This window comes from Osmerus eperlanus, chromosome 17 (assembly GCF_963692335.1).
Source record: "Osmerus eperlanus chromosome 17, fOsmEpe2.1, whole genome shotgun sequence".
Classification (NCBI taxonomy): Eukaryota; Metazoa; Chordata; class Actinopteri; order Osmeriformes; family Osmeridae; genus Osmerus; species Osmerus eperlanus.
The window spans coordinates 10,069,320-10,211,701 of NC_085034.1; the positions used below are offsets into that span (position 1 = coordinate 10,069,320).

Genomic DNA, 142,382 nt, shown 5'->3' on the forward strand with positions numbered 1-142,382 from the left:
AAAATATACACTGAAAGTGCAAACATTCCATTTCAAGTTTGGGATCTATCTACATTCTTCCTTGTGTTTTCTGGTGGACGCTCGTTTCCATGGTTTCTCGCTCTTGTTACACTGCAAACTGCGCGCAGCCAACGGGCGTATGAGTAACAACTTCCGGGTCACCAAAAACACAATTTCTAAATCATTTTCGGTCAGTGCCCCGTTTTTGGATTTGGTTTTTTGATTTTGGTTTCTCAATTGAATAACAAGAAAAACAATCGTTTTTCGTTTCTCGTTTTTGGTTTCTCAATTGAATAACGGAAAAACGAATAATTTTGGGTTTTTGGTTTTTGGTTTATCAATTGAAAAATGAACGAACGAATGATACACTGATTAAAATAGTGTGTGGAAATCTTTTTTCTAAATTTTGCATAGATGTTTGTGTTGTGACCCGGAAGTTGCTCCCACGAGCTTGACAGTCACTCTGGTCCACATATTCAGGATGTCAGCAGAGGGCGCGCTGCCATTTGTATGGAAGCAAATCAGTGACATGTTTTGAATTTTAAAAGACATTGAATACTTAATATTGAAATTTAAACAACACCAAATTCACATATGAATATATATTTCAATAAAAAAAAATCTGACCCAAAAATTCAAGACTCGGAAATTCAGGTTGCACAAATTCGAGCCCCCCAAAAATTTCGAGCTTAAAAAATTCGAGCCTATCAACTTCGTGCCCAAAAAAATCTATCTTAAAGAATTTGAGCCTTATGGAACCATAGGGGTGGTCTCAAATCGATCTCACGGTACTTTGATGGCTACGTCACAGTGACCTAGCCTCGGCGCCGTCTCAAGTCGGACAAAAAGTCTAACCAGAATTCACTGTTTCAAGTCAGCCGCCTGCAGCCGGCTGCAGCGCTGCATGAAGTCAGGTCATGTCGAACGCACCTAATGTCGAACGCACCTAGAGGTTTTTCTGACGGCGTTTAGTTTGAGGGCGTTTTGTCTGAGAATCAGAATGACAGAGGTTTTTCTGAAGGCGTTTAGTTTGAGGGCATTTTGTCTGAGAATGACAGGTTTTTCTGAGACTGAAGCCGTTTCGCCTGAGTCTGACGACTTTTGGTCTGAGACCTGACGCCTTTTCGTTTGAGTCTGACACTTGAGTCTGAGATCTGAAGATGTCCTAAAATGAACACCGTACTCCGGGGATTTTTCCCAAGCCCCCACCCCTCACCCCTCGGCTTGAAGCAACGGCCCCGGTGGATGTAGGTGGTATTGCATTTATTGTTAGACTTCAGGCTCTTCCGGTCGGTTTTATTCTATTAACTCCAGTCAACATTTACAAAACTATCTCCCCCAATATTTTTTGTTCAATTCTCGAACCTGGCTCATACTACTAGCTTTTTCATAGAATATTTTTTCCAGATTTTTGCTAAGTTTGAAACCAATCCGAAATGGGTAAACTATCACCCCATGTATTTGCTTACGTCAATAAAAGTTGCCTGCAAATGTGCTCGCGGATACTAACAGGGCACGAGCACAAAAGTTCACATTGGCCGATAGCCGATTTACCTGGAGCTGAAAGAAATGGCTTGAGTTGCCTGCCCTGTTTAGCAAGTTCAGCAAATGGTTGTCACACATACATGAAATGTTGTTAATATAGTTTATTCCCGTTATTTTAAAACAGATTTGATTTTTTGTAAAAACGTTCATGACATGGTGTTAAATATTATATTATGTTAAGCGTGAGCATAGATTGTTGACATGTCTATCTATCTCAATGTTTGAAATGATGTAAATACTTTTGTAAGTTCCCTTGTATTGTGAAATATATTAAGTCTTGAAGTGAAGAAAAATTCTAAGTCTAAAAATTGAAGAATGGTTCTAAATGTCGTGAAGGGCTAGATCCTAAGTCCAAACAGACGCACTGGAACTCAGAGTCTGATGCAAAAGTTTATTCAGACACAAACGTATCTAAACAAGTGAGTGTGTTCCCGGGAGCAGACTAGAATTTTTCTCCGGACATTTGTCTTATATATCAAAACCTTATCAGTTCTGTAATTTTTCTATTTGTACAATACTGTTAGTCACAGATGCATTATGCATTTCTCACACTATTGGTCTCTTACCCTAGGGGCTTCAGATTAGCCCCCAGTGCAGACCAGCTGCACTAGGTTGCTGAGCGTAGGGTCGTAAATCTGTCCCATGATATCTGGGCCTTGTAGTCCATGATATCTGGACCTTGTAGTTTTCTATGGAAGAAGCATATACACACAGTCTTCTCTCGCCCTCAGCCCCTAAATATCCAGATTTGCACTTTGGCCTTAATATCTTCTACATATTAGTGGCAATACTAATCAGTCAACAGCTTTGCATCTGGTTTTCAGTAATATAGCATATAAAGGTAAAAAGTGATTAAGAGGTTCATTTTCAATCATATAATCCATAATCATTACCCATCTTCATAATTACAACAGTGTGATGTTTTTCTACAACATATTAAAGTACAATTCATACAATAGAAAATGTTACAGTTGTGTTGATGAGTTCATAGGTTCACAAGATTCATAATTTACCTTTTAATAATAGATTCATAATTTACCTTTTGCTCTTATTATAGAAATGGCTTCCTGCAGCAGTCTCCTGTCTGAAGATCAGTTCCAGTGTTCTATCTGTCTGGATGTGTTCACTGATCCTGTCTCTATTCCATGTGGACACAACTTCTGCAAGGCCTGTATCACCAAGTACTGGGACAACAGTGACCTGTGTCAATGTCCCATGTGTAAAATGACTTTTGATAAGAGACCAGATCTCTATGTCAACACTCATCTCTGAAATGGCTGCTCAATTTAGGAAGTCAGAGCATTGAGAGCCAGCTGGTGTTCTGTGTTCCCTATGGGCTGCAGGGTAGGAGGCAGAGAGAGAGGGGAGAAGACAGACAACACACACACACCTTCTGCAAGAGTTCAGCCAATGAGCCGGTGATGATGTGCCATGCCCCGTCCTTACTGTTGGGGTCTGGGTAAGAGAGGTCAAAGGTGAAGGGTCAAGATCAGGGGTCATTATGTAATTCTGTAACACACAGAGACCTCAGTCAGACTCATTGGAGTCAGGTGGCTGAGCGGTTAGGAAATTGGGCTAGTAATCAGAAGGTTGCCAGTTCGATTCCCGGCTGTGCAAAAATGACGTTGTGTCCTTGGGCAAGGCACTTCACCTTACTTGCCTCGGGGGGAATGTCCCTGTACTTACTGTAAGTCGCTCTGGATAAGAGCGTCTGCTAAATGACTAAATGTCACTGCTAAATGACTAAATGTCACTGCCAAATGTCATTGTCAGTCAACAATGCAACACTCAAGATTACTTGTCGTGTCAGGCATTCACCACTAGATGTCAGCACATCAGCACATACAGTATTTGAGTATTGTCACTAAGTCACTAACCTCTGTGGCTTTGGCAGCTGAGCTCTCCTCAGTGCTCTGTCCAGTGTTCACACTGGCGTCTGGGGCCATCCCAAACATGACTAGGACAGATTTAGGTCTAACTGGTTAGAGACTGATGCAGCACGCCGTGCCTTCAGCTTCTTGCTGGCCTCGCAAAGTGGCTACTCAGATGATGGTGTTGATCTCAAAGGTCTGAAAGGAAACAAATGAATAATAATGTTAATTTAGGAGTCTGGAGACCCATCTGAAGGCCAGTGTACTTTGGTCTGTCTGATTCTTCCTCTGACAGTGTTCTTCCCAGCCAGGCCAACTCACAGCCATCCTTCAAAGTGCTCCTCCACATCCTTCACAAAAACAACAGTACTGTAGCTTTTCTGTCTTTCTAAATACCTGATGTTTTAATCACATCTGAGATATTGCTATACTGTCTCATTAGCTTTTGGTTAAACAGTGTTGGGTGACCCTAATTATTTGAATTTACCATGCAGTAAAGGACATTATTGACTTGAGAAGCCAGCCAATCACAGAAGATAACCTCTGTGATTGAAAGTCGCACCTCCCCTTTTTTCGTCAGGTCCAGGAAGTGGATCCGGCTTTGAAGCTGCAAGACCAGAGATGTACCAAGTCACAAATGTAAGGGATTAGATCGCTGACCGTGCATAGCCAAGGTCCAAAGAAATAAGATGACCATGACCTTCCTCACACCTTCCAGCTGCTCCTCCAAGGATTCCTCAGAGGTCTTCCTGCAGACTGTGAGTCTCCTCTCCACGGTGATGCTGAACCAGGTGATTGAAAACCCGTCTGGGAGCTCCCAGTCCTCCACCACAGGTCTGGTAGTCCAGGAGTCTGTGTCCTCCACAGTGGAACAGGAAGTGAGTGCTCTCTGTCAGTCCTCCACACTGGGACAGGAAGTGAGTGCTCTCTGTCAGTCCTCCACACTGGGACAGGAAGTGAGTGCTCTCTGTCAGTCCTCCACACTGGGACAGGAAGTGAGTGCTCTCTGTCAGTCCTCCACACTGGGACAGGAAGTGAGTGCTCTCTGTCAGTCCTCCACACTGGGACAGGAAGTGAGTGCTCTCTGTCAGGTGGAGAAGAAGGAAGAGAAGAAGTTCAAACGGTAGTAGTTGTAGTTATTAACATCCAGATTCATGTTTCACTTTAAATATAAGTCAGTGGCTTTGTTGATATTTGTAGTCTTCCTACATTAACTTTGTTTTGTTGTTTGTCAGTTGCGATGTTTGAAACAGTCTTTAAATGAGTTAAACCCGTTCCCAGGCTCGTAGGATCTACACCTAAAGTTAGGAGTAATAATGACAATTATGTTGAATAATTACACTTCAATATCGGGTTTACCAGTCTCCTCATGATGCCTCAAGTCTAAAACTCTTAGGAGAGTCTGCCCACCAAAGCCTTTTGTCACAACCCAACATATACTGCATACGTTTATTTTTTTTACACCCACTGTTTTTGAACTCATCTAGATAGGCCCATTTTATGTAAGATGTACTTGACTGTTTTGAAAAGCATCCCCCATATAAATTATTATTATTATGCCAAGCAATGCCAACCACATTTTCTAAAAAGCCCCCCAAGGGCGAGCCCGAAGTTGTGGCGACAGCGGCAAGGAAAAACTCCCTCAGGGGGGGAGAAACCTTGAGAGGATCCAGGCCCTTGGGGGGAAGCCTATCCTCCTGAGGCTGGACTGGTATACTGCAGACAGACTTCCCCATGCCTCCATTGCTGGCTGGATCCGGCACAGGCCCGCTGTCAGGTGTTGAGTCTGCTCTACTGCTGAGGGAGCAGAGAACATCAACATCAGTGTGGAGCAGGATCTTCACTGTTGGTATTAAGCAGTTAGACGTTGGATGAACACGTTACCACACATTTTCGAGTTGACCGGTGAAGTGGAGAGAGATGAGTGAGGGTCAGGTCGTGTGGGGAAGTCAGTGTTTGGTGTTTCAGTACCCGTCTCTCGTAGAACAGCATGTATGAGGTCCTCTGCCTGCGCTCGCAGACTAACTCACCGGTCGTCTCCATGTGTCTGGTCCTCGGGGTCACCGTCTGAGTAATGACAGTCACAGATGTAGTGGCCTATAGGGAGAGGAGAGTGGTCTGTTAGGTAAGGTAGAGCCAGTAGTGGTTATACTCACATGTTCACGCCACCGTGGTGCTGTCAATGTGTGAGTGGTGTGTGTTTGTGTATATTGACCCAGAGCTGATATCTCTCTATTTGCATCTCTCTTGCTGGTCTCTACTGAGACTTTGATCTCCTGAACCTTCGTAGATCTTTCTTCCATCATCTGCTTCATCTCAGCCATCATCTTCACCAGATCATTCTTTTTTGGTCTGTACTCGTCCTTTAAAGTGACAGTGTCATGAGTCTTGTGGTCTGTTCTCATGCACTTGACACAAACACACATCTGGTCTTTCCTACAGAAGAGTTCTAACAGTTTGTTATGCTTCTGACACATCCTGTCCTCCAGGTTCTTCACAGGGTTGATAAGCTTGTGTTTCTTCAAGGCTGCAACTCTGATGAGGCTCCAGGTGAGTCTCACAGTAAGAGGTCAGACACACAAGACAAGACTTTAGGGCCTTGAGCTTGGTACCTGTACAGATGTCACATGACACTTTTCTGAGATACTGTAATAACTTATTCTGAAACATTTCTGATGATGTTTATAATGATGTCTACAATGTTTTACTGCTTTTAGATTATCATTGTTAATTGATTTTTCTTTTCTTTTTGTTGGACCCCAGGAAGATTAGCTCGTCCCACTTTGGTGACAGCTAATGGGTATCCTTTTAACATTAAACAATAATAAACAGTGGAGTCAGGTGGCCGAGCGGTGAGGGAATCGTTCGATTCCCGGTCATGCCAACTGACGTTGTGTCCTTGGGCAAGACACTTCACCCTACTTGCCTCGGGGGGAATGTCCCTGTACTTACTGTAAGTCGCTCTGGATAAGAGCGTCTGCTAAATGACTAAATGTAAATGTAAATGTAAACAATAAACCTTCTCTGATAATCGAGGTCAGACGGCTCCATGTATACAGTAAAGAGAGAGGAAGAAGAGATGAGGAAGAGACAACCCAGATGGAGGTACTGAGAACAAAGACCTGACATGTGTCCCCTCTGGTGGACAGAGGAGGACGATCAGTAGATCCAGGATTGACCTTGCTGACCCCTGACCTTATGATGAACCTAAAGTGGAGGACACCACCAGATGTAGGGAACACACATGTATCCTAGTTTAAGAGGTGTGTTATACAAGCAGAGGATGGGTTACATAAAGGACACTAACTTAAACTAAAGGTTGCTATTACTGTAACATATCAGGGATATGTCTGTGATTGTTTAATCATATATACAATTATTTGGGTATTTCCTTTTTTTATTTTATTTTTATTTTGTCAAACCATTCACTATAACATTCATTAAAACCAGTGAAAATGATCACAAGATCATATTCTATACAATATACAATTCTAATGTCTGATTCTTATCCTGAATTTGTTTTGTAATCAATTAAACTTTCCCTCCGGCAAATCCACATCTTTGTTTTTCAGTGTGTGACAGGAGTGATGATCAAAGGGGCGTCATCTACATAATCACAATCAGTACTGAGGTATGGATATAGTTTCTCAGTGAATTTGCAGCCAGTGAAAGAGTAGATATGAGACCTGGCCTCCACATCATAAAAGGAGACCAGACCCTCCTCATAGTCCACAAACACCCCCACCTTCTGGGGCTTCTGTTTCAGGGAGAGGAGGACAGGGGGGCCAGCCAGAGCTTCATACTTATCTCCATTCCTCAGCCATACTGTCCAGTATCCATACTCAGGACTTAGAGTGATCTCCCCCTTTCTGTTGATGGACTCTCTGACCACTCCCAGACCCCATTCCATTTTCCCCTCAACCTGCAACTCATAGTAGAACCTCCCTGAGGAGAAGCCCTGCTTTCCCAGGACACAGGAACAACTATCAAACCTCTCTGGATTGTCAGGGAGATCCTGCTCTATGTCTCCATCTCTCACGTGTTTCCCATCTTCAGACAAGATAAGGTAGGGACATGCTGTATCAGGGTCCAGAGTCACATCCACTGCATACTGCTGAATCCTCTTCAGTTCAGTGTCAGACAGCTTCTCCATCTCTTTATTGAGTGTCTCCTCCAGCTGAGACACAGCTCTCCTCACTGCCCCCACGCTCACACCACTGTGGACACTGATCTCAGACCAGTCCTTGGTGTGTGGAGGGGTGCTCAGGGATGGGAAGCTCTGGAGCAGGTGGAGGTGGTCCTCAGTGTGTGAGAGCTGCTCCAGCTCAGTGCTTCTCCTCTTCAGCTCAGTGATCTCCTGCTCCAGATCTTTAATCAACCCTTCAGCCTGTTTCTCTGCTGCTTTCTGCTTCTCCTCAATCACCTCAATGAATTCAGCCTGGCTTCTCTCAATGGAGCGCACCAGAGCAGTGAAGACCTGAACACTGTCTGATATATCTCTCTTGGCATCTCTCTTGCTGCTCTCTACTGAGAGTTTGATCTCCTGAACCTTCTCCAGTCTCTCCTGGATCATCTGCTGCATGTCTCCCTCTGTCTTCTTCATCTGAGTCTTCTTCACTTGACACTCCTCCTCTAGAGGAACAGTGTCATGGGTCTTGTGGTCCGTCTCAGTGCAGAAACGACACACACATATCTGGTCAGTCCTACAGAACAGCTCCAGGGGTCTCTCATGCTTCTGACACATCCTGTCCTCCAGGTTCTCCACAGGGTCGATCAGCTTGTGTTTCTTCAAGGCTGCAACTCTCTGATGAGGTTCCAGGTGAGTCTCACAGTAAGAGGCCAGACAAACCAGACAGGACTTCAGGGCTTTGAGTTTGGTACTGGTACAGTAGTCACATGACACTTCAGGTTTAGTAGGACGCAGGTCTGGATTGATGGTATCTTTCAGTGGTTCTGACTTTCTGAACTGAGCCGCCATCTCAGAGATGAAAGTGTTGACATAGAGATCTGGTCTATTATCAAAAGTCAATTTACACATGGGACATTGAAACAGGTCACAGTTATTCCAGTACTTGGTGATACAGGCTTTGCAGAAGTTGTGTCCACATAGAATAGAGACAGGATCAGTGAACACATCCAGACAGACAGAACAATGGAACTGATCTTCAGACAGGAGACTCCTGCAGGAAGCCATATCTAGAATAAGACCAGAAGTTAAATTATAAATCTTGTGAACCTAAGAACTCATGAACAAAACTATAATGGTATATTGTTAAAAATGTACTTTCATTCAAGTAGCAATAGCACAGACAGAAACAGTACAATACAGAAATACTGCAAATCATTTCTAATGCTAATTTAGTCATTTTAGAAGAGCATAGTTCTATAGTCTTTCAAACGTCAGTCAAGCAACAGTCTGTATTTTACTAGCCACATCATCATTGGATACACCTGATTGATTCTCTGTTCTCACCTGTTGGTACTTGTTTTCTATGATCTTTGTGTGTAAAATAACCAAATCAATCTCTACCTAAACTAAGTAGAACATGCTTCCTGAGTTTAGAATCTCTGTAGTTTCGTCAGTGAAATAACGATAAGAGGCTCCTCCCCTCCCAGTCCTCTCCTGAACAAAGTTAACCCTTTCATGACTGAATTATATCTATCTTTTCAGCTGACAGGTAGTTTTATTACTATGAAGTAAGTGAGTGGGATAGATTGAGAGCAGCATGCCGTTGTGTAACACACTTCGGTTGTGGATAGTATGTCCAGAAATGTGTTTTGTGTATTGTATAAATATTATAAACATTGCATTTATAGTTAATGTTTCTACTGTTGTTTTGTTATAAAAACGTGCTATAAGCCGCACCCAAATATAAGGCGCATCACCGCAAGAAAAATACGGGAAAAATCGGAGGTATAAGCTGCAGCTTAGTTTCAGAAAAAAAAAAACGGTGAATGCCTAACACGACAAGTAACCTCTATTGAGTGTTAGATTGTTCTCTAGAGTCTAGACTGACTGAACTGAGTTTGACCGTGGTCTCTGTGTGTTCCGGAATTACACAGTGACCTCAGTGTCATGAAGTTTCATCTTTGACCTCTGCTACCCTGACCCCAGCAGTAAGGACGGGGCACGGCACATCATGACCGGCTCGTTGGCTGAAATCCTGCCGACGGTGTGTATGTTGTCTGTGTGTGTGTCTCTCTCTCTCTCTCTCTCTCTCTCTCTCTCTCTCTCTCTCTCTCTCTCTCTCTCTCTCTCTCTCTCTCTCTCTCTCTCTCTGACCTCAGCACCACTCAGCATGACCCCAGCCTCCTACTCTGCAGCCCATAGGGAACACAGTACATGTGTATGTGTATATGTGTTTGCGCGTGTGTGTGTGTGCAGGGTGAGATCCTCATCAAGGTGCTGCAGAGTGAGAACTATGAGGAGAGACAAGATGGTCATGGTCCTGGTCATCTTCAGCACCATTGATACTATACTGACATGGAGGACCACAGACTCATGGAGGACCACAGAGGTGAATAAGACCAAAAGTGAAATCAAAGAATTTCCTGGGATACTTCAATACTTAATCATTTGGTTTTAAAATGATGCCATATCTAAAAGTGAGAGTGGATGCTGTGAATTCTTTAATTCTTTGATCATTTTATATTCTTATATTAACTGGGAATCCAAGCAGAGAAACTGCTGGATGCTTCCTGTTCTGTAATGAACATTTTTATCCTGTTGTTCAGTATAGTCCTTGAATCTGTGATTCTGTAACTCTACTCTACTCTGTGTTTGTGTGTGTGTCTGTGTGTGTGTGTGTGGTGTGTCAGAGACAAGGGTAGAACCAGAAGGTCTTGCTACAGCCCTCCAGTCCCTCTCCCTGTTAGTATTCAGTGTGAGTTCTGCTGCAGCGTGTGTTCTACTGCAGCCCTCTTGAAACACAGAAGCTTCCCTGAGTCTGTCCAGGACGGTGAAGGAGCACTGAGGCAGTGTTGACTTTACTCAGCCTTTCCTCGTTTGTCCGGTTATCAGCTTCCGTTGGCACATGAAGGTATTCTTTGCAGTCACAGATTGCCCCCCCCCCCCCCCCCCCAACACACACTCACTTCCAAACCGAGTGCAGCCCTCCATCATCTTGTCCCCTAATGGCCGTATTCATCCTCAAGAGCCACTTGTGAGATTGGACACGGTATCTCAAGTCAAGTTTCAAGTCTTTTATTGTCAGCTGCACAGAACACAACAAGGTCAGACTGGGCAATGAAATTATTGGGATAAGACAACGCAAAGCAACCTGGCATAACATGACAAGTACTCAGAGCATAGATTACATCTATGATAAGCTAAAATATAATAAACCTAAATATACAATACAGTATACTAAACCTCTAATACACAATGACCTATACTAACCTTATATAACCTAAAGACAAGTGGGGTACAATTAGTGCAATATTGCTGATAGTGCAACCGGTAGATGAAAGTGACAGTGTGTAAAGTGGCTAGTGAGAAAGTGTTGAGTGTATCTGTCGTGCCTAATGACACGCTAGGTACCAGATCCTCCCCGGTGACAGACAATACCCAGAGACCGAAGCAGTTTATTCAACAAGAGGCAGGACTGTGGCACAGAGCAGCTGTATTTGGGACCCCACTAGGTGCTAGGCATAAACCCCCCTTTGGCCAGCTATGCCTTAACCGAAGAGCCCCCCACACCCCAATATTACCCCACAGCAAGGTACCTGCTAAAGGTATTATAAATACACGGTATTAACTAGGGACTCACAGCAAGCCACAGCAACGTCACAGCAAGCCACAGCAACGTCATAGCAAAGAGGGGGGTTGTCTTACGCCTGGGACACACTGGCTGCGAAGCGCCTGGACGCGCCGCGCAGCGCCACGATCGGCTACGACTGAGCAAACGCTGTTCACACCAGACGCGCATTTCTCCGCGCCTGTCACCAAGCCTTTCAGCTACTCTGAGCTTTCCTTTACGCTGACATGGTACATAAACATGGCATTGGCTATATCCCAGCATTGATCCTTATCTACGTTGTCCTTGTAAAATTGTTGCTGACATACAACAACTCCCTGTGCTTTTCAACTTCGAGAATTCATTTGATGCTGATTTTAGCTATTTAGGCTATGTCTGCGTGTGTGTTGTGTGCAACGCGTGACAAATCGTTACCAACATTGTGTAATTATAAAGTCTACAACTTTACAAATGTTCACCGTAGTCTATAATTAATGGAGTAAAATCTTAATAACGTGTTTTTTTATTCAAATATATCAACTAATATGGTGTATTTCATCATCCTGCAGCCGATTTCGCAAGTGTCTCGCGAAAGAATTCGACCAGCTGCCGAGACGATCGCTGCAGATCGCAGGCGATCGCAGGCAATCGCAGCGCTTCGCAGCCAGTGTGGTCGGTCCCATTTGATAACATGGGCGCCGAAAGAAAAAAGGAGGCGCTTCCAGGCGCGTCGCAGCAGATCGCAGCCGATCGCAGGCAATGTGTCCCAGGCGTTAGACCGGTCAATAACCAAACATGGTGATCTCTGCACAACTAGAAGTCCCTAGCCCTCCCCCAACAGCCTGAAGTACAAAAAATACAAATGGGTACTGGTCGGTCTGGTGTCCCCACCGACCAGTATTAAAAACAGTGAACAAGGCAGTCTATACAGTCAGCACCGCGCTGGATAACGTAGGAGAGGCGTACAGTCACTACCGTCCAGGATGGCAGGCGCTCGCCTCCTACCGTTCGAGCACGGAATCTGATCTGCGCAAGTCTGTCCCTTGGGAAACCTCTGTAGCACTGGTGACGCGTGGCTCCGCCCACCTCGAGGACTGCGGGAAACACAATGCAGGACACAAATGCTAAGGCAAACTCACGCCATTGAGCAAGCCGACCTAGTGGCACCAACAGTGGGGTGGAGTGACGAACTTCCCTTTTCAAAACAATCGTAGAGCGTGAAACAGTCAGCCTCGGAACCAGTCCATACACCGTGTCCGGAGTAGCACCAGGGTCCTTGCTCGATCCGTCTTCGCCAGCTATTACCACAAGGGAGGTGTACACAGTATGCCAGTATGCGAAGCTATATATACTTCCAGGTTCCCACACACCAAGGTAAAAGCAAACACGTCCCTTTCGGGAATACTTAGCGTTCGTTGGGTTACATCAGTTGCGATTGCCCCTGTCAGTCATGTGAATCCCCGCCTCTCGTCCCTCTCCCGTATCTTATCCACCGTCCGTTCCTCCTGCTCATCTCTCGGACTGCCCTCTTTATACAGGCAAGGGACCTATCCCCACGAACTACACCACTCCAGTCCCATCAAGCTAATTGCCATGTATTTGGCAATCAGATTAGCAACAAGCGTTTGTAGCCCATGTCCATGTCATAGCAACGCAACCATAACAGACACACCCAATACATAAAAGTCCAGTTCATAATACACTTGGCCTTTACAATAAATCATTACAGTTGCACAGTACACTTGACATATCAATGTCCATAATAATGTCCATTCAGAAGCCTGATGGCCCTTGGAAAGAAGCTGTTGTCCAGTCTGCGTGTGCAAGACCAAATGCTTCGGTATTGCCTGCCAGAAGGCAACAGGGTAAAAAGACGGAAGGATGGGTGGTATATATAGAGTATATAGAAGGGTAGATGGCTGAGCAGTTAGGGAATTGGGCTATTAATCAGAAATTACGTTGTGTCCTTGGGCAAGACACTTCACCTTACTTGCCTCGGGGGAATGTCCCTGTACTTACTGTAAGTCGCTCTGGATAAGAGCAGCTACTAAATGTAATGTAAATGTAAATGGGAATAGTCTCTTAGAATCCTGCCAGCTGTCCTGAGGCATCGTGTGTGGTAGGTGTCCTCTAGGGCTAGGAGCTTCCTGCCGCTGATGAACTCAGCAGACCTGACCACGCTGTGTAGGACCTTGCGGTCTGTCTGTGCAGCTCCCATACAACACTGTGATGCAACCAGTCAGAATGCTCTCTATAGTGCATCTGTAGAAGTTAGAGAGGATGACTGAGTCCCTGCCAAACTTCTTCAGTCTCCTCAGGAAGTAGAGGCGTTTCCGGGCCGCTTTGAACACCTTGTCCCTGTGAGCAGACCAGGTGAGATCATTGCTGATGTTCACCCCGAGGAACCTGAATCAGCTGACCTTTTCCACTTCGGATCCATTGATGTGAACGGGTGCATGCTCCTCCTCCTGCCTCCTCCCATAGTCCACAATCATCTCCTTAGTCTTGCTGACATTGAGAGAGAGGTTATTGTCCAGACACCATTATGTCAGGGTATCAATCTGTAGGCTGACTCGTCACTATCAGAGATGAGGCCCACAATGGTTGTGTCGTCAGCAAACTTAACAAGGAGGTTGGAGCCGTGCATTGCCGCACATTCGTGAGTGAACAAGGAGAACAGAAGAGGGCTGAGCACACAGCCCTGGGGGGTGCCTGTGTTGGTGATCAGTGTGGATGAGGTGTGGTCACCGATTCTCACCACCTGTGGCCTCACCGTCAGGAAGTGGAAGATCCACTTACATGGGGAGGTGCTTAGTCCCAGGTCCACAAGCTTGGAGACAAGTCTGGAGGGGATGATGGTATTGAATGCTGATCTGTAGTCAATGAACAGCATCCTCACATACGTATTCCCTTTGTCCAGGTGGGAGAGAGCGGTGTGTATGGTCAGGGCGATGGCATCGTCTGTAGACCTGTTGGACCGGTATGCAAACTGCATAGGGTCCAGGGTGGGAGGCAGCGAGGAGCAGATGAATGATTTGACTAGCCGCTCGAAGCACTTCATGATGACAGAGGTCAGTGCTATTGGGCGATAGTCGTTCATGCAGGTGACCTTGGTGTTCTTGGGCACAGGGACGATGGTGGTCCTCTTGAAGAAGGTGGGGAGTACAGACAGGCTGAGGGAGAGGTTGAAGATGTCACTGAAGACCCCTGCTAGCTGGTCAGCGCAACCCCTGAGGGCCCTACCTGAAATGCCGTCTGGGCCAGGTGCCATGCGAGGGTTGATCTTTTTGAAGCAATGCCTCACCTCAGCTACAGTTAGTGTAGGCACACCACTGGCTAGGCCTTCAGGTAGCTCCACTGCTGGGGGTCACTGTCCCTCTAAAAGTGAGCGTAGAAGGCATTCAGTGCCTTCTACGCCTTCTAAGTGTGTCTGTGTGTGTGCGTGTGTGTGTGCAGGGTGAGATCCTCATCAAGGTGCTGCAGAGTGAGGAGTATGAGGAGAGACTAGACTGTCATGGTCCTGGTCATCCTCAGCACCATTGATACTATACTGACTGTCATGGAGGACCATAAAGAGGTGACACATCAGCAGGTGTAGTTCCCTCCTCTTTCTCCTGCTACTGGAGCTGCTTGGTCACTCTCTCCCTCTTGGCAAGCAAGAGATAATGTTCCTTAGCCTCAGGTTTAAATAACACTGTATTGACTATTTCAAACATGTTAAAATAATAAACTGCTGTGGATCACACTCTCTCTCTCTCACCCCTCCTCTCTCTCTCCTTCTCTCCCCCCCCCTCTCTCTCTCTCTCTCTCTCTCTCCCTCTCTCCCATCATTCAGCAGTTGGAGGGATCTGTTTGCACGTGATCAGTCTGGTGTTACAGAGACAAGTTTCTACATTACAGTAAACAAAAAATGTTCAAGTAAATACTTGACGGGGGCCGGTTTGTGTGAGCCGGTCTGGATGAAAGTCCAGGGCCTATTTTTACTCCCAGTCCGTCCCTGCCTCTCATGTTTCCTACAATACAACTGGTGCCTGAACCCCAACCTGAACCCTGTACTCTGTCTGTACTGCAGGACTGTACATCACTAAACCAATCACTCAGTAAATCACTACACTCTGTACATCACTCATAGACAACTGGAGAGAGTCTGACATCCATACAAACCTCCCCTGACTGGATGTTCCCCTCTTTGTCACATACAGAGCACACACTTACTCATTCATTCTCTAAGGTCTATCACAATGATGCACACTGGTAACATGAAGTCAGGTATCATACATGTCTTTATTACATTTACATTTAGTCATTTAGCAAACGCTCTTATCCAGAGCGACTTACAGTTAGTACAGGGACATTCCCCCCGAGGAAAGTAGGGTGAAGTGCCTTGCCCAAGGACACAACGTCATTTGCACAGCCAGAATCGAACCGGCAACCTTCTGATTAATAGCCCGATTCCCTAACCGCTCAGCCATCTGACCCCCTATTAGTCAGAAATGAAGGTGGATGTTTGACAGTGAAATGAACACTCCAGCACTGATCTAGCAGCCTGGTTTGAGTCAACTGCAGCTTGTTGAGATCTCTCCTTGCTGCTGCTGACCATATGACTGGGCAGAACTCCAGGTGAGATCAGACCAGTGACTGGACCACCTGGAGCCTGATCTGAAGTGTCACACACACAGAGCATGTTCTCATTCTGGTGATACCTATTCCCATGTTACAGTCGATGTTTTGTTACCAAGGCAGCAGCTTGTCCAGTGTAATACCCAATCATGACTTGATTCATGTTCCACTCAGTACTACACTGTTTACAAGTGTAGAGAGAATACTGTATGTGTTGAGGTAGGGGGACATCTGGTGGTGAATACCTGACATGACAAGTAAACTTGTGTTGCATTGTTGACTGACTGAGTGTTGATTGTATCATGAAATGCAGTCTGTGACAAGTGTGTGTATATATGTCTGAGTCTGTGTGACAATGAGTACAAATTCTCAACAGATTACAGAAGAGAACAATTGACTTCAGACTGTAAGATTAGAATGACACCAGAAGGAATCAGTAGAGTCTTAGCAAGACTCTTCGCTTCAAGGTCAGAGAGCTCCATTTATACAGTAAAGAGAGAGGAAGAAGAGATGAGAAAGAGACAACCCAGATGGAGGTACTGAGAACAAAGACCTGACATGTGTCCCCTCTGGTGGACAGAGGAGGACGATCAGTAGATCCAGGATTGACCTTGCTGACCCCTGACCTTATGATGAACCTAAAATGGAGGACAACACCAGATGTAGGGAACACACATGTATCCTAGTTTAAGAGGTGTGTTATACAAGCAGAGGATGGGTTACATAAAGGATAACTTACTTTAATGTAATGATTGTGATTACTGTAAAATATCACAGATACACATTCATGAATCTGTCATTCGTTCATGATTTATACAAATAAAAATTTTGGTCATTCCATTCCGTTTTTTGCTTTCTTTATCCTTTGTGTTTTAATCATACACTTGTTTATAACATTCATTAAACCATCAGAGGAAACTATTACTAGAGAATATTTTATACAATATCTGATTCGGAATTTGTTTTGTAATCATGCACATGACACAAACAAATGCCTGGTCCTTCCTACAGAACAGTTCTAACAGTTTGTCATGCTTCTGACACATCCTGTCCTCCAGGTTCTCCACAGGGTCGATCAACTTGTGTTTCTTCAAGGCTGCAACTCTCTGATGAGGCTCCAGGTGAGTCTCACAGTAGGAGGTCAGACACACCAGACAGGACTTCAGGGCCTTGAGCTTGGTACCTGTACAGATGTCACATGACACTTCAGGTTTAGTAGAACGCAGTTCTGGACTGATAGTACCTTTCAGTGGCTCTGGTTTCCTGAACTGAGCAGCCATCTCAGAGATGAAAGTGTTGACATAGAGATCAGGTCTCTTATCAAAAGTATTTTTACACATGGGACATTGACACAGGTCACTGTTGTCCCAGTACTTTGTGATACAGGCCTTGCAGAAGTTGTGTCCACATGAAGTAGAGACAGGATCAGTGAACACATCCAGACAGATAGAACACAGGAACTGATCTTCAGACAGGAGACTGCTACAGGAAGCCATTTCTAGAAGACCAAAAGGTAAATAAGGAATCTTGTGAACATATGAACTCATCAAAACAACTGTAACATTTTATATTGCACATTTGGAGTATGGGGAAACGCAATTTTGATAGTCTGTGTAACTAATTGTTGCATGGTCTGATTGACAATAAAGTCACTTTGACTTTGATATTGTAAAAATTTTACTTTCATAAAAGGAGGAGTAGCCTACATGAATTGTACAATTCAGAAATACTGCATGAAACACTGCTATGAATTTTACATTTCATTCATTTAGAAGAAGCTTTTAACCAAAGTAAGGTACAAATGGTGCATATGGAAAATACAACCGAATATCAAGGATCAGAAGAGCATAGTTCTACAGTCTTTCGAATGTCAGAGTCAAGCAAGTCAGTATTTTCTGTTCTCACCAGTTGGTACTTACTGTATGTTATGCTGTCTTGGATTTATGTGTATGAAATTACCAAAAATCTGTCAAACTAAGCTAAGTAGATTGTTTCATGAGTTCAGAATCTGTTTCGTTTCAGTGAAATAATAAGAAGCTCCTCCCCTCTTAGTCCTCTGTCCTGAACAAAGTTAACCCTTACATGGCTGAATTATTTAGCAAGTCAAAAGGAAAGACACATTTATTTAAAGCTAATGAAACTGAGACATTGCAGTGGATCCCTAACTTATTGTCTGATAAGAACACTGCTAAGTGCTCAGAAAGCAGAGAATTACACTGTAGATCAATTATTTGACATTCGCAAATATTGTCACTATTCCACATATTTATTTAAAATAATGTTGTCCTAATGCTCTTTCTAACATACATCCTTGATGAAATGTCTCCTTTCTCACACTTCTCCTCTCTGTAGATTTGATATCAATAACACCCATCCAGTTGGAGAGACACATTCCTGACTCTGCCATCCCCTCTGTACAGTACAGTTTGGTTCCCAGCAGCACTTATCCATGGTGATCGTGACAAATGTTTCCTGTCCAATGGTAACAGCTCATGCTGGGGAACACTGGAGAGATCCTAACAGGAGAGGAAGAAGAGATTAAATGACCCTGACCTCAACACAACTACTAGACACTTGACTTCCTCTAGTTGTTTGAACTAATATATGAAACATGCTACCAAGAGGTAGCTTGTGCTGGAGAGAGAGGCAGTGAGTGGGAGAGATTGAGAGAGATAAAAATAGAGATAAATAAAAATAGTGTGATAAGGGAAGACTGAGAGAGAGACGGTGGTGAATGGAAGTGAACATAAGTGTGTGTATGGTGTGTTTATGTGTGTGTGCAGAGTGAGCATGTGTATGTTATCTACATTTTAGTCAAGATACTCTCCTACTGATTTAACCATTTTTTATGTAATACTGTAGGTTTGTCTTTGGCAAGGGTTTGTATCTAATCGGAAAACGTTCTGCCTTGGAGCAGCTGGCATAGCACAATCTTAGCACATCAAACTTAATGTTTAGACATTTTAATGAGCAAAGTCGAAAGGCTTCACAGAGCATTAACAACATCCTGTAGTGATGATAGAGAATACAGTATGGAGGAGCTGGGAATGGTGGAGGGTGGCAGCAACAGCACAATATGCAGGTAAACAGTAACACATGATGTGTGAGGATGTGTGTTCAGGTCTGTGAAGACATGCAGTATTCAAGTCCTCTAAGGGGGAAGGCAGAGACCTTAAATTAACACACCTGCAGGTGATTGTGTGAGTGTGTGAGCTGATGATGTGGCGCACAGCCTAAATGCCATGCCAGAACTAGCTCCACCAAATGGTGCTTCATAAATATGAAGCACTATAACAATCTTAGTGGTCATTGCACCTCTCCTGAACCCCACCTGAACCCTGTACTCTGTTTGTACTGCAGGACTGTACATCACTAAACCAGCGTCAAAATCACACCTAGACTATGTACCTCACTCTCCTTCAGTCAACAACAGTCAACACTGAGCCGGCAAAGCTGGGGGGTATTCGTCGTAATTTTCAGGCTAAGATAAAAAACGCCCCTCTTTTTGGTTCGTGGAAGCAACTTTCGATAAATCACCATAGTAACATATCAACTAGAGAGGGTACAATTTCTGGGGAAATTGTAGGGTGCACAGCAAAATCTGTAGTGTTAATTTGAGTTAAATTCCCAGTGTAAATTATTTCGAGTGAATGGGTGTTGATTTGTGTGTTATTTTAACACTCGCAGTGCTGAAAAGGCTCTGTGGGGGGCGTCATTTCAAGGAGTCAGGAGCATACACTCATTCTGAGTTACTTTCCACATCCGGTTTTTTCGCGCTCATTGACGAGAAGGACATTTGTCGTCACTGATTTACCGTGCCAGCTGCCAGTGAATTAGCGCGCCCAGAAGAAAACTGTGTGGGATTGGGATATTCAGTTTAAAAGGTAAGAACCACATTTATCAATTTATAAAGCTTGTTAGTCGTTATTTAAATCATGTTTGAACATTAAGTGGGGTGTGATGCAGTCGATATGTGGCAACGTGTGGATTTTAGCTACTGTACTTGCTAGCTTATAGTTAGCTAACGCTAGCTAGCTAGTTGCTAACGTAGCTATAAGTAACTTTTCTTAGCATAACGCTACATTTTTCCATAAGTTAATCAACTGTACGTTAACGTTAGAGGTAAAATATACGTGTTTTGTAATTAAAGTTCCTAACAGTATATTTACTAAGGTTCTATGAAGATACCAGTCAGGGTTTAGCTACACTAATTGAATATGTGGGGTGGGGCGTCATCGTCGCCTTTTTTAAATATGGGGACGGTTGGTGTGTGAGAACATTTCTGTCAGGAATACTGTAGACTCACGGTGTTCCGTACAAACTCGGACGTATAGCGACTTCAAATGAGGCTGCAACGGTCAAAAATAAGGCTACAGCTAATCTGATAGCATCGTAGTTGCCGGAAAACGCTTGGCAACTTTCTGAGCTATGATTGACATGATGTTGAACCAATAATACACGTAAAAATATAAAAAAACGGCGACATCCGGCGTTGTTCGGAACATCATGAGTAGCTCACGGTGTTCCGTTTTCCGATATTATTTAACTCATGGTGTAACGTTTGCTTCTTTCCACCAGGGGTCCAACAGATGGAAACATGTTTAACTGACAACCACAACGATAAAACATTTAAAGACACTTGTTAGACACATATAAGAAACTTAAATGTGTTTATACTCATAATATAATATAAATAATATGCACATGTATAATATGGATACTATTATATGGATGATAATAATATGTATAATAACCTAATATACATTATTAGTATATACTATCCATATAAATTACCCTAAGTATGTATATTACGGACTATTCTAATTGCCCATTATTTTAATAACCAAATAAGTCACTTAGATTTGCTTTTGCTTGTGAAAGGCAACACATTACACTTTCTTTCATCGCAAGAAAGTTGGAATAGGAGCTTGTATTTGTGTGGTTGTAGGCAGTTATTCGCTAGCACACAGGTTTTCAGGGATACTTTATGGGAACACAGTGGAAGCTCCTGTGATTCTAGAGGTTACCCCTTACCTTGAATATGCGTCAAAATGAAAGCTGGTGGAAAGTTGGCGTCCGTCACAGGGTTCTCACAGGGACAAGTTATTCCTTAGGCTAGGCTACTTCTCAGCGTTAGAAATACAAGGTGTTGTGAAATGGACAAATTGTATATGGACAAAGCCAACTTCAATCCATAATTGCATTCACTCTTTATTTCCATAGCTATTGTGGTCTCAAACTAGCATAACTACATATTCTACACATACATATAGAATTGTAAATCAATTGGAGCCCTGCCTTCAACAGAGAACTGTGAGATGTTGTGTTTAGAAATATATTAGGATCATTAGCTTCCCTGCATAAGAACAGGTACTGACAAGAGGCGCGACGAGAACGCTGATCCATATGCCCCCCAAAAAAACTTAACATTAAAGTTGATTTTAAAAGATTAAACTGATTAAAGATTAAACTGTTGAAATGCAGAACATATTTAACAAAAACATTAAACAGAACTGGGTAAAATAGCCAAAGATAGCAAACATATATACAAAGTGCTAGATCTCACTGAGGAAGCACTTGGGGCAGTACCAGTCCCCTGCTGGCACACTTGCAATCCCCAAACAAGTGAGGTGGAACCAGAGCTCACAAAGTTCGCACTGAACCCACTCGTAGATGGCATCCTCCTCACCTGCCTCCTCACCTGAGGGAGGGGATAGGCTATGGCAGACAGCGCAGTGTCCGCCAAGCTCCTCCACTACTGCCATCTGCCTCTCCTTCTCTGCCCTCTTCCTCTCCTTTTCCTCCCTCTTCCTCTGGGCCTCCTCCTTCTTCCTCTGCGCCATCTCCCTTTTCCTCAGCACTTCTGCCTGTCTCCCAAGCCGAGCTTCCTCCTTCTCCTCTTCCTCCTGTCGGACCAGCAGCTCATTGTACTCGTCACTGGTGACGACCCGAGCACCAAGTGGTGGCCTCCTCCTCACCACTGGTAGCCGCTGGTCTTGACGGTTGGCCATCACTGGGGGCATTAAAATGTCTCCCCACTTGGCTGAGACCAGACCTGCTCGCACCAAAGGATTGGATTGGGCAGGTCCATGGCAGGTGCAGGTTCGGCAGCAAGGGGTTGCTGCAGGGGGGCAGGGCCGGTGGAGGAGGCTGGGCCGGGGGCTGGGCCGGTGGTGGTCGCCGTGGTGGGGGCTGGGCCGGGGGCTGGGCCGGTGGTGGTTGCCGTGGACGGGGCTGGGCCGGTGGTGGTCGCCGTGGAGGGGGCTGGGGCGGGGGCTGGGCCGGTGGTGGTCGCCGTGGAGGGGGCTGGGGCGGGGGCTGGGCCGGTGGTGGTCGCTGTGGAAGGGGCTGGGCCGGGGGCTGGGCCGGTGGTGGTCGCCATGGACGGGGCTGGGCTGATGGAGGTCGCCGTGGAGGGGGCTGGGCCGGTGGTGGTTGCCGTGGACGGGGCTGGGCCGGTGGTGGTCGCCGTGGAGGGGGCTGGGCCGGTGGTGGTCGCCGTGGAGGGTGCAGGTCTGACTTTGGTCAGCTGGGTCTTATCATACCCTCCCCTGTTGCAGGGGAAGAGGCCTGTCCTCCTGAAGGCTGCTCTGATGGTCTCAGGCTTGGCAGCCTTAGGCCAAGCTTCCTTAAGGAGGGGGGAAAAGTTTTTTTTCCCAAAAAAAACATCCCCCCTCACCAGGCCAAGACGGGCAGCATCCCGGTCAAAAATCCTCTTCAGAGGACCAAACACCCCCACATCCAGTGGCTGCATCACGTGGGTGGTGTGCGCAGGGAGGCACACAACCACCACCATGTTCTCCCTGCAGAACCGGATGGCTTCCCTGTTCTTATGTGGCTCCGCCTGGTCGACCACAAGGAGCAGAGGCCTCTCTGGGGGGGCATGTTTGACAAAGTGGCCTAACCACTTCAGCCACAGGCCACTGTCCATATACCCCTTCTCTGACCTGCCATAGATGGCACCATGGGGACCTTCCAGGGCATATGGAGCACTTGGGAGGCAGCCAGAGAAGATGACAAAAGGGGGGATGTCTGCCCCTGCAGCACTGATGCAGCTGTGCACAGTGATGTGCTCCCGGGTGGTGACTTGCTGCCTGTAAATGTGCTTTTTGCCTTTCGGCGCCAGCACCCGCTCCCTGGACTTGGGTTTGTCCCCAAACCCCGTCTCATCGGCATTAAAAACCAGATGAGGTGTCGTGTGGAAGCCGTGCTGGTGGAATATTGGCTCATAAAGATCAAAAAAGCCATCGATGGCTTCTTCCGTGGCCGCAAATACCCTGGCCCTGTCGATGTGGCTGGGGATCCTGGTAGACAGCTCTGGGTGGCGAGCCCGGAACCGTGACCACCAGTTGTCACTCAGGCCCCGCTCCAGATTGACCAGAGATGCCCTCCCTGAGGCTTTCACCATCTCCAGTGCGTACACCTTTATGGTGGCCCGGCTCAATGGCCACCCATGGTCTGCCATCCACAGGGAGTACCTTATGAGCTCCTCTTCCTCATCCGGAGTGATGGCCAGGTTGGTGTGGGGCCCATGGGTGTATTTACCAGTCACCCAATCCTGGAGGGTTGTGGCAGGCATGCCACTTTCCTTGGCCACTTCCCTCACACTCCCCCCCCCCCCCTCACCTCTGCCACCCTTACCTCCATCTCCTGAGGGGTGTAGGTCCTCCTCCTCTTGGACTCTTTTGATGTCATAGCTGTAGAAATAGACAAAGAAAACAACAATCCTTTATTCAGGCCTATCACACATTGTGAACACACGTGTGGATGGTGGTGGAGAACACCAGGGGACCAGACCTAGTGCTTCACATGTCCTGACAAGGGACACAGACAGGAGAGCAATCTGAGAATGATAACTAAGCTTTATCGTTTGTGGCATAATAGATGAAGCTCGAGTTCTTCTAGATATTGTTTTTGCTGGTGCGCCACAGTTAGGCTACAATACAGTATATTGATGATCATATATATTGATCATGCTAAGTTTACTAATAAAGGCAGAAGACACCACAGGGATTTGAACCCCGTCCTGACAAAGCAGGAGTGCCACCACTGGAGTCAAAGGGAGCGCCACACAGTATTAGACCCTACTGTAACTGTTTTCTATTTCATAATATATTAAATAAGGTTGACTATAGCATCAGTAATAACTGTTCAGTAATTGTATTTTAAGTAAGAGAAATATCACGTCCTAACAGTAGTGTTCAGTCTAATGATTTTAAGTTGCGGCTGCACAAGACGCAACATGACAGTTAAGGTTTCCTGAGGTAATTTTTTTTTTAATAAATGGTCTTATTGGGTAGTTTTGATAATGATTGTAAAGGAATACATTAGCATTAAATAAAATAAGATCAGTTTGACGTAATTCAATACATAATAATACATTTATATTGGTTTCACTCAAAAAGACGCGTCATGACAGTCAATTTTCCTGCGGTGATTCTAGCATTAATCCATCGCGTAATCAAGACTGTAACAAGTCATTTTAAAACTACAAATTGTATGAAATGATACGTCAAAACATACTTTAAGATGTTTTTGTTTAATTTAGACATTTGTAAGTTGATAAAACAAGGCTTAGAGAGCAGTTTCCCTTACGGAGATACGGCTCCGCCTAGCTAATTGCTATGCAAATTCCTCTCCCGGCACCATTTTTAAAGACCATGATTCAACGGTAGGGGGAGCTTCGCTACTTACTGTGCTCTTGTTGACAGCAGAAGTCCAACTGATGTCAATTTGATTTGGCTGGAAGCGGGAGAAAATTAACTTTGTAACAGTATCTTTATCTTTTTAACAACTTTTACTGTTTCATAAGCGGCTGCAGCCGTAAATGTGCAGGCGAAAGTTACACATGAATGTACGCGTTAGTTAACGCTTGCAGGCGTTAAATAAACGCCTGTATATTTACACGTGCAATTGCAGGCGTTAAATAAACGCCTGTATATTTACACGTGCAATTGCAGGCGTTAAATAAACGCCTGTATATTTACACGTGCAATTGCAGGCGTTAAATAAACGCCTGTATATTTACACGTGCAATTGCAGGCGTTAAATAAACGCCTTTATATTTACACGTGCAATTGCAGGCGTTAAATAAACGCCTATATATTTACACGTGCAATTGCAGGCGTTAAATAAACGCCACATGCAAATCACTGCCCACAATTTCCCTAGCTCCTCCTGCAGTTATCTGGGCTAGTGTGATTTGATTCTTCCCTGTATTTTCAAGTACCAGCTCCTCCCCACTGTAGAAGCGGAAGATTTCAAAACAAGTTTAGCCCAGCACACAGAAGTTTGAAGGATGAGAAGATGGCAAGAAGGAACTTCATAAGACAGTGTAAGCAGACACTAAATGACTGCACTCAGCTTTTACTGTCGGATAACCCTGGACACGACGACCTTCAGTCCATGTTGACAAAGGTACAGTTTTTTCGAAATCATTATTTGTGACTTAATCGTAATCTTCACCGGCTAGCTAGGCTAACAGGGGTTTAACTTGGTCACTCGCTGTGCGGATAGCTTTTGTTTGTTTGTTTTTTAGCAATGGATTGCTACTGTGATACTTCTGCATTGCTAGCTAGCCAGTCACTGACTAGTCTAGACTGTTGGATAAAGACTAGCTATTTGCGTTTCGTTTTTATCCGTGAAAGCTGCCATGTTAAGGCTGGACAGTCCATATCCAACTATCTGTCCCCTAGTTATGTAGCTAGCTAAACGAGTTAGCCTCAACCCCCAACCATCTGCTATCCTCAGTAGTCAGTACAGTAGGCTCCAGTGCTGCACATTCTTGACATTCATTTTTTGTTGTTACCTAAAGTCGATTAGTCTAGCTAGCTGGTATTTTGAGGCAAAACCACTGCTGAAGGTGATGAAGAAAGTGTTTTGTCCGTCTCTTCATAAACGGAGTGACTAAGTTCAGTTGAGTTCTGGATTTTAATAAGTATTATCAATCTGCAGATTGGGAGAGAAAACCAGACCTCTGACAATAAATGACCACACAACACCAGGCTTAGGTCTCAATCATGTCTCTCTCCGCTCTGAAAGCCGGAGGACCATCTTTTATAGGGCACAGGAATGTAAACATAGATAGTGACAGTCAGGCAGTAATGACGTTACATTAGTCTCAGAGGAAGAGATTCACAGCTCCCAACACATGACCACTCAGACTAGAGAGATCATAGTTGGCGCTCTCCTTGTAGTCATGACCAAGGACGTTTACCCAGTACTTTCTCCTGATCACGAACATCTATTAACCCTGACACATAGACACCATCTACTCTTATTAATAGCAAGCTTACATGAGAACATACTAACTAGTATCCAATGACTAGTTATATTGATTAGTGAATAATGTAAGCACACCGGAAATCGCAATTTTTTCCACAGTCCCCCCATTTTGACGTTTAACGTCAACACAACAACCATTCATCAACTGTTTATCTGGGGCCTGCTGTAGTGCCTTACATTTCACAAGTTTCATACCATTTAAAAACCTTAACAATCAAACAATACAGTATCTGTAACTACTCAGCACAGCATACATGATTATAGGATTTGAAGAAATATTAGGTAGTACCCAATCACAGGTGAAAAGGTACAAAGTCATTGAAGTGAATAGCTTTTTGCTTAGTTTATCAATAGTTCTAGAAACATAGGCATATTTCTCTGCTGGACATACCCACTGGTCATGCTCTCGTGAGCTCAACACATCAGGGTATAGGTCAAACACTGTTCATTAAATTCAGAGTATTTCAAACAGTATAAAAAGTAATAAAGTAACCATCTTTAATTATTGTTAACTGATCTGTGGTCAAGGACAGATCTATTCACATTGCATACAGCATTGTATATCAGTTGGAAAATAGAAGGAGGCAAATGGCCATCTTTATTACATTGGCAAAATAGTCACTTGGTACTTGAGATTACATATCAGACATTTCAGTTATTCCCAGGGCAATAAAGTTATCATCAGTCTTGCTTGCTTTTGTCTGTGGCTTGATTTGGGCTACCATAATCTTACTGGCAGCCTTACAAAAACCTACTGCACAGCACTGTACACAGCAGGCAGTACACATCTTCCAAGCGCAAACCACAATCAGCACAACAACGATTAACATGCCCAATCCAGTGATTCCTATTTGAATGATAGTCGAAAAAGAAACCCCGAACAGAGGAGGTCAGTCAGCACAATTCCTAGCTTCAGGTTCCCCCAAAGCTGACATTATGTTTTAATGTAAGCAGCCATACTTGTGATATTAGCAGATTCATCATGGATAAAAGTACAACAGTCATGACCTATCACAGCACAGCTACCTCCCTGAACTGACAACAGATAATCCAGTGCCATACGGTTCTGGAGCACTACCTGCCTCATGGCCTTCATCTCAGACGCAACTGCAGTTAAGGCGTCGGCTGTCTCATTACCAATGGACTCCAACCCTACTGCTAAGCTCCTAATATCTCTAAAGGCAGTGATAACACCATACACAGGGAGAATGGCAACTGAAAACGTGAAAAGTGACTGAGTACTATTGAATCCACGTGATGTGATCCCAGCTTCTTAGCATCTGCATTAATAATACTTCTCTTGTGGCGGTGCCACCAATGTTTGGGAAAGGGGTGCAGGGGCAACCCATCTACAGGTCTGAGGGCTCCTACAATAAACCCAAGGTAACACGTTCCTGACCAGACGGCCGGCAGGAAATAATAAGCACTCTTAACACATACCCACATGGTGCCATTGTTAGCTGCACGACGAGACCAAAATGGTGATGCCCTTATACTTACAGGTCCATCTGCAACAGGCAAATCATGCAACAGGCTGTTAGCATACATACCACAGTGTGGTTACATGTATTTTTACCAAATACCTTCCCATAATTATTTAAACATTTAATCAACCATATACTACATCTTCTGTAGTATGCTAAAAGTGTAGGAATAGCATAGTCAGCAACATCAGGAATTTATGTCACCCGCCCAAATGGTATACAGGACAAGTAACATTGAACTCAGATACAATTGAACTTACAAATCATCCAGTAGAGTGTGAGCATACATAGAAACCGTATCCTTGCATGTATTTTTTCACTCTCACTGTACCACTATGCCATACACAAAACAATGCAGGTGGGGCATATTCAAGAGATGACTGACTTGTTCGACAGAACAGTCACATTTGTTATATCCAACCCTACACAAGGCCACTTCTTGACCTTTCACATATCAGCCATTGACAGAGGGACAGATATCCCTGGATAACCTCCAGAATGCTTGGGACTCTAACCACAAACCCTGCAAGGTCTGTCCCCTCTAATGCTGCGTCCAGTCATTTTTTCCCGTCCACGGAAAGGTGTTGTTGCACAGATTGTTCTTCATGTGTGCTTTATGATGAATCTCAATGTTCACATCAGTATAATTGGGAGCGTGCAATAGTGACTCTCGGTGTGGCTCATGTATGCGATGTCTGTGGACTCGTGCGTCCAGTATCAGTAAATGTCTGTCAGGTGTGTGCGTCAGTATGTCTGGATCTCATCTCTCATCGTAGCTCCGGCAGCGGCCTCGGTTTCCTTGAAACAGCCGAGGGCCTCCACCACAGTATCCTCTCGTCCCCATTCTGGGTGCTGTCATCTGCTTCATGTAGAGGCCGGAGGAAGACTGAAAGTGTCTTCCCCTCTCCAGGCTCCTCTCTCTGGTTTCCCGTCTGGGTGCTGTCATCTGCTTCATGAATCACACATGGGGGAGAGAGGCATGGTAGCAACAGCAGCCCCTCTCTGGCTTTCTCCTCATGTGACTCACCTTTCGACGTCTTCAACACCTCCGGGTGGGTGCTCTTTGGGACCTCCTTCTCAGCGCCCCTGGATTGGAGTGCTGGATGGCGGGTTCCTGGTTTTGGCTCAAATCGGTCAGCTGGACTGGAGCCTGCTCCCGGATCAGCCGCTGCAAACGGGTCTCCACCCCCCTTGGTGTACTCCTGGAGGAGTAACCCAGTGGGGATGAGACAAATGACAAGTTGGAGCAGGCACCATTTGGAGGTGCACCTGCTCCTCCACCGGCCCCTGGCTCTCCGTTGGGACCCTCCACCGTGTTGTTCGGTGGAGGGGCCATTTTGCACTCCGTTGCATGAATCCATGTCGGACGACCTTCCACTTTTACAGCTGTGTGAGTCACCAAGAGAAAACCAGGTATGGACCGGTCCATCTTGGTGAGAGGGCAGTCCTCCGTTTGTGCACTTTCACATAGTCTCCCGGTTGATAGGGATGACATGGCTCCCCAGCGGGCAGCTTTCACCTGTGAATGCACAACCCTGGTTGCTCTAGTTAGGGCAAAACAAAAGTTTAACATTGTATCATCCATCTGGTGGATATCCATCTGTTTCAATGATAGTGGGGGAGAGACAGGCAATTTCATTGGTCTCCCTAAAACTATCTTGTGTGGGGAAAGTCCATTCCTCCTCTGGGCTCATGGCCATATGAGCTAGTGGGAGTGCATCAGGCCATTTTAGGCCAGTCTCTTCACATATCTTGGCTAGTTTGTTTTTCAAAGTTCCATTTTGCCTCTCCACTGCCCCTGCAGACTGTGGGTGGTAGGGACAGTGAAAATGCTGGTTGATCTGGAGCGCTTTACAAAGTTCCTGAACAATTTGACCCGTGAAATGTGAACCTCTATCACTGGACAGTCTTGTGAGGATCCCATATCTACAGATCACATCTCTAATAATAAGAATCTTGGCTATCGTGGTAGCATCAACTTTCCGACATGGGTAGGCTTCTACCCATTTCGAGATCATGTCAACAATTACAAGTACATACTCAAAATTACAACACTTGTTGTTGTACAACATTTTGTAAATTAATAAAAGGACCACTTGGTGGTGGGTGGGATCTTCTCTTTGGTCCCTTTTCGGGATTATGCTGCTGGTAAATATGACACTGAGCACAATATTGCTAAGCCTTTGTGGAAAAAAACAGGTGCAAACCAATCTGTATTTACTATTGAGACCATACCCCCCTTGCTCGTATGGGCACATCCGTGCGCCATGCGAGCCAACCAAGGGAACAATGCACATGGAATCTTTCGCACAGCCAACAGATAACCAATCATCCCTCTCAGTGTTATCAGCAGCGGCTCAAAGGTCCGCCACAACATGAAGAGAGGGAGTGCGTGTTTCCGGTTGCTGAGACACAAACAAATAGAGACCTGGGACACATCAGAGGAGTTGGCCGCAGCCTTTGCTGCTAAATCAGCTCTAGCATTTCCTCTTGAAACATCATCTGTATTGTTAGTATGAGCCTCACACTTAGTTACAATAGCTAGCTTTCTCTGTAGTAGTATTGCAGACAACAAATTATCAATCATCTTTCCATTCTTGATTGCTCCACCTGAGGAGTTAATGAAACCTCTTTCTCGCCATATGGCACCAAAATCGTAAGTAACTCCAAATCCATACCTTGAGTGAGTGTGAATATTTACGACCTTGCCTTCTGACAAACAACATGCCCTTGTCAAAGCAAAACTCTGCCTGCTGTGCAGTGCATTGTGGAGACAGTTTACCAGATTTGAATGTCTCACTGTCCGTGCAGACCGCATATCCGGAGTTTAGAGAGCCATCCCATTCTCGGGACAAAGATCCATCTACGTACAACACAAGTTCAGCATTATCCATAGGTTTGTCAAACATATCAGGTCTGGGTGTTAGCACTTTATCGACAACCATCTCACAGTCATGTGGTTCACCATCATCAGGGGTGGGCAACAATGAAGCTGGATTCAATGGGGAGCATCTATGGATTGTAATGTTACTTTGAGTCAACAATTACAGTTCATACTTTGTAGCTCTAGTGGCTGACAGGTGTTGAGTTTTGGTGCGTAACAGAAAAGCACTTACTGCATGAGGAACCATCACTGCCAAGGGCGACCCCAGCACTATATCTGAAGTTGCTTACACACATGTTGCCGCAGCACAGACTGCTCGTAAGCACGGGGGGAAACCTGCTGCCACAGTATCTAAAGAAGAACTCACATAGGCAATAGGCCTCTTAAGATTACCATACTGCTGGGTCAGTACACCCTGGTGTAGTCTGGAAGACCGGGAGCTGGCGCCTGGGCCCAGGCCTGCTTGAGAGATACAAAAGATTTATCAGCTTCAGTTTTCCACAACAAATGAGTATCAGTCTCCTTCCTTAAGTCAAGGATAGGTCTAGCCAACACAGCATAATCAAGGATCTACTAACGACAATTCCCTGGCTGAACCTAGAAAAAGACTTGAGTTGTTTTGGTGTTCTAGGCTTCGGTATCCATCGGATGGCCTCCACTCTATCAGGCGTCAATAGATGCTCTGTACCTTTGAGTGTATGGCCCAGATACTTGACCTCCTAAGACCATAACTGCAGTTTTGCCTTTGAGGCCTTGTGGCCCTTCTCAGCCAGTGCCTGTAGCACAGCAATAGTGTCCTGTTGGCAGGAGGCAAGATTCTTAGAACATATCAAAAAGGTCATTAATATACTGCACCAGAGTAGAGCCGGCTGCTAAGGTGACATCCTGGAGGTCCTCTCGTAATGCTTGACTAAACAACGTAGGTGATTCGGTGTACCCCTGTGGTAGAACTGAAATGTATAGTGGACCTGGCGAAACGTGAATGCAAACAGATACTGGCTCTCTTCTGCAATGGTAACAGAAAAGAAAGCAAACAATAGTAATTCACAGAGCTAGAAAGTAACAGGGTTACTTGCTAAGTATCGTAACAGGGTTAGGCACAACAGGATGTATAACACAGGCATTACCTGCTTATAAACCCATAATAAACTTCCAAGTATTTTATTAGCATTAAAGGATCAAATTGACCTAAAGTCTACCTATGACTCCTTGTTTCAACAAAGCATTAATAACTGGGACAATACCTTTCCCTACTTCTCTATTACTAGCATACTGAGGTACGGTTCTCAAGAGTCGTACTACAAACAATGATAACAACTGGGGTAGCATTCTTAATGCGCCCAATATGATAAGCGTGTGTGGACCACAGTAGCTCAGGCCCAGCTTCTAGCAAGGCCACATCTGCGGTCGCTAAAATCTCTGCATTCCACTGCTGGGGGATGTGTATGGGATTGCTAGGCCAAGTGTTCTTTATCCTAAGGAATAGATAAGAAAAAGTCAGTAGTGCATTTCATTTCGGTTCAGTTTGCACAACAAATTCCTTTCCTACAGATTTACTTGTTACTTACTTTTACATAGTTGAAAGAAATACATGTTCATCTTTCAAAGATCCATCTATCCACCCATAAGAGCTAACTGACAGTTGTGTCCACAGGAACCCCAGAAACTACCACTATCATCTCATTGATTTGGGTACTGTATACTGTTGAACTGGCTAACCTAGTAGCTCTGGGTCTTACTTGAAAAAGAGAAGCTCTCTGCCTCCCGTATTCTTGATTATTATTATTTTTAGAGGACTCTAACCTCAAGGATTTGAACCTATTTTTTTTCTTTACTTTAGAGGACTCTAACCTCAGGGACTCTAACCCTATTTTTTAGAGGACTCTAACCTCAATGATTTGAACCTATTTTGTTTTTTTGTGTTTTTTTAGAAAAATATTTACATATATTATTCTCCGTAAGACATTCATTTGCAATGTCATTAATTTCTCAACTTTCTTTCCTGCATTCTCCTGCATCAATGTACAATTATGTTTGACATAATCCATAATCATATCAACAGTTTTTATTCTCCCAATTTAGAACCTGTTTCTTAACTTCTACCTGGAGTTCAGGAAGCAATCCACATATGAACACATGATAAAGTGGCATGGGGATGCAGCTGCTGTAAAACCAGAATGTTTTTTTTCAACAAAAAAAATCCTAGTAAGTCTTTCCAGATCATCTGTAGGATCCTCATCTTTTCTGTTTGCGATCATACACTTTGCTCCAGTCAAGCAACACCCCTCCAGTATTACTGCCATTAAACACCATCAGAAACCTATGCTTTAAGTTTTCTCAACATACCGGTCTGGAGTTCACCCTCTAAGCCTTGATTCAAATCAATAAGAGTAGGTATGTTGGCATTAATAGCTATTTGCAAATCTCTTAGAAATGTTGCTGAGTCCTCTCATGTCAGACAATGCATAGACAATGCCACGTCGTTTCGTAGCTTCAGTTAACCATATCATAAACATTGGCCAGCTGACAAATTGTTTACACGTCCGACTTGTTTCCTTGTCTTTCAAAAACGCTTTTAAACTATCCTATATATATATATTTTTTTTTTTACATCAAACGTTCACTCCAGCGGAAAACAATGTCTCGGGTCATGATTAATCCACGCATGCCATCTCTCAATGCTTGACACTGCTTGAATTCCATGTAAATCAAATCATATATCGGGCTGGACTAACAACGTCTCTATCGCTCCTGTACTGGAAGCTAGATTACCCATACTGAATTACAATGTATCTGAATACAAAGTATCTGTAACAAATCTCATAACGGTAGGCTATGTAGCCAACTCTTATGATTTACTGCAGCAAGAATCACACAGCACTTTAGAATATAGTCACAAAATCACATGGCACTATAAAACAGTCGCACAATCTCATAGCACTGTAAAACGGTCACAATATTGAAGAATAAAAGAACTACAATATCATGTGGTAGTGAACTACAAATATGGCCTTTTTCAAACCAAACTATCCTCGCCCTCCGGCGCTCGATCATGGGACGCGCCTACAAAGACCCAACTCTTTGGGAACGCGCATACAATAATTTCCTCAACTCCATAAGTAACAAAATAACCACAATTCGTGCTTAAAAGGGACGAGTTAATTCATAAACTGCCAGTCTATATCTTTCCCTTAGTATTTGATTGTGTCCCTCGCTGATAATTAAATGCCAAGCTTGTCAGTTAAAAGCCTAACTGCCCCTTTACATTGTCAAAGTATCCCTAACTTGTTTAAAACCACTTTACCCTTAAAAGTTGGTCTCTCGCATAAAGCCTGTGACCCTGATACATTATGACCGCCCACCTACTGTGCTTGGTCTTAAGAAAAGCCCAAAACAAAACTTAATACAGTTACAATTCAAACAAAAATAAAAGTCCCACTAAGATCTCTGTTCAAAAGAGAAAAGCCCAACACAAAACTTAATACAGTTACAATTCAACTTAATACAATTCAAACCAACATAAGATGTCTGTTCAACTAAAGTTTTCAGCTGTAAACGTGCATTTTAAAAGAAACACATACCTTTCCTTGTTTGGTTCACCCCTGGTCTGCATCTGTAAAACCATACTCTCTGTTATCAGATCCTTTTCCCCAGATCAAGAGTATGGGACGTATTCTCTTAACAGATCCTTTGCCTCAGATCAAGAACACAGATTGTTTTACATACTTTTTCAATACTTCACACGACCAGAGTTCTTGTACGCTATCAGAGTTTGCCAACTCTGACCAAGACAAAGTAAAAATAGCAAGTCAATTAATGACCCAAATTTACTAAACCAAAACTCTAATATTATCTTCCTCCTGTTGAGGCCTAGCAGACTCTGGTCTGCTAAGACCAGGCTCCCAACTGAACGTCACAATAAAAGGTTCTTAAATTGTTTACGTTACCAGCATCGCAGAGGGACAGCAGGCGCACCAAGCATAAAGCAGTCCGTGAATGGGGTTTTGGAAAAGGATCCCCTTACCATTTAGTTTTGTGCACCACGGGTTATGCTTTATACTGGTGCTGCCGTGGGTCTCTCCTGGATCTGGTTCTGCAATCCTGCTGCTCGACAACGCCAATTGATGAAGAAAGTGTTTTGTCCGTCTCTTCATAAACGGAGTGACTAAGTTCAGTTGAGTTCTGGATTTTAATAAGTATTATCAATCTGCAGATTGGGAGAGAAAACCAGACCTCTGACAATAAATGACCACACAACACCAGGCTTAGGTCTCAATCATGTCTCTCTCCGCTCTGAAAGCCGGAGGACCATCTTTTATAGGGCACAGGAATGTAAACATAGATAGTGACAGTCAGGCAGTAATGACGTTACATTAGTCTCAGAGGAAGAGATTCACAGCTCCCAACACATGACCACTCAGACTAGAGAGATCATAGTTGGCGCTCTCCTTGTAGTCATGACCAAGGACGTTTACCCAGTACTTTCTCCTGATCACGAACATCTATTAACCCTGACACATAGACACCATCTACTCTTATTAATAGCAAGCTTACATGAGAACATACTAACTAGTATCCAATGACTAGTTATATTGATTAGTGAATAATGTAAGCACACCGGAAATCGCAATTTCTTCCACAAAGGCAAGCAAGCTCAACCTTCAACCTAGGCGACTATTTGTTCACGTTCTTATGAGATATGGTTGATAAATTATTACTGGTTTAGATACAACAACAAAAAATACTAGCCTTGTCTACTTTAACACCATTGAATTCTTTCAGGCTGGAAACAATGCAGCGAAGCCTAGAGTGGGCAAAGGGGTACGCTCTTAAATGTTGCTTCAGCAGACGGCCTGATAGCTGAAGTGTCCGAGCTCATGCAGGAGAGTCGCACCCATGGTCGGCATGCACAACCAGGTGGGAACCATTTCAGTGGGGGTGGGTGCTCACAGCTCAGATAGTCCTTTGAGTTGTTTCACACATCGTTCACTTGCTGCCCATTGCATTTTCCCTTGTGCAGTATTTTTTACTGCCCTAATTCATTTGTTGTTAAATTGCAGTGGTATTTAACAGTGCATGCCTAGAGCTTGTGCAAGTTACAGTATCTTAAATGTTGTAAGCACAGCATTGTATTATTGTTGCAGCCAGTTCCGGTTACCAGGCTCCATTGACTTGGAGTGGAGCTAGAGGTGCTCCTCATTATCACATCACCGGAGAGCAACTGAGGGGGCTGATGATAGATGGCAGATATTCTTCACGTGTTCCATTCTACACTCAAACCACATCTAAGGTCAGTTGTGCTTGGGGTTGAATGCTATGAAATGCAAAGCTTTTAAATGCATGGTTTCCACAATTTTGGCATGAATGGATTGTCAATAATCAAGTACTCTAGTGATACATTGTCTCATCTGGGCATTGTCAATCTTTCTGTCTTGTCAGGCACTTTTGCATTAACCTGAAGGCAGCTGCCTTCCCATCAATGTTGCAACACATCGATGGAATATTAACACTATCCAAAGTGTTAATTTAACTCTGAACTGGTGAGGATTATATAAACTCAGAGAAAGTGTTAAATTTAACACTATAGGAGTTGAAATAACACTGACGTTTTTGCTGTGTGTGCTTGCTTGCGTCGGTTGCACAGGGGTCTGTTTTTGAATGACATTTTTACAACTGATATTTCTGTATATTTTATATAAAAATGCATACTTATTATTTATAAAGATGACATAGAAGCATTTTTTTTTGCTGCTCATTTACAACTGAAAATACGAGTGAAGTGTAGAATGAAATAGATGTCTTCTCATTTCCCCTGCAAGAGGCAGCCTCATCGTTGAAACAAAACGAATAAATTGGGCAGACCGATGTAAAAATTGACCTAATCTCTATGACTTAAACGTCATTAAGTTTTTCCCTTCTCATGATATTTTCAGGCATTTAGCCTACTCATTGCATTCATTCATTAATAAAGAACCCCCTTTGAAGATTATTCTACGACGTTACCCGGCAGTAGAAGATGGAATCGCGATTCAAACAGTACCATCTGCTAACTGAAAATATGCCCCCCAAAACGTAAATAAGCTTGACATTTATTTAGTGGAAAATCGCTCATTCATAAAACGCTCACTGGTAGCGATCATTGTCAGTAACAACGCAAAATGCGATATAGCCCTGTGTGGAGAAGCTGCCCCGGTAAATTGTACTACTATGGTACAGTACTAGACTACTGCTGTGTTCGTCTTGGTAGCGGCATAGGCTACAGCGTTGCAGTGAGCAACACTGGTTTGAAACCACAGGTAATGATAATTTCACCCACAAATAGTTTACTTGTAATGTAATGTCATAATAAATCCTACAACGAAAATGTATTTGTGAGGAATGTTTATTTTAAAGATTGAAAACAGATGCATCATAGACCACTGTAGTATGTGTTGCACGGGCAACAGAGGCTAATGTCATGATGCTAATGCTTCAGTGAAATAGTAGACTACCGTTTCCAAAAGTAGATGTGGGCCTACTTCCTTAATAATATCAGCTAATATTGTACATTACATTTCATAATTGTGTTTCACATCACTAAGTAAAATGAGTAAATAGTTATCACCCTGGCCTCTTTGCTTGTGGCGTTCCTGCAGCTGCCTTGCAGTAAAGCTATAGTTATCCTAGCTATCCCCCAAGTTAACAGATGTGAAACGAATGTTCTGCTAGCTACAGGTAGTCACTAAAGAATATATTGTGCTTATTAAAGTTATGCATTGTGCTTATTAAAGTTATGAACTTAGAAGTGTGCTCAGGCTTAAACATTGGGTCTCACACTGGGTGTGGGAAGCAGGCTGTTCTTTGTGTCTCTATCTCTTCATTTTCAGAAACAACCTTGAAACCGGGTGGAGACGGCACCCGAGCAGGTGGGACGCGTAGGCAAGAACAACTCCCTGATGCACGAGAGAACAAGCTCAACCCTTTTTTAATACTTGTGTTTCAATTGCACTGTATAAATATATGCTGGGGAGGGAAAGATAGCCAGTTGGACTTCGTGAACCAGCCCAAACTCTGTTGCGGGTAGGGAAACTTAGACAACCCCAGAGCTCTGTACTTGTTGATTTCCAACTGCTGCATTAAAGCTGATATTATCGGACCTCTGCGACTCCAGACCACTCTTTCTAGAACACAGATTTGTGTCATTGAATACCATCATTACATATTGGAATAGACACATAGATAAAGAATCCTTCAAATGGTGACCCCGACGCTGAAAAGAGGGAGTCCAGAGGGTTCCGGCCCGACCGACAGATCGGGGGAGAGACCCATACACCGGTACGAGGAGGCAGACGTAATCGTCAGAGGCGCCTCAACAAAACAAAAAAAAAGGTAAGCAGACACCTGTTAATTCAAAGTACTGCTATTCGGAACTGAGAACCAAATTTAGACGATTACTATGCTTCATCGTACCTAGTCAAACCAACAGTGGTGGGAAATCAACCGTTTTAGTGTTTTGTCCTTGTCTAAGGGGAGGTTCGAGTCCTTTCCAGGGGTTAGAGTCCCTAAACTCGTTGTCCTTGTCTAAGGGGAGGTTCGAGTCCTTTCCAGGGGTTAGAGTCCCTAAACTCGTTGTCCTTGTCTAAGGGGAGGTTCGAGTCCTTTCCAGGGGTTAGAGTCCCTAAACTCGTTGTCCTTGTCTAAGGGGAGGTTCGAGTCCTTTCCAGGGGTTAGAGTCCCTAAACTCGTTGTCCTTGTCTAAGGGGAGGTTTGAGTCCTTTCCAGGGGTTAGAGTCCCTAAACTCGTTGTCCTTGTCCAAGGGGAGGTTCGAGTCCTTTCCAGGGGTTAGAGTCCCTAAACTCGTTGTCCTTGTCTAAGGGGAGGTTCGAGTCCTTTCCAGGGGTTAGAGTCCCTAAACTCGTTGTCCTTGTCCAAGGGGAGGTTCGAGTCCTTTCCAGGGGTTAGAGTCCCTAAACTCGTTGTCTTTGTCTTTTTCACTGTCTATTTGTGTGGAGTCAGATTGAGTTTAATAAAAATAGAGAGGAGTGTGGTGTGTCTTTTCTTTGTCCTCTCCGGTACAAGAGGGTTACAGAATTGAATTGATGTGAAAAAGTAATATTTGTGTGGAGTCGGGTTGAGCTGAACGGTATTTTAAACAGATCTGTCGTTCTTTAAAAAATAAAATAAAAAATAAAAAGATCCACTAGGTGTCCTCCAAGGAGCATAATTGCCTTCGGTGCAAAGTCTAACAAGTTTTTAAATTGTGAAATCACTCACTTTTATCAATCTCGTGCTTTTTTCTTTGACCAAGAAGTTACAGAAATCCCGAGGAGAGTTGGAGAAAGGTGGGGGCTAAAAGAGTCCTGTTACTTGAGATCTTACAAAGGTGATCCCAGAGGGTATAGTTCTGCATAATTATGTGAGTATTAATGCTGATAGATGTGTTCGTTTAGATGAATCCCAAGTTTGGTGGTTAACAAATGCGTGATCAACAGTTGTTATAATTCCTAGCCAAACGGAGTGTTTTTTTTTTTAAGCCTTTCCGACCAGAACTTGGATTTATAGGCGGAAAATCTGTGATGTGTGAGGGTATTCACTAAAAATGCAGAAATTGAACCCCTGGTTTATAAATTGGTTCTAATACAATTGGAAGAGTTATACTAGAGCAAACCAGCTGTGTTGGTCAAAGAATGGTTTGAGGAAATGTATGTGAAAAATTATGAGGAAGCAATTGGAAAGGTATATGGGATAACATTTTAAGTCAAAATAGTAAAATCTAGGGTTTTTAAGAGTTTTGATAAAGGTATTAGATGTAATTTGGTTAAAAATGAGAAAGAGAAAATAACTAAATGTACTTTTATTTGGAGTTTAATTGTAATTTGGTTTTAAGTTTTATTTGAGAGTTTTATCAAAGCCTGGCATACTGTTTGGGATAAACAGTTAGGCTGTGATAATGTTGTATTGATAAATGGTATTAGTGCATGAAGAGGATTATTATAACATTCAGTTCTGAAATAATTTGGGAAGACTCATCAAGTCTGATAAATTGTGGTTATGATGGTTTGAGCTAATTGGCTCGTTTTGAACTGCAGCAAAACGAGTTATGAAGTTCTACCTATCTGACCTTTATAGAAAATATATTTGGGAAAAATGTTTGGTTAATAGCTGCATTAAGAACATTATTTGGTCTATATTTCATTTAAGAAGCATACAGATTCTGTTTTGGCATAATGAAAATTGCTTTTATCATATCTTTGATAAAAAGAGGTGTGATTTGGTAAAATAGAGAATCTAAAACAATATTGGTCTTAAACTTAACTGTTTTAAAAGACAGAAAAGGTTTTTTGGAGTGAAAGAAATTAGACTAACAGTTGATTTTCTAAAGAAGGGAACAAAGAAACAGATTGTCATTTCTAGGCATGACTAATAGGAGTTGAATATGGGGGCTCGTTATTAGATGCTGTTACATGTGTTTGCTCAACAATAAGAAAACTGACGGGAAAATACTGCCTGGTAATTATAGATACAGTATGTTTACTATGTGAATTGAAGTCTTTCCCAGTCCTATACCAGGTGCATAACACCATTTGAATTGATTTATTGGAGATCATATGTAATACCACAACTTAAACCTTTCACATAGCATGATGAAGAGGCGAATCAAATGGTTAACCAATTTTATAAAAAAATGCTAACTAGAAAAGAGATGTCTTCTGCTAAATTCTGTTCCAGGTGAAGCAGTAAACCAAAGAGTGGAGGAGTCAAACGAGGAGATTGGGTATTGATTAAAGTTATCAATGAAAGGAGGGATCTTATGAGAACTTTAAAATATCCTGTCTAATTTATGGTTTTTCTATTTGTTTCGAATTTAGTTTATTTTATTACAATTCTAAAAGCTTGGCTAAAGTTGTATGTATGTGGTGAAGGGGGCCTGTGAGCATGTCCAGGTCTGCCGTGGATACATGGATGTCGAATGTCCACTCTGGAGTGACGGTGGGTTTTCCCCTATAACATCATTAGGGTTTTCCAACTGTGTCCAGTGTGTCCACACCACTTGGCTATAACGCTGCATAGTCTCATCATTATTGTATGTCAACATTGTGTAATCGGTAATGGGATATTTTTTGAATTTGGGTATGTTGTCACACCCTATAAGGGTGTGAAAGGAGGGATTTATTTGAACTTTAAAAATATCCACTTTAAATCCTGAAATGGGTTCTTGATTTCAATATCTGTGTTTAATCATTGGTGTTCGACTGTTCGCATCTCATTTGACTCAGTTACTGCTTGATCATGGGAGATAAGGTGATGCTGGGACTGTAACTCTTTTCTGCTTCAGGACGAGTCAGACCGGCGGGTCTGACTACCTAACCCCTGTTCTAAGGCCCCATTCCCCTGGAGACCCTGTCCCCCCCCCTTCTCACTGGATGATCTACCCCTTCCCCTTGGAGACCCTGCCCCATCTGCCCCTATGCCCCATCAGACCTAGGAGTGGTCTGCCCCCCCCCCCCCCTTCCCCTTGAAGACCCTGCCCCAATACGTCATCAGATGTTCGGGGAAGCCTGTTGTACATTTATGGACAGGACCATTCAAGGTCATCGAGAGAACCTTGCACGCCCTAAGGGTGCTGGGGAAAGGAAGTACGTGGTACCACTGCAGCATGTGTTGTGCTGCTCCAGAATACGTTGCAGTAGTTGGTGGAGAAGGGCCAGTGAACCATTTGCTATTGCTACGAATGTGAGAGTCCAGAAAAGAGGGTTACGACTAGGCCAAGAGTGATACTGCTTGACCACACTAGAATTGTACTGGACTAAGAAGGTTTCCGCTATTTTACTTAAGAGTGTGCTATATCAATATCAACATGATTGTTGCTGTATCCCATGTATCAGGTCCCTGTGTAACAGGATCATTGTCTCGGCTGAGGAGAACCCGACGAAGGGGTTCCAAATGCCATTGCTGGGGCTGGCTGACCAGGACGAGGAGGCGGTGGTTGGTCCGGGCTATGTTGATTGATCTCTGGTGTTTTCAGAGATCAAAAGAGGGATTAAAGAATATATTGTGCTTATTAAAGTTATGCATTGTGCTTATTAAAGTTATGAACTTAGAAGTGTGCTCAGGCTTAAACATTGGGTCTCACACTGGGTGTGGGAAGCAGGCTGTTCTTTGTGTCTCTATCTCTTCATTTTCAGAAACAACCTTGAAACCGGGTGGAGACGGCACCCGAGCAGGTGGGACGCGTAGGCAAGAACAACTCCCTGATGCACGAGAGAACAAGCTCAACCCTTTTTTAATACTTGTGTTTCAATTGCACTGTATAAATATATGCTGGGGAGGGAAAGATAGCCAGTTGGACTTCGTGAACCAGCCCAAACTCTGTTGCGGGTAGGGAAACTTAGACAACCCCAGAGCTCTGTACTTGTTGATTTCCAACTGCTGCATTAAAGCTGATATTATCGGACCTCTGCGACTCCAGACCACTCTTTCTAGAACACAGATTTGTGTCATTGAATACCATCATTACATATTGGAATAGACACATAGATAAAGAATCCTTCATCACGCGTGTTTTCGCGACGTTAGTGACGTAGTGATGTTAGTAACGTCAGTGACTGTGGCTAGCAAATTAGCCACCGTTAGCTTCACTTTTCACCACAAAAACGCAATTTCTACTTAAACCATGCAACGGAACGTAAATAAAAATACAACCAACGCAATCGCTACCAAGACGAACCTTTTGACACCGCCGTTGTGTATGTAGTCAAAATATTGACTGATCCTTAGGGGGGCGAAAATAAACAATAAACTAGAAACGGCTGTTCCTGCGAAACAGCAGTGAGAATGCTGAAAACCTGAATGGGGATAGCTGACCATGCTAAAAAAACGGAAAATTGTGAAAATTTAGTAGAAAGTTATAAGCTGAAGCTTCAAAGCAACCGAAAGGTATTTTTGAAAGGGGCTGGAGCAGCATTCCAACAATGATTTGAAAGGATTTACCATTACTTTTAAAGGGAGAATAATTTGCACAAAAACCTTAATATTTTAAAAAGTATAAAAGTGAGAAATGAGAAAATACCCGCAAGCTGAAATGAATTTCAAAAATGTGTGAGTCACACAAAAGAGTCAGTGTGGAAGCTGAACTGCATCATCTTAACAAAGCTAAGAGCTAAAATAGCCTACAATGCGGGAGAAGCTGAAAGCTGAACTGTTAAACAGAAGAAGTAGGCTAGCTAGTCGTAACAAGAATATTATCGTTTTAACAGCTGAAATTATAGTTGGGATAGTAATAGCAGTAGCAGATGTAGCCTACCATTGAGTGCGTTTACTCGGCTTTCTTAGTAGGATTCAATGTGTTGATGGAATGAAACATAGCAGTAGAGCCGATACAGGAAGACACGGCGACACTTTGTTGCAGAAGGATGATGGTGCAAGTTTTGTCCGTGGAGCATACAACGATTAATAAAAAAGAATCATGTAGACGCGTTTATTGACTAATCGCATAACTAATTACACATGTAAACGGAGTAATTGTATTATTGGCATAAACCGACAATTGCTAGTAATCGGGTTTCTCATGGTCAAGTAAACGTACCAATCACCTGTGTGAGAGACTGCGGTGCGTGTCTGTGGTTACGGTGATGGTGCAGCTATGATTGCTAACGCGCTGAGGGCAGAGAATAAGAGAAATATAGCTAGAATCCACACCTCTAACAAGATAACCTAGACGCAAAACTGTACGTCCAATCCAAAATATAAGGATATCTTCCGAGACCCAAGACTCTGCCGAAACCAGATATATTCTTTATATGTCTGTGCAGTCAGAAATACGACTCTACCTGCAGTTTCAAAAACGTGTTCCTTCTGCTTTCCTGGTGCGTGTTTGTTTGGTTGCCACGGCGATGGCGCAGCTGTGATAGCTAACGAGCTAGGCAGAGAGAAAAACGAACATTTACCTAGCATCCACACCTCAAACAAGTTGACCTAGACGCTCCTACATTTTAAGGTATAACTTGTTTCTGTACGTTAAACTATATGAACGTTAGAGGAATTTGTTTGACAATTTAGTTGAATATCAGAAAAAGAGCAGCCAGCAGTGTGCCACTCTGCTGGCACACTCTGAAAGTATGCTGAAGTAGTTACGTTTGAAAGAGGAGGAAGCTTTTTAATGATTTGAAAGGATTTACCATTACTTTTAATGGGAGAATAATTTGCACAAAAACCTTAATGTCTTAAAAAGTATAAAAGTGAGAAATACCAAAAGTCATAGCCATCATCTCCTGAAGGAGCTGAACGTTTCGATACAAAAGTTGTAGGAATCGGTTAAAGTATGCAGAACGAGTTAAAGGCCAAAAAACGGCGGAAGAACTAAGAAGTTGAAAATGCTTAACAGCATTCTCACTATAAAGAGAAACAGGAAAACAATAGTGAGAATGCTTAACAGCATTCTCACAATAATAATAAAGAGAAACAGGAAAACAATAGTGAGAATGCTTAACAGCATTCGCACAATAAAGAGAAACAGGAAAACAATAGTGAGAATGCTTAACAGCATTCTCACAATAATAAAGAGAACTAGAAACGGCTGTTCCTGCGAAACAGCAGTGAGAATGCTGAAAACCTGAATGGGGATAGCTGACCATGCTAAAAAAGCTGAAAATAGTGAAAATTTAGTAGAAAGTTATAAGCTGAAGCTTCAAAGCAACCGAAAGGTATTTTTGAAAGGGACTGGAGCAGCATTCCAACAATGATTCGAAAGGATTTACCATTACTTTTAAAGGGAGAATAATTTGCACAAAAACCTTAATATTTTAAAAAGTATAAAAGTGAGAAATGAGAAAATACCCGCAAGCTGAAATGAATTTCAAAAATGTGTGAGTCACACAAAAGAGGCAGTGTGGAAGCTGAACTGCATCATCTTAACAAAGCTAAGAGCTAAAATAGCCTACAATGTGGGAGAAGCTGAAAGCTGAACTGTTAAACAGAAGAAGAAGTAGGCTAGCTAGTCGTAACAAGAATATTATCGTTTTAACAGATTAAATTATAGTTGGGATAGTAATAGCAGTAGCAGATGTAGCCTACCATTGAGTGCGTTTACTCGGCTTTCTTAGTAGGATTCAATGTGTTGATGGAATGAAACATACAGCAGTAGGGCCGATACAGGAAGACACGGCGACACTTTGTTGCAGAAGGATGATGGTGCAAGTTTTGTCCGTGGAGCATACAACGATTAATAAAAAAGAATCATGTAGACGCGTTTATTGAGTAATCGCATAACTAATTACACATGTAAACGGAGTGTGCCACTCTGCTTGCTGCTCATTCATAAAAATCAAGAAGGAGCAAACATTTTAATGTGTTTCAAACTGTCATAATTCAAAATTGGCTGAACATTTGAAAAAGCTGAATCATTTGGGAATAGCTGAATGTCTTGTGAACATTTTAAAGGTTGAATGGTGTCTCTAGCTGAAAGTATGCTGAAGTAGTTACGTTTGAAAGAGGAGGAAGCTTTTTAATGATTTGAAAGGATTTACCATTACTTTTAATGGGAGAATAATTTGCACAAAAACCTTAATGTCTTAAAAAGTATAAAAGTGAGAAATACCAAAAGTCATAGCCATCATCTCCTGAAGGAGCTGAACGTTTTGATACAAAAGTTGTAGGAATCGTTAAAGTATGCAGAACGAGTTAAAGGCCAAAAAACGGCCAAAAAACGGCGGAAGAACTAAGAAGTTGATATAATAATAAAGAGAAACAGGAAAACAATAGTGAGAATGCTTAACAGCATTCTCACAATGTAAGCATTCTCACAATAAATAAATATATATGTGAGAGAACAAAGGTTGTGCTCTCGCCGAAGGCTTGAGCACACCCAATTAGCACTAACCTGCTCCAGAGCAGGCTAACGTAAGTGTAGCTGGATAAGATTGCCACACCCCCCAGAAAATAACATGGCAGCTCCCTTTTTGAGAGACCCAGTTGACCAAGGAGATATAATTTAGTTCGATTAGCTTTCCATACCAATAGAGTTCTTCGCGATTGCCAAGATCCTTTATTTCACACGGATGAGTTCTTGTTTGAGCGATATCGATTCAGCCGACATGGACTCATTTATTTGCAAGACCTTCTCGGGCCGTACATTGCAAATATCACACGCCGCAGTAAGCTTTATGCTTTATTATGAGCTTATGCTGCTGTATGTGAATATGTAACGCTATGTTTTACGAAATGTCTTGTCTTATCTGTTGTGCCTGTGCTTTTTATATGTTTCACTGTGGGAGAGTGGGAAACGTCATATCGATTCCTTTTTATGTCTTGACATGTGAAGAAATTGACAATAAGCTACTTGAAACTTTAACTGTGCTTCAGACTGCATAGCCTTGAGTTTTTTTTGCGTCAGGTAGGCTATAGGCTACATTGTTATACAGTATAGGCGATGCAGAAAACATTGGCAAAGCCGCAGCATGCGTCCCAGCTAGAAATTGTACGTTCCAAGAACGTTCCCAGAACGTTCCCGTTGGTGTAATGTTGTTGCCTTATAACCTTCCCAGAACGTCCCATATTGGTCTCAATGTGGAGTTCTTTAAAGGGTAGGAGGACGTTATTTCGGGGCCTTTCAGGACGTTCTGGGAACGTTTAGGGAACCATTATAGGACCTTTCCTCTGTATCAATGCTAACCTTTGCAGAACATTTTAGTGACATATCAAACCTTCAGGGGACCAACCTATAATGTGTTTTCGGTCCTTATCCCGTTACCTAAACTACTATTGGAACAATATTGCTTAATCTTTATAGAAAATGAACACGTATAGGCTACATCAACTTTGATAGAAATATAAGGAGACCACCATGGGCTATTAGCAGTACTGTTGATTCAACCTGGATTTTCGTGTGTGGGTATTAAAATGAAGAGATACAATTCAAGTTAATGATCTTTTATTATCAGACTGGATGTTGATGCCATCAAGCTCTGTCGACGTTTGCCGACGATGAGCCGACGTATCTGCGACGTTTGAAATAGAGCACAGAGATTAGAAGAAATCATTTGCCGATGCTTATTTTGATTTTAGTATGTGTTCCGATGACACATGTTATTAGTATATACCTATTTACCGTAAGCTTTCACATCTTACCATAAAAAAGCACCCAAGATCTTCCGTCCATCTCGTAATAGCCTCGTTTTGGTTTAAAATTGTACGACGCACGTGAATATAGCCAAAGTTGTATGTGACCATAAAATAACCAAAACAACGTTCCCCCAATGTCATACACAGAACGTCCCCATGTGACTATCAGGGAACTATATGGGGACCTTCTTTAAAAGTCCCAAATGTCATATTTGTAATGTTTGCGGTGTGACCACAAAATAACATGGAACGTCTCCATAAAGTCATACAGGAAACTTAAAAAAGTACGTACAGAACCAAATGAGAACGTTTTAAAAACGTCCCCAATGTTCTGTAAAGGTTCGGGACGTTCGTCACATTTAGATAACTTTTAGGGAACGTTATGCAAAGTCACAATAACGTCCCCTCCTACGTGGGGTTGCTGTAAGAAAAGTGTACTTGGCGCTTAACCAGCTGATGAATCAATTCATCATATTCCCTGGCCATGTCCCAGTCAATGACATCAAAGAGGGATTTACACATATGCCTACATGCATATACACATATATAGTAGGCTACATGATATAAGCGCAGTAGCCTACATATATCCTCATAATTGTCTATGAATTCGTATCAATTAGATACACTTTGGCCTTGTTTTTATTTAGCCTACTTATTCTGAAAGAGTTGAGATCATTATTTTCGCTAGCAAGATCTCATTCGATTATTAATTTCCATTAAGCCTATACCAGCAGGCACAATTAAAGAAATGTGATCTGATTGATTGGGGTAATGAGGCACTTAAGATGAGCCTATACATTTCCCCAAAACTTTCGCATTTAGCTTATCGGCAATTTTTTCCCAAGCTGCTTGTTTTGCTCTGGCAGCGGTGGCGGTGTTTGACTTAGCCATGATAATATGCTTATTGTCTAGAGACTCATTATAATAGTTTGCTCGGATGGCGAGAATAGCCTATCACCGCTCTCTCTTTCGTATTTTCCGCCATCATACCGTTAGAAAATCACGGTTTTGGTGATCGACCTTTCCTGCCTTTTGAAGTAGGACGTGCACGTGCAATTTCCCTGATAAGTTTAGCCTGATTGAAATTAACCACATGATTTGGATGCGGATCAGCAGTTGACGAACCGATATTTGCTGTTCTTACTCATCTCGCTAATGTTAACGGGCTAAAGGGACAATTGATTAACTTAGCTTCAACCCTTACGACGAACGGGGCCCTGTGCACCACCCTGTACAACACTTATAGACCCTTGGAGAGAGTGACATACACAAAGTACCTTCCTGTTCCTTATTTGTGGTGTGGAGACTTCTCTCTGGTGGTGGAAGAGGAGACTGTGTTTGTTATTCTGCTATCCAGTCACTCAGGTGTGAGACAGTGCAGTCTGAACAGATTGTCAGTTGGACACCTGTACAAGACACTAGCTAGTGAAACAATGAAATAATTCCGGGACCAAGAGAATGTTCTTATCACATTTCCCCCCCAAAAACTTTATTTTCCATTTTTATTCGGACATCACCTTTTCAGGTACATACCTGCTAATCTTTTTTTATTATTGAACTTTTTATGGATGGCTCCTTATTTTAAGTGGGTAGGTCTTTTGAAATCAATAACACAGTACATTTCCAGTGTATTGAGACTCAAACTCAAAGCCCAGTTAGTTAATGTCTCCGAGGCAGCTCTTCGTGAACGTTCGGTGGTGGTATCTGGTGGTAACCTGCAATGGACATAAAAGTGAACGAACATCAGATCCACTAACATAGTCGAGAATACTTCACATCTAAACAATTGCATTCTATATCTATATTCTATCTCTGATCTGCGCTACTTGTAAGAGATAAAGTCTCTAGTTCTACAGTTAGTACAAATCTTTGAAAGTCTGACATTTTCAACTATGGAATTACAGGGAAAAGCACACATTTTGTGGGTAAATTTTATTACTATGATTGTACCAGAATTTAAAATGCATTTTTACAATACAGTACAGAAATATTTGTCTATTATCTGGCTAGTTTACTTATACAGGCTGCTCTGTGATGTGATTACAAGGGGGTCACTGTATCATTAAAAGTTCCCTTAAATGTGTCTATTTATATTTGCATTACTGTAAGTCGAAAGGTCCACAGCCAAGTGATTCTGGAATTTGAGGGCAAGGAATCTAAAGGTTATAAACAGAAACACTGACACACCGTCTTTATGGAGTTCGTTCTTGACCGCCTCCACTCCCCCCTTCTCCTCAATGAAGTCGTAGATGACCTTGGAGGTCTCCTTGTCCTTCAGCTGGGCCTCCGAGATGCCACACATGTCAAACAGGTTCTTCAGCTCTGGGTCCAGGTTGTTCAACTGTGAGGGACAGAAGTAAATGGGTTAGAGCCTGACTGGGTAAGAACATCTATAAGAACTTGACTGGGTTAGAACTTCCCTTCAGCAGAACCTGGAACGTTACTAGACTCCAGAGGGAAAATGAACTTATTGAGTGTGTCTCCTACTATTCTCTTTTCCAGGGCAGGATATTTGAACATTCACCCAGCCCCCCCCAAACAATATCCAGACAAGACCAGTGGATCCATTATGGACACCACATATATTGCCATTGACCATAATAAGCATAATACTCACATCAAAGCCCGTGTTGGGGTCCCAGCCTACATGTCCAATGTGCCTGGAGGGAAACACAAGAGGGAGAGAGGCCTTAACACAACGTCAAAAGAAACCTGGACCAGTCACCAACAAAGCCATGTTTCACCCCTGATGCTGAGACTTGCTGGACCTGGAGGAGGTCCAGAGGATGGAATGATGCATCATGGGAAAATATTTAGGTCCCCCCCCCCCACTAAACTCACTGGAAATTGGTTGGTGTGCCGATGTCAGCCTTGGTCTGTCTCTTCTTCTTCTTCTTCTTCTTGCCCTTCACCTTGTTCTCCTTCTTGGTAAAGGAGGAGTGCACAATGTTGTTGACCTGGGCGTTGTTGATCTCAGGGATGCCACAGTTGTCAAACCGGTTCTTCAGCTCCGGGTCCAGGTTGTCCTCCTGTGAGGGACAGAAGTAAGGGGTTAGAACCTGACTGGTTCAGAACCTCCCTTTGTTTAGCAAAACCTGGAACACTGAATTTAGTTTTTTTTCTTCATTTTGAGAACATCTAAAGATAATACTCATCAAAAGGAAAATCTAAAGATAATAATCAAATAATTTGATTGCCGTGTTGGAACGGCTTGGCTCAACATGGCATGATGACTTTGTTTCTGCCCCAATATTTATTTTTATTCATTCTTACCTTGCTGGACCCACCAAACAAGCTTTTACAGCGAGAGGACATGGACTTGATGACAGGTTCATGTTTAGTGGCTATTGCAACAGCTTGTGCAGGCCTACGGAAACTATTCTATAGAGGAGTTTAATAAGGTACGGGACATGGTCACTGTGTCTGTGGCTCGATAGTGTTGCGAACCAGGCACGTTATCATGTGATAACCTATGTCTATTGTTATAACATAATTTCAGTAGGCCACATAGCCTAAGTGAAACTCTGAGGAAATGGTGTGCAGAGAATGGATAAATTGAAGAACAGTCTTTGGCTCATTTACACAATTTGATTAAGTTTTAGTTCATGCTTGACTTGAGACCTGGCAACATTTGTTGTTACAGTTCCATGCATGAGAGGTACTCTTCTGGTACACAGCAATTTCATAGAAATCTCCACGGTGTTGTGATTTTCTGAAATAAACTTTACATCCTGATAGCAACCCAAAAATCTAAAGGTTTTACAATGAAATGAAATCAATCCGATATCTTTGGGCATTGCAGTACTGTAATAAACACAACCAATCATAAGGTTGGATTGGCACTAATGATTGGACGGCAGTCAGACTGAAGGCAATGATTGGACAGGCTACTTGTCTGTCTATCTACCTGCCGACAAGTAGCCCATCCAATACAATCCACTAATCAACATTTTAATCACTGACTGCATCAGAATCTCTGTGTGGATGTGTGTCACAGATTTTTAAAATGTATTTAACAAATGTATTTGTTTCCTTATTCCTGAATGAATGTATAATAATCAAAATAACTCAGCAAATCTCAGTTTTGTTTTGATTTTGTTTGTCTCTGACAGATCACTCTGATGATCAGAGTGGCAGTTTTACAAACATCAGTCTGTAAAAGACTGAAGAACGGATTTACAATCAATATACTAAAATAAAAAGATTTCTGGTACTTTTTTCTTCATGCCTAAGTCATACTATTCACTGTACAGATACTGAACGCTACTTGCAATATTCTCTTAAATCAAGCAGAGCTGGTTCATGCAGGAGACTCTGAGACCTAGTCTGGGCACACCTTCTTAGCAGGGCAGGCTATTTAACAGGATATCGCTGCACTCTGCATTGCTAGTGCGACACAGGATGCTCTCTGTCTAATCTGATGCCTCCGCCTCCCCGGCCTCCACCCTTGGATCTGTGTTCCTTCTTAGGGGGAATGCGTTTGATGCTCTCTACTCGGATGTCGAGACAGTGTCTCCGTTGGGTGCGGCAGGGAGCCGCTGCGAGCAGAACCATTATGCCAAATTCAAGTATTACAATCATGTATTGTAGCTACCGTGTGCAATAAAGTATCAAGTAAATAACACTACTGAGTCATCCTGCCTGAACCATCGTGAAAGTCATTACTAGAGAATGTGATTATGAATATAATTTTAAAATCTAATTGTAATTTCTGATTGAAATTTTTTTTGTAATCTAAGTTACCATGTCATGGGTTTTGTGGTCTGTCTCTGACACACACATACCTGGTCAGTCCTACAGAACAGCTCCAGGGGTCTCTCATGCTTCTGACACATCCTGTCCTCCAGGTTCTGCACAGGGTCGACCAGCTTGTGTTTTTTCAAGGCTGCAATTCTTTGATGAGGCTCCAGGTGAGTCTCACAGTAAGAGACCAGACACACCAGACAGGACTTCAGGGCCTTGAGCTTGGTACCTGTGCAGTAGTCACATGACACTTCTCCAGATCTGGCTGGTCGTAGGTATTGGCTGTTGGGTTTACCTTTCACTGACTTCATGAACCGAGCAGCCATCTCAGAGATGAAAGTGTTGACACGAAGCTCAGGTCTCCTATTGAACTTATCCTTGCACATGGGACATTGACACAGGTCACAGTTGTCCCAGTAATTGGTGATACAGGCTTTGCAGAAGTTGTGTCCACATGGAGTAGAGACAGGATCAGTGAACACATCCAGACAGATAGAACACAGGAATTGCTCTTCAGTCAGGAGACTGCTGCAAGAAGCCATTTCTACACTGGAGAGAGAGATCAAAAGTGAAACCATGAAAGCTGAGCTCAGTCAGTGAGTCATTTGTTACGTGACAGTTTTTTAGATTTTGAATAGTTCAAGAAACAGTGATAAATACAGTCATGTTGATATTAGTTCAAGTTCAAGAAATTCTTAGACAACGCAAAGCAACCTGGCATAACATATAAGTATACAGAACATAGATTACATCTATGATAAGCTAAAACATAGTAAATCTCCTCATATACAAATAATATACAATATTCAATACAGTATACTAAACCTCTAAATACACATAATACACATAATAACCTATACTAACCTTATAAACCTATACTAATTATTCACACTTATGATTCACATTACTGCACTGTATGCCTTAACATGAACATACTTTCATAATATAAAAAAAGCCACAAGACAAACTGAAGGCCTTGAAATTTAGACTACTCACCTGTATATGTTAATCTTGATATTCTCTCTAACTGGTGGATACTTAGAGAAGAAACAGATTTTTGTTATGTGCGTCTGTTCAGTGCTGAGGTACTGTAAGTCTGTATACTTCAGTTTCTCTTTAGTGAGTTGAGGTAACAATGCTCCTCCTACCTAGTTCTTCTACAGTACTGTAGTGAGGTCCACAAGACCACACGGAGCCAACATCTTGCCACACCTGAAGAGTGATTCAATCACATCAGACAAACCTAATCAGCCCTTGTGACACCCTCAGTATGCTGATTACCCACCAAACGCCGATGCAAAGGAACCATAGAATGGGGGGGGACGACCTCCCCAATCTACCTAATCAGCCCTCCTGCTAGCTTGCAAGCTTCAAAGGGCCTGATTTAGACAACACGTCTCCAGCGACCATTTGCTATCCGTTTCGGCGGCGATTTGAACAAAGAACATACCTTGATCAGAACTTTTGAGGAAAGTCTTGAGACTTCACCTTTACCACAAGAGTACAAGGTGGAGAATTATGAGAGGGATATTTGTGTTATGTTTGTTACTTTGTTTTAATGTTGTGTTCACTGAAATCTTGATTCTAGTAACAACTCCTTCTTCCTGAAAGATAACCACGTCATTCTTGGTATCTACACGAAGCTATCATAATAAAACAATCATTCAACTATATTTTGTAACTGTACCAAGATGTCCAGAACAATATTTGAACCAATCGAATGAACCAGCCAGAGATCAGATCACACCTTTGGTAGGTGTGAAGGAAGGAGGGGGGAGTTGAGAACCCAGCTTCCCCCAATCCACATCTGACCCCAGACGGGTCCTCCCTCGAACTGTATAAAGCCCTAAGATGACCATCAATCTCGGACTCCAGCGAAACCGACCATGGCATGAACGCCATCAGGATTGGCGTTCCAAGGACGTCGCCAAGCTTCTCCTGAGATTCAACTTTATAGTGATCAGCTTCCCTAATGTCCTAAACCAATATTAGGGTGGTGCCCCAGACTTTATGATAAATTAAGTATTTCTATCTTTAAACGAGCAAACCCCGCTACACTGGGCTGGTGTAGGTTATGAGGAAGTGATGTGGGATTGTTTCCATTCTTCCAGGCTTGGTCCAGCGCAGGGTCACAGAGGAGGGCTGTACCTGCTCTATGGTCAAGTCAGCTGGGGGTGGAACTCCTTGAGTGAAGTAGGTGCATTTTAGAGATTTGACAGAAACATATTGATATACCCTAAACGGTTGTTAGAGTTCTTGGTCTAACTCGGTGTAATACATCTTCAACAATTAGAATATTACAGCATCATCATACACATAGTGCCAGCTATTACTTTTTCTCTCCCGTACTTTTGCTATTACAGACTTTCAGAAAAACAACAAGCTAAAAAATTCTACTTAGAAGCCAACGGCTCTGGTGGTACGTTACCAAGATAATAAAATAAGTAAAAATGTCTCCTCAAAAGTTCCCGAAGAGGTTTTTTATTGCGGTATTATACAGGAAGTACTTCACGGCAGTGTATCAGGTCAATCAGCTACACTAAGTGCATTCAAATAAATAAGACGTACTGGTGAAGATGGTTTTAGACACAGCTTCACTCTGCTCCCCTGTTGTCAACACGGTGTAGACTCCAACAGTGTACTGGGTACCAGGCTGCAGGTCAGTCAAGGTTGTGCAGCAGTGTTCAGTGTATACGGCCAGCGGTTCTGATCCAGGGCAGCTGTACGTCATGAGGTATTGATGACAGAGCTGCAATCCTGGTGGTTTGGTCCATCGTAGAGACAGAACTGTACTGTGTCTCTACTGTCAGGTCTCTGGGCCCTTGGACCGCTTTGAGAAAAATTACAAAATTGTAAACTGGTAATCCTATTTTTTACAGTATGATAACGTAAATGGATCATTTGTTTTTATGTAGATATTATTGTGCGTGGGATTTAAATTTGTCAACGTTTGTCTTGAGAGGGCAACATTTAAACTATTAGAACACAATAGTCTAATGATGCAAGTGGGATTTAATCCTCTGCCAGCATGCCATGCTAAAAAAAGACAATCGGTATTTGTCCAGAGATTTTGTTCACTCTAGCAACAGACTAATAACCACATCTGTCCTTATGTTCACAATTGAGTCCAGATTTCACAAGATCTCTATTAGTTGTTGTCATTTGAGCTGTAATAAAAGTATATTACCTGTAATTACAGTTTCTAAAACAGAACTGCTATATCCTCCTTTAGCTCCCATTGTTGCCACCTTGAAATCATAATGTTGACCAGGTTGGAGTCCAGTTATTTGTACTCTGTACATGTCTATAATTATCAGGTTCTTTTGTTCTCCATCGCCCTCCTAGGTCACTTATTTAAGATAATAATAATTCATAATAATTAAATGTTTTTTTATTATTATTTTTAGGTGTGCTTGAGCACCCCTAAAAAGAGTCGAAAATTGCCACTGCTACACACAAAACCTCTGACAGATAAACGTCCGCTGGATGGAAACAGTTTAGGTCATGGTAGCCACATTTTTCGAAAGCCGTCTTTTAACCCCAGCACACTCATAACATACACATACTGTACATTTAACACATTATGATAACAGTAATCATTTGTGTATTCAGTTTAGGCCTACTTGGTTTTCAAATGGTTTAATATATTAGATAAATCAAAGCCGTCTGATTTAAAGAAGGCCGATTTTTGCGTGTTCTTATGGATAAAAGGCCAATAAAAAGCCAAAGCAGCCTAACTCAATAACAGAGGGTAGTGTCTGATGTAGTGTAGTGTCTGTAGTAGGCAATTGTATTTATATTTTAAATGCAAAGGCCCTTTGCGCGTCCAGGGGCGGTTTTAGGCACGGGCGGACCGGGCAGCCGCCCGGGGCGGCATTTTTTCATGTCACGTGGGGGGCGTAAAATAAATAAATAAAAATCTCTGCGCCGCGAAGCGGTTTTCTCTTTTCTATCATTTCACTGTGTGGGGAATTGGCAAATTGGCGCCCCCTTCAGGCAGCTGCAGGCACCCCTGCTTGCTGAGAAGGTGCCGCAGAAGCTGTGTGAAAAAAGGGGAGGGGGACAGACAGCTCACCTGACTGGGTCTCCCAAATGGAACGGACAAGGGGGGGGGGGGGTCCACTGTATAGTGCAATACTCTAAATTAGTGGGCTAAAGTCAGTTGCACCTCGACTTTCTTCCAAATAACGCACATTTCATTCATAATATTATAAATATAGGCCTAAAGTTCCTGCACATTTTTATTTATTTTTTATTTGTGTGAAATGGCTAATAAAAATATGTAACACAAAACGATTGTGGTCAAGGTGAATTGGTTTAGTCTTGACTTCTGGTCGTGAGTGACAGTGTTGGGGGGATGGGAAATCTGTTGACTGTTGATTGCCAAAGAAGATGGACAGGAAAAGGTCAAGTAAGACATCAGGTGCTCAATTTCGAAAAAAAAGAAAAGAAGAATAGGAGAAACGAGAAAAATATAAAGGTATGCAAATATGTCTCTGTATGATTATTACGGTATCCATGTCATGAATGAAGGGCTAATGTTAATTGGTGGGTATAGGCTAACTCTTACGTTTGTTAGCCTTTTTGCTATGATGCTTGCTATGCAACAACAATATTTCGGTTTTAACTCAACAAACACGAGATAACATTTCACCATAATAGTGTGCTTTGCAACAAAACTGTTACAAGTTCAGTTATTATTTATTTTCATTATTTAGGTTAGGCCCTGTAATTAGCCAATGGAATTTTCAAATCTGTAGGTAGTTTCAAAGACGAACATTTGCTATTTGCTACAACTATATTTTGTGACAAAGTAGTTTTAACGTCATGACTAAATGTGTTCCTCCCTAAAAGTTATATTAATATAGCATGTAATAACAGACATTTAGCGTGTAAGGGCATGTTTATGTAACCCTCCTATTATGTTTGGTATCAATTTGACCCCAGGCTGTTTTAGCTGTATAGAACATAATTGGTCTTACCATAACGGCCTTTTGATTTCAATGGGGGGGGGGGGGGGGGGGGGGGGGCGAAGGGCGTCTCGCCCTGGGTGTATTTCAATGAAGAACCGCCACTGTGCGCGTCACCTTAAAGGCTACCATAAATCCACCGTTTAACAACACCAGACTATTTTAACGACTCGATAAATTCGACCAGGCCTACTTAAAACCGCCTATATCTTCAAATAGCGTTTAAGGGAATCATTGTGGCAAATATACTTGGTTTCAATTAGCTTTACTTAAACTTTAAATACCTGTTAACGACTCTGATAGGTTGCAATAGGAGCTGTTCTTCTAACAAACTTTACTTCCACTTAGGATTATGTTCCCAGTTAGGCTACATAATGCTGGGACACTAAACATAAATAAATAATCATAATTTAAAGTTCTTAGCGGAGGAGGCGGCAGTGATAAATAATATGAAATATTTGTTCACATATTACTTACTCTGATAATTATGTGAGAAGCAGAGACGTATTATCAAGGTGAGTAGTCTATGATATTCTCAAGAATGGAGGAAGTTTCTGTTGGAATGACAGATGATGACGTCACGGATCACAGCATGTGTGTCAACACATAAACAGAATATTAGAACCCCTCTCCCCCCTGGTGCCCCCATGATGCCTCCATGGCTGAAAAATGTTGCTTAAGTGCCAAAAGTGGCCAAAACGATGACAGCAGTGCTGTATACTCCTACAGGTGATAACACAGTGTCCAACTATGTACTCTTCTGCGTTTAGGAGTGGGGATAGAGACAGATTCAAGGAGTCGTAGAACAGGTTTAGCAAGGTGGTGAGAGAGGCTAAACGACTGTACTCAGAGAGACTAAAATACCAGTTCTCTGCTAACGACTCTGCTTCTGTCTGGAGAGGGCTCAGGTAGATCACCAACTACAAGCCCAGAGCCCCCCACACCACTAAAAACTCTCGCCTGGCCAACAACCTGAACGAGTTCTACTGTAGATTTGAAAGACAAATGGAGTTAGGCCTGAAAGGGTTAACTAAAGTTCGGGAGGAAGGTGGCACACCAAGACTCCTCCTTCTCCAATCAAACTAATACGCATCAGCCCAGTAAAGCACGGAAGAATGCGACCAAACTCCCTTTGGTCAATTAAGAGTTCTGTATAAAGTATCTTCCATTCCTCTGGTCTCTGTGCTAGCATGTTGTTGTCACTTCAACCTTCCATGCACCCTGTTGTTGCTATCACCCTGCCTGCCTGCCTGCCCGCTCCGCTCCGCTCCGCTCCGCTGCTGTTCTGCTCGCCCCGTCTCCCGCTGTTCGCCTCCCGGCCTCGTCTTCTGCGGTGGGGGCTGGACATCCTGGACCTCCACCCGGCCGACCACGGGTTTCCCTCCCGGTTGGTGAGACGGTCCTGCCCACGGCGTTCTGGCTGCGTACCCGAGTGGTGCTGCTCCGGGCTCCTCTGCTTCCTTGGGTCCCACGGTTCCACCTCCTGGTCCCGGGCCTCGGCCTGGCCGTCCCCCATGGTCTCCGCCTACCAGGCCTTCTACCTGGAATCGCTCCGGGTGTCGCTCCTGGGCCGGTCGGCTGCCCGTGCTGGCCCAGGATTCTCCTCCTCTCCTCGGCGTTCCCATCCTCGCCTCCTCCGCCGGTTCTTCACGCTGCTCCCTGTCTTCTGCTTCGCGGCGACTGGCTCCGCCTGCTCCACGCCTCCCGGTGCTGCCTTCGGTTTGGACCGTTGCCGTCCTGCTGCGCCTCCTCCGGGCTCGGGGGATCCATTCCGCCGGTCTGTCTGACGGCCAGGCTGTTCGCCCTCTGCTCCGGGGCGTCCGGGGGGCCGGCACGCCTACCCACTCGCCGCTCCGCCCTCTCCTGCTACCGGGCGCTGAGCCGCGGCCCGTGGGTTCCCGCCCCCTGCCTCGCCTGCCTCTCCTGCCCCAGCTTTGGCTCTCGCCCTCACTGTCCTCTCGGCCCTGTTTGCGGCGTTCCTCGGCTTCTTGGTGCCCCCCTGCCCCGCACCTGTGTGCTCTGTCCCGGCCCCGCCTGCTCCGGGCCACGCCACCCCTGACCGTGTCCTGTGCTTTTCTCCCTGCAGGTGGCTCAACTCCGGCTGAGCCCCCCCCCCCCGCCCAGGCTGCTGCTCCGGATGGCCCCCCATCTCCTGCTCCGTGGCCCCTGTACACCTCGGGCCTCCCGGCGCGCCTTCAGATTGGCCCGTCGCTGGCCTGCAGCACCTCCTCTGGGCTCGGGATCCGTTTCAGGCCAGGCTGTTCTCCCTCCGTTTTGGGGAGTCTGGGGGCAGGCGTACCTCCCTGCTCCCCCCCGCACTGCCCCTCTACTGCTGCCGGGCGCTGGGCCGCGCCCCACGGGTTCCTGCACCCTGCCTCGCCCGCCTCTCCCTGCCCCGGCCTCGGGCTCCCGCCCTCGCTGATTTCCTGCCCTGTTCCCGGCGTTCCTCGCCTCCGGGCCACGCCTCCCTGTCCGTGTCCTGTGCTTTTTCCCCTGCCGGTGGCTCCCCCCTGATGCCCCCCCTGCCCTGGCTGCTGCCCCTTTTCCCATTGGGTCCCTGCCCGCTCCTGCCTCCGCCTTCACGCTGGCCACGCGCCTCCCCCCACTCGCTCCTGCCTCCTGGCCTTTCCCTGTGTCTCCCTCCCTCTGGGCCGCTATCCTCATGGGCGGCTCCGCTCTGGACCGCCCGCCCCTTCCGGCTGCTGCCCATCCCGTCGGTGCCCTGCCCGCTCCTGGCCTGCCTCTCCCGCTGCTGGGCGCCGGGCCGCGCCTGGCAGGTTCCTGCCTCTTGCCTAGCCCATGCCCCCTGTTCTCCTGCCCCGGCTACTGCCCTTGCCGGCTTTCCTGCCGTTGCGGCGTTCGTCGCCTCCCGGGGCGCTCCGGCCCTGTTCCTGCCCCTGCTCCCTCCGGTCTGACCCTGCCCCCTCAGGGCTGCGCCCCTCTAACCTTGCCCTGTGCCTCCTTCCTGCAGGTGGCTCCGGGCCACCCGCCCGCTCCGGCCGCAGCCGTTCCCGTCAGCTCCCTGCCTGCTCCCGCCTCCTGCTCCCGCCCTGCCTCTCCCGCTGCTGGGCTATGCCTGGCGGATTGCTGCCTCGCCCCCGGCCCCTTTTCCTCTGGTCCGGCTCTTGCCCTCGTTGACCTTCCTGCCCTGTTTGCAATGTTCGTCCCCTCCATGGGCTCCCCTCTGCCCCTCTGCCCTGCGCCTGGCCCAGCCCCTGCTTGCTCTGGACTGGCCCTGCCTCCTCCGGGCTGCGCCCCTCTGCCCTTGCCCTGTGCCTTCCCTCCTGCAGGTGGCTCCGCTCCGGCCATCCTGCCCGCCCCGGCTGCTGCCTTTCCTGACGGGGCCCTGTCACCCCTGCCTTTGCGGCGCTGCCCGCTCCGTGGACCCCTCTGCCTCCGGGCCTCCCCCCCCCCCCCCCCCGTGTCTGCCTCCCTCCGGGTGGCCATCTCCCTTCCCGTCTGGCCCTGGGGTGTTCGGTCCCGGCCCCTGGCTCCTGCCTGGCCCCCTTTCGCCTCCTCCGGCCCTCCTTCCCCTGCCCCTCCCTGCAGCCCCTCCTGTCCGGACCCGCGGGCACTGACCCTGGTGGTCCGTCGCGATTTCGATGGCTGCTCTTTGTCTGCCTGCCGGAGCCTCCGTGCATGCTCTTCTGCAGGGGGCCCACCCTCGCTCCTCCTGCTCCCTCGACCCAGCCGGCCTGCGGGCCTTGGGACCGCGTTCGAGGCCCTCCCATCCACCCGCCTTTCTGGGTTTTCTTGGGGTTCACTGGCAGGACTCAAACTGCTTGCTGTCCGCCTGGCATTGGATGCAAAAGCAGGCTGTGTTTCTTGAAGCACTCCGCTGGATCCTCCTCAATGAGTCCCCTCCTCCTCCATCTCCTGGACGACTTCCTCACTATCGGCCCCCCTTCATCTCCACTGGCGCAAGGCCCCCACACTGCATCAGGCTTGGCTCTGCTACCAGCCTCCACCAACCACATCAGGCATGGCTCCGCTACCAGCCTACACCACACTGCATTAGGCTCGGCTCTGCTACCGGCCTCCACCACACTGAATTAGGCTTGGCTCTGCTACCGGCCTCAGGCTTGGCTCTGCTACCAGCCTCAGGCTTGACTCTGCTACCAGCCTCCACAAACCACAACAGGCTTGGTTCCGCTACCAGCCTCCTTCACACCGCATTAGGTTTGGCTCTGCTACCAGCCTCTACCACACTGCATCAGGCTTGGCTCTGCTACCAGCCTTTATGAACCGCAACAGGCTTGGCTCTGCTACCAGCCTTTATGAACCACAACAGGCTTGGCTCTGCTACCAGCCTCCACACTGCATTAGGCTTGGCTCTGCTACCAGCCTCTACCTCACTGCATTGGGCTCGGCTCTGCTACCAGCCTCTACCACACCGCATCAGGCTTGGCTCTGCTACCAGCCTCTACACTGCATCAGGCTTGGCTCTGCTTCCAGCCTCTACCACACTGCATCAGGCTTGGCTCTGCTACCAGCCTTTATGAACCGCAACAGGCTTGGCTCTGCTACCAGCCTTGATGAACCACAACAGGCTTGGCTCTGCTACCAGCCTCCACACTGCATTAGGCTTGGCTCTGCTACCAGCCTCTACCTCACTGCATCGGGCTCGGCTCTGCTACCAGCCTCTACCACATTGCATCGGGCTTGGCTCTGCTACCAGCCTCTACCTCACTGCATCGGGCCTGGCTCTGCTACCAGCCTCTACCACACTGCATCATGTTCGGCTCTGCTACCAGCTTCCTCCACCATCAGGCTTGGCCTGCTACCAGCCTCCACCAACCGCCTACACCAACCACATCAGGCTCTGTTCTCTACCAGCCCCTCCTCGCTATTACACTAACTCCCCCTCCCGTCTCTCCATCCAGAAACTGCCTCTTGGCACAAGAGACGGACCACTTCCTATTTCCGGATCCTCCGTTTTCCTGTACCATCTTCCCATGATGGCACCCCTCCACAACCTTCACTCCACACCCAAGAGGCCATCCTCCAAGCTTCATTCCACGCACACATACACCTCTCCATCCGCACTTCCACTATCCTGTACCTTGGCAGCATCGGCTTCATCAACTTCTTCTGCAAGTTGCTCTCCCTCTGCACGGCTCCCCCTCACTGCCGACCTGCTAGCCGCCTGCATACACACCGCGCACTGGCTACTCCTCCCCTTCCACCGATTCCACCCAAGAGGCCATGCTCCTCCTGGCCTTCTTTGGCTCCCTGAGGTGCTTGAGTTCACGTCCACCTTCAACCCCTACGCTCACCCATGCGTCTCTGGCATCACGCTACATTCCCCAGACAAATTCATCTTCACCCTAAAACGCAGCAAATCAGAACAGGCCAGCTGTTCCGATCTTCCTCTTCTGCCTTAACTCTCCCCTCAGCCCCTATGAGTCCCTGGATAATCTGGCTCTCTCCAAACCAAAAAGCCATGCCCTCCCCTCCAGCCCACCATTCCTCACGGAATCAGGACATGTCACCTCCCGCTTCTGGTTCCACCATCATCCTCGCCAAATCGGGTATTGACCCTTCACACTATTCCGCACATTCATTCAGGATCGGTACGGTCTCCTCTGCTTCCAGCCAGGGCGTTGCTGACCACACCATCCAGCTCCTGGGTCACTGGTCCTCCCCAGGCATACCGCTCATACGTCAGGACCAACATCCCCGACCGTCACCACAGTCAGGCTTGCATCAGCCTCGCTGCAGCCCGTAGGTGAGTCTGTTCCTTTTGGGGATCTGCTTGAGCTGCTGCTCGGCCGTGACCCATTAGGGCTCTCCGCCACACCCCGAGTCCATGCCCGGACACCAGGCCCGGCTCTACTACCGGCCTCTTCCACCATCGGGCTTGGCTCTGCTACCAGCTCTGCTTCAATAAAAGCTATCTATTCAATCTACAGTGTGATTACTGAACTCGTGAATTGGAAATTGTTGTGGAAATCATTGTATTGGAATCAGTGTATTTGTGGCCTTAATATATAGAACACAACTGGGCAAAAATTACAATACACAAACTAACAAAGGAAAAAGTGCCATAACCAACCAAACACTGGTAAGTTTAAAGGGATAATTGTCCCTGAAGGACATAATATATATATATATTATGTCCTTCAGCCTATATATGTTCCTAAAACATATATGACTAAAACAACAACAATGTGCCAAACTTATATAATCACCAGCAAACATCATTTCTGACTTGGCACTTTCTCCTGACGCTGCTGTGGAAGAATTCTAGTCTCTAAACGGAGACGCAGAAGAATATTGCGGCCTAAAGAGTAGTAGGCTGAACTGGAGGGTTTTTATAACTTCAAAGCTGCAAATCAGATATTTCAGCTGGTCCCTCTAACTATGTTTCTAACACAAAACCTGCTCATTGGTAGAGAGCTAAATAGCAGAGAGCAATAGAACAATACTGGGACATTCCTAATATCATAAGTGTCTAACTGCTTGCTGTAACCTACAGTAACCGTATAGAAGACTGTAAACCCCAGCAGCAGTTCTCCATGGTGACCAGGACTAATGTGTAGGATTCCTGTCCAGGAGTAACACCTCATGCTGATGAACACTGGAGAGATCCTGGCAGGAGAGGAAGAAGAAGACATGAAATGACCTCGACCTTAAACACAACTACTAGATACTTGACTTCCTCTACTTGTTTGTAATGATGAATGAAACATGCTACAGAGAGAGAGAGAGAGAGAGGAATGTCAAACAAAGAGATGGTGGTGAATGCACATTGTATATGTTATGAATATAAGTATGCGCATGCCTGTGTATAGTGTGTATTTATGGGTTAACAGTGAGCATGTGTATATTATCTACATAATGAAGCACCACGTTAACCTCAATGGTTATAATGTTTACATATACAACTGGTGCCTGAACTCCACCTGAACCCTGTACTCTGTACTGCAGGAATGTACATCACTAAACCAGCCTCAACATCACACCAAGAAAGCAGCTTGTCCAGTATAATACCCAATCATTTGACTTTCCACTAAAAACTACACAGTTTATAAGTGTACAGATTACTGTAAATGTGTTGATCTAGGGGGACATCAAGTGGTGAATACCTAACATGACAAGTAACCTCTGCTGAGTGTTGGATTGTCCTTCACGTTTGACCTCTGCCACCCTGACCCCAGCAGAAAGGACGGGTCCCGTCACATCACTAGCTTGTTGTAAGAATTCCTGCTGTTGAAAATGTTAAATCTTTTATGTGTGTGTGTGTGTGTTAGTGTGTGAGAAGGCTGAAATATTAAAAGGCATCTTCAGTACCATTGATGCTCCAAAGACTGTCATGGAGGACCGTAAAGAGGTGAGACACTTTAGTCATTTGTGCTGCCTGTGCTCTAGAGATCTGACAACAGCGCAGTTAAACTAATGATTTACAAGGTTTGTCTTGTGCAGTTCTGTCGCTGTGTGACTATGAGACAATTTCGCCACTTCAGGATCTTTGTCAGAAGTTGTACCAAATGAGACAAACAAACTTAGAATAGAAAAATGGTCATCACTGCAAGTGTTTTATGTTCTATGTTCCTTTATTATTAACTTTGGTCATTTCATTCCATTGTCCTTCTCTGCAACAGGCATTTTACTAACTGTACCAAGAAACATATGATGTGTACGTAGGTTACCTTTCATTTTATTATTTTACTATATTTCAAATCCATTTCAGAGTGATTAATATTACACATATACATTGGAATAATGAAGCTTAACACACGTTCAGTTAGTAAGAGCATTCTGTCTCTCTACACACTCCCCCCACTATCCGTGCTCTCTCCTTTTCCTCTACCTCAAAGCCTGGGCTGTCACCAGGGTTTCAGCTGTTCAATCAGCCGCTCACTTCTCTCCAATAGCTCTGAGACAAGCCTTCTCCTCTAGCCTATCGTACTGCTGCCGAGCCTTTAAATATGTTTCTCTCCCTGCCTACGTTCGTCCATGCTACCATTGTGCGTGACCCTCCACCTCCCCGTCACAACCTGGTCTTCTTGACTTCGTCTCCTGTCTGCCTCTTCTGCTTGTTGTCTGGCTGGGTCGTCAGCCCCCGACACCAGTGTCTGGACTCCATGGGGGATCTCTCTTCATGCTGCAGACAACCATTGGTCACCTGATCTCCCCATACGGTGTAAGCACCAAACACTGTGTCATTCTAAATCATGTCTTATCATTTGTACAATAAACAATAACTTCGCTCATTCACTGGTCTTTCCTGATTGAAATGTATGTTGTTTGATTCTAGATTTATGTTTGATGTTGTGATGATCAGAGGGGCAGAGTTTTTACCTCCATCATTCCTACAGGGATTGAAGACTGGATAGAGTTTCTCAGTGAAGGTGCAGCCAGTGAAAGAGTAGATATGAGACCTGGCCTCCACACCATAAAAGGAGACCAGACCCTCCTCATAGTCCACAAACACCCCCACCTTCTGGGGCTTCTGTCTCAGGGAAAGGAGGACATAGGGGTCAGCCAGAGCCCTGTACTCATCTCCATTCATCAGACTCACAGTCCAGTATCCATCCTCAGGACTCAGTGTGGTTGTCTCCTTCCTGTTGATGGACTCTCTGACCAATCCCAGAATCCAGTCAGTCTTCCCCTCAACCTGCACCTCATAGTAGAACCTCCCTGAGGAGAAGCCCTGCTTTCCCAGGACATTGCCAAAATAATCAAACCTCTCTGGGTTGTCAGGGAGATCCTGCTTTTTGTCTCCATTTCTCACTTGTTTCCCATCCTCAGACAGGATGAGTTTTCGATGTGCTGTATCAGGGTCCAGAGTCACATCCACTGCATACTGCTGAATCCTCTTCAGCTTGACTTCAGGCAGCTTTTCCATCTCTTCATTGAGTGTCTCCTCCAGCTGAGACACGGCTCTCCTCACTACCACCACACTCAGACCACTGTGGACACTGATCTCAGGCCAGTCCTTGGTGTGTGGAGGGTTGCTCAGGGATGGGAAGCTCTGGAGCAGGTGAAGGTGGTCCTCAGTGTGTGAGAGCTGCTCCAGCTCAGTGCTTCTCCTCTTCAGCTCAGTGATCTCCTGCTCCAGATCTTTAATCAGCCCTTCAGCTTGTTTCTCTGCTGCTTTCTGCTTCTCCTCAATCACCTCAATGAGCTCAGCCTGGCTTCTCTCAATAGAACGCACCAGAGCAGTGAAGACCTGAACATTGTCTGCTAACTCTCTCTCTGCTTCTCTCTTGCTGGTTTCTACTGAGAGTTTGATCTCCTGAACCTTCATAGATCTTTCTTCAATCATCTGCTTCTTCTCAGCCATCATCTTCACCAGATAATCCTTTATGTGTGTTAATCCTGATGTGTACTCATCCTCTAAAGTGACAGTGTCATGGGTCTCGTGGTCTTTCTCAGTGCAGAACCGACACACACACGTCTGGTCAGGTGTCTCTCATGCTTCTGACACATCCTGTCCTCCAGGTTCTCCACAGGGTCGATCAGCTTGTGTTTCTTCAAGGTTGCAACTCTCTGATGAGTCTCCAGGTGAGTCTCACAGTAAGAGGCCAGACACACCAGACAGGACTTCAGGGCCTTGAGCTTGGTACCTGTACAGTAGTCACATGACACTTCAGGTTTAGTAGAACGCAGGTCTGGACTGATGGTAGCTTTCAGTGGCTCTGACTTCCTGAACTGAGCAGCCATCTCAGAGATGAAAGTGTTGACAAAGAGATCTGGTCTCTTATCAAAAGTCATTTTACACATAGGACATTGACACAGGCCACTGTTGTCCCAGTACTTGGTGATACAGGCCTTGCAGAAGTTGTGTCCACATGGAATAGTGACAGTATCAGTGAACACATCCAGACAGATAGAACACTGGAACTGATCTTCAGACAGGAGACTGCTGCAGGAAGCCATTTCTAGAATAAGACCCGGAGTGAACTTATGAAACTAAATAGACTGAAATCACCTTTAGTTCACCACAATTCATCTTCTCTAAATGTAACATTTTTATCAATGCTATGTGGAACTATTTACAAACAAAACTGTATATTGTACAAATAGGTATAAGCACTTTCACAAATAGAGTAATAACCTATACAAATAGTTTAGTATATACATCTAGTCATCAAGCAGACGCTCTTAGTATTGAAACATTACGTGAAACATTGTTATACACATGAGTTTAAATGAAACAGGTCAGATTGAATCTCTGTTCTCACCGGTTGGTACTTATGTTGCTCAGTTTTTCTGATCTCTGAGTAGAAAACAACTTAAACACTCTCAAACTAAACTAAGTAGATCCAATTCTGACACTGGAATCACTTACGTTTCGTTTCCGTGAAAGAATGATAAGAGGCTTTTCCCCTCCCAGTCCTGCCCTGAACAAAGGTGAACCCTTTATCGCTGACTTCTCTCAAACAAGTCAGCTGAACTGGACGACTTTTATTACTTCAAAGCTACTGCAAATCAGATATTTCTGGTCCCTCTAACTATGTTTCTAACACAAAACCTGCTCATTGATAGAAGAGCTAAATAGCAGAGAGCAATAGAACGATACTGGGACATTCCTAATATCATTAGTGTCTTACTCCTTGCTGTAACCTACAGTAACCGTATAGAAGACTGTAAACCCCAGCAGCACTTTTCCATGGTGATCAGGACTAATGTGTAGGATTCCTGTCCAGGAGTAACAGCTCATGCTGGGGAACACTGGAGAGATCCTGGCAGGAGAAGAAGAAGAGATAAAATAACCCTGACCTCAACACAACTACTAGATACTAGACTTCCTTTACTTGTTTGTACTGATAAATGAAACATGCTACCAAGAGATAGCTTGAAATGAAGAGAAACAGAGAGAGAGAGAGAGAGAGAGAGACAGAGAGACAGAGAGACAGAGAGACAGACAAATTAAAATAGAGAGCAGGGAAGAATGTCAAACAGAGAGATGGTGGTGAATGTACATTGTATATGTGATGAATATAAGCATGTGTATGCCTGTGTATGGTGTGTATTTATGGGTTTAGAGTAAGCATGTGTATATTATCTACATAATGAGGCACCACATTAACCTTAATGGTCTTTGCACCTGTAATGTTTCCTACAATACAACTGGTGCCTGAACCCCACCTGAACCCTGTACTGCAGGACTGTGCATCACTAAACCAGGACTATACCAGCATCAACATCACACCAAGACTCTGTACCTCACTCTCCTTCAGTCAACAACAGTCAACACTGAGCAGGCAAAGCTGTCAATCACCCTGTACATCACTCATAGACAACTGGAGAGTCTGACCTCCATACAATCCTCCCCTGACTGGATGTTCCCCTCTTTGTCATATACAGAGCACACATTTACTCATTCATTCTCTAAGGTCTATCACACAATGATGCACACATGAAGTGTACACACACACATGATGTAACATGAAGTCAGCTACCATACAAGCATTGTCTTTATTAGTCAGAAATGAAGGTGGATGTTTGACAGTGAAATGAACACTCCAGCATTGATCTAGCAGCCTGGTTTGAGTCAACTGCAGCTTGTTGAGATCTCTCCTTGCTGCTGCTGACCATGTGACTGGGCAGAACTCCAGGTGAGATCAAACCAGTGACTGGACCACCTGGAGCCTGATCTGAGGTGTCACACACACAGAGCATTTTTTTCATCCTGGTAATACCTATTCCCATGTTACAGTCAATGTGTTGTTACCAAGACAGCAGCTTGTCCAGTGTAATACCCAATCATTTGACATGATTTGTGTTCCACTGAGAACTACAGTTAACAAGTGTACATAATACTGTAAATGTGTTGATCTAGGGGGACATCTGTGATGGAGGTTTTCTAAACTAAAGAAACATTCTCATAGGTGATTCGTGATTTTCACAGATTGTGGTAGTGTATAAAATCGAAGGATTTTTAAAGGATTGAATGTGGTTTGATATTATTTTACTGCAGTTTATTGTATTAATTCACTGGTACATTTTGGTGAAACATAAAAACCAAAAACACATTACTAGAGACTGTATAATATTTATTGTTTTAAGATTATTTTTTACCTGATTTTTGCCTTGATTTGATACAGACTGAAAGTTTGACAGGAAAGGTAGTAATAAAGACAGAAAAGCAGGAAATGGTCCAGGCTGGACCAGTCCATGAATCAAGGACTTAGTCTATGGGACACACTCTACCCATTGAGCCACCAGGGGCACACTGCCTCTGTTAACAGAGCAAACCCATAACTGCTTCGTTCAGATTAATAATTTGTGATCAAATTTTTTCTTTTGAACTCCAGAATGTCCACATCTTCGTTTTCAGTGTGTGACAGGAGTGATGATCAGAGGGGCAGAGTTTTTACCTCCATCATTCATGTCAGGACTGAAGACTGGATGGAGTTTCTCAATGAAGGTGCAGCCAGTGAAAGAGTAAATATGAGACCTGGCCTCCACATCATAAAAGGAGACCAGACCATCCTCATAGTCCACAAACACCCCCACCTTCTGGGGCTTCTGTCTCAGGGAGAGGAGGACACGGGGGACAGCCAGAGCCTTATACTCATCTCCATACCTCAGCCATACAGTCCAGTATCCATTGTCAGGACTCGCTGTGATCATCCTCTTCCTGTTGATGGACTCTCTGGCCACTCCCAGAACCCACTCAGTCTTCCCCTCAACCTGCACCTCATAGTAGAACCTCCCTGAGGAGAAGCCCTGCTTTCCCAGCACACAGGAACAATGATCAAACCTCTCTGGATTGTCAGGGAGATCCTGCTTTATGTCTCCATCTCTCACTTGTTTCCCATCCTCAGACAGGGTGAGATGGGGATGTGCTGTATCAGGGTCCAGAGTCACATCCACTGCATACTGCTGAATCCTCTTCAGCTTGACTTCAGGCAGCTTTTCCATCTCTTCATTGAGTGTCTCCTCCAGCTGAGACACAGCTCTCCTCACTGCCCCCACACTCAGACCACTGTGGATACTGATCTCAGACCAGTCCTTGGTGTGTGGAGGGGTGCTCAGGGATGGGAAGCTCTGGAGCAGGTGGAGGTGGTCCTCAGTGTGTGAGAGCTGCTCCAGCTCAGTGCTTCTCCTCTTCAGCTCAGTGATCTCCTGCTCCAGATCTTGAATCAACCCTTCAGCCTGTTTCTCTGCTGCTTTCTGCTTCTCCTCAATCACCTCAATGATCTCAGCCTGGCTTCTCTCAATGGAGCGCACCAGGGCAGTGATGACCTTAACACTGTCTGATATCTCTCTCTCTGCATCTGTCTTGCTGGTCTCTACTGAGAGTTTGATCTCCTGAACCTTCCTAGATCTTTCTTCCATCATTAGCTTCATCTCAGCCATCATCTTCACCAGATCCTGCTTTTTTGGTCTGAACTCGTCCTCTAAAGTGACAGTGTCATGGGTCTTATGGTCTGTTCTCGTGCACATGAAACACACACACGTCTGGTCAGTCTTACAGAACAGCTCCAGGGGTCTCTCATGCTTCTGACACATCCTGTCCTCCAGGTTCTCCACAGGGTCGATCAGCTTGTGTTTCTTCAAGGTTGCAACTCTCTGATGAGGCTCCAGGTGAGTCTCACAGTAAGAGGCCAGACACACCAGACAGGACTTCAGGGCCTTGAGCTTGGTACCTGTACAGATGTCACATGACACTTCAGGTTTAGCAGGACGCAGGTCTGGACTGATGGTAGCCTTCGGTGGCTCTGACTTCCTGAACTGAGCAGCCATCTCAGAGATGAAAGTGTTGACATAAAGATCTGGTCTCTTATCAAAAGTCATTTTACACATGGGACATTGACACAGGTCACAGTTGTCCCAGTACTTGGTGATACAGGCTTTGCAGAAGTTGTGTCCACATAGAATAGTGACAGGATCAGTGAACATATCCAGACAAATAGTACACTGGAACTGATCTTCAGACAAGAGACTACTGCAGGAAGCCATTTCTAGAATAAGACCAGAAGTTAAATTATGAATCGTGACCCTATGAACTCATGAACAAAACTATAATGGTATATTGTTGAAAATGTACTTTCATTAATGAAGGAATAGCATAGACCGAAATAGTACAACATAGAAATACTGCATATAGAAGAGCATATTTCTATAGTCTTTCAGAAATCAGAGTCAAGCAACAGTCTGTATTTTACAAGCCACATCATCATTGGATACACCTGATTGATTGTCTGTTCTCACCTGTTGGTACTTATGTTGTTTTCTATGATCTCTGTTTGTAAAATAACCAAATCACTCTCTACCTAAACTAAATAGAACGTGTTTCCTGAGTTTAGAATCTCTTAGGTTTCAATTCAGTGATATAACAATAAGAGGCTCCTCCTCCTCCCAGTCCTCTGTCTTGAACAAAGTTAACCCTTTCATGACTAAATACTATCTAGCAAGTCAGCTGACAGGAAGGGTTTTATTACTCTGAAGTAAATGAGTGGGAGAGATTTAGAGAGATAGAAAGAAAGAACAATAGTGTGTAGGAAAACTTCCTGCCTTGAAGCAGCTAGCATAGCACAATCTTAGCACATCAAACTTAGTGTTTTAGACTTTTTATCAAGCAAAGTCAAAAGGCTTCACAGAGCATTAACAACATCCTGTAGTGATGATACAGAAGACAGTATGGAGGAGCTGGGGATGGTGGAGGGTGGCAGCAACAGCACAATATGCGTGTTGCAGCCTGTCTGAAGTAGGCTAGATTGACTAGCGAGGTGAATAGCAATGGGATGTGAGATGAGTGGTTACGTGACACTGACACAGTAAATTCAGAAAAGTAAAATTGTTCAAATAGGTTAAAAGAAATATTGAAGTCACTCATTGTTGTAATTACATGTTAGCTTGTTTAAGTCTTTCAAAATTGTAAACACAGGCTTTGACTGCGTCCCTGTTGTTATGGTCACTTATTTCAGACACTTTGTACAGGCTTGTACTATGTAGCCAGCGAAATAATTTAGAACGGTGATTAGACAGTTTGCTGGCCTGGAACTACTTAGTAGGTGTACATTATCACCTGATAATGGACACCCCTGCAGCCAATCACAATCGAGTATTCACCCAGACCTTGGTATAATGACTGTTAAAAATTGTTTTTGTTTTGCATCCATGAAACAAGTGAAGTATTTGAGTGAGTTATTGAATAATTCATTCAAAGCAAGTTTTTTGAATTATTCAGATTAATTAAACATTTTAAATAGACTTCAGCAATTAATATAAATTATGTTATTTTGTTTAGTTGTTTGTTCAGAATCATGATCTCTATTTTATTTTCAATTTATCCAGAATCGTGTAGCTCTAATACATAGCTTGTGTATGTATCATTTTTTTTCTATTTAAAGTCATGTATAGAAGGTAGGGCCCGAAAATGACTCAAGCCCATGGTCCTGGTCATCCTCAGCACCATTGATACTATACTGACTGTCATGGAGGACCACACAGAGGTGACACATCAGCAGGTGTAGTTCCCTCCTCTCTCTCTCCTGCTACTGGAGCTGCTTGTTTGTTCTCTCTCCCTTGCCAAGCAAGAGACAATGTTCCTTTGCCTCAGGTTTCAATATTAGTGTATTTACTATTTAAAACATGTTCCTGTAATAAACTGCTGTTGATCACACTCTCTCTCACCCCTCCTCTCTCTCTCTACCTCTCTCTCTACCTCAGTCTGACACACACAGAGCATGTTCTCATCCTGGTAAGACCTATTCCCATGTTACAGTCTATGTGTTGTTACCAAGATACGTAGCAGCTTGTCCAGTGTAATACCCAATCATGACTTCACTCGAGTCACTCGAGGAGCCTGAGGCAAGCGAGGAAGATTGTGGCCGATTCCTCCCACCCTGGACACACTCTGTTTCAACCACTCCCCTCCGGCAGAAGGCTGCGGTCCATCAGGACCAAAACCTCACACCACAAGAACAGTTTCTTTCCTTCTGCTACTAGCCTTGTTACTGTAACAAGGCCCCAAACTGACACTGACACTGTCACTTTACCTCATATACTCTACACATTCAGTATTATTTATATTCTATATTATTTCATTTATTGTATTTTATATTATATTGTACAGCTCTGCCAGTATTTTATTTTATTTTGTTGTACATTTTCTACATTTTTATGTTGTTCATTATGTTTAAATGTTTACTGTATGTACCTGCCCACCAAAGTAAATTCCTTGTTTGTGACCACTTACTTGGCGATTAAACACGATTCTGATTCATGTTCCACGCAGAACTAAACTTGGTCATTGGAACTTTACAAGTGTAGAGAGAATACTGTATGTGCTGATGTAGGGGGACATCTAGTGTTGAATGCCTGACATGACAAGTAAACTTGAGTGTTGCATTTTGACTGACTGAATGAACTGAGTCTGACCGAGGTCTTTGTGTGTTACTGAATTACATAATGACCCCTGATCTTGACCCTTCACCTTTGACCTCTCCTACCCACACCCCAACAGTAAGGACGGGGCATGGCACATCATCACTGACTCATTGGCTGAACTCCTGTTGAAGGTGTGTGTGTTGTGTCGTGTCTTCTCCTCTCTATCTCTCTCTGTCTTTGTCTCTCTCTCTCTCTTTCTCTCTCTCTCTCGCTCTCTCCGTGTGTCTATTGACCTGACCCCAACACCACTCAGCATGACCCCAGCCTCCTACCCTGCAGCCCATAGGGAACACAGAACACCAGCTGGCTCTCAATGGAGCTTCTCATTAGGTAGCTCCTGGTTGTGTTTCTACTGTATGTGTAATTTGATTCTACAAGTAGTGGTCATCCATTTTTGAATCTCTAACCATCCCTTGCGGACCTTCTCACATTCCCAGAAGGCATGTATAATTGTTTCCTTGTATATGCCACATTTGACACAAACAGGGGAAACAAGAGGCATCAAATGTATTTATTTTTGATCTTGTGTAATATATTCTTGTCATGAGCTTGTATTGTATGAGCCGCAGATTTTCATTGGTGGTGATCGTGTTGGTTGTACTTTGTCGTGGACATTTTGGAATACAGTTATAATGTGTGTGTTTCATACATGAGGAATGTGTTTTAACGGAAGTCTAAAGTTGATTAAGAGTCAACTCCATTTGGTAGAGATGCCATTTGCAGTTTATGACACCTGGGGAGGAAGAGACAGCTGGTCTGGAGACAATGTGGATTCAACTGTATTGTTATTGTGATCTGCTGCTCTGACCCTTCCTGTTGCATTGGGTGGGGTTAATCAAATACTTGTTTGAAGTGCCCACACAAAGGACAGTTGACCATTTGACTGCTGAACTCCTGTGGTTTTACTATCTACTGGTTTGGGGAGAGAGGCCACATTAAAGAACCGTGGGAACTTGATATGAAGTCACTGTCACTGAGCAGTGCGGACCAATCACAGAGTTCAGAGGAACCATTTGATCTAAAGTTTATATAATGTAGGGTTTTGGGGTTGTTCTGTATCACTCTGGCGAACGACCTGTGGCTAGCACCTCCTTCGTTATGACTGATCACAAAGTACTTTGTTAAATCATGATCTGTATAAGCAAAATAAATTGTAATAAACCCACATCTCTTGACTACTCAGATCTACACAGTGCCGCTTGAATTTCCACCATTACAACTTAGACATTCCTTCCATATACTGTCAGAGTTAGTTATGTTAAGATTAGTGCTGTCAAACGATTAAAATATTTAATCGCATTAATGTCATAGTTAACTTGCGATTAATCGCATTTAATTGCACATTTTTATCTTTTCTAAATGTCCCTTGATGTCTTTTTGTCACATTATTTTTTCTCATTTTAATGCTCTTATCAACATGGAAAAGTGGATCGGATTGCTTAGTCTTAGCGCAAATGTTTTTTTAAAATTGAAAACAAGATTGCAATCACCTGGCTTTGACGAGGGGGCGGAGAATTCGCATCAGCTGTGTGCTTGGCCATTAAGTGGTATTTCAGACTGGACATGCTGCGATGATAGCTCAGTTCACAACGACAAAACACACAGATCACTTTGGTCTTGTCAATGGAACCATTTGGCAACTTTTTAAAAGTAGGCTACACTTTCCATTCAGAATCTTATTGGCATCCATTTTAGCGTCTTGTGCTTGCCATCCAGTCAAAACGTAACTTTAGCCTACTACTCTTTAGTTTTTCTAACGTCAGTAGTTGTTGCAACAGCATGTGAAAAAAACTACAAAGTTAGCTAGGCCAAAAAAAACGTTAATCTCGCGATAATAAATTTACGCCGTTAAAATGGGTTTGCTTTAACGCCGTTAATAACGCGTTTAATTGACAGCACTAGTTAAGATCTTTGTTCCAACCCTCATATATTTTTTGTAATGAATAATTGTTTTCCTGTACCTCAAGGTGTTTATACACTTTCCCTATTAATTTCTTGTTTTCATCTGGATTCAAGAATAGTCTGAATAACTGGAGGATCTGAAGAGCTGGATAACAGTTCAAAGTTATCTGTTATCCAGCTGTTCAGTTGAAAGTATCTAAAAAGTTCCTTATTAGTTAAATTGAATTATATTACCAATTGTTTGAAAGGCTTTACGCTCGTATCAGAAGTAATATCCCCAATAGTTGTTATTCCTTTCCTCCATGATCTCCACTTTAGATCCTGCTTTTGAATGATGATGGATGGGTTACATTACATTTAGTCATTTAGCAAACACTCTTATCCAGAGCGACTTACAGTAAGTACAGGGACATTCCCCTAGAGGCAAGTAGGGTGAAGTGCCTTGCCCAAGGACACAACGTCATTTTGCACAGCCGGGAATCGAACCAGCAACCTTCGGATTACTAGCCCAATTCCCTAACCGCTCAGCCACCTGACTCCCAGTGGTTATTCCACAGAAATGTGATCTTTGGAACCATGATTTCCATACCCAAAATATGTTTAATTCTCTCCCAAGCTCTAAATGTGCTATTTGAGACAAAACTGACATTTTTAATCTTCCCCTTTGTAAATAAGGCTATAAACAGGTTTTTGCCCGTAAGTTGATGATCCTCTATGTTTACCCAAGTAACCTCCTCTGATCTGTTAATCATTTTATTAATATAATAGGCTTGAGCAGAATAGTAATATAGCTCAAGGTTTGGGAAATTTAGCCCTCCCTTTTTTCTATTATTCTGAAGTAGTTTTCTACTCAGTCTATGCACCTTATTTGACCAGATAAAAGAGCTGAAAAGTTTATTAATACGTTCAACAAACTTTTTAGGAGGGGTCATTGGTATTGTCTGAAAAATTAACAGAAATTTTGGGAGCTATATCATTTTTGCCTATTAAATTAATTGGTAAATCTGTTTAATCCTGTCCTTTTGCCATTTAAAATTGTATTTGAATAAGTTTTCAGTTTTGGGTAAGAGCCCTGTTGTTGATAAAAGATCTGTCAGTGCACGACAGTGCATTCTATTGCTGCATGCTACACCTGTGCAATAGCACCCGAGGAAAGTGTTGATTGTACCATATGAAATGCAATCTGTGACAAGTGTGTGTATATATGTCTGAGTCTGTGTGACAATGAGTGACAGTAAATACAAATTCTCACCAGCTGACAGAAGAGAACATTTCACTTCAGACTGTAAGATTTGAATGAGAACAGAAGGAGGCAGGAGAGTCTTAGCAAGACTCTCTGATCTTCAAGGTCAGAGAGCTCCATCAATACAGTAAAGAGAGAGGAAGAAGAGATGAGGAAGAGACAACCCAGATGGAGGTACTGAGAACAAAGACCTGACATGTGTCCCCTCTAGTGGACAGAGGAGGACGATCAGTAGATCCAGGATTGACCTTGCTGACCTCTGACCTTATGATGAACCTAGAGTGAAGGACAACACCAGATGTGGGGAACACACATGCATCCTAGTTTAACCCTTGTGTTATCTTCGGGTCATTCTGACCCATCAGTCATTGTGACCCACCGTCGTATTGCGACAAATTTACCGCATAGAAAAACAAAGTGAAGCTTTTTCTTTTAACCGTTGGGCTGTCTCAGACCCCCCACATTGCGAAAGTTAAAAGAAAATAATTTGTATTTGTTTTTGAATTGGGTAAAATTGGGTAAACACAACGATGGTTCGTTATGAACCTTTGGGTCATGTGACCCGAAGGCAGCACAAGGGTTAAGAGGTGTGTTATACAAGCAGAGGATGGGTTACATAAAGGATAACTTACTTTAATGTAATGGTTGTGATTACTGTAAAATATATGACACACATTCCTGAATCTGTCATTCATTCATGATTTATACAAATATAATACAAATTCAGTTTTTTGCTTCTTTATCTTTTATTTTATAACCTTACACTTGTTTATAACATCAACCATCAGATGAAACTATGACTAGAGAATATCTGATTCCGAATTTGTTTTGTAATCATAGTGACACTTTCCCTGCGGCAAAACCACGTCTTCTTTTTCAGTGTGTTCAGATTAATATTTTGTAATCACATTTTCGTTTGAACTCCAGAAGTTCCACATCTTCGTTTTTCAATGTGTGACAGGAGTGATGATCAGAGGGGCAGAGTTTTTACCTCCATGAATCAAACCAGGACCGAAGTGTGGATAGAGTTTCTCAGTGAAGGTGCAGCGAGTGAAAGAGTAGATATGAGACCTGGCCTCCACATCATAAAAGGAGACCAGACCCTTCTCATAGTCCACAAACACCCCCACCTTCTGGGGCTTCTGTCTCAGGGAGAGGAGGACACGGGGGTCAGCCAGAGCTTCATACTGATCTCCATTCCTCAGCCATACAGTCCAGTATCCATTGTTAAGACTCAGTGGGATCTCCCCCTTCCTGTTCATGGACTCTCTGACCACTCCTAGATCCCACTTAGTCTTCCCCTCAACCTGCACCTCATAGTAGAACCTCCCTGAGGAGAAGCCCTGCTTTCCCACGACGCGGACACGACGATCAAACCTCTCTGGGTTGTCAGGGAGATCCTGCTCTATGTCTCCATCTCTCACTTGTTTCCCATCCTCAGACAGGATGAGATCAGGATGTGCTGTATCAGGGTCCAGAGTCACATCCACTGCATACTGCTGAATCCTCTTCAGCTTGACTCCAGGCAGCTTCTCCATCTCTTTATTGAGTGTCTCCTCCAGCTGAGACACAGCTCTCCTCACTGCCCCCACACTCAGACCACTGTGGACACTGATCTCAGACCAGTCCTTGGTGTGTGGAGGGGTGCTCAGGGATGGGAAGCTCTGGAGCAGGTGGAGGTGGTCCTCAGTGTGTGAGAGCTGCTCCAGCTCAGTGCTTCTCCTCTTCAGCTCAGTGATCTCCTGCTCCAGATCTTTAATCAACCCTTCAGCCTGTTTCTCTGCTGCTTTCTGCTTCTCCTCAATCACCTCAATGAGCTCAGCCTGGCTTCTCTCAATGGAGCGCACCAGAGCAGTGAAAACATGAACACTGTCTGCTATCTCTCTCTCTGCATCTGTCTTGCTGGTCTCTACTGAGAGTTTAAACTCTTGAACCTTCCTAGATCTTTCTTCCATCATCTGGTTCATCTCAGCCATCATTTGTCCCAGCTTAGTCTTCCTCTGTTCATATGCCTCTTCTAAAGTTATAGAGCCATGGGTCTTGTGATCTGTTCTCATGCACATGACACAAACAAATGTCTGGTCTTTCCTACAGAAGAGTTCTAACAGTTTGTCATGCTTCTGACACATCCTGTCCTCCAGGTTCTCCACAGGGTCGATCAGCTTGTGTTTCTTCAAGGCTGCAACTCTCTGATGAGGCTCCAGGTGAGTCTCACAGTAAGAGGCCAGACACACCAGACAAGACTTCAGGGCCTTGAGCTTGGTACCTGTACAGATGTCACATGATACTTCAGGTTTAGTAGGACTCAGGTCTGGACTGATGGCAGCCTTCAGTGGCTCTGACTTCCTGAACTGAGCAGCCATCTCAGAGATGAAAGTGTTGACATAGAGATCTGGTCTCTTATCAAAAGTCATTTTACACATGGGACATTGACACAGGTCACAGTTGTCCCAGTACTTGGTGATACAGGCCTTGCAGAAGTTGTGTCCACATGGAATAGAGACAGGATCAGTGAACACATCCAGACAGATAGAACACTGGAACTGATCTTCAGACAGGAGACTGCTGCAGGAAGCCATTTCTAGAATAAGACCAGGAGTGAACTTATGAAACTAAATAGACTGAAATCACCTTTAGTTCACCACAATTCATCTTCTCTAAATATAACATTTTTATCAATGCTATGTGGAACTATTTACAGACCAAACTGTATATTGTACAAATAGGTATAAGCATTTTCACAAATAGAGTAATAACCTATACAAATAGTTTAGTATATACATTTAGTCAGCAAGCAGATGCTATTAGTAATAAAACATTACGTGAAACATTATTATTACACGAGTTTAAATGAAACAGGTCAGATTGAATCTCTGTTCTCACCGGTTGGTACTTATGTTGCTCAGTTTTTCTGATCTCTGAGTAGAAAACAACTTAAACACTCTCAAACTAAACTAAGTAGATCCAATTCTGACACTGGAATCACTTACGTTTCGTTTCCGTGAAAGAATGATAAGAGGCTTTTCCCCTCCCAGTCCTGCCCTGAACAAAGGTGAACCCTTTATCGCTGACTTCTCTCAAACAAGTCAGCTGAACTGGACGACTTTTATTACTTCAAAGCTACTGCAAATCAGATATTTCTGGTCCCTCTAACTATGTTTCTAACACAAAACCTGCTCATTGATAAAAGAGCTAAATAGCAGAGAGCAACAGAACGATACTGGGACATTCCTAATATCATTAGTTTCTTACTCCTTGTTGTAACCTACAGTAACTGTATAGAAGACTGTAAACCCCAGCAGCACTTTTCCATGGTGATCATGACTAAGGTGTAGGATTCCTGTCCAGGAGTAACAGCTCATGCTGGGGAACATTTATTTACATTTATTGCATTTTAGCTTATATTATTTAATTCATTCACTGGTACATTTATGTGACATATCATTGCACTGGAACCCCAGTCACCGAGTCAAGGACTTAGTCTGTGGGACACACTCTACCCAGTGAACCACCAGGGGAGCACTGCCTCTGTTTACAGAGTTTTTATAAATGTTTGAAAATCTAAATTACTTTGTCTCCAACATACCCACAACTGTTTTGTTCAGATTAATATTTTGTAATAACATTTTCTTTTGAACTCCAGCATTTACACATTTTCGTTTTTCACTGTGTGACAGGAGTGATGATCAGAGGGGCAGAGTTTTTACCTCCATCATTCAAACTAGGACATAAGAGTGGATAGAGTTTCTCAGTGAAGGTGCAGCCAGTGAAAGACTAGATATGAGACCTGGCCTCCACATCATAAAAGGAGACAAGACCCTTCTCATAGTCCACAAACACCCCCACCTTCTGGGGCTTCTGTCTCAGGGAGAGGAGGACATAAGGGCCAGCCAGAGCCTTATACTGATCTCCATTCCTCAGACATACAGCCCAGTATCCATTATTAGGACTCGGTGTGATATATCCCTTCCTGTTGATGGACTCTCTGGCCACTCCCAGATCCCACTCAGTCTTCCCCTCAACCTGCACCTCATAGTACAACCTCCCTGAGGAGAAGCCCTGCTTTCCCAGGACACTGACACAACGATCAAACCTCTCTGGGTTGTCAGGGAGATCCTGCTCTATGTCTCCATCTCTCACTTGTTTCCCATCCTCAGACAGGATGAGATCAGGATGTGCTGTATCAGGGTCCAGAGTCACATCCACTGCATACTGCTGAATCCTCTTCAGCTTGACTTTGGGCAGATTCTCCATCTCTTTATTGAGTGTCTCCTCCAGCTGAGACACAGCTCTCCTCACTGCCCCCACACTCAGACCACTGTGGACACTGATCTCAGACCAGTCCTTGGTGTGTGGAGGGGTGCTCAGGGATGGGAAGCTCTGGAGCAGGTGGAGGTGGTCCTCAGTGTGTGAGAGCTGCTCCAGCTCAGTGCTTCTCCTCTTCAGCTCAGTGATCTCCTGCTCCAGATCTTTAATCAACCCTTCAGCCTGTTTCTCTGCTGCTTTCTGCTTCTCCTCAATCACCTCAATGATCTCAGCCTGGCTTCTCTCAATGGAGTGCACCAGAGCAGTGAAAACCTGAACACTATCTGATATCTCTCTCTCTGCATCTTTTTTGCTTGTCTCTGCTGATAGTTTGATCTCCTGAACCTTCCTAGATCTTTGTTCCATCATCTGGTTCATCTCAGCTATCATCTGTCCCAGCTTAGTCTTCCTCTGTTCATATGCCTCTTCTAAAGTGACAGTGTCATGGGTCTTGTGGTCAGTTTTCATGCACATGACACAAACAAACGCCTGGTCTTTCTTACAGAAGAATTCTAACAGTTTGTCATGCTTCTGACACATCCTGTCCTCCAGGTTCTCCACAGGGTCGATCAGCTTGTGTTTCTTCAAGGCTGCAACTCTCTGATGAGGCTCCAGGTGAGTCTCACAGTAAGAGGTCAGACACGCCAGACAGGACTTCAGGGCCTTGAGCTTGGTATCTGTACAGATGTCACATGACACTTCAGGTTTAGTAGGACACAGGTCTGGACTGATGGTAGCTTTCAGTGGCTCTGACTTCCTGAACTGAGCAGCCATCTCAGAGATGAAAGTATTGACATAGAGATCAGGTCTCTTATCAAAAGTCATTTTACACATGGGACATTGACACAGATCACTGTTGTCCCAGTACTTGATGATACAGGCCTTGCAGAAGTTGTGTCCACAAGGAATAGTGACAGTATCAGTAAACACACCCAGACAGATAGAACACTGGAACTGATCTTCTGACAGGAGACTGCTGCAAGAAGCCATTTCTAGAATAAGACCACAAGTTAATTTATTAATCTTGTGAACCTATGAACTCATCAACAAAACTATGTAAAGGTATATTTTACAAATACTATGTATCTACTTTCATATCTACTTTCATGTAGAAAATACAGCAGAATATCAAGGATCAAAATAGCATAGTTCAACAGTCTTTCAAATGTCAGAGTCAAGCAACAGTGTGTATTTACTAGCCACATCACCCATGAATACAACTGAGGTTAAATTGAACAGGTCAAATTAAATCTCTGTTCTCACCCGTTTGTTCATATATTGTGCCGTCTCAGATCTCTGTGTATAAATAACAGAAAATCAATCAAACTAAACTAAGTAGAACGAGTTTCCTGAGTTTAGAATCTCTTTAGTTTCGTTTCAGTGAAATGTTAATAAGAAGCTCCTCCCCTCCCCGTCCTCTAAACAAAGTTAACCCTTTCATGAAGAAATTCTCTTACACAGAAAGACTAATAACTTCAAAGCTACTGAAAATCTGACATTCTGTCTCCCTAACTTCATTTCTCACATGAATCAGTTCAGTTTACTTCATTTATACCCTTGGTTAAATGTGGTCTGTAGTGGGTGACATTTGTACATATACACAAAACAACACAAACAATGTAAGACTTAAAAATATAAATTACATGATAAAACTGATGCTCCTCGATCCATAAGACAATATATAACAATTTGAAATAAAAGTAGACATAATGTTTATATCATTATACTAACAATTTTTCTAAGACTTGTTCAGCTGATAAATAGCTGCCGGAACAAAGTTATTTTCATACCGCTTTGTTCTGCACTTTGGAACAGTGAACCTTCGTCCAGAAGGAAGAAGCTGAAATTAAGTATCGAGCCAGCCGCTGTAACTGTCTAGTATACAGGGATGCTGGGTTAAACTGTAACTCCAATTAGCCCACCAGACCATTTAACAATGTGACTCAAGCTATTCCTGCTCTTTAAGATAGATTACTGAACCAAAAACTAAAGAAAAGGATAAAATAGATTAAATAAAAGCACGATAAAATAAAGTAATCATAGTTTTGTTAATGTAGAAATAAGTCAGTTTCCTTAAGCAGAACAAACAAGGGGGTCCCTTTTTACACACCGCTTGACAATTTGCATTGAAGTTTAGTTTTGAGGATATAATTGTCCCAAGATATTGGTAGGATTGTACACATTCCATTGTCTGACCCTTAATGGATGGAACTTCATGTGTGTGAGCATGTTTTCTAAAATCAATTATCATGTATTTTGTCTTTAATAAGTGTAATTGAAGAAAGGATTCCTCACACTATTTAATATTCTTCAAGGATCATGCTAAATTATTATTGACGCAAAAGTAGAGAATGACACTAGGTAAATACAATGACATTCTCAAACATTGTTGATATTCCACATATTTGTCTAACCTACTGATGCTCTTTCTAACATACATCCTTGACAAAATGTCAATTTTTTTACCCATCTCCCCCCTCTCAGTCGATTTGACATCAATAACACTCCCAACCAGTTGGAGAGACACGTTCCTGACTCTGCCATCCCCTCTGTACAGTACAGCATGGAGAACATTGGAGAGATCCTGGCAGGAGAGGAAGAAGATTAAATTACCTTGATCTCAACACAGCTACCAAATACTTGACTTTCTCCAGATGTTTGTGCTGATGAATGAAACATTCTACTAAGAGATACCTTGAGATGGGGAGATAGAGAGAGAGAGTTATAGAGAGAAATGGACGGACAAATAAAAATAGAGAGTGGGAGGAGGGAAAAAAGACAGAAAGATGGTGGTGGATGTTGTGAAGTTGTTAATTTATGAATGTAAGTGTGTGTATATCTGTGTTTGGTGTGTGTTTATGTGTGTGTAGAGTAAGCATTTGTATGTTATCTACATTATGAAGCATTATGATAACCTGAATGGTCTTTGCTCTTCTCATGGTTCCTACAACACAACTGGTGTTTCAATCCCAACCAGCACCGTCCTGTCAGAGACCCACCGTGACGTAGATGTTTACATTTGTAACTGTTAAAGTGAGGCCAGGACAGCCATCCAACTTGCCGTAGTGTTGAACCATTTGTTGACTCCAAACTGCACATCGGATATTTTTATTTTATTTGTATTTAACCTTTATTTAACCAGGAAGTCCCATTGAGATTAAAATCTCTTTTTCGAGGGAGACCTGGCCAAGACAGGCAGCAGCATAAAAAACACAGAGTTACAGACAGGAAAACACAGAACAAGACAAGTTAAAAGAAACTAAAAGCTAAGAGCTAAGAAACAGTGACGTAGAGTTAATTTAAGAAACATTTACATATTAGGGAACCTGCCTCTATTTCTTTCATTCGAGATTTAAAAGTAGTCAGTGATATTATATTTACATTTACATTTAGTCATTTAGCAGACGCTCTTATCCAGAGCGACTTACAGTAAGTACAGGGACATTCCCCCCGAGGCAAGTAGGGTGAAGTGCCTTGCCCAAGGACACAGCGTCAGTTGGCATGACCGGGAATCGAACTGGCAACCTTTGGATTACTAGCCCGATTCCCTCACCGCTCAGCCACCTGACTCCCTATTAGTTCCCTGAGCTTTAAAACATTCTGCAACATATTCCATGATGAGGGGGCAGAGTACCCAAAAGCCCTTTTTCCCATTTCCCTTCTGGCATTTGGAACAGTGAGCATAAAAAAGTCCAGAGATCGCAAAGAATATTGTCCGACACTTCTCTGGTTGATGCAAACACACAGGTAGTTAGGGAGCAGACCAAGGATTGCCTTATAAATAAGGGTGTACCAATGAGAGAGCCTACGGGTGGCCAAAGCAGGCCATCCTACCCGAGAGTATAACTCACAATGGTGAGTCAGAGCCTTACAGTTTGTAATGAACCGCATATTAAAAGAATTGGGTGATGGTTGTTGTTGGTTGGAGACACAGTCTCTCTCCTCCACTCCTCCTCCACTCATACACTCCTCCACTAACTGTATGTTCCCCTCTTTGTCACATACAGACCACACGCTTCTTCATTCTCTAGGTTTCAAGACAAACGTGTTTTTTTCAAATGCTAAAAAGGCATTGGAAATTACTCATATCCGTGGGTTATAGAGAGGGGACATTTACGGACGCTACAGAATACATCATTGACAGAGACATAGATAGATTGATAAAGACAGATAGATAGAAATAGATAAAGATAGATTGACATGTCGACATCTAGTAGACAGCCAGTGACACCACACTCTTGTCTTGAGCTATGTCACAACTGTGGATTGATTAAATGTTGTTTATTTGTTTTGGAGATCTATTACCCACACTTAATTTAATTTCAAACACTGGGTATTAGTATAATTTAAGGTGGTCTGTTATTCATTTGTTCTGTGCAGACACACGTATATATATATATATATATCCTGAAGAAGCTATCGTTTGATTTGCAAGTCAACTAAACAATATTGCTACCAAGCACAGACATTTACATTTAGTCATTTAGCAGACGCTCTTATCCAGAGCGACTTACAGTAAGTACAGGGACATTCTCCCCGAGGCAAGTAGGGTGAAGTGCCTTGCCCAAGGACACAACATAATTTGACACAGCCGGGAATCGATCCGGCAACCTTCTGATTGCTAGCCCAATTCCCTAACCACTCAGCCATCTGACCCCCACAGACAAGTATTACAAGGCAGACACCACTGTCCCCTTATTACCTAGTTAGTGAGTGATTCTGGATAGTGTCAGGGCCTTAAATCAGAACACTTATTGAGACTAAGCTTTTCGGGCACTTTCTCATTCAGCTTTTTTTTTTTCTTCCTCTCTTCTCCCGTTTTATCCGATGCTTGCATCTTACACTATGATTGTATGCAATTTTTTTATGTATCTTACTTCTCATTGGAACTGGCCGCTGTATGAATGGCTGTTATTGTGGAAGATTTTGTAAACTCTTGTGATGTAAGGCTACACTAGCGTTCGATTTGTTGTGCAACTTTAGATAAAATTGTAGCATGTTTTGAGTGACAATGCTATCTGGATGGTTAATTTGGGCTATGATATAGGTTATATGTGTAAACTGTCATGTTAAACCTATTCATGTCTGTGGCAGTGTTCCAACCAAAGGCCAGTACTGGTGAAAATAGACAGGACAGATCATTATAGATCCTCATAAACCAGATATATGTAACTCTTGTTTGCCAAAGATCTCTGGCTCTACTACTCCTGTTGCTATGCTACTGTACTGGAGATCCTAGAATAGAAACGTGCCCTTACTGTGTCACTCACAATCATAGCTCTTTAGTGGTATTAAAGGGATAGAACATGCCCATGTCCTTATCCAAGTTTCCTATGGATTAAAGACAGGAGTGTCGTATCCCTTTAATGTATCCCTAAGTGATTTGCTGAGACCATATAAGGGGATGCACACTTTGAGGAAAGGGGACTTAACCAAAAGTGTATACTGAGAAAAAAAATTGCTATATTCTATTCATATCCTTGTTGCAGGTTTATTTTGTAGGTAACTTGTTCTTTTAGAATCGTTACCATGTGTAGCCTTTCTTCTTAAAGGCCTAAATTTATCCAATAAAGTTTAAATTGAAAAGGCAAGGTTTTTTATTTTGTGGTGCACAGTCTACAAAACATTTCAAAGGACAATTATCAAATACATTTAAAAAGAACTTTGACATAGGACTGCATGCAATATTAACAACAGCAGGATTGAGACTGTTTTCTAGTGCAACTATTTAAAGTCTATTGAGCGGTTTTAAATCAATCTTCTTTTTTGGGTGATTGCCATTATCAAGGTTACAGTTCTTTAAGTCCTGTGTTGTTTCCTGTCCCTGAGCCATCTCTGAGCTCCTGGCCCCTGGATGACCCCATCATAAGTATGTCCTCCAGCCAGCAAAGTGATCACAGCCAGAATGAACACATACACAAAACTAAACTCCCTGGTCTGCCCCCCCCCCCCTCTCTCTCTCTCTCTCTCTCTCTCTCTCTCTCTCTCTCTCTCTCTCTCTCTCTCTCTCTCTGTCTGCCAAGTGCACAAAAACTTTCACACACTTCGCAACTCTTGGGACCCATGGGAGAATGTACTCATCTACAATGAGGACTCTGAACTAACAGGAAGAACGGGTGTCTTCTGTCGGGAGTGGAGAAGGATTAACAATGTAAGTTTGGTATGTTGTCTGTCGCGAACGATTAGAGAAATTGTACAACGTGACCGACTTTGGAACGTTTGTTTTTATCAGTCAAACAAATATCCCTGTCGCTTGCGGTTTGGTTGTGATAAGACAGCTATTTTGTAACTTAAGGTCGCCGAGTCGGGTTATCGTAAGCTAATTTTTGTAATAATATTCGGGTGCCCTAAATTGCTATGCAGAAAAGGACGGTGAACGGTTGCTCACTGTCATTCAGCGTTTTATTACCATTAACATTTAGCACTCGATAATGAAGACGATTGATGTTGTATGGCAAGTTTAATGCCCAGGGATTTTTAGTTTAGAAATTAACCAATACATTTTTAGCCTACCGGTAGGCTACTTGAATGCTCTGCTCTTGAAAATTGAAAGCAGAGCATGCTTGTCCGCTCTGATCAACACACTCATAACAGTGACAAAGTTCACTGCATGTCGGAGAGATAGGGTTCATAAATGACACAACATCGCTGATTTATTAAGTTAAGATAGGAAAACGAGCTGTTACCATTCAATGTTTTTTTTTTTTTTTTATCGATGTGAGTTTGACGGCGATGTCTGATTTAATGTAGGCTAGCCTACAATAATGATCTGACTGTTCATCTTCCTTCTACTTTCTCAGGTTGGGAAAGAAACCTTTATCAGTTGTCCTGATAGCAGTAACTGTGGGGGTATACCTCATACCCTCTCCTATTGACCCTGAACCACACACGTGAGAAGGCACACACACACACACACACATACACGCAAGCACATACACTTCTGCAATGATGTGTTTACAATTCAGCTATTGTTTTATCTGTCTCAGACTAGAAGGGCCCCCTCCTGCCCTTGAGGGCCCCTTGGCTGTAAATAACCGCCTACAAAAGGGCCGCAGACTGTTCACTGGAAAACTACATGGACCAGAGTCCTTCACTGCTGATGAAAATGGTAAGCAGCTAAGTATGAGAAGATGAATCTTGTCTTCGAATCAAATGTAATTGTATTTGTAAAGCCTTATTTACAAGCAATGTGACAAGTGCTTCACGTATAAACTGTACGTAAACCAACCAAAGCCCTTAAAGACGACTTAAACTCCTAGAAAAACTCCTGGGAAAAGAGAGAACAATGGAGAAAACTTTGAGAAGAGCAGTTATTTGGAAATTCATTAATTATTACTAGGAGATTAATACATTCATGAAGCAAGAGGAGAGATACAAATAAATATGTACAAATGGATGGTGAAACAGAGACATGCGGAGGTCTGGATCAGAAGAGCCACTGTGCTCCACATTGGGGCCTGTCAGTTTAGGCAGTGTTCCTGAATTGTCCTGAAGTCTTAAAGAATGAACTTAAAGTATGCAGATAATATTGAGACTCTTCATTTACCATATGCTTATTGCTGGGTGAGTGTGTGTTTTCAAATGACCAGAGTGCAGCCCTATGCCTGACACCCTAACATAATGAACTACCCTAACCTCCCCCATTAAAACGTGTTGCGTATACTGTAAGCACAAAAGGTTTATCGATGCTTTTGCTCATTGCTCCCCTTTCCCTGCCTCCTCAGGTAACGTTTACACAGGAACCGTGGATGGGAAGCTGTGGAGGATTGGCCAGGATGACAGCCTCACTCTCATCACCCATATGGGCCAGGACATCCCAGAGTGTGGTCAGTCATTCCAGTCAGTCAGTCATTTATTTAGTCAGTCATTTAGTCTGTCTGTCATTCTAGTCAGTCAGACAGACAGTCAGTCAGTCAGTCAGTCAGTCATTCCAGTCATCACAGCCCAGGGGAACCCGAGGGAGGTTGTTGGATCGGGGATTTGGGTTCAGTGTTGGAGGGCTCCCAGTGGCTGCTTCTCATGTTCGTTTGAGGGGATGATTCATGGAGCGAGGCCAACATGTTTTTGAGAGAGGTAGACCAAAAGAGAGCGAGAGCGAGATGTACACAGCAACTGTGTGTTTTTTTTCTTGCTAATGTGATTGATCATGTCAGGTACAGGAAGATCTGTGGAATCTCTCAAACAGCACTTCTGCAACCCAAACAAGGGTTTGTGTGTGTGTGTCAGAGTGAGAGATATGTGGAACTTGGAGTCTTCGATAACTTTGTCTCAGAAAGCACACACACAAAGCACAAACACATTCTGGGAGGGTACACAAGCACTCTCAAAGAGCACACACACTCTTGTGTAAGTTATGATTGTATGGGCACAATCAGCGAGCTGTTCCCCATGTGATTGAGGGGGTCAGTAGGCTGGGGAGGAGAGGATGAGGAGGAGGAGGAGAATGTGATGGAGGGAGGAGGGGAGGATGAATGTGTGAAGGAGGGAGGAGGAGGGGAGGACGAGAAGTGTGTGATGGAGGGAGGAGGGGAGTGCGTGCATATGATTGTATGTGTGTTCAACAGGACAGATCAAAACAGACTTGAAACCTCTTTAGATAAAGGGGTCCAAGTTTCATATGCCAGAATCTGATTACGCTGCTGCATCAGCTAACCAGTCAGCAGCCAGCAAGTGCTCGCCCTCTCGCCCCCTCTCCTCCCCCACCCTACCCACCCACCAAGAGCTGTGGGCTTCCCAGAGTTCTTCTGAAGTGCACATTAAGTACAATTAGTTTCAGAGGAATAATATAACACTTCAAATACACACCAATTGCAGTAAAAAGGCAGATTTATTTAGTTTTCTAAATGGCCAGTGGTTATCCAGGAACAAGACCAGAGAAAAGGCTTGTGATTGGCCAGTGAAACAGCCAGACAATAGCCAATAGGGATGGCTTGCTATCACAGGAGGCATGGAAACACCCGCAGCACATGGCTCAGAATATGCAAGCAAAGACACGCCTCGCCCTCTTAGCCCTGCTGATGGGAACTTCTGGAAGAGCAAAGCGGAATCTTAATTTGAGGCATTATTAATATTAGGTAATTATGTAAAATGACCTCACAGTCTTTGTGTGTGAGTTTCCTACCTGGCTGGAGGATCTTGCTGGGGACGGAGGTGAGAGCCTCATTGATGTGAAAGCGGGCCTCAACAATGGGGCCCTCAAAGATGGCGGTGCAGACCTCAGCAATAGAAACAATAGAAACAGAGGTGAGGGCCTGAATGATGGGAGCCTCAATGATCAGAGCCTCAACAACAAGGGCCTCAATGATGGGGGCCTCAATGATGGGGGCCTCAATGATGGTGGTGCAGAAGTTTTGCAGCCAATTTGCGTTTTGGGCTTTCTGGAGTACATAGAAATTCAAATAAGACAGAGAAAATGGCATCTAGTATAATTTGTGTTTGTGTATTTGTGTGTCTTTGTGTGTGTGTGTGTTTGTGTGTGTGTGCGCGCGCGTGCGTGTGCGTGCGTAGGGAGTGTGTGCCAGGGTGCATTAGCCATGGTCGAGCGGGCCTCAATAACTCCTGTGGTGCTGGTAAAAAGGGATGACATTTCAAAGGAGGCTTGACAGCAGATAGCTCAGTCCTGCACAGAACAGGACAGAGAGCCTGGAAACATCCCTGGCCAGGATCTGAAACACACCACTTATTAAAGACGCTTGTTTAACTCTGTAACTCACATCCAGAGTTTAAACTAAGTCACTTTAAAATTACTTCCAAATTCACTTCCACATTTTTTATTCAGATACAATTGAAAAACAATTTTAACTAATGTTGACAAAAAACATGTAATATATTAACATTTTTGAATAGAAGTAAAAAAAAAAAAGTAGCTTATATACTGGTTGAATAGGATGTGACCTGCTTCCTGGAGCACCTGTCTGGATTGGTTACAGCTACTTCCTGGAGCACCTCACAGGTCCTCTATCCCAAACACGTCAGTCACTCATTTCAGCTCCCTATCCTCTCTTCCTGTTTGCCCATCCCCCTCAGGCAGCAGTAGTGACTACGAGCCGGTGTGTGGCCGTCCCCATGGCGTCAGGTTGGACAGTCAGGGCCAGCTGATTGTGGCTGACTCCTACCTGGGCCTGCACAGTGTGGACCCCCAGAATGGACACAAGACTCTGCTGCTGTCCAACGCCCAAGGTCCAACACCAGCCCCTCCAGCACATACTGTACACTGAACTCGCATATCTCCCTGATCCCTGAGGTTTTCTTGTATTTTTCAACTTGTACTGACTTTTTCTTATCCATATCAGTGGAATTGTTGGGAAAATTACTAGGCATTTTAAGGTCAATAGTCCCACTCGCCATGACAAAACAAACCAGTTACCATCCAAATGCTTCATCATCATTTAGGGATCTCCTTGGCTGTTGTGTTCATTCAGTGAATAATGTTTTGAAACTTAAAAAAGTTTGAAACTTTTATCCTCCAGATGAGGTAAAAGGGTAGGTAGACACAGGTAGGGATGCCAGAGGGGGAAATGGCAGTAAATGTGTGTTCACAGCTGTTGTACCGTGCCCCAGGTGCTGACAGTGTCCCATTCGCTTTCCTCAACGGTCTGGACATCTCCTCCCAGACGGGAACCATCTACTTCACCGAGTCCTCCAGTCGCTGGGGTCGCAGACACGTCAAACTGGAGGTGAGGGAGCTGGATGAGAGAGGGAAAAGTGAGAGAGGGAGGTGCAACAATGGAGAGACACAGCAACCATTCACCACGCTTCCTCATGGTGCCTTAGCGACGGCATGCTCCAGAATCCCAAAGCTTGGCTCTCTGAACCAAAACATTCTCAGCCAGAACTTGCCAGCCAGAACTCACTAATTGGGGACTTCAAAGATGCCCCTTATTGTCTGTTCCTGACCTCTGACCCCATGCCCTGCAGGTGATCGAGCTGAACCGATTGGGTCGCCTCCTGGCCTATGAGCCGGGGTCTGGAAGCGTGCGTGTGCTGCTGGACTCTCTCTACATGCCCAACGGCATAGCGCTGTCTCCTGACGAGGACTTCCTGTTGCTGGCCGAAACCAGCCTGGGACGTATCCTCAGGTACACACACACACACACACACACACACAGTGTTTGACAAGGTGTTCTACTTCCCTGTTCAATGTAAATCCTCAGGTTTATCATCTAGAGTGCTGCTGGTGTACATATGAAGATAAGACATAAAATTATGACCTACTGTTCTTTGCCTGAATAGATAATGGTTAACTTAAAAAAGGAGAACATTTCTGTGAACACCATATACAGTATGTATAATACTGTATTTATGTTGCATACTGTACATTCATATACAATATTTGCACTTTTTACTGTACAGTTTTGAAGGGGTATTATTATAAGGGGTTACATATACTGTATATATTGTACTTTTGAAAAGACGTATGTTTTCTTTTTCAGGTACTGGCTGAAGGGGCCCAAGGCTGGCAGAAAGGAAGTGGTCATGAGCAATATGATTGGTTACCCAGACAACATTCGCCGTAGTGACCATGGAACCTTCCTGGTTGGCATCACAACCACCCGGTTTCCACGGCTACTGCCTCCGTTCCTTGACATGATTGCCCCCTACCCGGCCGTCAAGCGCTTCCTGGCCAAGGTTAGTGTCAGTGTCACCATTACCTTTGTCATCAGCTTCACCATGGTCTTCATCGCTGCTGTGGGAGAGAAGCTTCTCCAAGCCTTGTTGATGTCTTCACTGAAAAACTTTGGGGGTTCTCTGGTCTTAGAGCGTGTCCAATTGAACTGGACAATGCTGAAACCTTTCTCGTGATCCCAACCTGTGTGTCTGTGTGTGTGAGATTAAAGTTGTGGGCGTTGGGATGAAACAGCCTTTGTTCCTAACCCACATCAAGACTAGATGGTGTGTAATCTGATAGGACAGGGTGACGCAGAGCAACAAGGGCTCTTGAGTTGACACACACACATACACACACCTACAGTTCACACACACATACACACACACACCTCCCTCGCAGCAATAGCTGGGGCAGTAGAGTGTGTCGGGGGTTGTTTGGGGTCGTTGAGCTGAACTCTCAGTGAACTTTGGGGTGTAGTCCCTGTGATCACCAAAGGGTGACACCAGTGACAGCCTCATACACTATATGATGGTGATTAAATGGTAGTTAAACTAAATGGTAATGCTTTGCTATGTATTTAGAACCTTATTTCCCAAAGACACAGTGTATTAAAGGGATATTGTGTTATAGAGATGTAAAGCACAACTTTGGCAGAATATGGTATATGATCAAATGGTTTAAACTGGAAACAATCCTAAAGACTAAGTATACCATGCAGACTTCTGCTAATTTAAGTCTGATCAAATTCTTTAGTCCTTAGGTGAAAGCTATGAACTCAGACCCCCCCCCCAACACACACACACATATTCTCCTTTTTCTGTGTTTAAAGATCCTGTAAAGTGGACCTGGAAACGAGTTTTAAGTTTGCCACACCACAGAACAATGTGTTATTAACTACCAATCCAAATTCGAATTAAAAAATAACACCGACAAGTATGTTAAATTAGGCTTTGAAATCGTGAAAAAAATCAGCAGTCTTCTCTGCTTAAGACTGGGGGGGCGTGTCGCCTGAAGGAGCTGAAGCTCCGCCCCTCGCTGCCTACTGCCTACCTCCGACCCAGATAATGGACGCTATGTCAAGCCGAACAAAACCGTATTGAATTAGAATTTATTTGTTCAATGAGTGAAACATACAGATGCATATAAATGAAATGTTCCCCTGAGCTGTAACAGTAAAAATGGACACCAGAGACAGCAGACTGTGAGCTCTCCAACTAGGCTACTTCTAACACATTAGCTACCATTTCACCAAAATACCATCATTCTACACCGAGTAGCCTAATATCAATTTAGCGGTTTGCACTAACTCATAGCAGAGATACCTCTGGAAAAGTTATCTAGTATAATTATAACAAGCACACAGAACTGAGTGATGAACTGCTGGCGGCGGTGGATGGTCCAGGTGCGACCGGAGGATGAACGGCCGGAGGGGCGATGCTCGGTACGGCTCCGCGCTGCAAGAGAAGCCGTGTGTTGATGAACCCCGTCTGTCTCTGGTCCATGTTAAAACTGTCCGCCGTGAAATGGTCAGTGCAGAGGCGGCTGTTGGAGTTTATCCGAAGCTTTCCATGAGCGTGGCTCTTCACAAAATCTATCCACCTATTTTTCCTTTCATTATCAATAGGGAACTTAAATGGCGTTGCAGCGCAGCTGGAGTTCTTGCATCCAGGGAAGATGCAGTTGCGGGTGGTGGGAGACATCCTGAAGCTAGCTAGCTAGCTGATGTAGGCTACAATAACAGTACAGCAGGAGGAGCCATTCAGTGATCTGACGTAGATAGGGCGAAATGACGTAGATAGGGCATTTTTTGGCTCCGCCCATTAAAACCTGATCTGAAAACGGAAGAGAACTGTTCTTCGGTTTAACTCCACATTTCAGTGTGACAAAGTTTTAGCGCTTTGCACATGCTTTCAGGAACTCATTTCACATGTATATAATGTACTTAGAAGCAAAACATGGAATTTACTTTACAGGATCTTTAAGGGCTGTTAGCTACCAATGTCATTGGTGCATTACCGCCACCTACTGGGTAGAAGTAATGGCCAGACAGATGGGGTCTAAACCCTACCTAACCTTTATGCTAGGCTAGTTTTTTTAGAACCCGTCCTTGTGTGTGTGTCCCAGGTGGTTCCTCTGAGCTGGTACAATGTTCTGCTGCCATCCTACGGCCTGGTTTTGGAGCTGGGACCGGACGCTCAGCTGGTGGGCACCCTCCATGACCCGGACGGAAGCCTCACCTGGGCCGTCAGCGACGCGTTCCAGCACCGCGGGAGGGTCTACTTGGGGAGCACCGACCTGCCTTTTCTGCCTGTCCTGGAGGAGTGGAGCTAGCCTAGCCTTGCCTCTGGGCAGCAGGGAGAAGTTGACTTGAAATGTTATGGTTGGGGATCAAATGTCATAACCCTGAATGGTGGGAGGGTTTTCTGGATCTGGGATAACTTGAGGAACTTTACTAGAAGGTAGAGACGATGGACTTGGATCTTTCAGTGATTCAGGAAATAATTTAGTCAGAGCCTCCTGCACTGTTAGGGTAAAGGATAAGCACATATGATTTTTACACTGTGACATGGAGGAGCACAACAGCTATTTAATATTCAAGAATATAACTCGGAAATGTCTTCATGAACATTTGACCAGAGGTTGGCCTAAGACTGGGGTTTGCAACCCCATCCCTGCGGAACTACCTTCCTCAGAATTAACCTGAGTCAACACATCAACCGGCTAATTTTTAGAATTGGATGAACTAGACTGGGTTGAAGTGAAAACCTGCAGAAAGGTATATTTCCAAGAACAGGGTTGGAGACTCCTAGTCTAAGAGCTGGGTTGGTGAGTTTCTGCCCATTGGTCTGGAATGCCAGTATCTTGACAGCAATTTGGAATGGTTTTTTGTCCCACAAGTGTTTGTGCCAACACTTTGGCATGGTGTAGCTGATGTTTTAACCGTGGATTCAATTACAGATACTCATCTTTTCCCACACTTCCTGCTGTTAGGGGTGGACATGCCAGCAATTTTACTGGAGAAATTGCCTCTTATCTGATGTCATACTTTGGACTTTCATAACACTGTTGCCTATTCTTTGACACGATGAAATGCTTGGAGTTGAATTTGAATGAAATAACATGTTTTTACATTAAATAACATTCACCCTGCTTTTCTAAGCAGGCTGGTGAAATTGGTTCATTGTTTTCCATTGTCTTCTCTGGCTGAGACCATAGTGTCAGATGATGTACCCATTAACCAATGGGGGCAGCAGTCTTAAGTGTAATAGGTATCAAACTGGCTATAAAGTTTCCTGACTTGGTCACCAACCGACAAATTAATTCATATGCCAATCGCAGAATATGTTTAATGGACAAACACACAAGCCAGAAATGCATACTTTGTTACAAAACGACTATTGTAAAGAAATAATGTGCAAAAACATATCTTTTTCACAAGTTGGAAAGTGCATGAATGAGCTGAAATGGGTTTGACAAGTTCCTGTGGTTTACAGCATAGCTCTGTGTGTGTGTGACGATTATCAGTCCAGTATTGTCCAGTACCTTACACCTGTAATACAGTCAGACTAGATCTTTGATGTAAATAACAGAACTACCATTCATTTCAAACAAATTCAACAGTTAATCAACAATCAAACAACTGGCAGTTCAACAAACTCATTTGAAGCATGTTGAATGAACCACAATAGCACTGCTGGAACGGATAGATGGCAAAGCTTGGGCAGCCCTATCATGACGAGGGTGGAATTAGTAATATTCAAAGGAGATAGTTTCCCTTCAGGGTTTCAGTCTTCCTTGAGCACTATCATGGTATTTTTACTATAAAACCATGCATCAGTCTCACTCTCCTCCTTCCCTAATATTCCCTTGTCTAAAACAAAGGAACTATTTTTTCCCTACAGAATTCACATTAAGCAGATTAGTTGAAGGGACCATTGATTTGGCCCCCCCTTCCCAAAAAAAACAAAGAAAAATAAAACTATATAAAAAAAAAATCTCATTGGAGGACCAAACCATCACAGATCCTCCCCTTTGGCTCATTCATGATCCAAACCTTGTGATCAACAGCAGAACACATGAAACTCATGTTCTCATACAATAGTCTCAATATAAAGTGAAGAATACGTACTACCGTTTAATCTCCGGGATAATATGAGTGTCTGTGTGTGACGAGTGACTCGAGGAACCGTTTTGATTGGGCTGATTGAATCCAGAGTAAAAGCATAGTTGGCCTGTTTCCCTCAATTCAGTCCAAACAATCACACTTCCTATTCTCCTTCTGTCATGTCTACCCCCTCCCCCTTTTTTCTGAAAAAATATAAACATCCGCTTCTCTTTTGTGGAAAATACATCCGGGTTATGCGATGTCCCTCGGTCTGGGCAGTTCTCAGATCATAAAAAGTCAGTTGTAAGGCCTACAGTCAAATAAATACTTTGATAATGATAACAATACCAGGAGAGTACACGTGTAGGCATGTGCGTGAGAATCCACGGCGGAGAGGAGGACATTTAGCGAGCCACACTGGCTCTTTGATGGAGATATTCATTGGTTCTTACGCAAGTAAAGTCAGATAATCTGGACATCAAAAGTAAATAAAAACAAAACTGTTAAAATACAAAAAGAACCATGAAATGTCAACAGGCCCTATCAAATTCACCACAAACACGTATAGAATTACGACAACCCACAACAAACGATGTGTCACTTCCTGTCTCCGAGTGCCCGGTACGGCAGTGACAGGCAAGTGTTGCGTACAAAAATGCATCCCTGTTAAAAGTGGCTGTAGTGTTGTATAGAGATATTGGGCCTTCCACCCTCCCTTTCCAACCCCCCCCCCTCCCCCACACCGATTGGGCCAGGTGCCGTTGGCGTTCTCAGAAACAAGGCAGCAACAGGACAGGATGAAAGGGGCCCCCTCCCTTCTAAGTCTCCCTCCTCTCCTCCTTCGTTCTCCCTCCGTCAGTCCATCTTACTTCAGCACTTGGCGCAGTCTGCTGAGGCGAGGGTGGTGGCTGCCAAACATGAGGCGGGGGTCAAACTTGTACCTGGAGGGGGGGGGGGACAATCACATCAACGGGGGCTCTCTCTCTCTAGTGTGTGTGTGTGTATATATATTACACAAAGTGTACAACACTTGTGTAAGATATAGATACAATAATATTTTACACAAGTGTACTATACATTACACTATAACACATTCAGGATTAAATTGATAGTTAAATGTGTGTGTTTTGAATTTGAGTGTAGGTGTGAGTGAGCGCGTGCAGGTGAGTATGTACAGTTAGGTCCATAAATATTTGGACATTGACACAATTTTCATCATTTTGGCTCTGTATACCACCACAATGGATTTGAAATGAAACAATCAAGATGTGCTTTAAGTGCAGACTTTCAGCTTTAATTTAAGGGTATTTACATCCAAATCAGGTGAACGCTGTAGGAATTACAACACATTTTATATGTGCCCCCCCCCCCCTTTTTTAAGGGACCAAAAATAATTGGACAAACTAACATAATCATAAATCTAATTGTCACTTTTAATACTTGGTTGCAAATCCTTTGCAGTCAATGACAGCCTGAAGTCTGGAACCCATAGACATCACCAGACGCTGGGTTTCGTCCCTGGTGATGCTCTGCCAGGCCTCTACTGCAACTGTCTTCAGTTCCTGCTTGTTCTTGGGGCATTTTCCCTTCAGTTTTGTCTTTAGCAAGTGAAATGCATGCTCAATTGGATTTAGGTCAGGTGATTGACTTGGCCATTGCAGAACATTCCACTTCTTTGCCTTAAAAAACTCTTTGGTTGCTTTCGCAGTATGCTTCGGGTCATTGTCCATCTGCATTGTGAAGCGCCGTCCTATGAGTTCTGAAGCATTTGGCTGAATCTGAGCAGATAATATTGCCAGAAACACTTCAGAATTCATCCTACTGCTTTTGTCAGCAGTCACATCATCGATAAATACAAGGGAACCAGTTCCATTGGCAGCCATACATGCCCACGCCATAACACTACCTCCACCATGCTTCACTGATGAGGTGGTATGCTTTGGATCATGAGCAGTTCCTTCCCTTCATACTCTTCTCTTCCCATCATTCTGGTACAAGTTGATCTCGGTCTCATCTGTCCATAGGATGTTGTTCCAGAACTGTACAGGGTCTTTTAGATTTTTTTTGGCAAACTCTAATCTGGTCTTCCTGTTTTTGAGACTCACCAATGGCTTACATCTTGTGGTGAACCCTCTGTATTTACTCTGGTGAAGTCTTCTCTTAATTTTTTACTTTGACACAGACACGCCTACCTCCTGGAGAGTGTTCTTGATCTGGCCAACTGTTGTGAAGGGGTTTTTCTTCACCAGGGAAAGAATTCTTCTGTCATCCACCACAGTTGTTTTCTGTGGTCTTCCGGGTCTTTTGGTGTTGCTGAGCTCACCAGTGCGTTCTTTCTTTTTAAGAATGTACCAAACAGTTGATTTGGCCACACCTAATGTTTTTGCTATCTCTCTGATAGGTTTGTTTTGATTTTTCAGCCTAACGATGGCTTGCTTCACTGATGGTGACAGCTCTTTGGACTTCATATTGAGAGTTGACAGCAACAGATTCCAAACACAAATACCATACTTGAAATGAACTCTAGACCTTTTATCTGCTCCTTGTCAATGAAATAACGAACTCCCATGAGGGAATAACATACACCTGGCCATGGAACAGCTGAGCAGCCAATTGTGCAATTACTTTTGGTCCCTTAAAAAGGGGGGGGCCACATTGTTTCATTTCAAATCCATTGTGGTGGTATACAGATGATGAAAATTGTGTCAATGTCCAAATATTTATGGACCTAACTGTACGTGTGCAATCTGTGTGTGTGTACATATAAAATCTGGATGTGGGTGTGTAAAATCCAAGTGTGCGTGCCCCCTCCACTGACCGCGTGTCGTACACCCCCGGCGTCCTGCAGGCTTGTCCAGAGCAGGACTGCAGCATCATCAGCCTGTGGTTCATCTTCTCCAGGACCTCCTGGTCGATGCTCTTGGCGATGTTGCTGAGCTGGAAGGGGTCAGCTGTCACGTTGTACACCTCCACAAACACCTGTACACACACGCATCACATTTTAGCTTACTGACAAGCAGTAGGCATCGTTCTACGTACATCCCAGTGAATGTGTAAGTATGGTTCTAAACGCCTAGGTTTTTAGGTTAGTTTCGAGGCAGTTCTATGGGAAGGTGAAGCATTCTGTGACTTTGCTTGTATAAAGGGCTATACAAATAAAATTGGATTTGAATTTGGTTGGGTTTGAGCAAAGTTATTAGTTACAGTTATATTTATGTACATACGTACAATGATTACATATTTCATTGAGTCATTACCTCGTTATCATCAAACTCGCAATACTGGAGGTTGGCAGAGGGGGCGACGGTGCGCACGCAGGCGTACGTGTTGTTGTACGAGTCCTCACACACGCAGTCTGGGAAACACTCCTGCAGACAGAGAGAGCGCGTCAGTATCAGCACTCCCACCTCCTACCACTTCTCCTTTCGTCAACTCCACTCCACTAAAAACACCTCTCCTTCTCCTGAGTCAGTGCCCCGCTGTTCTCCTCTCCCTCCCTCTCTCTCTCTCCCCCACCGGTTCCTCCTCTCCGTACCGATACCCCCGGGCCCAGCAGGGGACAGGCTGGGTCAGTGACGTTGCTCCCCTCTCCCTCGTACTCCACCAGGATGTCAGTCCTCCAGCTGCTGCTGTTCACCTGCCCCTGCTGGAGAGACAGAGACAGGGAGAGAGGAGAGAGACACACACAGAGGGAGAGAGACAGAGGGAGGGGGGGTACAGGCCCACACATGAAGTCAGTACTCTCCTGCCTGGCAAGCGTATTAGCACCAGTGTAGCGTGGTTGTCGAGTTATGGTGTGTGGGTCTGGTCTGGTCTCACCATGACAGGCAGGAATGACATGCCGTCCATCTGGGTCTTGTTGACGTCGTACCCCGCTATATCCAGGATGGTGGGTCCCAGGTCTACGTTGGCCACCAGCAGCTACGCACAGCAAGAAAACTACTTAGCTTAAAGGATTATTTGTATAATAAAACCGATAAATTCCCATAACAAATCACATTTATTTTGGGCTTTTTAGATGCTCAAAGCATTTAAAAAGGTCATTTGAGGTCAGTGTTATTACCGGGCTGGTCTGGTTGGCTTGGATCTTGGGGCCCCTGACCATGAGAGGAACCTTGATGTCAAACTCATACAGCTGCCGCTTGTCCAGGGGGAGGGAGAACTGGCCTGGGAGAGAGAGAGGGAGGGAGGGGGAGAGAGAGTCAGTCAAGCCATTCCAGTCAAGCCATGCCAGTCATGCCTGCTGACGTGTCTGGTAGTTGGTATAAGATGTGTGTGTGTGTGTACCGGTGTGGTAGCCGTTGTCGGAGGTGAATATGACGTAGGTGTTCTCCAGCTCTCCCCTGACCTCCAGCCTGTTCATCACCTTCTCCACCAGGTCATCCACTGACAAGAGAGTACGCCATCTACAGGCCCGGAGGGGACACACACACACTTTCAGCAGCAGCAGAGTGAGTTAGTATCACCATTTTTAAGTTACTGAGAAGGGGAAGATGACTGACCGTTTCCTAAAAGCTTCATCCAGGAACTCCACTGAGGAATTGGTCATGGGAGTCTTGGCCTGTCTGATCAACCAGTGCTTATCCTGGAGAAAAAGAGAGAGACAGACAGAGTGGGACAGAGAGAGAGTGAGAAGGGTGTAGGGTTATGGTGAGAGAAGGAGAAAATAAGAAGAATGATTCAGGATTAGGGACACACACAAGAGAGGGAGAGAGAAAAATCCTGGTTTAGGGTTAAAGGCTACACGTGTGAGATGCTGCAAGTGTAGCGCAAAGGAGCCAGAAACTGATGAGGACAGAACCCATAAGGTAGGAGCTACCTTTCCATGGACGTTGAAGTTGGGGTCCCGGGGGGCCTTTATGTCCGGGTAACTGTTCTCATACTGAGGGGCCGCTGTCCAGGGGGAGTGGGGGGCCGGCGTGGACACCATCATGAAGAACGGCCGGTAGTTGGACTTGTACTGTAAGAAGTCTAGAGACATGTTGGCCTGTGTGTGTGTGTGTGTGTGTGTGTGTGTGTGTGTGTGAGAGAGAGCGAGAGAGAGGACACGTGAAGGAAAGAGGAGTGAGAGAGGATGGAGAAGAGCAGAGACAGATTGGGGAAAGGTCAGGGTTAGAACACTGAATGACAGTTCAGTAACCAATCGAATTGCATAACATTTAATTGTAACATGGATATTGCCACAATGTTTACTGAGCAAGTGTCTGATAAAGTTTTGAAGATGCTGAATAGGGAGGATGGATGGGAAGTGGAGTTCTCACCAGTACGTCTGTCAGGTAGTCTGTGCTGTAGTTCTGCCCATGCTTCTTAGCTTTCCCGTTCACCGACAGAGTATAGTTGTAGTATTTTGAGTTCCTCTCCTATAAGATGACAAAAAAATAAAACATTCATACTCAAGAGAAAGCAGTTGGACATTTTTTCCTCCATTTTGATCATTTGTTTGTTTAAACTTGCGTTCTACGCTGAGTTCAGACTTCAGATAAAATTTTATTTGAATGAATCTCCATTGGTCTGATAAACAACCTTGTCACAAGACGACCTCCATGGGACGTCAGCAAGTTCCTACATCTGCCCTTCTTGCAATCTCCACATGCACAACCCTAACCACGACCCATTTACCAGAGCATGTCTTCGACTGATAAATTATCTGGGAAACGGTGAAAGGTCTCCTTGCCAGGACGGGAGTTGGGGGGGAGCAGTAGGGTGTGGCTGATTCATGGCCATCTTATTTACTGGGGGTCAGAGCGGCCTACTCGTTTGTGAGGGAGGGGGGTTGCATTTGTTTGTCTTACCAGGCCGACCCAGTAGTCCCAGCCAGGAGGAACATGCTCAATCCCACCAGCATCAGAGTTCCCGTACTGGAAAACACACACACACAATCAGATTCTGTACACAAATAAAATACATGACCTCTTGTGCAAGTGTGAGGACGGACAGAAAAGCAGGCGTGAGGTGAGTTAGGGGGAGACTTAAGATGACTTAAGGTAAAGCATAGCCTACTACTTGATAAGAAGACATATTGTACTAACAAACACAGTACACACTTCTGTGACGCATACAAACATACATAAAAAATAAAAAATAAACTACTATTTCAGTTGCTAAAAAATATAATAATAATAATAAATCCCTTACAAGCAGTCCGAGTCAAGTATCTCCTTATCTAGTATGTCACCTTTGACATATTGCGCGACCTGGAGGTGTAGCCTACCTCGTTGAGGTACTTCCCAGCGAAGAAGGTCTGGTAGCCAGCGTAGGTCTGCAGCAGGGCAGGGAAGGTCTGGGGCTCCTGGCTCTTCTGCCAGGCCAGGCTGCTGCAGTTGCCCTCCAGAGTGTTGTTGATGACATGGTGGTTGTGAGGATACTTCCCTGTCAAGATGCTGGCCCGGCTGGGGCAACACAGCGGGCTGGCCACAAACTGGGGGAGGGGGGATTAGGCAGGTATTTTAATTATTTATTTTTAATCTGGTGTGATCATGGTTATGGTAGGTCGGGTTGTGAAACAGCATGTGACACCCCCAATCCTACATGTTCAGGCTACAGAACTGACTTCCACATATAGTAGGAACTTGCTAAGCGAAGGGGCTGAACTAGCACTAGCATTCAGGATGCTTAGTCACAAGGCACATGATGATGATGATGATGAGGATGATGAAAGCATTTCATGATCTGCCCTGGATTCAGAGTCTAGTTGCTGCTTGATCATGGATTTGAAATAAGATAGCGAGGGGGTTGGGTACTCACAGCGTTCGTGAATGAGATCCCAGCATCTCCAATAAGTTTTTTGGTCTTGATCAATGGATTCTGAAACACAGAGTGTAAAACTAAAAGGGCCAATTTAAACATTATGACACAAACGACTTCTTAAAGAAAACAAGACATCTTCAGATTACTTAGTATAAAAACTGAGCAACTGAACTTATAAATAGAATCATTTATAACAACTACAAAATGTGTTGTTATAAATGTTGTACAAAAAGTACAACATAACCCTGGTTAACCCAAATGTCTTTAGAATAAGGAGGGGTGGAAGAGTTTGGCTTTGGATGAAGTCTATGCTAAGAGTGTTGGTTTGATCAGGATTAGGGCCTATTATTAACTGAGCAAAACCATAATGGACTTTACGAAGAACATACTATTACAATTATTCCACAGTGGTCTACAGAAACTAGTTAGTAGCGAGACATTGTATTACACAGCTAATCAAGCTAGGTTGCTAGCTATTGTTTGGCTGCCTTTTGCTATCTCATCTGGCGAGTGCTAGCTAAATGGCTAGCTGTGTACGATTGGTTGGGAATACACTCTCTCATGCAGACCATCTACATTATGAAACTGATATGATGATGTACTTACCAAGCCGCCAATTGCTATGTCCAAGTCATCCGTTAGTATCAAAACAATGTTGGGTCTGCGATATGTCTTGGCAACAACACACTGGTTGTTTAACAGCAACGTGACGCAGATAAGGAGAACATTCAATAAGGTCGGAAGACGGAGGTGAATCGAAGCCATTTTCACTGGGAAAATCGTAATAGCTAAAGCTGTGTCTGTCCCCACTGATTCGTCTCTCGATAAAAGCGTGAAATGTTTTTAGGGAACCGTCTCCGAATAGAGCGGAGCAAAGAATGCCTTTCTAAAGGTAGCACTTCCCCGTTCCCTGTGTCATGTGTTATGCTTGGCACAACGGAAACACCGGTCAGCTGATTTCAGAAAGCTTGGGAGTATGTCACTATGCATGACAAAAGTTTGTAAACGTAGTCTATCTGAAGAAAAATCTAAAAAGTCCGTTCAATAGCCGTAGCCTACAAACTGAATTTGGACGGTCTACTCTTATTCAAATATAACCTTGTTCCAAGCATAAATGTCCTGACACAGGGTTGACCCTGTAACAGTTTGATTTATATATATTGAATTATATAGGGTATTAGGCTACAGCACATTCATTTCATGTTTCTGTGTTACACCAGTAATGTCAGATTTTCTTCACTGCTATTTGTAGCTGATGTAACTAATAATAATAATAATAATAAAATGCAAGTAGCCTAGGCCTACAATAAAAGATTAATCTGTAAGATTTGATCACAACACAAAGGCACATATTAGCAGTCTTGAGTAGTCCAATGCCTCCTTAAAACAATGTAGGCCTATGTAATGTAGCCTATGTATATGTATGTAGGTTATATTATTTATTTTTCCAAATTATTGTCATTCTGTTGCCTGGTCTTGCAACTCCGTATCAGGAGAGTTTGTTACAAGATGTAGCACCGCACCTGCTGCACCTGTAGAGGCAGTCGAAAGTTTGGTAGAGGCGCTGCAGAAGTTTTTTGAAGTGGGCTGGACTATTCACTAAAGAAGGGACGTGCAAGACAGCATTTGGAAGTTTCAGGAAACAAGTGCGCTACCTCCAGAGGAGAGGAATGGAATGCACCCGGAACTCTATCCTCTTCAACGTGTAACCTGTTGAGAGTTTAGCTAAGCTACCTGCTCACAAGCACCGTTCATATGAGGGAGATGACACCTTGAGACTTTCCAAGAACAAAAGTCCCAAAAAGCCAAATAGGATATCGATTGAAAATGGCGTCCCGTGAAGTAAACGGGGATGAACTTTTAGAAGTTGACATTTGCGACAGTATCTACTCTGAAGCGGAAAGCGGAGTTTTTGTCAACTCAGCTGCGTCTTTCTCGGATAGCTTCTCCGCCTTTCAGAAATGGAGTGCCATATCAAGTCACGGCAACGCCACCGTCTCTGACTGCTCAAATGACACATCATCCCAAACTCATTGCGAACAGGAGGTCCTGAATGGAAGTGCCAACGCAGAAGCAGAGGAAACTGGCTGCTATTCTGATACTGAGGGCCAGGACGAGAACCTCAAAATCCCGCGCACCTCAATCGTGGACTGTCTGCTAGTGGAGCTATATGACACCTACAGCAGCAACAGGAGAAGCGTGGACAGCTTGGACAGCTCCACGGAAGCTTCCAGCTCCGATGCCTTCTTTGGCCGCAGTAACACGGGTTCCAGCTTCCTTCAAGAGCTGCAGGAGAAACACACCAGGCGGCACCAGATGAACTACTTAGCTCAGAAAGGTGAGCTCAGTAGAGGCGAAACATAATCTACAGTTTCATGGACATGTAAATTAGTATGGGGCTTACCCTATAACTGTTCCTAAACGCATATGCACTCACTATCACAAAACTCGGACCTAAGAGAACACTGTTTAGCAGCTCAGTGAAATTAATACCCTAGCCTCCACGGGCTATAGAGAGACTGTGAAATGTGCAGTTGTAACCTGTAGCCGGAGTGAAGGGATCTTCTTCATTGGTATGCATGGCTAGTCAAACATCCATTGTGTATGTGGATCTACTGTCAGTCTGTGTCAATGGGTCTAATATTTGTTCTCTGTAAGTCTGTCTCCTCAAGGCAGGCATGGTAAACCTGCTCTGTGACCCTGACTCCGTGTGACTAAATGTACATTTCAGATACCATTTTCCACTAGGAGCATAACTGCATCCTTATGTCCGTGTGTGTGTGCATGCAGCCCCGGAGCAGCTGCGCTGGATCATCCAGGAGGTGAAGTACCGCACCGGTCTGCAGTCCACCAAGCTGCTGCGTCAGCTGAGAAGACGAGACCGCCTCTACCACAAGCTCCAGAAGAACTACGACATCATCACCGCCTGCCTGCAGGCCGTCTCCCAGAAGAGACGTAAGAGAGAGAGCGCGCGGCCCCTCATCTCCCTTCTCTCTCTCTGTATGCTCTTTCTTGTTGTCTATCTGGTCTCTCTCTCTCTCTCTCTCTCTCTCTCTCTCTCTCTCTCTCTCTCTCTCAAGTCCTGGCAAACCCTTATCCCTTTCTGAGCTCCTTTCTGTCTTTGTTCTTTGTCTCGCTCGCTCTCTCCTTCCCCATGTCCCGTGTCATGGATAGTGGAGCAGGTGGCACTGTCATTGCCTCAGGAGGAAGTGATTCAGGTAAAGAAAGAGGATCTTTCTCTCTCTCTTTATCTTCTGACAGGAATCTATAAAACAGAGCCTTTTGTTAAAAGGGATAGTGTATCATATTCCACATCCGTCTATCTGTTCGAAACAGTCTGAAACATAGTATTTCCTCCTTGGAGAAATCACTGATGTGACATGCAACAGCTTGTCATATCAGTTGGCAACAGCTGCCTAGAGAAGAGCATGTTTTTCGACTATCCTGTTCATGTGAGATCAAACGTAATTATAAAGAGGGGTGGGGGTGGAGTTGGGTATTTGAAGGCCCCGGAGTGACTGCTACTCCCCTCTGCTTCCTGTTGTTGTTGTGAGAAGAGGCCTGGTAGTCATGGGCATCTCCTAGGCTATGCCCTGAGTCATGTGAGACACGAGTTCCAAAGACACAGGACTAGGCTAGTGGTAGGGTGTAGTGTCCTCCCTTTCTCTATCTCTCTCTCTTTCAATTGCTTTATGGTTCTGGCAGGCAAATTAGTGTGTAAACTATAGCTGTAAGCTATCATTTAAATGTGGATTAGAGCTTGTTAATATACCTTTTCACGTGGGCTGTGGCTCTGATGCTACGCTAAAAAAACTGCAGCAAATCAACAGCAGATTAACAAGACTATCCCCCCATGATAGGTTTAATAGTAATTCAAAAGAACCCTCCCCATTTATGTAACCATAAGTTGGATAATACCATATTACACAAAGCCCACAATAAAGATCCGTGTAAGACGCTTGATTTGTTTTGATTAATTTCCTATTTTTGTTTTGCCCACAAGCAGTGTGGCAAATAAAGTGGAAGTAATAAACATTTACTTTATTTCTGTCACCCACATTGGTGGATGGTGATGTGACATGTGGCTCATTTAATGCGCGGACACTTCACACTATGTACACAGTACCCTCACTGGCGTATTTAAATGTTCTAGCACACATACATGAGCATGCACCCATGGAGCCTACATACACGTGCTTACATACTCCTGGCCTGCCCAATCACGATATCATTTTGATTTGACTTGCAGTCCAGATTTGTACAACTTTGACAAATCATGCACATTTAATTATGCAATATATGTTGTTTCTCCCAAAATATGGTTAATTTAGCAAATGTCAAAATAATCTGGTTTTCAAATGTAGATGATTGCCTGATTCATTTGGGGGGGGGGGGGGCAGAGAGTAGTCATCACTGACATTATCCCGAATAACATTTAATAAACATTTGTTTCTTCCATCATATGAGCAGCGTGCAGTGACAGAAAACTTGGGCTGACCTAAGACGTCTCTTTTATTATCTGGCCCTGCCCATCTCACGCCAGTTTACCTCCACTTCCCGCCCCCATTACCTCACCCCCCTCCATATTTCTACATCATACCGCATCCCTCCCATATACGACGTTGCAAACGGGGATGTACACAGGATGCGCGTGAGCCCCGCTGCATAACCCGCATCTTTTCTCTCTCGCGTTATCTCTTCGTCTGCTTTGGATGGGTTGACCAAAAGCCGCTTCTTGGATGGCTTAAATTTCATTTCCATGCATGGGTCATTGAACTTGGTACTTTGCACGGCATCGGATGTGATTTTGTCATGAATAGAAGATGAGTCATTGGCTATTTTTCTGGGGGCGCCTGGCGGTAAACAATCCGTCGCTGAGAGAGATTCAAGAGCCTCTTACGCAATGATCAATTCCAGTGATTCATTTTCCATCTCAATCGGAGGGCATTTGGGACGTTGTTGGCGATAGCTCAGCAATTAATTTAGTTAAATAACGCTTCATTCAAACGAAGACACGGAACTCAGCGGGATATTTTTACCGTGGCCTTTATTAACGTGAGATCCTGTTTGATACCAAATGCGTCAGGAACGGACAATCGCCGGGAGGAGATCGCGGGCTTGTGTAAAGCGGCAAGCTTCGGGAGGGGTTGGAAATATTATTAGCAATGTCCTCAAGAAAAGAAACGGCATCTCTCGGAGCGCGCCCCGCCTGCTGTGCACGCTTGAGCCAGGTGACACACGGGGGGTTCTTTATTCAAAACCATTGTTTTCCAGTCTGTGGGGTTAACTTAACCTGTTGATCCGTTAACTATTCGTGTTGATATCCCTAAGCAATCCTACATGTGTTAGCCCATTGTTATACTTTTATAAATGAAAAGTAACCTAGAGCATCGGATGCCGCCGTCGCTGTCTAGCCGTTGTGGTGCTGAAATAGTACTTGTCTTGATAAGTGTCTGTACTCATTTAGCTGATTGCATTTAGAACACTACTTTTGTATTATGAACTAAACCAGTGATAAAACCAGCATTTAGCGCAAAGCTTGATATGGTACCTAAATATTAAGGTCAGATTCCAATCGTCCGTTCATTCATTTTCTCTCATGGGTGACACTGACACGCGCTCAGCGTGTTCTGTGGCCGGTGTGGGTGTTTGAAGTGCTGCAGCAGTATTAAGCTTTGACAGGGAAGTAGGAGGTGGGCTCTATGGTAATCCTTTGTCAGTGCCACTAATAACGCTATCCAAATGTAAACATGACCGCAGACCCACACTGGAGGTGAGCCAAGAATGGAGCTGGACGACAAAGACAAAACGCACGCAGGTTGGGTTTTGTTTAAGTGTTTTTATTTCGAGAAAAACTTTAGTGTTGCTGACGAGAAAGTTGTGCTGCATCAGGCCGTCTTCCACGGTGCTGCGAGTTGTGTCTCTAGCCGCTGCGAGAGCAATGGCGGCTTGCTACGGCTGCTGGCTTGGCGCTCATCCAGAGAAGCTGCCGCGGGGAATCGGCCTTCCATTAAAGCCAAAGCTCAGATTTTCATTTCCGGTTCATTATTGTGGACGCAACAAGATATCAGTGTCTCGTGATGCATTTGTGTACTTTCGTGTCTGCGAGTGTTTGAACACGGTTTTCTGTAACCAGAGATTGTAGTTTGGAATCAGCACCGGAGGAAGGGACAGCGACATCTCGAATGTAACGCATCGATCGCAATAGACAAGAAAGAGTTCTCAGTAGGCCTAATTACAAGTAAATATAAGTTTGTCGGTGAGAGCATACTTTAAACTTGTTCCTCGGTGCTAACTTCCGACGGTCATACAGTAGGCCTACGAATCAACAGTTCGTGAATCAGCTTTTTTAAATTATCATTTTATTTAGTTACTCCTTTTGTCATTCATCTAACAGTTCATCACAAAATCTCTGTTTTTCCTCTCCTCCCCCTCTAATAGGAGTCGACACAAGGCTGAAGTTTACCTTAGAACCCTCGCTGGGCAAAAATGGCTTCCAGCAGGTAAGGGAGGAAACAAAGGCTTGTATATTTATGGTTCTATCTGTATCTCTTCAGCTGACTTGGGTTGTGTGTGTGTGTGTGTCTTAACAGTGGTACGATGCCCTCAAGGCTGTGGCCAGGCTGCCGACAGGCATCCCAAAAGAGTGGAGGAAGAGGGTATGAGCATTTTCTCCTGTGTGTGTCCAATCCAAAGGCACCATTTTGTATTCTTAGACATGAGGATTCAGTCATTGTTGTGCTGATGTTTGTCGACGTTCATTTCGGTGTTCTGTGCGTTGCCAGGTTTGGCTGACCCTGGCCGACCAGTACCTTCACAGTATCTCCATAGACTGGGAGAAGACGCTCCGCTTTGCTTTTAACGAGCGCAGTAACCCTGACGATGACTCCCTCGGCATCCAGATTGTCAAGGTAACCAGCCTGATTTCTCTCTTTGTGTGAGCGTGTGTGGGTGCGTGTCTGTGTGTACGGATGCCCCTCATTTTGGCCAATAGCTCTCAGAAGGCTTAGCATTACAATGACGCCTACTTTAAAGTGGACTATTGTTTTCCTGTCTATCCAAGGAGAAAGGTGAGAGTTGCGTATGTGTTGTGAATACAGTGTGTCTGTGGGGCTGAGTCGTGGCGTGACGTCCACTCTAGCTCAGGTCATGTTTGCTCACTGCTGTGCGTCAGTCCTGACTCCATCACGGAAAAAAAGAGGACTTTTCTTCGCCTCCTCCTCCCTCACTCCAGAAGCTCTGTGACTCGGGATGTGTGTGTTTACCCTGAACAGGACAAAGTGCAGTTTCCCTCCCCTTTCTTTCTCTTTCTGTCTCTCCTTTTTAGTCTCAACATTTCTCTCTTTCATTTGTCTGTTTGCCTCCCACTTGATGTAACTCTTTCACTCCCCTTTCAATCTCTGTCTCTCTCTCTCTCTGTCTCTCTCTCTCTCTCTCTCTCTTTCTCAATCTCGCCTCCGTCAGTTCACCTACAGTAGTGACTCTGTAACTCTGTATTGACCTACCTGTGGAACGACATAGCTGAACTCCTGTATCTCTCCCCTCACCAGGACCTCCATAGGACAGGCTGCAGTTCCTACTGCGGCCAGGAGGGGGAGCAGGACCGGGTGGTTCTGAAGCGGGTGTTGCTGGCGTACGCTCGCTGGAACAAGACTGTGGGCTACTGCCAGGGCTTCAACGTTCTGGCCGCCCTCATCCTGGAGGTGACGGAGGGCAGCGAGAGTGACGCGCTCAAGGTGTGGATACACACACATACACACACAAAGAGCCTGTATTTCCATTGCCTGCAACCGGAAAAGATAGGGTTAACCGAAGAAAATCCTTTGGCCATGTCCTCTTCTCCCTATTTTTCTCTTCATCTCATCCTCTCCTTTCTCCTCCTCCTCCTCTCACGCATGTCTTCCTCCTGTTCTTCTCCCCTTCCTCTTCTGCTCCCTTGTCCAAGTCCTTCTGTTCATCTCCTCTTCCTCCTCAACTTCTCTTCTTCCTCCTCTCTTCATTCCTTCCCTCTTCCTCCTCCTCTTTTCATCCCTTTGTCCTCTGCCTCCTCGCCCACATCCTCCTGTTCATCTCCTCCTCCTCCTCCTCCTATCCAGGTGATGATCTACCTGATAGACAAGGTGTTACCGGAGAGCTACTTTGCCAACAACCTGCGTGCTCTGTCAGTGGACATGGCCGTGTTTAGAGACCTGCTGAGGCTCAAGCTGCCCCGCCTCTCACAGCACCTGCACCACCTGCAGAAAGCAGCCAACCGCGAGGCCGGAGGTGTGTGTGTGTTTGTGTGTGTGTGTGGGGGGGGGGGGGGGGGGGGGTGAGGGGGGGGGGTGTTTGTGTGCGTGCGCCTAGTATTTTTCAACGCTTTTGGAATTCTTGCATACTACATAATAACATAATCTCTGTGTGTGTGTGTGTGTGTTCCAGGCAGCTATGAGCCGCCCCTGACCAACGTGTTCACCATGCAGTGGTTCCTCACCATGTTCGCCACCTGCCTGCCCCCGGCCACCGTGCTGAAGATCTGGGACTCGGTGTTCTTCGAGGGCTCCGAGGTCCTGCTGAGGGTGGCCCTGGCCATCTGGGAGCGGCTGGGCGAGTGAGTGCTGCGTCACAAACACTTTGCACGCGTACATAAGCACACACACTCACTCAGGATAGACATACTGTACATCCATAGACACACACTTAGTGAATACATACTGTGTGCAAACATGAATATAGTCGTACACATAAAGACACACATATAATTTATTAAACAAACACGCTACCCTCATCTACACATATTACACATCTCGTTGTTAAATACTGCAAACACATCGTACTAGTTCACATTGTGCGGTACTGTAGTCTTACTGTGTTACAGGTCAGGCCTTAACATTCTGTTCGGATCGGTTCTGTGTGCTTGCGTTTGTCCGTGTGTGTGTGTGTGTGTGTGTGTGTCAGGAGGATCGAGTACTGCCAGACAGCTGATGAGTTCTACAGCACCATGGGGTGTCTGACGCAGGAGATGCTGGAACACAGCCTCATAGAGCCCACTGACATGATGCAGGTAGCACACACTTTACACTGCACAGAAACACCACACGCACTTTACACTGCACAGAAACACCACACACAAACTTTACACTGCACAGAAACACCACACGCGCACTTTACACTGCACAGAAACACCACACGCACTTTACACTGCACAGAAACACCACACACGCACTTTACACTGCACAGAAACACCACACGCGCACTTTGCACTGCACAGAAACACTTTACCACTTTGAGCTACACATGGACACCACAAGCACAAACGTGTACACACAGACTTGACACTACCCATGTATCATATTCAGTCACAGCCTCGTGCCACGATAAGCTGTTGTGCTCAAGCGGCAAGGTCAGTCATGTTTCCTCCACTAAGTCCTGTACGCCCTCTCGTCCTCGTCTCTCCTTCCCTGTGGTCCTCTCCTCCCCTCTCCTCCTCCCCCCCTCCCCCCACCTCCTCCCTGACAGGAAGTGTACTCCATGGCCGTGTTCCCCTTCCCCCAGCTGGCTGAGCTCAGGGAGAAGTACACCTACAACATCACTCCCTTCCCCACCTCCGTCAAGGCCAATGGCAGGTTGGTACACACACACACACACACACACACACACAAACACAAACACAGTGAGATGACATGTTTGTCCCTCCCATAATTCATAAGTCAGGGTTAGTGCTAATCATAACCCTTCCGTGGTGATCTTCGGCGGTTTGACCGGCTCGTCATTCCCCAACGGCGATTCCTAAGTCAATGCAAATGACGAACGGAAACCCCCCCCCGCTGTTATCTTCCAGCTGCACATACAGCCCGTGGTGTGTTTACATAGCATGCAGGGACATGATAGTGGGTGGCACATTCGGTATCAATTGGAGGTGGGGGGGAGTGTGTTTGTGTATGTATAAATGTGTGTATGGAGGAGGGCGGGTTTAAGTACTTGTCTGTCAGTGTGATGAAGGATTCCCCGACACTAAATTCCATTCCCCTGAGGCGACTTTTGGACTTTGTCCTCTGCCCGGTGTTACGCAACTCCCCTGCCCGTCTCCTCAGAGGGCCTCCAAGGCTTTAGGATGTAATCACAGTAAAGCCCGTCGTGAGAGAGGATGATTGTGGCCGCTTGGCTAGCGGCCAGCGTGGAAACCTGGTTTCCTTCCTCCCTTCCTGTCCTCAAACAGTTAGATAGAAACATTGGAAGATTCTGTGACCCTAGCAGAAGAGAGAGACCTCCCTTCTTGTCCTTCCCTGAGAGCTGTTGGTCCTATTATGGGATGGCTGTGCTGTTTCACCTAAGAGTAATTTGCTCCCTGTGCCAGCCCTGAGCTTATCACCATGACGATCGTATACAGTATGTGCCTCCTGATAGTGGCTATAGTGACAGCTATGATGACGATGAAAATAGTCTGGTAAGTGTCTGACCAGGGGCGCTGGGATAGTGAGGATGATGAAGGCAATGTTCCAGGGAGAATGGGATATTGATGATGATGACCATGCATATTTTATGCGGGGGGGGGGTCTGGCAGATTGAGATGGAGATGATGACTATAAGGATGATGATGAAGAAAACGGTAATAAGGACGACAACAACATTACATTGCAGCAGTGGCCTGGAGGCTGGGATGGAGATGATGATGATAAAAATAAAAATAAATTGTATAGCCCTTTTTTTACAAGCAATGTCACAGAGGGCTTCACATACACCCATAGAACTGCCCCTAAACCAACCTAAACCCTCAAGGAAGACAAGGAAAAACTCCCAGTGATGATGCAGGCGATGATGATCTTATGTCCCGGCAGTGGTGTGGGAGGCTGGGAGAGCGATGATGATGATGATGCTGATAATGAAGGTGATGGTAATGATACTATGTTCCAGCAGTGGGCTGGGAGGCTGGGACAGTGATGACGATGCTGACATGGATGAAGAGGACTCTGTGGTGACGGCTCTGGGCTGCCTGGGGCCCCTGGGGGGCCTGCTAGCCCCCGAGCTCCAGAGATACCAGAAACACCTCAAAGGTAGGTCTCTCTGACCCTTGACCCCTGCACAGGGACCCTTCAACTTGGATAAAACCAAGATGGAGTGCCCACGTGCTCTGTTAGGTTTCGGCCATCCTTAAACCCACTCCTCAGTAAAAAAAAAAAAATCGTCCAACTTGTTGAGTAGGGTTAGGAAAAGGAGAAAAGTAAGTCATTCCCTTATTTGTGTAATGGCGCTCATTGCATTTGTGTGATTGCACTCAATCTTAAAACAAAAAAAATAGGTAAAAAATAGAATAATCGGCATCCAAGTGCTAGCTTTTTGGTGGTGTAGCTAAAGAGGTGTTTACACAGGGTGTTGTCGCGTTCGCTAGTCAGAGGACACCACCCCGGCACCCCGGTATGGGCAGATAGAGAGGACGCTCCACGGACAAGCAAGCACTTACAGGGTAAAACATACGAAATGGTCTTGGATGTCCAGTAAGTCATTGCCTTCCTCGATAAATATTTATTGTATTTTGTCATCAGGGCCTGCTACTAGTGTGAAGCTGTAGCTATAGATACTGTGTCTGTACTATGCAGTCCCTATCTAGTTTCCTTCAGGCGGTTGCCCCTTCATCCTCCCCCTCCTTTATCCCTTCCTGACAGACAGGGTCCAGAGAACTGCTTGGAACTGCTGACCTTGTTGGCTCCGAGTGAGCACTTAGACAGGCAACCGGATATGAGGGGGGGGGGTGTCTCCGTGATTTTCTAAAGGCGGCAAGGCCGTGTAGATGGTCGTGGGTAGCGTGACGTCTGTGTCCTGGACCGTCCCCTGTCCTCCCCTGCCGTTTCTCGTCCGCAACAAGAGCGGGGATCTCTCCGCCTCGCCAGGCTTCAGGCCCCGCCATGGGCCGCATGGCTGGATGAGAGGGAGGGGGGAGGGGGGGGAGGAGGAGGCGGAGGAAGGGGGGGCAGGGCATTAAAAGGAACAATGGATTGTGTCTGCCCGGCGCTATTCGTCAGAGAGAGTTGTTTTTGACCCAGGCGTGTAAATCTAAATCCTCTCTTTCCCCCCCTCTCTCGCTCTTTACACCCCCTCTCCTCCTCCTCCTTTCGCTGCGTTGCTCTGCCAACCCCCTCCCCATTTCGCCACCTCAAACTCTCTTTCCTTCTCTTTCATTCCTCGTCTCTGTCCCTACTCTCGTCATCCCCACCTCTCGCCCCCCACCTCCCAGACCAGAGCAACATTGGGGAGCTGAGCCCGGGGGCGGTGGGGGCGGGGGTGGCGGGCAGGGCGGAGCACCGCGCCGCCATCAACAGTATGATGGAGGAACGCATGAGCACGGATATCTGGGCCCTGAAGAAGCAGTACTGTCGCATCAAGAGACGGCAACAGCAGCAGGCCACCCAGGTCTACATACGCACAGGTACGCACACACACTCTCACTCAGATATACTCACGCCAATATACACACACACACTCACAGATATACACACAGATATGCACACCAACACACATATTCAGCCTACTGAGGCTATCCCAATACAGAGAAATACACACATGTGTACACATATGTTTGGGTACCCACAGAAAAACACAGATTGGTAGAGACACATCTGGTTGACTCACTCACGCATTCTCACAGACGTACACACACCACACACAAACTCATGGACACGACAGCACAAATCCATATGACACACTGAAGAGAAATGTGTGAGAAATGTTTGTGTGACTCCCAGGACCTGGACTGACCACAACCCCCGGGGTCCCCCAAGATCCCCCCACCAGCCCCAAACATGGTATTGACCGCCAATATGACCCTACTTGGGTTAAACCATAGAGCGTTGTTTGGAGGGGAGCTTCTTTGGTGTAAATAAAGATATAAAAGGAAGGGTGATTCTGAGGGTCTGAATGGTGGTACTGATCAGTGGTAGGGCTGGTGTTGGGATGCATCTTATCGATTTTCTCTTTGGATGGCGGGTGTTTATTTATTTACTTACTTTTCTGCTTTTGATGTTCCGCTTTTGATGTTCTAAGGCAGAACATATTTCCGAGTGCTCATCTCGGCGTCAATTCCCGTCTGTGCTCGCAGCCACTCCCCTCGCAAAGACCCATCATGAAGGAACATTTTAGTGTGTGTGTGTGGGAAAGGGGGGGGGTCACGTGGTTGAGGCATTGGATTTTCCCTCTTCCGTGACTCGCCCCTCCCCCGGGGGGGAACATTCTGGAACTGCAGTAGTCGGCGAGTCTCACAGAAAACTCTCCTTTAAATCACCCAAACCGGCTTTATGTAATACTGTTTACCGTAATAACACAGTGCACAGGCTTAGAGGATCACTGCTGGAGGTTGAGGTTTGAAGACAAGCCAGAACATTTATTTCCCCCCCCAAAAAAAATTCTTTCAAATATGTGCATTTTATTGTTTTGACACGGCAACATACAAACTCAACATAATGTAGCATAAACGATACACTCAAAACACTCAGCTGAGACATCTGTGTATATGTTTATATAAGCATGTTTGTCTGTATGTTTTGTTTATATACGTCTATATCTTTCCCCTCTCTTCAGACAAGTGCCCCGCCACCAGTGTCCTGGCCTCCCAGCTGAATCCCTCCTCCCCAGTGGTCAACCACCTCCTCCTGGGTCGTAGGCCCCGCACCTCCAGGGCCAGCCTCACACACGGACCCCCCTCGCCGGGGCTCAGGCCTGCAGCCCTGCCCCAGTCCCCAGCCTCCTCCCCCTCCCGGCCCCAGGCCCAGTCCTGCCCCGCCCAGATGGGCTCCCCCTGGCGGGCCCACGTACGCTCCCACCGCAGGAACGTGGCCAGGGCACGCGCTCAGCTGGGCTTTGGAGACCCGGAGGATCAGGAGGAGGTGGGGGAGGAGCCTGGGATATGCGACAGACGGTCGTCCGAGAAGGGAGGGGAGAAGAGAGGTGGCGGGGGGGGGGGAGAGGCTGAGGAGGAGGAGGAGAGGAAGGAGGTGGAAGTGGAGGAGGAAAGGAGGAAGGTCAGCCCTCTGCCTTTGTCTCCTTCCCAAAGCTCCTTGGCGGGAGCAGGAGAGGAGGTGGGGGAAGTGGAGGAGGGGCTCGCCTCTCTGGAGCTGGTGATCGGAGTGGGACCCGCCCCTCCCACAGAGACTGAGCCAATCGCAGCCCTGGTGGTGCCCCCCTTTGTCCCCGAGGCCACAGCAGAACTGGGACCACCGCCCGCCATCCCCATCCTGCCCCCACCGCCGTCGACACGCCGCCGCGAGTCCGACTCCTCCGGCTCCGAGAGCGGCCGCCGCTCCCTCCGCCGCTCCCCCTCCACCCCCCTCACCTTCTCCTCCATCCCCTTACCTCTCTCCTCTTCCCCCTCCACCCCCCTCGCCCTCTCCTCCTCCGCCTCCTCCACCCCGCAGCGCCTCCCCTCCTCCCCCTCCAGCCCCAGCCTCTCCCCAGATCCGCCCTTTGGCCTCCCCTCCGCCCCCACTGCCTCCTACCCCAGCACCCCCACCTCCCTGGAGGCGGCCCCCCATCCCTCCCGGCCCCTGGCCCAGCAGGGAGTCTTCTCTCCGTTCCCCTGCGTCAAGCAGCCCCGCAAGTCACCGGCCGCCCGCAACCTCGGCCTGTACGGCCCCACTCCCCGCACCCCGACCGTCCACTTCCCCCAGCTCAGCCTCGGCCGCAGTAGCGCCTCCGCCACCACCAGGAGGCGCTGACGCCACGTCACCAAGCAGACCCGGATCTGGACCCGGACCTGATCCGAAGCATGGTCTGAACTGTGCTGGAGTTCCAAAGGAGGGGCCCCTGGATTGGCCCCTGGTGAGGGACATATGGGGAGTCTGTGAATAAGTTAAAGAGGGTAATAGTGAACCAATGGGACTCTACCTGACTACCTGACTGTTTGTGTGTGTGTGTTTGTGTGAGGAACACAGATTTTGGGGAACAAGTGCACTCTTTCCTATCAAGGGCTCTACGACGGATACGTACTCTACATGGTCCGAGATCGAGAACAAGGACGAGGACACAACGGACGGACGGTTCCATGCTGGACTGTATTAAGTTGTATTCAGTGTGTGCCTGGTCTGGTGAACATGACCACAGTTGCATATAGGCCACAGTTGTATTGAAGAACATATCTAAGGACTGATTACTGTCTTGTACTGTGGGTTTGCTGTAGACTAAGGGGCCCCATTGTGGATGACAGGCAGGCACAAAAGAGTAAAAAAAATATCTATGTCAATCAGAAGATGTGATTGATATGACCATTCAAAGTTACAGAAGAATTCAATGGGTTTCGGCAGAATGATGAATGAGAGAGTGATTGGGTTTTGGCCTAGTGTGCAGCTAATCGCTTCTGTGGCTAACAACTGTAACTTGTGTCACCGCTGCATGCTTAGGGCCCAGTGCTACAGTACACCTTCTCCTGATGTCAGTCTGCAGTGTAGAACTCTACACTCCAACCAGGCCTGAATGGCCAGAAGGTTGAAAATCAGTTTTTTAAATGCTTATCTGTGCTCGTTTGCTATTGCCTGGCACAACAGAATGAATTTGAATTTGTCTCAATAGGTCCAACCCAGCCAGCTTGACACTAGAGCAACACACTCCAGTTTGAAAGTATTTCTAATAGTCTTTGATCAAGGTTTGGCTAAAATACCCATACTATAGATACAGCGGTACCTTTGGGATTGCTGTCGTATATTATATGTATGTGACCACACAGGAAACACCACAGTCACACCCAGAGCCTAGCTCACTTCTGGTCAGCTGACCTCGCCTAAGCCAATCTGAGCTAAGCAAGCTGAACAATCCTAGCTTTCACATCTTTGCCCAAAAGTGTAAATCCTTTACAATGTCTGTACCCTATGTAAGATGTGCGTGTGTGCTTTACACAGAATGTTTATCCTGCCAAAGATGCAAAACAAACCTATATCCACAACTAGTACTGTTTTAGAACTAACAAATGCTTAAGATCACAGTGAGGGATCCGCTTAGTTCATATGCGTGTTGTCATTTTACAACCTCAAAACTCTCTTGAATGGTTTTCCTCAGCCTCCGTGATCGTTTCTGTTGCATCACTTCCTGTCATGTCCTTATCCAGACGTCTCCTTACGAAGGACTGTGTCTGTGATAGACGATGTGTTGGTGAGCCGAAAGAAGTACCACATCCTCCCGCACTCTCTCCTCTGTAACCCTCAAGTGAAGGAAGTCGACACTCCAAATAAAGAACAGAGAAGCCTGTCTAGCCTGTTGGGTCATGTTCATTCCATGTATGAGTAAAGCACTGCATTGTGGGCCGGCTTCACCACATCCATTTAGTCTGTCACTGACCTTGTACAGAATTACAAATGTTTATGACTGGAGGCTTGACCATGGGATGTATGTGAGAAGGAGAAGTGTGTATCCATGTGTAGGGTCTGGTGTATGAGAGAAGAGAGAGAGAGGGGGAGAGAGAGAGAGAGGGAGGGAGGGAGGGAGGGAGGGAGGGGGAGAGGGAGGGAGGGAGGGAGGGAGGGAGGGAGGGAGAGAGGGAGGGAGGGAGAGACATAGAGAGAGAGAGAGAGAGAGAGCAGCAGCTTAGAGAGGAGCTCCAGCAGCTCAAGAGGGACAACCAGGCCTCTGCATCTGACTTCAGAGGAAGTCTAGAGGCACTCAGACAGGAAAACCGTGTACTCCGTGCCCAGTTAACCAAAATAAAAGAAGATGCTGAGAAGAGAGAAAGGCGCTTCATCAGACAAGTCCAACACCTGACAGACAAACTCTCATCAATCCCCACAACAACAAGTACAGAGACACAGACTCTCCCTGCCAGTGTCCCAAATCCTTGCCTTGATTCTGTCCCATCCTCACTAACCAGCACCCAGCCCAACAACACCCTGACACCTCCTGATACATCCACACACCCAGCTGCCAACGGCCAGCCCTGCCCATCCCAGCTCACCTCCACTCCTGAAGAACAAGCCCCACAAGTGGTCCTGCTGGCCGATTCAAATGGGAAATTCTTGGACACAAGAAAACTTTTTCCAGGTAAAAAAGTGCTGTCTAAACGCTGCAGCACCACAGGCCAGGCAATGAAGCTGCTGAAAAAGGAGACCCTCAAGAGCCCTCAGTGCCTGGTGATCCACACAGGAACAAACGACCTGCACAGCTTCCGAAAGGACACCGCTGAAGCAATAAAGAAGATGGCGGAGCAGGCCAGTATGGAGTTCCCTGATACCCGAATTGTGGTCTCCACTCTACTTCCAAGGACAGACACCCCCCCTCATGTCATCCATGATATTAATATGGAGGTCAGAAGAGGATGTTCCACCTTACCTAATGTCCACCTGGCCTTCCACCCAACCATTGGCACCTGGGACCTTTATGACGGACTCCATGTACACAAAGAGAAGGTGGGGATATTTGCAAACACCCTCAAAGATGCAGCCCTGGGACGCAGCCCCTCCACCCCCTCCCCTACTGGGAGCTTCAGAGACCACCCTCCTCCTACCCACCACCACCCTAGAATCATCCCCTCTGCTGCGAGGAGACACAACAATCCAGCCTGGACATCCCACTCCCCACACAGCCACCACCTCACCACTGTGAGGCACAACCAGAGGAGACCACCTTCCCCCTCCCCAACTTCTGCCCACCAACCCCCTCCACACCCACAGCAGCAAAGCTCTGCTGCAGCCCCCTGTCCCCCTCTACATCCACAGCAGCAGAGCTATGCTGCAGCCCCTTGTCCTCCTCCACACCCACAGCAGCAGAGCTATGCTGCAGCCCCTTGTCCCCCTCCACACCCACAGCAGCGGAGCTATGCTGCAGCCCCTTGTCCCCCTCCACACCCACAGCAGCGGAGCTATGCTGCAGCCCCTTGTCCCCCTCCACATCCACAGCAGCGGAGCTATGCTGCAGCTGTAGCCCAGGCTACTGCCACAGCCCCTTCCCCTGCTACCTCTGAGCTGGGAGACATCAGGGAGATGCTACACACCCTGTGCACCAGGCTTCTATCCAGCTAAGTTGTACTGTACACCTTCCCAGTTGACAAACAGAACAACATGGAACTATACTGTTTGTAGTAGTAGTAATAGAAATAGTAGTAACCCATACAGTGGTAATATTTGCAAAACAGTACACCTCCATAAAATACATATACATTTATTATATAGTGTTATTAATAGAGAAATAATTGTAGGTGTTTTAATTTGTCTCACTATCCAGGTTCATTTTGATTGTTTTCAAATGCGTTCATTTCATGTAAGTTGTTGGAATATACAGGGTCTTCACTCCTCAACCTTTGAGCTGAAGAGTGTAAACCCTGAATTTATGAACTCTATCAAAGATGTTGATATAATTGTGCTGACAGAAACATGGTGTCAAAATAATCTGCTCACTCACTGTCCCCCAGGATACAATGAAGTCATGGTGCCCTCTTTAAAACTAACTAAAATACGCAAGGGCAGAACATCGGGGGGGATCTTGGTGTGGTATAAAGAAGGTCTTTGCCATCATATCTCACCAGTTAAACAGGGTAAATCCTATATCTGGTTAAGGTTATATCAAACCCTGGGCATCACTGATAGAGATCTATATCTCTGTGCTATTTATATACCCCCAATAGATTCTCCTTACTTTGAAGAAGACATTTTTGAAACTCTCCATTCCGAAATTACATATTTCCAAACCCAGGGAAACGTGCTCCTAATTGGAGATCTGAATGGACGGACAGGAACCGAACCTGACATAATCGACCCACAGGGCAACAACCATGTGTTTGGTCAGTCTCCCCTGTTTACCACACCTACCATCACCCACCGGAATAACCTTGACTCTGTAATAAATCAAAGTGGCAAGGAGGTAGTGCATCTCTGTCGGGCCTTAGGCTTGTACATAGTTAATGGTAGGTTCAGAGGGGACTCTTTGGGGAGATTCACATACTCATCAGCTCTTGGGTCTAGTGTGGTAGACTATGCAATCACTGACATGGACCCCTCCACTATCAGTGCATTCACTGTCAGACAGCAATCCCCCCTCTCAGACCACAACCAAATAAATCTATTTTTTAAACTGCCAGGTCAACTGAGTGAAACAAAGAAGGAACCCAATAAACTGTATAAATTACATCCTACATACAGATGGGCCCCTGACAGTGGAGACAAGTTCATCATGGCCTTGAACTCACCTGATCTGATGAGTGACATATCAAAATATGACCTAAATCAATACGCCCCAACCAGAGATGGTGTAAACAAGGCCATTGATAATATAAATATGATATTTCACAAAGCAGCTATCAAAGCAGACCTTATCAAACACAGACGGAAACCAATTAAAAGGCAAAATACTGAAAAATGGTTTGATCAAGAATGTAAAACCATCAGAAAAGACCTAAGGAAAATAGCAAATGAAAAACACCGCCAACCAAAAAACCCAGCCCTACGCACTAGGTACAATGACATTTTAAACAAATATAAACGTACAATTAGAAACAAAAAACAAAACTATACCCAGATGAAACTTGAAGATATTGAGAACGCAATTAATCAAAATCAATTCTGGGATATGTGGAACAACTTCAACGCAAAAAAAACTCAAGCATTACCCATCCAAAATGGTGACATCTGGAGAGCACATTTTGAAAATCTGTACAAAGACATACCAATCAATCAAATGAATTCAGATCAATGTATTATACAAGAAAAACTCCAAACATTAGAAGAAACAATCAAAGACAACCAAAACCCCATTGATTTCCCAATTACTTGGGAAGAATTAACCCAACAAACAAAATCTCTCAAGTCAAGGAAAGCTTGTGGTCCAGACAGCATTACTAACGAAATGCTTAAATGCAGCACCCCAGAGATGCAGGGTGCAATGTTGAAGTTGTTCAATATCATTTTACAGTCAGGATGTTTTCCTGGCATCTGGTGCGAAGGGCTCATTTCCCCCATTCACAAGAATGGAGACAAATCAGACCCTAATAATTACCGTGGCATCTGTGTCAGCAGTTGTGTAGGTAAACTATTCTGTAGTATAATAAATAGAAGAATACTAGATTTCCTTGATGAACACACCATCTTGAGCAGAAATCAAATTGGTTTTGTCCCAAAACATCGAACCACCGATCATGTATATACCCTTCACAGTCTAATTAACAAACATGTACACCAAACAAAAAATGGTAAAATATTTGCTTGTTTTATTGACTTCAAAAAAGCTTTTGACTCTATTTGGCATGAAGGGCTCTACTATAGACTTCTACAGTGTGGTATAGGGGGCAAAACATATGACTTGGTTAAATCAATGTATTTGGAAAATAAATGTGCTGTCAAAATTGGGGATAAACAAACAGATTTCTTCACTCAAAGAAGGGGTGTTCGTCAGGGCTGTAATTTAAGTCCAACTTTATTTAATATATATATAAATGAACTTGCTGTTAAGCTAGATCAATGTACTGCTCCTGGCCTCTCCCTCATGGACAAAGAGGTGAAGTCTCTGTTTTATGCTGACGACCTTGTCTTACTGTCTCCCACCAAACAAGGACTACAACAACAGCTGGACATTGTTGAACAATACTGTCAAAACTGGGCCCTTGCAATAAATATGAAGAAAACTAATATCATGATATTTCAAAAACGCCCCAGATGCCAGGAAGAGAAATACCAGTTTATTATAAATAATCATTTAGTTGAACATACTATGAGTTATAACTATCTTGGTTTAACCATAACAGCATCAGGGAGTTTTAACATGGCAGTGAATGCACTAAAAGAAAAAGCTCGAAGAGCCCTAAATGCAATTAGAAGAAAATTTTATAATTTGCAAATTCCAATTAAAATCTGGCTTAAAATATTTGATAGTGTGATCCAGCCCATTGCGCTGTATGGTAGTGAAGTATGGGGTCCACTCAGTCATCATAGCTATACCCGCTGGGACAAACACCCAACAGAATCTCTACATGCAGAATTCTGCAGATACATCTTACATGTTCACAGAAAGACGCCAACAAATGCATGTAGAGCAGAATTAGGCAGATACCCAATGATAATTAATATCCAAAAGAGAGCACTAAACTTTTTCAATCACCTTAAATCCAGCCCTCTAGACACCCTCCACTCCAAAGCCCTCCAAACCCAAGAGCTGAACCCAGATAAGAGTCCCCTATGTCAGTTGGTGCTGAGACTCACTGCCCCCACCCAGACACACCCTGACCAGTCTCACACCAACACTGATTTCCAAACACCAATCAGAGTCAACCAAATTATAACACAATGTAAAGAAACCTACCTGGAACATTGGAAAGAAGAAACTAAAAGCCAAAGTCGATTAGAATGTTATCTAGCCTTAGAAAGAGATTATAAACTGGCAGAATACCTCTATACTGTCAGAGATAGAAAGCAGAGACAGATCCTAACCAAGTACAGGCTCAGTGACCACCAATTGGCAATTGAAACAGGACGACACAAAAAATCATGGCAACCAAAAGAAAACAGAATATGTGGTCACTGTTCGACAGGTGAGGTTGAGACGGAGATGCACTTCCTCCTACAATGTGAAACATTCAGTGATATAAGAAATGATTACTGTAACAAACTCCACTTTGTAATGTCAGATTTCAAAGGTCTTAGTGAGCTCTCAAAGGTAAAAATCCTCCTAGGAGAAGGAGACAGGGCATACCTTGCTGCCCAGTATGTATCAGTATGCCACAACCTGAGAGACAGTGAGCGACCTAGACACACAAGGCACACACACAAAGCACACACACAAAATATACTGTGTGTGTGACTGACATGTGTATGTCTGTGTAATCTTTCAACTGAATCTGCCATGTTTGGTTGTTATAGTAATAGTTGTAATAGTATACCGATGTCCATAGTAATGATATGAATACTGTTTCTGTGGCTCCACCGTTGCTTTGGCAATATGAACATTTGTTCCTTAATGCTAATAAAGCCAATTGAATTGAATTGAATTGAGAGAGAGAGAGAGAGAGAGAGAGAGAGAGAGAGAGAGAGAGAGAGAGAGAGAGAGAGAGAGAGAGAGAGAGAGAGTGGGCAAGTGAAAGTTGTGTGAAGATGTGTAAGGAAGAGCCCGTATGCATGTTTGTTGGGCAGTCGGGGTCAAAGAGAATGTGTGTGTGTGTGTGCGTGCGGTGGGGGGATGTACATCTGAGAAAAGTTTACAGGAGGGTGAGAGTACACCTGACATAGTGGAATTCTTTTGTACAGTAGTAACATTGCTTGTGTGTTGCTACAAAAAGACTACAAAAGTGAAATATTGGCCCCTGGGTGGCAGCATGGGTTTTCAATGAAGAAGTAAAAGTGAAATTGTATAAAAGGATATGAGACGGATACAAAATAAGTACTCAAACAAACATTTGAAAGTCAGCAAAGTACCATCAGTCCAAATCCACTCAACCTTTCTGAAGATGTTGTCAGGGCTGTCCAATTTGAGTTGAACTCACCCTTAACAATAGATGGTGCTGTATGTCTGTGTTTGCAGCAGTGGTTCATGACGCCGGCCTCTGAATGAAGGAAAACCCCAAGGATGAAAAAAAGGTCCTCCCACTGAATTCTTTCAAGGAGTTCTGACTCAACTTGGGTATTGTGTCCAAAAACATTGTTCTGTCCAGAAGATTTATGATGTTTAAGCAGCACTTGGCCAATGAAAGATGACCAATAATAAAATTTAAAAAAAGAAAAAAAAAGGCTAAGTTCTAATCATTCAGCAGACGCCTTCAGCCAAAGCAATGTAGAGAGGGGGAATTCAACCTGTGGTTTGATCTGCTGTCTAATGCTCTGCCACTGAGCTGTACCTAGTGTGAGAAGTAAAGGTTAGTGCCAGTTCACTGCCGTTGTATAAGGTGAGAAGATGAAGGGGGTTTAACCCTGGCCTCAAGAACCCAAACATGCTACCGCTAGACCAAATTCCCAGGAAATTCCCATGATACCCAGGGACCAATAATTCTCTTTTCTAGTCAGTGGCAGGGTTTCTAATCATTCAAGCATTATTCCAAACAACCTAAGCAACACTGGACTGTCAACTCACCCTCCTTTAAAGACTTTGAAGGACTGCAAAATGTCAGGTTAAGGTTAGTGTTGGAGCCAATTACCTCATGGCCTATTGTTGAACCTGAATGAGGGGTGTGAAGGGAAAATGACCTTCTAGCGCACTGGCATGCCTTGTCTATTAATCTCTTCCCTCTCTGACATGGATCCATAACTCTTCAAAAACAATAAGGGAACAGGAAATGGTTTGAAGCGCCCACTTCCTCCTTAGTTTGTTATTTTATTAGTTCCCGACCAAATAGCGCGGCTGCACTGGATTCTGGGGAGAGATTCTGAGGTTGGAAAAAGATGTCTGCCAACGTTTGTGGATTCACTTCACCATGGTGGATTCACTGATGGTAACCAAATCAGTGGCTAACTGACCCAATAATCTTTAAGTTCTTCATTGTTCGACAAGTTCAACAATTGCCAATGCTCTCATATACAATATCTCTGTAAGCAGTATGTCTGTAAGCTGTATACTGTATGTAACTGTGAGAACAGTAGGACTGGGCACCATATATACAGTTAGGTCCATAAATATTTGGACATTGACACAATTTTCATCATTTTGGCTCTGTATACCACCACAATGGATTTGAAATGAAACAATCAAGATGTGCTTTAAGTGCAGACTTTCAGCTTTAATTTCAGGGTATTTACATCCAAATCAGGTGAACGGTGTAGGAATTACAATACATTTTATATGTGGCCCCCCCCTTTTTAAGGGACCAAAAGTAATTGGACAATTGGCTGCTCAGCTGTTCCATGGCCAGGTGTATGTTATTCCCTCATGGGAGTTCGTTATTTCATTGACAAGGAGCAGATAAAAGGTCTAGAGTTCATTTCAAGTATGGTATTTGTGTTTGGAATCTGTTGCTGTCAACTCTCAATATGAAGTCCAAAGAGCTGTCACCATCAGTGAAGCAAGCCATCGTTAGGCTGAAAAATCAAAACAAACCTATCAGAGAGATAGCAAAAACATTAGGTGTGGCCAAATCAACTGTTTGGTACATTCTTAAAAAGAAAGAACGCACTGGTGAGCTCAGCAACACCAAAAGACCCGGAAGACCACGGAAAACAACTGTGGTGGATGACAGAAGAATTCTTTCCCTGGTGAAGAAAAACCCCTTCACAACAGTTGGCCAGATCAAGAACACTCTCCAGGAGGTAGGCGTATCTGTGTCAAAGTCAAAAATTAAGAGAAGACTTCACCAGAGTAAATACAGAGGGTTCACCACAAGATGTAAACCATTGGTGAGTCTCAAAAACAGGAAGACCAGATTAGAGTTTGCCAAAAAACATCTAAAAGACCCTGTACAGTTCTGGAACAACATCCTATGGACAGATGAGACCAAGATCAACTTGTACCTGAATGATGGGAAGAGAAGAGTATGGAGAAGGGAAGGAACTGCTCATGATCCAAAGCATACCACCTCATCAGTGAAGCATGGTGGAGGTAGTAGTGTTATGGCGTGGGCATGTATGGCTGCCAATGGAACTGGTTCCCTTGTATTTATCGATGATGTGACTGCTGACAAAAGCAGTAGGATGAATTCTCAAGTGTTTCTGGCAATATTATCTGCTCAGATTCAGCCAAATGCTTCAGAACTCATAGGACGGCGCTTCACAGTGCAGATGGACAATGACCCAAAGCATACTGCGAAAGCAACCAAAGAGTTTTTTAAGGCAAAGAAGTGGAATGTTCTGCAATGGCCAAGTCAATCACCTGACCTAAATCCAATTGAGCATGCATTTCACTTGCTAAAGACAAAACTGAAGGGAAAATGCCCCAAGAACAAGCAGGAACTGAAGACAGTTGCAGTAGAGGCCTGGCAGAGCATCACCAGGGACGAAACCCAGCGTCTGGTGATGTCTATGGGTTCCAGACTTCAGGCTGTCATTGACTGCAAAGGATTTGCAACCAAGTATTAAAAGTGACAATTAGATTTATGATTATGTTAGTTTGTCCAATTATTTTTGGTCCCTTAAAAAGGGGGGGGGGGGGGCACATATAAAATGTGTTGTAATTCCTACACCGTTCACCTGATTTGGATGTAAATACCCTGAAATTAAAGCTGAAAGTCTGCACTTAAAGCACATCTTGATTGTTTCATTTCAAATCCATTGTGGTGGTATACAGAGCCAAAATGATGAAAATTGTGTCAATGTCCAAATATTTATGGACCTAACTGTAACTAGTCCTGCCAGGGATCATAACTTCTGCCACTTGATCTCTGTAGAGAGAGAGAGGGGCACAAGTTCTGGAGCCAGAGCGTAACTATGGGTGGCTCCTGGGCCCATCAGCTGTAAAACCAAACAGACTCTCTGGGAGATACCAGGACAGGGTGAGCCTCCTGCATCCCCTTGCCACGCTGTGACTCAGCCCTAAGGGAGCAGAATGGCAGGCTGCAAAACAGTCAACCTGGAGCCCCCTGGGGAAAGGAGAGGACAGGTTATAATCAAGAGAGAAGAAAGGAACTACGCCTTCGAAGCAATGACGTCAAAATAACTATGGCTACCGACACACTGTGAGGGAGGGGGGGGGGGGGGGGGGAGTGCTTGATGATGAACGGAGTGTGCTGACAGAACCAATATATCTGTGAGGGATCGCTCCTCCTCGAGCAAGGTTGTTACTATGAGGTGCATTGTGATGTAACCAGACCAGATAGAGCCTGGAGCTTGCTATTTCAGACAGGAACAGGAACATGGGAGCCTCCGGGGCCTGCTGAGTCACCCCCAGGGCGGACAAGTTTGTCTGTCTGCAAATTCCAGTTCCAGGGCATTTTGCCATTGGCATTTTCCTTACCGCCGCACCACCCAAGCCCCCCCCACCCCCCCCCCCCACCCCCCATAGACTTAACAGAGCGTCCTATACAGAGGCCCAATCACATGTCACTGCTGGTGGGACATCACTCTTCCGGTCCTAAACCGTGGTGGGACACGTCGCCCCCTGAGCCATTCCTGTCTCTGTTTCCATATGTGTGAATTGACGAATGACCTGGCATGTTTGATGGTGAACAAGATCGTAGTTGATCCAGGAGGCTGGATCCCTCTCGGGCCCGGGCTGGATCCCTCTCTGGCCCGGGCTGGATCCCTCTCTGGCCCGGGCTGCTCGGCTGGCCTTTATGCGGTTCTGACGTCAACCAGCCCACTTATAAAAGACACATGGATCCTGTTAAAGGCTGCCGCTCAGTCTCAACACTCAGACAAACCCCAACTCAGGCAAACCCAGGCTGAGCTGGCGCCCTGCGGCCCAATGATGCATCGCTGAGCCTTGCCGCAACAGCACCTACATCCCCTGTAAACTCTATTTCTGGCCTAACCAATTAAAATGTGAAAACAGTATCTCGGTGCCCGTTTTTCAGGAGCAAATACATGGAATTGCTGTCTATTGCTATATTCCTGATGCTCTGCTGTTGAATTCTCATTTTATTCTCCTAAAACATTTCCCAAATGTCAAAAAACGATTTGTCTACGAACAATATATGACATGGAAATGGTTGGAAGGTGTTGTAAATTGGTAGGATATGGACATGTGTACTGTGTATGTTTTATTTCTGTGCTTTTATTTTTCATATAACTGAGTTTTGGTACAGTTTGGAAAAGGTTTCCTTGCACCAGAAAACTCAGCCCCTTGATGTCTCACAAGCATCAGTTACACAATACAGCACCAGTTGATGACCTACTGTGCTCAGCCCGTGTCCTACCTGGACTGTCCCATTGGGAGGGGTCAGCTCTCACCCTCCTCCCCAGCAGAAAGGACTGAGAGCTGAGGTAATTAGGACTCCCACCCCCATGTAAACCAATGCGTTGGTACGCCCGTGGAGAATACAGACACCTTAACCTCTACCCTCTCTTTAACTGGATGCTGGCCTCAATGGAACAGAAGTGTATTGGATAAGACATTTAGTTAGTTAGTTCCTACTCATTAGCACTGTCCTAATGTGATTAACACCTGAATGAGTGGTCATGCTTTGATGGTTGTACAGTAGAACAATCCAGAAGCCCCAAAGTCGATTTAAACAAGCTGGCCTACCATAATGTTGACTGAGAGAGAATGAAAATTGGCTTTTTTAACGATTAGAAAAGCTTGACAACACAACAATAAGAGTGGGGGTTTTATATCATGGAGAAGTAGGATATTCTTCTGTACAAAAGACAACTGGCTTGGAAGTCTGGAACTGTTAACTTAAGTGTCTTTGTTTGAAGAACTTTTGCTGGCTTGTGACACTATTAGCTTCTGTAGTTGGCAGCTATATTTGGTAGCGACATTGAAAAGACTTTGTAGAATGAGGCCCATATTTTGTATCCTCCTCACTCACTTTAAACTTTCACGTACTGACCCAAAATATGTATTTTCTTTTTTTGAATCCCGCATCTGTACATACTAAAAAAAGGCAACATTTTCGTCGACAGGTCATTGCATTGTGGGAGGGTTGTCGGGGAAAGAGTCAACCGTGTTGGGAATCATAAAATAGAATTAAACAGATCTTTCTTCTTGCTTTTTGAGTACGGTTGGGTCGAAAACATTGAAATCTGTGATAGATACAGTAGATGCTGCCGGGCACGATGGAACCAATGACGTCGATTGTTCAGCTTCACCCGCCTGACTTTTCAGGCAGACTCAAGCAAACACGGAAAGTACTCAGAAAGAAGCCTGAAGTACCCTGACCCCCCCCCCTCCCCCTGGGAGGAGGCCCGCACACACACACACACACACACACACACACACACGCACTAGTTAAACAAGTGCGTGACAAGAAAACAAGAAAACATTGTGACAAACCCCCATTTCCTCAAGGAAACCAGTGCAGTTAGGTGTTTTATACAGATCATAAACACAAAACTAAATGACTATTGAAAAATCTATGGATGATCCCACAAGCACAAGATCTCCTGTGTGTAACTCCTCCTCCCTCCCTCTCATACACACAAACACACACACACTCAATCGGGGACAGTGCTCAAGTCCAAACAGATGTGTTCACTTCAGGGGCTCACCAAGTAGAGGTGTGGGAGTGATGTCACAGCGGGATTAGGGTCGGATTAGGACCCTCCCTGCCACCTCTACGCTAGATTACGTCTCTGTTAGATTATTTCTGTACAGTCTCTGTAGCTAGATTATGAATGACCGGGAGTGTGGATTTACTACGTTATTATAAATCTGGGTTGTGTTCCCATGTGCAGGAGAGAAGGGGGGTGATTCATGTTAGGTCACTTATTGTTCTGGATCATTCCCCTGGATCAAGGCCCCCCCCCCCCCCCCCCCCCGTCCCTACACACTATGCATCTTTCCTGTTGCAGACACACAGATATGCCACCTTCCTCCCACTCTCTGGCTCACTGTGTGTGTGTGTGTGGGGGGGGGGGACCTCTAATCTGTGCGTGCAGCTAGCTATCAGAAGCAGGGCTACGGTGATTAAAGATCGGATGTATTTCCTGCTGGATTACGCTCCGTGTATATGGACGTGCTGACGCGAAACAAGAGGAAGTCACCAATTATGGAGCTTTGGTTTCTGCGACAGAGACCGAAAGAGAGAGTGAAAGAGAGAGAGACAGAGAGAGAGAGCTTAAGTGCCCTGAATGACAGCTGGGTGGATGGCTTGCGTGTCTGAATGGGTTTTCAGATGGTGTTCCCCTCTCCCTCTCTCTCTCATTCACTTCGTCCACTCTCTTTCTATTTCCGTTTCCCTAGCTCTCTCTCTCTCTCTTCATCCCCCCCCCAACCCTGCAATCCTTCTCTCTTAGCTTAGTGAGCCTGTGAGTGTTGGTGTGGGCTGATGTGAGGACAGGCTGACACAACCTCTGCCTGTGTCCTCGCCCTAATTCACTTCATTCTGTAGCATGCCCTTGTGTTACAGACAGGTGTGTGTGTGTGTGTGAGAGAGAGAGATAGAGAGAGACAGAGAGAGGCATATGAGGCGAGCGAGAGGCCGGAGATTGCAGCTCACATAATGACCGGAGAGATCATTGGACTGGGTGCATCAGTGAATGAAGTGGATTACCAAGCGTGGGTCGGATCAACATCAAAGGCATGGGCCCCCATCCAGGATGACTGGGCTCTATGATGATGACTCACTGCGGGGAGGGGGTTAGGGTGTATAACCTGGGATGGCAACCAGTGGAGCTGAATGAAGGCAGTGAGGACTGATGTTCATCCCTTCATCCATCCAGTCATCCATCTATTCATCCATCCAGTCATCCATCCATCCATCCACCCATCCTCCATCCATTTCTCCACCCAATCTCCTGTACCGGGTCCAGGGTCCCGGATTACAAGGTTGGCAGTTCCCCCCCCCTACCCCCCCCCCACCCCACCCCCCCCACCTCAGACTACTGTATAGTCATATAAGCCAGGCTGAGCACGCACATAGCCAGTGGAAAACATCCCTCTGGACGCCTATGGGAAAGAATCTTCCCAGCTATTCCCAAGAGCGTCGTCTATCATCCCCAATGTCACTTTTTCGATTTCCCTTTTGGACCCCCGGGGTCAATTTAGGTGACCGTGGATCTGCGTGTAAATGAAAAAACTGTGAATCTTCCAATTACTCTCATTCATGTGTTCGCATACGCACATCCACATCCAGAAGCCCCTGGTTTTTGGGTCTCATTCTGTTCCTGTATTCAGCATGGATCACAGTTTTCCCCACCAAATGCCTTTTTGTTGTGTATTTTTAACTGCGGTTATGTACATGCTAGCTGCCGGGCTATAAATGACATGGACTATTCTCACACGCTTATGAATCATGGACAGGAGCTCAAATTGCACACGGGACCACACGAGCAAATGATCTCTGACAAAAACATAGTTCCCAGCTGCTTCTCTCTGGAATAAAAGTAGTGTTGAAATGTTTACCGTTTCCTTCATGCTCTGTTGAAAGAGTATCCGTCCACTGACCATCAGAGACTAGAAAAATGTGCAAAGAAAATACACATTCATTTTTACTTGACAAAAACGTCAGTGACACATTTTAAACCAAAGTGAAAAAACAACAAAAACTATTTATTTTAAACTGACAAAATGTCTTCCAGTGAAAGAAAAAGAGAGAAGGGTATGCCGACATGATTGAGTGTGTGAAAAGAGAGTGATGTGTGATGTAGAGAGGGAGGTAAACAAACAAACGAACAAGATACTTTGGCTCTCTCAAACTTTCATGAGTAACATGCTCCTGTATGAAATGTTATGATAGGAGACACTTACAGTAGCCAGTCTCTCCCTCCATTTCCCAAATGATAGATTTTCTCTGTTCTCACTCACATGCCTCTTTCTTACCCCCCCCCCCCTGCATACTTTAAATCCATCTACATCTCCTCTCTGCTTTCCTCCTCTATCCTCGCCTCTCTGTTCTCCTCTCCGCTCCCCCTTTCTCTCCTTTCCTCCCCTCTGTCCTACCCTACCTCCTCCTCTCCTCTCTCCTCTCTTCCCAGACTCAGACAGCCCAGTCCCAGGGAGGGCAGACACCCTAATGAATTATTTCCATGTATGGCCTCTCCAGGAGGCAAGGAGACAGAAAGAGAGAGAGAGAGAGAGAGAGAGAGAGAGAGAGAGAGGGAGGGAGAGAGGGAGGGAGAGAGTTCTGAGTGGTCATGAGACAGCAGTCTCCAGGAGCACCCAACAGCCCAAGAGGGTAGTCAGAATACCCCCCCCCCACCCTCCACCCCCTACCCCCCACTCCAGTCTTCTCCCCCTCATCCCTTAATCTCCCACCAACAGTTTTCATCAATACACCATACATTGCCAAGCACACGCCTTTCCTCAACCACTGCCATGCTCCCCTTTGGTTAAAGTGGTCCGTGTCTGTCACCCCCCCCCCCCCCTCACACACACACACACACACACACATACGGCCCAGACATAGAGACATAAACTGAAACGCTGTATACACACACATACTCTCCACCTTGGGCAAGCTTCTTCAGCCTCGGAGACTTCAGAGGGCTGCCACCTCTTTGGACCTCGTGACAAGAGTAGTTCAGTTTACACCGATGAACGTTTTCCACATGGACAGTTCACGCAGCAAAAAGACACGGAACGCATGTACAACACATGTACAACGCATGTACAACGCATGTACAACGCATGTACAACGCATGTACACGCATGTACAACGCATGTACAACGCATGTACAACGCATGTACAACGCATGTACAGTGAGAACATGATGTTTCTCCTCAACTGCAGACACATAAATCTGTCGCAAAGACACACACACACTCAAATACTCTCTTTCACACAGCCCCCCCAACCTTCCCAAACACACACACACGTCTGCCAAGGCTGTAATCAGATCCATGTGAGTCCAGATAACTTGAACCTTGTCTCCTTATTCTAAAAAGCCCCAGGGTGGATGGACCAGTGGAAGGAGAGACCGTCGCATAAGGATTCTAATAAAAACTCTGGACTGCCTGTCGCTAACTTCAACAGACTGGGATGTTCACCTGTCCCGGGAAGGGAGTCACAGACAACAGACAGACAGGGAGAGAGGGAAAAGGGAGAGACGGAGAGAGGGAACATAGAGAGAGGTGGAGAGAGGGAGACAGAGGGAAAATGGAGAGATGGAAAACAGAGTCCTGGAGAGAGGGAGAGAGGAAGAAGGGAGAGAGAGAGGAGTGAGGGAGAGAGTGAAAAGAGATGGGGAGAGCAAGTGAGAGAGAGGGAGCGAGATCTCCAAAGCAAAAGAAGGACAATTTGGAGGACATGTAGTCAAAGTTCACCTGGTCGGCCCTGCTAGCTGCTGTAGCAGACACTGCTTGATTACTGGTCTCTCTCTCTCTCTCTCTCTCTCTCTCTCTCTCTCTCTCTCTCTCTCTCTCTCTCTCTCTCTCCTTCTCTTTATCTCCCTCTATCTCTTTATTTCTCTCTCTTTCTTTCTCTCTTCTCTCTCTCTGCCATCTCTCTATTCTCCCCTTTCTCAATTTCTCCCACCCCCTCTGTATCTGCCTCCATCTCCCCCTCTGCCTCTCCATCTCTGGGCTCAGGGTCTCCATGTCGTGAGCTCCCAGTCTGATGCTAATGCAGTAAGTGATCCGGTGGAGAGGGCCGTCGGGGTTACAGACCCCCTTGTTCAGAGGCAGGGGACTGGAAGAGGACGGCGGGTCGCCCATGGGAACGGGACCAAGGGAGGCGGTGAGAGAGAGAGCGAGGGGGGGGGGGGGGGATCAGCAAGGTGGGGGGGGGGGGTGAAAAAGAACATTTCGCCGAACCTCCTCAACGACTCGGAAACGGTTCTGAGAATGCCGATGCAGAATATAACAGAAATGGCCCGACGGCCGATGGCGACCCGATGTCTATGGATTGTGACCTACTGTACGAATCGCCCGATCTGCCCTGTAATTGACTCCAAGCTCAATAACAGCAGTATGTAGATTCATTGTGAGTTGGAGAGGAGATAAGGAGGCTGATAATGTACAGAGCAGATCAACGCTAATGGCATCCTCTCTCCTTGATTCTCTTGGGAAATTATACATCTGTTATGTGAATAAGACTACATCAGCGCCAGCAGTTACACACGACGTGTTTGTTGATTATCTTCAAAATATCCTGCTCTGGAAACCAGACCAACATCTAACTTTGTTTTCACTTTCACACTTCTCTTACTACTTTAGAGCAAACGATTATCTTTAATATGATTTCCCAAGAGAGAAAGAGAGAGAGACAAAGAGATACATCCCTCACGCACACCCTTGTCAAGCTGTTATGTATTTGAATGTCGCGTTGGACAAAAGCATTTGCTAAATGTATGAAATGTCAGGCACTTCACCCTACTTGCCTCGGGGAGAATGTCCCTGTACTTACTGTAAGTCGCTCTGGATAAGAGTGTCTGCTAAAATGACTAAATGTAAATGTCATGTAACATCCCCCAAGGGGGTCTGTAACACTGATGCCCCCTTCCCTCCTCAAAAGTTAGACTGTAACTATCAGTCAAGAACACACAAAGGACCTAATACACCATAAAACCCCAGCTTCAATAAATCCCATATCCAAATTAGAAGACCTAAGCTCAATGAAACATGTCACAATCCTTACCGTATATATTATCCTGGAATATAAAAATGATTGACCTAAGTTCAATGAAACATGTCACAATCCTTACCGTATATATTATCCTGGAATATAAAAATGATTGGCTGGTCGATTGCCTTTGGTAATAAGAAGAGTACGGGATTATGCAATGTTATTCCGCCCATGGGCTGGATTATTATGAAAGCAGGAATGTGATTGAGGGATTGGCGTGGTGGGGTCATACTGAGCATGCCCAGAGGCTGTCCGGGGGGGTCAGGGGTCAGGTTAGAGTGATGCTAACTATACATACAAGTCATGACATAGGGCAGCCTTGTGTTTACTGTACATGAAAAAGTTTGAAGTATGAACATGTATTTGTTCACATTGTTAGGTGCTAATATAGAGTGATTATTCAGCAGACAAATAAGCAGACAGATTTAGTATTTAGATATGTGAGCTGAAAGTGTCTGATATCAAGTCAACCGAACGGTCTCGATTCAAACCTGGCTCAAATCAAGTGTAGTAGTTTAGGCTTTGAGATAATGATTGCCAGCACTTGTCTTTGAAGCCGCTGTCAAAAGTAATTCTGTAATTTTAAATGAATTTGTATTTATTCTGCTTTTAATTTACTGAGTCTGGAGAACCTGTTTCTGTTCCCTGGGGCGAAACGTCTGAAACATGAACTTGACAGGCAGAACTATGTGCAACAAAACTAGGGGTCAAAGTTGAAAGATATCCCTTTTCTTGTCGTTTAAAAAAATGTGGTTCACGCACACACACACACACTCAAAACAGCCATGAGGACAGCTGGTCCATGTCGGTGGTTAATGTCTTTATTTGTGTGTGTCATTGCTCACATGAATGTACCTCTGTGTTTGTGAGAGAAATTTTCTGAGTTTCATAGTCGGGTCAAATGAAGTCCTTGGCATTCCCAGAGAGCGGATGGTAAAGGGGGATTCAGTCCAGGAGACCGTCTTCTTAACGTGCGGGCCCTGGCAGTGTTGTCCATAGCAATGGGACTAATGTACTAAATCACCCACAACCTCACTCCAACTCACGAGGCTTATAAGCTTCTAAAAATACCCCCAGAGCACTTTATCTGATCTTCATTCATCATTTCACAGCGCCACAAACGATTGTTTTAGTTTCATCGTCTCCGCTGTCATTTTATTTATTTTTTATCGTGATTTTCCTTTTACTACATGTATTTTTAGTAAAGCATTTCTGCTTTATTAGCATAGACAGCACATGTAGTAAATAGAGAGGGGAGGACATGCAGGGAATGACTTGAGCTGGATTTGAATTCCCCAGGCTCCCTGCAGTAAGGCATCTGCCAATGTTGTATGCACACTTGATCACTGAGCCAACGAGGAATTCTAACCTTTGGGCCTAGTGGTTTCTTCGTTCCAAGTAAACACCTTTCAACAAGTACATTTACAACAACTGGGATTATGAGTTTATGCATGCAGAACCAGAAATATGTGTAGGCTACAAACACAAACAATATGCCAAATAGTATTTGAAATCCTAGCCTCTGGTGCTGGGAAGCTGGCTCTCTGAGAGGTATGTTTATCTTTTATCAATAGAATTAAAATAGCATCTGACCTAAGTGCTGTGTCTGCGTCTGCAGTAACAAATAATCTGAGACAGTTACAGTACTTATTCTCTGTCTGGGTTACACCAAGCCAAATGGTTAGGCTACTACAATCAAAACACAATGACTAGGGAGCTCTTAATGGTTAGGCTGTACAGAGTGTTCCATTCTAATTGAGATCAATGAAACACCCGCCATTCATCTCTCCTAGCCTCCGCCAGAAGCGGCCTGTCTTCATGCCAAAATGGGTTTCAGTACAACTACTGTAAAGGAATTTCTGTACACACAGATACACACACGCACCTGCAACTCATGCATATATACACACACACAACGACAACGGTATGGATAAGAAATACGTTTTCCACACAAGTTCAATCAGTCAAGACACGGGCAAACTTCATGAATGTGTGCTGATTGATCCCTTCATTCAGGGTGTGTCATATCAAACAAAGCCCTAAACAAACTATAACTATCAAGCACAGGTCAAAATGTATCGAAAGTCATCCAGTCAATCCTTTTTTCCAAATGTAGTGACGTTCATACTCCACACATTTGTACACAACTGTCATAATAATATACGATGGTGTAGGGGCTACTGTGATGTTTGTTTGATCATTTAAATCTTGCCTGATGGGTTTAACCCAATCAGAGACAGGAAGAGATTATTGAACCACAGGTCTGACTCACACTTAGTTAAGAACAATTTTTTTTACACATTTCCCCATTTCAAATAAACTGAGCCAATCTTCGTATTCGAATTTCGAGATTGGCATTTGGACAAGGAACGCTTCACTGGTCCTTAATCGGGAGTTTTGCCTCCGAAGTCAACGAAACAGACCCGGAAGTTGACAAAGAGGAATGGGGTGGAGGACAGAGCTGTCCTTCTGCGGACTGGGTGGCAGGGTGAGGATGAGGAGGAAGACGGCTTTCCTGGCTCTGAGGTGAGGGCCAGGGGGAGAAGAGCTGCAATGCAGCAGTTGTGTCCTCCATGGGTCAGAGAGAATGACAATAACGGTTGCTTGTGTGTGTGTGTGTGTGTGTGTGTGTGTGTGGGAGAGAGAGAGAGAGGGAGAGAGGGAGAGAGAGAGTTGTGAGGAAAAGAGGGAGTGTGCCTGTGTGTGTGTGTGTGTGTGTGAGTGAACAGTGTATGAGCGAGTGTGTGTGTGGTCAGATTAGGCGAGAGAGAGAGAGAAAGAGAGGGAGAGAGAGAGAGAGAGAGAGATAGAGAGAGAGAGAGAGAGAGAGAGAGAGAGAGAGAGAGAGAGAGAGAGAGAGAGAGAGAGAGAGAGAGAGAGAGAGAGAGAGAGAGAGAAAGAGGGAGTGTTTATGTGTGATTTCACTGTCATCAGGTTTTTAGCACAGCTCAGGGTTCAGAGAGAGTTCTTCTATCATGCCTTTTTTGCAAACCACTCATGTGAAGCAACACCACTCATTACAGCACTTAATATGTCACTTCCTGTCAAGTCTTTCTGCACAAGAGCCATAGGCCTGGTTGTATGTATCATCATAGAGCTTTATATATCGTTTCTCGCAGTGCATAGCATGACAAAGTCAAACTAAAGGTGTTTGTGTATTTATAAACATACAGTATCTGTGAAACAGCTATTTTGGGGGGATGTATCTATTATCAATGCTAAGAAAGACTAGTAGTCTCTCATCAGATACAGGTCACTGGGTTTGGCCATTGTCACCCCCCCCCCCCCCCCCAACCCCCACACACCCACCCACACACGCAGACACACACAGAAGCAAACCACAAGGACACGTTCGATATGCACACACACACAAACCTTCGATGTTGGCATTGCCCGTAAGTGGATATGTGTCATTGGATGCTTGACTCCTGTGTGGGCAGGGAGAACGACAGCAGATGCGACCTCCGCTGATTAAAAAGGAGAGATAAAGGGAATAGATGACGCAGACTGAAGCATGGCGATCTGTCTCGCTAAGCTTGATGATGCCAGGAGTTTTACAGCCGGGCAGGCTACCTGTTCCAGCCCATGATCTGGCTCATCAAACCCATTCTCTCTCTCTTTTTTCTCTCTCTCTTTCTCATCCAGACTTTTATCTCTCTCTTTATCTCTACGTCAGATTGCACACCATCTGCACCCAGGAGACTAGTTGGAGGGACAGGCAGGGAGAAGGGCAGATGGTTGGACAGACAGACGGACAGATAGACTTCTAACGATGACTGACATCAGAATTCAAACATTTAATAATGTGCTGTTCAACCTTTTTTCTTTCTTTTTTTTTTATAGACGTTAGGGTTCCCCTCACAAAACATGTAGTCCATTGGTGAAACAAATCTCAATATTTCTGCCTTGGTTCCTCAAATTAACTTACAAGACCCTTTCAGCATACAAGCACTCAGCACACAGATAACTAGTAGGTAAGAGACTGTGTTGAACCATTGCGTTATCATTGCCAAATTGAAGCCTACCCTACCATCTGACTGTGAACACCATCTTTAGATGGCGTGGAATCCCTCCAAGTTTGTCTGAGCAGATCCATCTTCATTTGCCATGACGCATGTACAAATGCTTCTGTAAACATCTTCATATGGAACCGAGGTCATTCAGGGTTGGTACTGGAGACTTAAAGACAATAAAACACACGTTGTGTCGTGCCTGTTTTTGTGACACTGTGTGGATGCTGAGTTATGGCCTGATTGCGTATCGAAGGGAAACTCTGAAGCTATCTAGTCCTACCGTGTGGAATTATTGCTGTTCTCCAAGATGGAGGTCTCGCTCACTCCCTACTCACAAACGCCTGTTTCAGTGAGAGGGGTCTGCCGTGAAGGTCAGAGCGATTACTTTTTGCATGACCCGAGGAGCGACCAAAAGCAGTTATGAAAAGCCTCAGATCTGATGTGTGTGAAGTTCAGAGTGACGGATCTCTTGTGTTTCTTTCTAGGATGAAGGATATCTATGCTTCTCTCTCTCTCTGTTCTTAAGGTTCGGTCATATCGTTTGCAGGTTGAGGCCCATCTGGCTGGCTGGCTTGCTGTCCCCCCTGCCCCAGCCAACACACCTGGTCTGCTGTCCCCACCCAACCGCCCACCCCCAACCCCGCCCCCACCCATGCCCCGGGCCACCTCAGGCCCTGTTTTGACCCAGACGACCCCCATGTTTCTCCCAGACACTAGAAAAAGGTGGACGTCATGCCTCGGGGATGAGAGACGGTAAAATAAAGAAATGAGGCTCACCTGTCCTCTCATCCTGCGGTCTTCTTTCTCTCTCTCCCTCGCTTCTACCGCCTCCGTTTCTCTCTTCCGGTCCTCTCTCTCCGCCTCTCTTGCTGTCCTCTGTCTCTGCCTCTGTCTTTCGGTCCTCTCTCGCCCTTTCTCTCGCTCTATTGCTCTCTTCCTGTCCTCCCCCTCTGTCACTCTCATTTTCTCTCTCTCTCGCTCTACCTCTCTCTGCATGGCCTCCTTTGTGCCATCTCCTCTTGCACTCACCTTCTCCTCTCCTGCCCAGCGGCAAAACGTCTTCCGCCAGCCCCCACACCCACCACTCCTCTCCTTATTCCCCCATTTCACCTCCAGCACTATTAACCCACTCTCCCTCCAATGCCCCAGCCACACCCTCACACAGTGCCCAGCTGACGAGCATCAATCACCCTGAGGTGACACAGTCCACGGGGGCGACAGAGCAGGTGCTGTCTGAGTTGCGTGTGTGTGTGGGAGAGAGAACGAGGTGGAGGGAAAGGGAGAGGGAGAGGGAGAGAGAGTTCCAGACACTAGGGCCACACACCGTCGACGGGAGCTGATCCTGACAGTCACACCTGTGTAAGATCATCATCCTGTGGATCCACAGGGTAGGTGGGGACATGACTCATCGACTTGGGCTCAATGTCATGTCACTGTCACTCATTGGTTATGTCAACCTGCGAACACATAACCTGTAACATGATGGCCGCCTGCATAACCAGTTACTTGCCCATAGTTCTTTACACCACTTAATGTAACCTGGCCTCGGTTCAAGCTAGGCATCACATAACTAAGCCAACGCAAATCTCAACCCGTGTGTCATTGGTTTTAAGATAGAAAGTACATCACAATGTAACCCGGTTGCCTGTGGCCTGTTCTGTAAAGCAAGTTTACCAGGCTTATGTCAGGGTTATGTCAGGCTTGTGTCAAGCTTATGTCAGTTATTTTCCTGGACATTAGTCTCATAAGTCTCCACCCACAAGTCTTCTTATTTGGTCAACTCGTTCTCAAACATCTTCAGGGGCGGTGTCAGGCATGGACTGAGTCAAAACACTTTAGCGACTGGGTCTCATTCAATAGTCTTCTAAAGACGATAAGTACACAAGGAAAGACTCTTGACGTTGACATTCATTACTGTAGTGATTACACAGGAACTGTGATATAGTATCTATACAGTTTTACATTTTAGTAGCATGGGTTGAGACACATGTCATTGTCAGCAGGTAAGCAGGTAGGTCCTTTATTAATCCCAAGGGGATTGTTGATGGTAATTGATGTCAACTTAAGGTGAATGGTTATCGTATGTATTCAGAAAACCAGGAATACATCATTTCGCTTAGCTCACACTTGGCTAGCTTGTCCACTGTATGCAGTGAGAGTACTTAAAGCTAACAACCTACAACACTCTACACCTGAGCGCTCCTTGAGGGGGTCCTCTTTGGAGACCTATGCACTACACATGACATGTTTCCCATCCAACATGCTTAGTAAAATATAATATATCTATACAAACATTTCAGTTCCCCTTAGCTTTTTCCGAGGGAAGGGGGGTGATAAGCTGGCTGTTCCTGTGATTCACATATGGAAACTGTGTGATTATCTAAACAGGCAATCTAACCCTACACGGTGTCGGAACAGCCAGAGTAGGTAAACTGAACCTGTATCCTTGAATTACTCCCCCCCCACCCCCCCATTCTCCTCCTCCTCCACCTTCCCCTCCCTTCCTCTTCTCTGTCCCCTTCCCGCTATCCCACTCGCTCGCTTTCTAGATTTATGCATTCAATACACTTGTTATCCTCTCAGAGAATTACAAGTGTGTGTGTTCATCAATGTGTGTGTGTGCGCGCACGTGAACACAGAGTAGTGAGAAGCCTGTCTGTCTGTAGTGGGGGTTCCAGAACCTTCCTCAGCTCAAAGTGGGTTGTGTAGTGGCCAGTTTGTTGTGCTGCACACACACACACACACACACACAAACACATACACACACACTACATAACACACTGAGGGATGTTTGCTACAGAGTTTATTGTGGAACTATAGAACTGGAGGAGAGCCCCGACACAGCTCTTATAAAGCT

At 44.9% G+C, this 142,382-nt stretch overlaps 9 protein-coding genes and 1 long non-coding RNA gene across 21 annotated transcripts; 2 read left to right on the plus strand and 8 right to left on the minus strand.

Annotated features, from left to right (window-relative positions):
* Positions 1-1,799: 1,799 nt before the first annotated feature.
* Positions 1,800-4,018, minus strand: LOC134037762 (uncharacterized). The gene is made up of 3 exons (XR_009932573.1): positions 3,904-4,018; positions 3,423-3,614; positions 1,800-3,000 (listed from the first exon to the last, which is right to left on the minus strand). It is a non-coding gene; the product is annotated as an uncharacterized LOC134037762 (long non-coding RNA).
* Positions 4,019-6,918: 2,900 nt separating this feature from the next.
* LOC134037481 (E3 ubiquitin-protein ligase TRIM39-like) lies at positions 6,919-70,476 on the minus strand. 3 transcript variants are annotated; one of them, XM_062482772.1, is made up of 3 exons: positions 17,692-18,130; positions 17,016-17,270; positions 6,919-8,342 (listed from the first exon to the last, which is right to left on the minus strand). In XM_062482772.1, exons 2-3 carry the CDS (start codon positions 17,266-17,268, stop codon positions 6,985-6,987), a joined length of 1,611 nt encoding a protein of 536 aa, XP_062338756.1. In that variant the 5' UTR covers positions 17,269-17,270; positions 17,692-18,130; the 3' UTR covers positions 6,919-6,984. The 3 variants fall into 3 exon arrangements, with proteins under 3 accessions (XP_062338756.1, XP_062338755.1, XP_062338754.1); XM_062482771.1 differs by lacking the exons at positions 17,016-17,270; positions 17,692-18,130 and adding an exon at positions 70,406-70,476 and having other exon boundaries at positions 6,919-8,612; XM_062482770.1 differs by lacking the exons at positions 17,016-17,270; positions 17,692-18,130 and adding an exon at positions 8,890-8,977 and having other exon boundaries at positions 6,919-8,612.
* Positions 47,980-56,944, minus strand: LOC134037482 (tripartite motif-containing protein 12A-like). Of its 4 annotated transcripts, XM_062482776.1 has the most exons (9): positions 56,714-56,944; positions 53,835-54,096; positions 52,415-53,449; positions 52,263-52,303; positions 51,308-51,815; positions 49,365-49,552; positions 49,141-49,183; positions 48,711-48,864; positions 47,980-48,238 (listed from the first exon to the last, which is right to left on the minus strand). In XM_062482776.1, exons 5-9 carry the CDS (start codon positions 51,806-51,808, stop codon positions 48,183-48,185), a joined length of 942 nt encoding a protein of 313 aa, XP_062338760.1. In that variant the 5' UTR covers positions 51,809-51,815; positions 52,263-52,303; positions 52,415-53,449; positions 53,835-54,096; positions 56,714-56,944; the 3' UTR covers positions 47,980-48,182. The 4 variants fall into 4 exon arrangements, with proteins under 4 accessions (XP_062338760.1, XP_062338761.1, XP_062338758.1 ...); XM_062482777.1 differs by lacking the exon at positions 53,835-54,096 and having other exon boundaries at positions 52,415-52,478; XM_062482774.1 differs by having other exon boundaries at positions 52,263-53,449.
* LOC134038081 (zinc-binding protein A33-like) lies at positions 64,230-70,507 on the minus strand. Its single transcript, XM_062483673.1, has 4 exons — positions 70,406-70,507; positions 65,895-66,123; positions 64,458-65,445; positions 64,230-64,364 (listed from the first exon to the last, which is right to left on the minus strand). Exons 2-4 carry the CDS (start codon positions 66,119-66,121, stop codon positions 64,230-64,232), a joined length of 1,350 nt encoding a protein of 449 aa, XP_062339657.1. The 5' UTR covers positions 66,122-66,123; positions 70,406-70,507.
* Positions 68,189-70,211, minus strand: LOC134037480 (E3 ubiquitin-protein ligase TRIM39-like). The gene has a single exon (XM_062482769.1). It carries the CDS (start codon positions 70,151-70,153, stop codon positions 68,522-68,524), a length of 1,632 nt encoding a protein of 543 aa, XP_062338753.1. The 5' UTR covers positions 70,154-70,211; the 3' UTR covers positions 68,189-68,521.
* A 5,962-nt stretch (positions 70,508-76,469) lies between the features above and the next one.
* On the minus strand, positions 76,470-78,465 carry LOC134037344 (E3 ubiquitin-protein ligase TRIM21-like). The gene has a single exon (XM_062482554.1). It carries the CDS (start codon positions 78,308-78,310, stop codon positions 76,679-76,681), a length of 1,632 nt encoding a protein of 543 aa, XP_062338538.1. The 5' UTR covers positions 78,311-78,465; the 3' UTR covers positions 76,470-76,678.
* Positions 78,466-79,505: 1,040 nt separating this feature from the next.
* Positions 79,506-81,415, minus strand: LOC134037346 (zinc-binding protein A33-like). Its single transcript, XM_062482556.1, has 2 exons — positions 81,300-81,415; positions 79,506-81,028 (listed from the first exon to the last, which is right to left on the minus strand). Exon 2 carries the CDS (start codon positions 81,024-81,026, stop codon positions 79,506-79,508), a length of 1,521 nt encoding a protein of 506 aa, XP_062338540.1. The 5' UTR covers positions 81,027-81,028; positions 81,300-81,415.
* A 4,642-nt stretch (positions 81,416-86,057) lies between these two features.
* zgc:194209 (uncharacterized protein LOC570908 homolog) lies at positions 86,058-94,972 on the plus strand. 2 transcript variants are annotated; one of them, XR_009932509.1, is made up of 10 exons: positions 86,058-86,187; positions 86,837-86,926; positions 87,023-87,144; positions 87,761-87,862; positions 90,063-90,215; positions 90,597-90,712; positions 90,954-91,114; positions 91,469-91,664; positions 93,769-94,283; positions 94,417-94,972. XR_009932509.1 is itself a non-coding variant. In XM_062482557.1 (9 exons), coding segments are annotated over exons 1-9 (1,149 nt in total). In that variant the 5' UTR covers positions 86,058-86,185; the 3' UTR covers positions 93,976-94,972. The 2 variants fall into 2 exon arrangements, 1 of the variants encoding a protein (XP_062338541.1); XM_062482557.1 differs by having other exon boundaries at positions 93,769-94,972.
* On the minus strand, positions 94,966-103,434 carry gnsa (glucosamine (N-acetyl)-6-sulfatase a). The gene is made up of 14 exons (XM_062482555.1): positions 103,103-103,434; positions 102,494-102,553; positions 101,961-102,167; positions 101,542-101,607; positions 101,011-101,109; positions 100,569-100,736; positions 100,252-100,334; positions 100,037-100,155; positions 99,813-99,916; positions 99,569-99,670; positions 99,285-99,395; positions 99,007-99,117; positions 98,568-98,728; positions 94,966-96,690 (listed from the first exon to the last, which is right to left on the minus strand). The coding sequence occupies exons 1-14, from the start codon at positions 103,259-103,261 to the stop codon at positions 96,615-96,617; spliced, it is 1,626 nt and encodes a 541-aa protein (XP_062338539.1). The 5' UTR covers positions 103,262-103,434; the 3' UTR covers positions 94,966-96,614.
* A 637-nt stretch (positions 103,435-104,071) lies between these two features.
* Positions 104,072-118,927, plus strand: tbc1d30 (TBC1 domain family, member 30). Of its 6 annotated transcripts, none has more exons than XM_062482658.1 (14): positions 104,072-104,834; positions 105,287-105,451; positions 108,938-108,999; positions 109,090-109,155; positions 109,282-109,407; positions 110,047-110,232; positions 110,593-110,761; positions 110,918-111,086; positions 111,434-111,539; positions 111,995-112,101; positions 113,393-113,529; positions 114,708-114,899; positions 115,216-115,275; positions 116,048-118,927. In XM_062482658.1, exons 1-14 carry the CDS (start codon positions 104,324-104,326, stop codon positions 117,178-117,180), a joined length of 3,189 nt encoding a protein of 1,062 aa, XP_062338642.1. In that variant the 5' UTR covers positions 104,072-104,323; the 3' UTR covers positions 117,181-118,927. The 6 variants fall into 6 exon arrangements, with proteins under 6 accessions (XP_062338642.1, XP_062338641.1, XP_062338643.1 ...); XM_062482657.1 differs by having other exon boundaries at positions 104,074-104,834; positions 113,390-113,529; positions 116,048-118,926; XM_062482659.1 differs by lacking the exon at positions 115,216-115,275 and having other exon boundaries at positions 104,075-104,834; positions 113,390-113,529; positions 116,048-118,925.
* Positions 118,928-142,382: the final 23,455 nt, after the last annotated feature.

Coding starts and splice junctions, on each gene's coding strand:
- LOC134037481 (XM_062482771.1), bottom strand. CDS start 8,610: ATGGCTTCCTGCAGGAGTCTCCTGTCTGAAGATCAGTTCCATTGTTCT.
- LOC134037482 (XM_062482777.1), bottom strand. CDS start 51,808: ATGGCTTCTTGCAGCAGTCTCCTGACTGAAGAGCAATTCCTGTGTTCT. Junction 49,184..49,364: donor GGCACACCAACCAATTTCCA/GTGAGTTTAGTG, acceptor GTTTCCCTCCAG/GCACATTGGACATGTAGGCT. Junction 48,865..49,140: donor ACCCCAACACGGGCTTTGAT/GTGAGTATTATG, acceptor TGTCCCTCACAG/TTGAACAACCTGGACCCAGA.
- LOC134038081 (XM_062483673.1), bottom strand. CDS start 66,121: ATGGCTTCCTGCAGCAGTCTCCTGTCTGAAGATCAGTTCCAGTGTTCT. Junction 65,446..65,894: donor ATCTCTGAGATGGCTGCTCA/GTTCAGGAAGTC, acceptor AACCAGCAAGAG/AGAAGCAGAGAGAGAGTTAG. Junction 64,365..64,457: donor ATTTCAATCAGGAAAGACCA/GTGAATGAGCGA, acceptor TGGGGAGATCAG/GTGACCAATGGTTGTCTGCA.
- LOC134037480 (XM_062482769.1), bottom strand. CDS start 70,153: ATGGCTTCCTGCAGTAGTCTCTTGTCTGAAGATCAGTTCCAGTGTACT.
- LOC134037344 (XM_062482554.1), bottom strand. CDS start 78,310: ATGGCTTCCTGCAGCAGTCTCCTGTCTGAAGATCAGTTCCAGTGTTCT.
- LOC134037346 (XM_062482556.1), bottom strand. CDS start 81,026: ATGGCTTCTTGCAGCAGTCTCCTGTCAGAAGATCAGTTCCAGTGTTCT.
- zgc:194209 (XM_062482557.1), top strand. Junction 87,863..90,062: donor CCAGGACATCCCAGAGTGTG/GTCAGTCATTCC, acceptor CATCCCCCTCAG/GCAGCAGTAGTGACTACGAG. Junction 91,665..93,768: donor TCAAGCGCTTCCTGGCCAAG/GTTAGTGTCAGT, acceptor TGTGTGTCCCAG/GTGGTTCCTCTGAGCTGGTA.
- gnsa (XM_062482555.1), bottom strand. CDS start 103,261: ATGGCTTCGATTCACCTCCGTCTTCCGACCTTATTGAATGTTCTCCTT. Junction 102,168..102,493: donor GGATCTCATTCACGAACGCT/GTGAGTACCCAA, acceptor CCCCTCCCCCAG/TTTGTGGCCAGCCCGCTGTG. Junction 100,156..100,251: donor GATGAAGCTTTTAGGAAACG/GTCAGTCATCTT, acceptor CCGGGCCTGTAG/ATGGCGTACTCTCTTGTCAG.
- tbc1d30 (XM_062482657.1), top strand. CDS start 104,324: ATGGCGTCCCGTGAAGTAAACGGGGATGAACTTTTAGAAGTTGACATT. Junction 104,835..105,286: donor GAACTACTTAGCTCAGAAAG/GTGAGCTCAGTA, acceptor GTGTGCATGCAG/CCCCGGAGCAGCTGCGCTGG. Junction 111,087..111,433: donor ATCTGGGAGCGGCTGGGCGA/GTGAGTGCTGCG, acceptor TGTGTGTGTCAG/GAGGATCGAGTACTGCCAGA.